At 41.3% G+C, this 144,179-nt stretch overlaps 2 long non-coding RNA genes and 1 pseudogene across 2 annotated transcripts; all 3 read left to right on the top strand.

Moving 5' to 3' along the window:
• The first annotated feature begins 3,289 nt into the window (after positions 1–3,289).
• Positions 3,290–4,155, top strand: LOC124106630 (carnosine N-methyltransferase-like; annotated as a pseudogene).
• Positions 4,156–17,616: 13,461 nt separating this feature from the next.
• On the top strand, positions 17,617–19,067 carry LOC124106636 (uncharacterized). The gene is made up of 2 exons (XR_006856104.1): positions 17,617–17,769; positions 18,541–19,067. It is a non-coding gene; the product is annotated as an uncharacterized LOC124106636 (long non-coding RNA).
• A 54,944-nt stretch (positions 19,068–74,011) lies between these two features.
• Positions 74,012–113,365, top strand: LOC124106635 (uncharacterized). Its single transcript, XR_006856103.2, has 4 exons — positions 74,012–74,739; positions 104,337–110,385; positions 110,722–110,876; positions 111,771–113,365. It is a non-coding gene; the product is annotated as an uncharacterized LOC124106635 (long non-coding RNA).
• The last annotated feature ends 30,814 nt before the right edge of the window (positions 113,366–144,179 follow it).

Here is a 144,179-nt window from a genome sequence, read left to right as displayed (position 1 = left end):
GTCAGAAATAGGTTCTTCTCCTGACACACTCTGTTCAAATGGAGGGAAGAGAGTGTAGGTGTATAATTCAGGAACCAGGTCCTCTAGAGACACTTTCCATCCAGAAAACTGGGAACTATTTGCTTCTGGGTGAAAGTGATATGATTTTGAACTTAAAATTTAAAAAAATGTTTATTTTTTTTTTCCTTTTCTTTTGGTACTGGGGTTTGAACGCAGGGGTGCTTAACCACTGAGCCACAAATGCAGACCTTCTTTTATATTTTCATTTAGAAATAAGGTCTTTCTAAGTTGCTCAGGGCATTCCTAAGTTTCTGAGGCTGTCTTTAAATTTGCAATCCTTCTATCTCAGCCTCCTGGGTCACTGGGGTTACAGGAATGCACTTCTTCACCTGGCTTTAACAAGTCCTTTGGGATAACCAAATTTCCAGTGAGTCTCTGCACTCTTCTTCTATAGCTTGGGTGTAGTGGTAAACCAGCTGAGTGGAGACCAAGGTCATGCCCGTGGCTCAGTGCGTGGTAAACAGAGTAAGGCTGGGCAGGTGTTTCCTGTCTCATGTGCCTTTCTGTGTCACTACTGAGTCACTGCCAGGTGCTCCTACTGCCATGTGCTGTGGCAGAGAAGTAATCTCATCTGTGACCTGGGTCCTGATGGTGGTCATGGTGGCTGGGTTTTCCATATTAGAACCTGAAATCAGACCAAGTATAGTGTATGTCATTTGCCATCATAATATTTGCCAAGTAAAGGAGCCTGGCATGGCTTCTGCTGGTACTAATATGCATACTTACAGCCAAAATTGCCTTCAGAGTGGTCATACTAGCTGTTTTACTGATGGCTAGATACTGAGGATGGCTAAGTCAGGTCAGAGGAGGCCAAGGCGACTCTACAGAGAGAAAAGAAGAGGGGGGATTAACATTGAGGAAGTCTTCCAAAGGATTTCCTGCCTGCCTAACCCAGACTTACTTCAAGGACTCTCTGGGCTTTCAGGGAGCCCCCTCCCATGAGTGTCAGTCCATGTCTCATGGGCTGACTGGAGGATGGTGTTATTGAGCAGGTAAGCAGCAGCTCCTCTCTCCTGGCCCTCTCAGACTCACAGCATCAAGTAAGTAAGTGTAGGGCTGAAATCCTGAGCATACTGCCCTCACAGTCAGGGTCATGCTGAGCTGAGAGCCAGCTCCAGGCTGGTCCCAGAGCCCTGGGCTTCATGGGTGGGTCCCTTGAGGAAGAACCTGTGCAGTAAGAGATAAGCCCTAGATGGAGATGGGTACAGACCATGGTAGAGGTTCCTCTGAGTCTGCATCCTGAGGCCTAGGCTGGGCTGGCTTCTCCAAGTTCTCTTGTTCCAACCTAAGAGATTGCTGCCCATTATGCAAATTATCCTTAGCTCCAGGCTGTTGCTGGAGGAGATTTTGGTGTGCAAAGCAGCACTTATCCACAGGGGACAGAGAGAGGAGGGACAGCCCTTCAGACTCACTTTCAGCCCTTAGGATGCTTCTTCATGGTGTGGTCCCCTAATATATAATAATAATAATAAGTAATATTATAAGTATATTATTTCAATACTGTAAAGGTTATATATTACAAAGGTCTACATCATCTTACAGAGAAAAACTAAAAACATTTCCTCTAAAATCAATATCAAGTCAAGGGTATCCACTTCCACCACTACTATACACTATAGTCCTTGAAACTCTAACCAGAACAACCAGACAAAAGAAGGAAATTAAAGGGATACAAATTAGGAAAAGAAGTCAAATTATCTCTGTTTGCTGTTGATAAGATCTTACATTTAGAAGTCCCAAAAAACTCCACCAGAATACTTCTAAAGTTGATAAAAAATTCAACAAAGTAGCAGGATAAAAGATCAAAATACATAAATTAATTGCTTTCCTCTTCTCCAATAATGCATTTGCAGGAAAAGTATTTCATTCATAATAACCTCAAAAATACTTGGAAATAGAAGCTGGGGTTGCAGCTCAGTTGTGGAGCGCTTGCCTAGCACATGTGAGGCACTGGGTTCAATTGTCAGCACTACATACAAATAAGTAAATTGTATCCATCTAAAATAAAAAAAAATAAAATAAAATACTTGAAAATAAATCTTCTCCCATCTACCCAACCAACTTATACTGCAGACCTGACAATTTACATATATCTCTGATGTCCAAGTATAGACAGTGTCAGAGAATAAATGATTTGGTAAGATATTGACATGTTTTAAATGTATCCCTGATCCCCAAATTTCACACATTGGAAACTTAATCCCTAAACTCTGTTTCTAATATTTGGGAAGTAGGACTTTTGACATATAATAAGGATTAGATAAGAACATGATAAAGGGGCTGCCCAAGATGGCATTGGTGACTTTGTAGGAAGAGGAAGTAAGACCCCTGCTAGCATGCTTACTTAGTCTTGAGATGTGATAATGAATTTACTCTATTGTGATGCAGTAAGAAGGCCCACACCAGACACAAGGGCCATGCTCTTGGACACCCCAGCTTCCAGAACCAGGAGACAAATAAGTTTCTTTTTTTTTTAATTACCTGGTCTCAGGCATTTTATTATAGAAAAAGAAAACAAACTGAGACTAATATGGGTGATGTGTGTATGTGGATCATAAGTCTACCACCAGATGAATAGACGTGAATAACCATACCTTGGTATCACCTGCTACACACTGTGCTGTAGGCAGCTATGGTTTGAATTGCTCCCAGCATTCACATTCTGTCTGGTATTCCATTACACTAGCAAAAAGCAAACTAGACAGAAACTCAAGGCAAAGAAAAAATATACATTTGTACACCAGATCCAGGAGGAAATATAATTATGGGTACTGCATTATGAAACATTTTCCCTTAAAATGTTTTATTATTTATACAACCTAACACAAGTAATGAAGATACATTTAAAAGCAACATAAATTTATAAATTACAAACAATATTTTGACATCAATCTTCACATACTACAAAGATAACACTCAATATTAGTTTGACAAATCCTAAGAATGTTTTGCTTTACATTAATGCAAATTTGTTAATTATACTATGAAAATGTACATTTAATCACTTTATTGTTAATTGATATACTTGAAAGCAACATCAGTCACTTCTTGAAGACCACTGCAAGATAACAAGCTGCAGCTGAAGACCTTCAGAGCCCAGTGTGTATGGAGCCCTGAGAGCAGTGGGGACAGGGAAGGCAGCTTGTTGAGGACATATCTGCCACGGGTGCCATCTGGAGGAAAACAGCCAGCCACAGCACTTTCAGTAGTTAGGAACAGCAAGGCAGTGATGCCTAGGGCCAAGAAGGCAATCCAGCAACACTGGTGCCTCCCACTGACCCCCTCTCAGCTGCACAAGGGCTGCAGGGGAGGCTTGGGTGACCTCAGTAAGAGTAAGAAAGTGGAAGTGCAGTTCTCTGCCTGGATTTTGAACTAATCAAAAAGAAATTTTGAATTTTTTCTAAAAGACAGATGGGATCCCCCTAAAGAAAATATCCTGGTACCTGTTGCTGGACTGGGAAAACTGGACTGGGAAATAGCTGTGCTAGGTGATGCTTGTCAAGATGCAAATTTTCCCTCCCTCCCTCCCTCCCTTCCTTCCTTCCTTCCTTCCTTCTCTTTTCTTCCAACCTTGTTCTGAACAGCTATTCTAAAATTAATAAACGTAAACTTTATCTCTGGATCTCTCACTGGATCTTTCAATTTAGCAATAATGGAAGATCAGCAAATCAGATACCACCCATCTTTGTCCCTGGCATTGACCCCCACAGTTTTCTTCCTGGTTCTAAATTTTGTATGACAGCAGGAGATTTTCAGGAGATTTATCCATAATGCAATAGGTGGCACTATACTGCTGCCTCTTTCTGCAAAAGGCACAGCTCACAATGTGATTGACTATATTGATACAATATGGAAAACATTCAAGCCAGGTGGAATTTTGATACAACTTGGTCCTCTGCTGTACCACTTTGAAAATTTGGCAAAGAACTTTCCATAGAATTGAGCTATGAGTATATAAAAAATGTTGTTCTGCAATATAGATTTCAGGTAGAGGTGGACAAAGAATCCCTATTGTCAACATACACTGTGAAGGATCTCTCTATGATAAAACACTACTATGAATGTGTCTTATTTGTGGTCCATAAGCCACAATAATGGTCGTAAGTTATATCACTCAGAAAAGTTTAATAAGAACAAATGCTGAGATAAAAAACTCAAAATCAACTATCAGTGATGACAGGGCACAACCTCAAATCAGTGCTGCCTTCTTATTCCTAACAACATTTAGAAATAGTATCTATTCACTTTAAAATATCTATTGATTTGGTCATAAGTACACTATGATATGCAGATTTCTATTGCACAAAGTAAAAATAGAGGAAATAACCTTCACATATACTTTTTCATTGAAGTCCACAATTGTCTTTAGTTGAAAACAAATTAATTTCCAGTGTCTTCATGAAGCTGTCACAAGTCTGCCATATTAATAACTGATAGTATTGAAGTCCATAATAATCTTCTTTCTATTGTTTTATGTGCATTTCATATGCTCTTTTTAGAAGTTTAAGGATTGTTACATTCAACATATGGAGTTGGTATTTTGTTTGCTTTCTTCCGGAGCAATCTATATATAAAATATGTATTTATTCATTTTTCTTCCAAATTAGTAGACTGTTTTTTTTCTGGTTGAGCTGAATTTAGAGAAGAATCAGATATTTAATTTTTATGAAATGTTAAACCTAATTATATCACTAATCAGTAAGATATAATTAGGTAATTAAGTCTTTTATGTACATTAAATGGAATACTTTATGAAAGCATACTCATCATGGATCACTTTGAAATGTGTCCTCTGCTGTACCACTTTGAAAATTTGGCACAAAAGGATTTTTAAAAGTAGCTCTACAAGAGTAGAAAATAAAAATCTACCCATTTGAAATGTGTGATATTTGTTTTGTTTTGTTTTTGGTACTGGCTATTGAACTCAGAAGCACTCAATCATTGGAACCACATCCCCAGCCCTATTTTGTATTTTATTTAGAGATAGGGTCTCACTAAGTTGGTTAATGCCTCACATGGCTGAGCCTGCCTTTGAACTTGCCATCCTCCTGCCCCAGACTCCCAAGCCACTGGGATTACTGACACAGGCCACCATGCCCAGCTGAAATGGATGATTTCAAACTAGAAATGAATACGGTTTGTCAGCGTGCTATTTAAAATAATGTATTTTTTGTTGTTGTTGTTTTTGGATTACCAGGATTATGAAAGGAAGCACTTTTTTAGTTAATCATATACTGGTAAAAAAAAAAAAAACTCTCATAATGTTATTAATGTGGAAAATTTTAACTATGAAATTTGGGGAATTCTCATCACCTATATGAATAAACTTGAAATTAATTGCAAAAGGGAAAAAACAAAATTACTTTTTCATAAAAAATTTAAAAGAAATATAAGAATTTAAATCATTAATTGAACAACCAGGAATGCATGCTGTTTTTGAATAATTTAAAAAAATGACTTTTATTTGCTCACTAGTGTTTTCACAACTTGTATCAAAACAAAAGATCTTTTTTTCTCTCACAAAGTCAAAAACAGATTAAAACTCATGGATTGGTTTTGTTACCTAATTTTTTTTACTATCAGGTTTTATTCTTTAATAATGTGCCTATATTTCCAAATTATAGAATATATTTTAGTTAAATGTGATATCAATCAATAATAGAAGAGTCACTGAAGGATTTATTTAAATCTTTATTTCTTAAGTTTAGTCCTAGCTGCTAAACTATGTAAGCCTTAACAATATTTTTTTTTTAATTAGCTCTAATCATGAATGAATTATTTTCAAAATGATCAGGTATTGATTTAGGTGTGGCAGGACCATTCTGTCCTGGTATTTTCTAGGCTGAGGCATAGGAGAGAAAGACGACCTGAGTAAAAGGACAGTCAGGGGCAGACATGTGTTCAGTGGCCATGATCCCTCGTTTATATAGGTGGTAATTTCCACACCTTGGCCCAAGCAAATACGTTAGTGGACATAACTTATTAAGACTGTGTTAATCATTTTTATACTTACTGCATAGGTAAGTTCCTCCTCCCAGAATCAGGATGTCACAGAAGCATCAAGTTTTTCTTTCTCTCTTCCTTCCTTCCTTTCTTCTTCTTCTTCTTCTTCTTCTTCTTCTTCTTCTTCTTCTTCTTCTTCTTCTTCTTCTTCTTCTTCTTCTTCTTCTTCTTCTCCTTCTCCTTCTCCTTCTCCTTCTCCTTCTTCATGTGTGTGTTATTCTGTTTTCAATCACTTGAAAATCAAAAAAGAATAATGTTTTAACCTTTTTCTTGGAGAAAAGAAAAAAAACTAGAGAAGATACACACTCATCACAGAGTGGGACATCACAGAGAAGATATACACTCATCACAGTGAGACAACTAGAGAAGATACATACTCATCACAGAGTGGACAAGACAAAGAAGTTGGCTGTAGTAGTTCTGTTTGTACACATCCTGGGGATGTCTCTAGAACTGGACCAGGTCTCTGCAACATAAAGCCATCTAATAAGAACATAGGGACCCTCTTCCAGCCTATACACATAATAAAGCCCTCACCACACTTGTGTGCATCTGATAGTTTGCATATATGTATATGTGGGCACATTTATAATGCATGCACCCAGCTGTGCTTCCCAACCTGGCCTTCATGCCCTCCCCTGACCCCAGACAACCTAGACAAATTCTGCTACAAGGAGACCAAGACATACATTTAGGATACCTGGGTAATTTTCTCAGGTTGACAACAATGTTCTCAGTTGTCCTGGCAATAGAGTCTCCTTGGGCCTCAACTATATTCACTGTGAAATTGGAAGACTTGTATGGATTTTTAATTCTTTTTAAAATTAATTAATTCAATAACAGAAAGGGTCCATTAACTAAAAAGAGGCTCACAGCGTGAAAGAATTCTTGGAGTCCTGTCCATTTTCCAGAGAAATGTGGAAAATGGTATCAACCAACAGTTGTTTTTCTGTGTGATGGGAGAACACTTCCCCCAGAGAGAAGAAAGGGCACACTGGGAAGAGGGGAAAATCCTCCACTGTGCACTGCAAATGTGGGTGATGGAGTAAAATAGTTGCAGCAGAGGTGAAAATGAGGAGGAGGACGAAGATGGTGATGGTGATGGTGATATACCCATGGTTGGACTGCTGTGCCAGAGCAACAGCTGTTCTGATGACATCGCTACTACTGCTATTAGAGCAGAGGAAAGCATCAGTCTTGATTTCTATGTATAATGTGAAGGCAGTAAATGGCCCCAAAATGTGTTACAAAATTTTTGAGGACCTGGACACTTTACAGAAGAGTTATAGTTTATTCTATAAGCTCCATTTTTCTATCAAAACACAAGGCTGAGAGATAGTTTTTCATACTAAGACTCATTTACAGGAACTATCTCAGTGTCCCTCTGGGCACAGGACAAATGCTGCCTCTCTGTGCTGTGCAGGACAGGGTGCAGCTGGCACAGTGAGGCAGTACTCCTGTCCACAGTATTGCAGATGACAGAGGCTTTTGATGTCACATAAAGGGAACCACAAGCCTTAGTTTCCTCCACCAACAGAAAGCAGCAGAGGTACTACTACCAGGTCAGAGGATAGAGATGCCCAAGAGGGACAAATAGGGAGGCCAGCGTGGTTCTTTATCAAACAAAATGTCATGTATAAAATGTATGTATGTATGAAATTATATAGCAATAATTCTAATGACATAGTGCCACATTCTAAAACTCAACAGGTGATCAAGGGTCAGGCATTGAACTGGAAGTCAGGAAAGTTGAACCTATGCCCTGGGTTACTATAACCAGGGTCTGAGGGCAGACTCTCTTGTGTCTCTCCAGGACATTTAAAGAAGCCCAGAACATAGAAAAAGACTCACCTAAGAAAGGTGCCGGAGGAACCAGGCTCCAGGTATCAGACTGAGTAGATTTTGTAGGGCTGAAAATCACTCAAAAGACAAAGCTTCCGTCCAGGTACCTTATAAGGGAGGTCAGTGTGAGAATGTAGGGCTCCCAGGACCTGTGTCCTTCCTCCACTATGACTGCATGGGTTTCCTGCCTAATCCTAGGGCACCATTGATCATGATCTATAAGTTGTTCCAGATATTACCCCTCTATCTTAAGAACTTGCAGAGATGCCTTCCCACTCATCTCTGGCCTCTCCTCCCATGTCCAGTCACATCATCCCTTAAGGCTCTTTGATCATGTTTAATAACAGGTATGCACAGCCTCCTTGAGGAGATTCTGCAGAGTGCTCTAGAATCTTACTTGATTCAGGGACTCAGGTATGACCATGGGCCTGAACTTGCTTATGTATGTATGTATAATGTGAAGGCAGTAAATGAAAGGATGAGTAAATGGAAGGAGCCTTATCTACCCACCCTCCAGAGATCATCCATGTACAACTGTGAGGCCACAATCTTCAAAACGACCATGAAAATTTTAGGTTTTTTTTTTTTTCTCAAGCAGCTCTGGCTTCTAGAACTAATAACAAGATTATGTAAATTATTTTGCAAAAATAAAAAGTAAGAATACATTCTTTATGCCAGCTTATTGTGGAAAGGGGCTGTCGTAGAATAAAGAGAATATCATGCTGAATGACACTGCAAGGCGTGATAAGTCCACACATTCAGGTGGTTCTTTATCAAACAAATGCCAGGTATGGAATGATTTAGCAACAATTCTAATGACATAGTGCCACATTCTAGTGGAATGACCAGGATGGGACCAAACTTCATCTGGAGTCCCAGAGAGGAGAATGAGGCAGAAGGCCTCAGTGGTTCACTTTCTGCTGTCATGTGTCCTGAATGATCTCAAAGGGATGAAGCTCAGCCCTTAGCCAGGATCCTGAAAGGTCAATAGCCCTGCTGAGCTATACTCAGGATATATCATAGCCCAAAGGAAAAAGAAAGATGGTCATAGGTCAAACTCTAGAAGGATACTGTCATGAGTGGCCTTGGGGTCCAAGGCTAAAGTTCCTGCTGAGAGCAAATGGAAGAAGTTGTGGTTCTATCCCTCCTCTTTATTTTCATGCACTACTTCATTTCTGGTAGAATGTTAACCAATAACCAATGAGGAGAAAATTTTCAAAATAACAAAACACTTACTGACCAAAAGGACCTGAGAATGATCTGGAGGAGAACAGCTGTGTTACAGATTTCAAAACACAGAGTTTGGGACATCAATATCATTGCCTGGACCCCTCTCCTGTTCACCTTCTCACTCTCTGTGTAAGTGATCTGCCTGTATCCTATCCCTAGGTTCAGCCCTCAAAGTACCCTGACCTGGGTCTGATTCAAACACTACGCTCATCCTAGACACTGTATAATTGGGGTTACTCAGAATGGATCCTTCATCCTGAGGCCATCTCTTCTCTCCCCTCTTATAGAATCTTTGACCTCCTAAAAGCTCACATGGATGTCCTCAGTTTTAGTGCCCCTGGAACTGACAGCCATACTCCCCTGCTTTGGTGATGCACTGCAAAAAGAATATACCCATTGGAACCAGCATATGCTATGTCAGATCCCTGCTCAAATGACATGCAAAGTGAGCAGCCCTCACAAATCCCAGAGAGATATTTTGGCACCAGCTAGAAGAGCCTGTCTGTCAATAGCACATTGGATGACGCTGTTACTCTTAATCATGGGACCACAGTGGTACTCATCTCACACTGGCACACACAAATGGGAAGTGAGACCCAAACTCCTTCCTATCAGCTGTCCCTTTATTCCAGCACCAGAAGGAAGGAGAGAAATCCATGAGTAAGATGGGCTCAGCTCACTCAGATCAGAGGAAAGACTGCCCTCTCCTCACAGCTCTCTAGCCAGGCACTGCAGGGGTGGTGGGGATGGGGGAAGAATTTCTGGCTGGCAGAACCAACTGACCTGCTGCTTTCCAGCCCCAAAAATTTGAGGAGTGGGGTGATGGTCAGAGTGGAAGTACAATCAGAGGGATTCTTAAATGTTACAGTCATGGTCCCTGGATTCTATAAGATATGACTGTCCATTCCTTGGTCCATTTCAGCAGGTGGAAGACATAAAAAATTCTTAAAGCATTGCTGATCATGTTTCTAGTTCTTGGAGAACTATGGACATCCTTCCAGCACTTGGTTCTCACAGACAGCATTGGCAAAGACAGAAAGCTAGAGAAGTGAGAACACTCATCACAGAGTGTGGACATCAGTTGGACTTAGTTCCTGTTGTTATTGAGGACCAGGGTCAGGTATCTGCCACATAAAACACACTAAGCAGAAGGATAGAATGTTAGGATGTACCTTTCTTTGACTAGTGCACAGACTACGGCCATCCCTGCACCTGTGTGCATCTGAGTTTGTGTATGTATCCAACATTCCCCATGAATTAAGTCATTTAAACACAACACCCCTCTGATCCAAGCATTGATCTTTTCACAGATGGGGAAGTTGAGGCTCAGAGAACAGGAGGAACTTGCCTGAGTTCAGAGCTTGGGCCAACCCAGCAGCACATATCTGGTCTTCAAGCCCCAGAGTCCCTATTTTTATCAATGATCATGTGCCTTTTCATTAACGCTTTCAAGTCCAGGATGCCAGTCTCTCCTCATAGTTCCATGCCATGAAAGGAGTAGAAGAAATATCCCCATCCCTGTGTAAGGGAGGAAAGTGCACTTGGATAAAGAAAGAGAGGCTTCTGACAAGAGGGTCCAGAAGGCCTGAGTGAAGGAAAAGGAGATGGGTGGGGAAGCAGGGCATAGATGGCCAGAAAAGACAGCTCCGAGGTGAGTCTCCTGGAAGGACTCTTGATAGACTCTCTCTCTTTGGAAGAGTTAGGCAAACTCTCTCTCTCTCTCTCTCTCTCTCTCTCTCTCTCTATATATATATATATATATATATATATATATATATATATATATATATATATATATACACATACACATATACATAGATATAGATAGAAATAGATAATAGATAGATATAGATATAGATAGATAGAGATAGATGTGTGGTTTACAGATAGATATAGATTAATTGTCAATGAACCTTTATGTTATTTACTTATATATGCAGTGCTGAGAATCAAACCCAGGGCCTCACACATACTAGGCAAGTGCTCTACCACTCCAGCCCCTTAAGCAAGATCTCTTAATTTCTGAATAATAATTCCTTCAGCAGAACAAAGGGGGACATATTATGCCCAAGCATAAAGTTGGGTTATTGCAAATGTCTGCCTGAAGTGTCTTGTTTAAGATGCCTGTCAAAGAGGCTGCAATACAATAAGAGTTCAGAATTGGTAATTCTGCATAAACTAATGGTGCAATTTTAGTGTCATTTGTCTTGTGGGCAGCAATGGGCACTGTAGACTCAGGCTGGGAACACCTAGAAATTCTCCAGTACAGAGGGCCTCATTTTATTCATTGATTTCCTCTGAGGCTATTGCTACCAGGTGAACTGCACATTCTACCCTTGACATCATTGTGTGCTTTCTATTTAATTTGGGAGGGGCTACCAAAGTTTGAATCCAGGGGCATCAGCCTTTTTGATATTTTATTTAGAGACAGGATCTCACTGAGATACTTATGGCCTAAGTTACTGACACAGGATTTTTAACTCAAAATCCTCTGCCTCAGCCTCCAAAGCTGCTGGGATTCCAAGCATGCATCATTGCAACTGGCCCCATGTAGCCCTTCTTCTAAAATTAGAACATTACCAGCACAAAACCACCAGGCTCAGAGCTTATTCAAGAACATAGAAAAACAAGCTGCTGAAGAGAAGAACAAATTTGCATCCACTGCTCCTCCCTTCTCTAGCTGTAAGAACACAGGATGAAAAAGAGTATTGTCTAGTCCAGTCCCAGCTGGGCAACCTCAAGACATAGTGTTTGGAAACACCTCCCACCATGGACTGGCTCCACATTTACCTCTTGCTCCTTGTTTTCTCCGTAGGCCAGAACTTCCTAAAGCAATATGGAGACCTTCTTGCTACTTCCCTCCAAACACAGATGCTAAGGTTAGATCTTTCCCATTCTTTTGAACACTCAATGTCACTCACAAAATTGTATGTTCCCAGGTCTTTTTGTCCTGCTTGTGCTGATCCAGTCCCCATTTGCTTTTGCCTCACTTGGGAGCCTCAGCCACAGTCACCTACATCCTGAGCAGTGAACACATCAACTACTTCATTTTGTGGTAAAGTAGAGGCCAGGAAAGAGGCCTCAGTAAGTAATGAAGGTGAACAGTGATGGCAACCAGAGCAAGGGGGATGGGATCTCTGAGCATGTCACAGGCTCCAACTCTGGGGCTAACAACTACTTAACCACTGCTAACACTCAGGCTGAGGATAAGACCAAGTACTTTGGTGGAAAGAAACATACTATTGTTGGCCAGGGAGGGTAAACCCCAGGGACACAGGCAAAGGAAAAGTGAAGCCAAAACCTCTGTACTTCCCCTCTTCCTCTTCAGGGTCTTGGAGTTACAGCCTCACATCCCTCTCCAGAACCCATGATTTTTCTCCTTGCAAACTCCCTTATTCTACAACTGTGCTCCAAGGACATCACTAAGGAGAGGTAACTTGGGTCATTATTAGGGTCATTTTGACAACATAATGTTGTGGGTTTTTTTTAATATCAGCCAGTGGGGACAAGACGAGAGCAGCCCAGGGAAAAATTTGTTCTGGGGAAAATGGTTGGGCTGAGATGATCATGTATCCCAGAGGCCTATTAGGCCTCAGGATCCATCTGGATTTCTGTCTGTTGAAGGCACGTTGATGGAGGTTTCCTTGGGAGAAAATGAAAGTTGGGTGCTGTGAGAATGGCAGTGCCTGGTAACCGCTGAGTGCAGCAGGATCCTGTCAAAACCAAGGATTGCAAACCAAGAAAGGATAGCTAAGCTTAAGCTCAAAGCAAAGATAGATTCTATTCAGGTACAGAACAGATATTTGCATATTAGGAAATACAGTTTCAGTTAGAAACCAAGCAAGATTTTTGTCAAGGTAACAGGTGAAGGGACTTGTTTAAAGAAAAAAAAAAACTTTCACTGATCATTGCATTAACCAAGTTGTTTTGGAAGAATTTGGATTGGTTATGAGGTCTGTCCATACATGAAGCTACACATTCTGGGTTGTTAGGGGGATATCACAGGGGGGATTATCAGCAAGCTGTAAAGATTTTAAGAAAGTACATTGGCACAAGTCTCAGCAACAGAATCTGCTACAGTTGGTGAGCACATTTTTTTCCAAAAAATATTTTTAAAAGTTTCTTTTGTTTAACACATTTATTTTTATTTATTTATTTTTATGTGGTGCTGAGGATCTAACCAGGGCCTCATGCATGCTAGGCAAGCTCTATATACTGCTGAGCCACAATTCCAGCCCCTCCAAAATATTTTTTATCCAGACACTCAATCAAGGGTCTTTTGACTATAAAGAAGGGTTAGCCTGTCAAACCTTGACTTCTGAGCCTTACACAGTCTTTTCTCTCTCTTGACCAGAGTGCAGTCATTTTAATTTCTTCAGGATCCATCAGGAAACAGTTGGCCCTCAAAAAAAAAAAAAAAAAAAAAAAAAAAAAAAAAAAAAAAAACAGGGCAGGTGACTTGATCCCAGTGGTGAGTACAGAGCAATGTCCAGAAGAGTGTGCATGTCAGCAAGGTTGTGGGCAGGACCACAGGGAGCATAGTTTGGCCTCTCCCGCTGTTATAGATTCTAGAATACTATTTCACCATATCTGGAACCATGTCCTACTACATATATAATTGTTCTCCACGTTTGTCCCATGAAATTTTGTGTGTATGGGTCTGTGTGAGAGTGCGTGAGCACACACACATCCTCATGTGTATGTGAGGAGTTACCAAAGAGGGGACCTCAACTCATGATGAGTGGGGAATCTCAAAAAATATTGCTGAAATGAGTTGAAGAAAGCACCAGCTAATGGTATTGAGAATGATTTAGGAAAGTGAAAAACAAACATTCAAGGGAGAGTAGGGGCCATCTGAAGAGTAAACAACACTTTCGGAATTCTCAAACTCTTCTTTTAAAGGAAACTTAATGAGAGGTAGGCATGGGAAGGGATATAGGGATGACATCAATCTGTTGATCACAAGACAGTTTAATGGTGGTTGGGAAGTTCTTGGGATCATTAGGCTAATGTGGTCTCTGATATCTGAATAGTAGATAATATTGTAAAGTCCCACATATTTGAGGTTCCTGGAAAAGTACCTTCTATCTTAGAATTTGTATCTCCCTCCAGTGCAGCTACTCTAAAAATGGATGCATTTGTGGGTGAAATAACAGTGCATGGAGCAATTTTTAAAAGTGGGTAGATTTTCAGTAACTTTAAAATTGTGAGTGAAGATTTGTAGATTTACCAGAAATTTGAGAGTGGGAGCCCTGGGAGAACCATCTTGGTAAGTGGCAGGCCTAAGAGACAGAACTAGCTTGGGAGTGAAAGGATGAAGAGAAGCACAAGCCTTTCAATCAATAAATTGTATTTTCTTGCCTGTCCTTTGGTTTTCTTTCTACCTATCATTTATTTATTATTTATCCACACGTAAGTGTTTTTAATGACAATGACATTATACTGCTATGAAGACATACCGAATCAGCACAGTCTAACATCCCACTTATGCCAAATCTTTGTCTTCCTCAGAAACATGGTTTCAGAAAGACCAGGGTTGGCATCTGGACAGCTATGACCCATCAATCCTTGGCTTCACAAGAGGTTCTGCATTCCTCCAATGAGAAAAATTAGACTTCCTTCCAGCACATGGCTTTCCACCTAGAAGTGAGAGCCCAATCCTTGCAAATGCCATAAGGATTGTTCTGCATGGCCTACAAGATGGCTAACTTTACATACAGGCAGTATCCCTGAATGAGGTTTTATTAACAGGGTGATGATCAAGACAATGGGCACATTAATTCCCAGGTATATAGGGAAATCCAGAGATGTTGCAGAGGAAATACACTAGAGTCAAAGGATGAATGAGAAAACATGAAGCATTTTCCAAAAAATGGGCATGCTATTCACACCAGGTGCTAGGATAGTGGGCATGGAGCAGAAACCTCTTATTTGCCAGGTATTTCCCATCATAGAAACCAGGGGCCTCACACTCAAAAATCCTATATTTCAAGAAAAAAAGATTCTAGAATTTAAAAGCTAACCAAAAGAAGCTGGTGAGGAAGTCTGCTGCTTTCTGGCTACTGCTGTAGCTATCCAGCTCCACCCTGAATATAGAGGACCCAATAGTGAATGGTCACATAGCTCCCATCTTCTGCCACCATTGCATTTTAAGAAGCAAGGAGGGCACAGTGGCAGAAGCAGCAGCAGGTGAGTTGCTGGTGGTGGGGGGATATAATCATTGGAAAAACTGTGAGGCAAAAGGGAATTCTAATTGGGTCCCTTTCTGTGTGTGCTGCAGTGAGGATGGATACAGAGTTTCAGGCTTATGAGCTCTTCCTTTGAGAGATATGGGAGATGTGCTTGAGAAAAGGACAGTCTTTTTCTATCTCTTTAACACAACCTGGAACAAGTTTGGGGCATCTTCTCTTCTTTTCCCTGAGAATTTGGTGTTCAGAGAAGGGGGAAGTTTTATGAGCCTAGGATAGTAATACCTAGAGAAGAGATTATACCGCTACCAAGACATACCCAAAATTCCTTTTTTCCCATCCCATTGCTTCAGTGTTGTACATAATATAGTCCAAGTGCAAGGAACTTGACTTCCCTAAGGAATTCCCAGTGACCCATCTCTGGAATTAGAGAAGGAAGGGCATCTGCACCCCATAGAAACCTGGGAACAGGAAAGGAGCTTCTGATAAATGCCTGCAGGACAAGTCCCACCTCTCCAGTGGGAAGAATGTGCTCAATTCAAGTGTGACCCAGACTGTGAAGGCCATGGCTTCCTGTGAGCCTCATGTTATCACTCCACCAAAAATATCTCCTACAGGGTTTGAACAAAGCTCCCACATTGTCAGCACTTTCTTCCACAGTGCCTAAGGACAAATTGTCAGGGAGTAGATTTTTAAAAAGGAAACAGAAACTTCCTCTTGCTCCACTATGCCTTCATTAATACTAATATCTCATGGGAATGGGGACACCCATGAGAGAAAATCATGCTCTGCTCAAAAAAGCATTGAAAAATCACACTTAGGTTATAGTAGCTATAAGTTCCTTTTCCAACTAATGAGAAATTAAGTCAGGTAGACTATTTGTATGGGGAAATTCCTTACTCCTAAATAATCCTTCAAGTTTTCCTTCAGGTTAAACATCACAAACAGGCCACTTTAGTTGATTAAAATTTGGAGTATTTCTGCTGGTAGATTCTGAGCAGCCAAAGGGCACAGATCTGTCCACCCTCCCAGGCCCTGAGCCACTCAGGGTTTGACTAGGGCAGTGCCCCCACAAGCAGCTGGATGAGCCAATGGGCAGCAGAAAACTGGCTGAGTATTCACCATATATATATAACCTTGCTAAGCCCACATTTATTTCCTTGCTTAGTCAAAGTGATTATTGTCAGTCTATAGAGTAACATGGACTCTCATCTGCCTCTGGTTAATGCTCTGATCCTGAGGCTTCTTTGGTTTCATGACATTATCCCTGATTGGAGGGACACCTGACCACTTGCCCTCAAGAGCTCAGCTCTGTGCAGTCTCAATGCTGACAAAATTCACAAAAACAATGGGGAATCAATGCATTCCTCAGGCAAGTCCAGTTTCTTGCACTTGGACTGTATGATGTACAACACTGAAGCAATGGGAGGGGAAAAAGAAAGGAATTCCCAGCTCCCGTTGACAGTCTACTGTGGGAAGGAGGCTCTCAAAGTGGGGAACAAATGCCACCTATGAAATTACACTGGATAATGTGAAGAATCAAAAAAGCAGGAGATGCTTAATAAACAGACAGCCATTTATTAACTCATTTCACAAAATGAGTGAAATGTAACAGTGTCATATTATAATGAAATGGCCATCAGGGAACACAAGTTAATTAAGTGACCCAGAGTGCAGGAGGACAAAGTAATGGGTCTTCTGCTGAGTCAGATGTTATCAGTGGTCTCAGCTTCCCAGCTCCATCCAGGCCAGGCTCTAGGAAGGTCAATAGTCTTACTGAGCTGGGCCCAGCACATACCATAGCCCAGAGGGTCAGGACACAGGTAATGGGTCAATTCCTGGAAAGTGCTTCTGACCTTGGTTCCCTGGAGACTAAGGCTGATTCTATGCTCAAAAGTGCAGATGGAGTAAGTTGGGCTTCCATCCCTCCCTCTTTGTCTTCTTTTGATCCCCAATGCTTGGAAGAAGGCTCCCCAGTAATCTTAAATCAGCTGTCCCATGAGAAGAGCAAATGTGCAAAATCACCAAACATTAGCTACTCCCAAATCCATGAGAGAGCATAAGATTATTGGGGGAGCCCAGGTGTGTTTGGGATATGAGGTTTTGAGCTCTGGGAAATTTCCACCATGGCCTAGATCCCCATTATTCTCCCCTCATTCTCTGCACAGGTGACATGCTCAGTCATGTCCCTAGACTCAGCCCCTGCAAGATGCTCAACTGGACCCACCCCATACCCTGACATAGCCCAGGCAGAGCCTCAGGAACCCTTTTGTCTCCTCTCTTACGGGCTCTGTGGCTGTCTTTGAACTGACACAGCTGGCCTTAGTGTCAGTTGCTCCGGAACAGATGGCCACAGTCATTTACTCTGGAGATGGCCTTACCAATGAATATGCTGAGCACTGGTACCAGCAGAAGCCAGGCCTGACCCCTATGATGATCATCTATGGTAAGAGCAACCAAGACTCAGGGATCCCTGACCAATTTGCTGGCTCCAACTCAGGGAATATAGCCATGCTTACCATCAGCAGGGCCCAGGCTGGCAATGAGGCTGAGTACTGTTTTCAGGTGTGGAATAACACTAATGATGCTCACAGTGACTCAGGCAGATGAAGAAGTGAGATGCAAACACCTGCCCATATCTATGTCACACTTTTCACCCAGCCCCAGCAGAACCAAATACAAAACTATGGGAAGGTCTGGCCTAGCCCACCCAGATCTGAGACACCCAACTTACCCTTTCCTCCCAGCCTTCTAATCAGGTTCTGCAGAAGGTGGATCAGCATAGATTTAGGTCTGGAAGGACTATGCTTTCCTGGTGCTTTCTGGACCAGGTTTTGTGAAGGAAAATGAGATCTGAGGAATAATTTGGTAGACTGAGTCATCTGTCTATTCTTATGGTAACTATATTGTCTGTGTTTACTGATCTGGACCTCCAACTCTATTTCATAACCCAGAGAACCTGGTAAGTTGGACTCTGTTTTCATTTCCTAGAAATCAAGAAAAAATAAGTTGAGTTGAAGCATGTTAAAATTACATTGAGAATTTAGGAGACAACTCAGTACTTTCTATGTGTAGCATGTCTTCCCATTCCCTGATGACACATATTAAGAATAGCTGGTTCCACATATGTTGCTGCTATACAGACCAAATATTCTAGATTATTCCCTTGAACTGTGCTGGTCATCTCAGCTCCTGAGTCCCTTTGTTCTTTTGGCAGCCTGGGATCCTGAACAACACCAACCACGATAGACGACACTCTGGGATGTACTCACATTCCCATCCATAGAAGCTCAGAGTTCTGGCAGCTCACAAGTTGCCCTCAAGCAAACTGGTGTCGGTTACAAAGAACAGCCACAGGTTCACATCCTTCTCAGAGAACTTCAGTTTAATGACTGCTTGAAGCCACAAACCCAGAGCTCTGAAGGGACTCCCCCTCCGGAGATTCCTGTAGAAATGCAGAGTCCTTAATTGCCCCCTTATAGAATCACTGTCCCTTTCTGCCCACTGCTGCCTTCCTCTTTGCTTTCAACACAGCTTGAGCACCATTCTCCATATCAGAGTCTGCATCCGGGGCACCCAATTAGAGGAGAGCTACTGTCCCCAACAAGGGAATTCAGAGACCTTGGAGGCCATACTACACTAAGAATGTATGCACAGCTCCTAAATTCCCAGTGTAAATGTTCAGATGCCCATCTATGGCCAATGTTTATTGATTCCTATAAAATTAAAGCACTGCCTGACTTATTAGGTTATTGGGTTATGAAACAGAGTTGGAGGGAAGAGCATGTGATGTTTTCAGATATGCATGCATGTGCATGCACACAGGTGTGTACACACACACACACTCAACTCTCTCCAAGTACAGGGCTGAGTGATGTTGGGTAACTTGCCACAGTCCTGCATAACATGTGCCCCCAGGAAAGAATGACTAAGTCAATGAAGCCCCAAATCATTTTAGGTTCAGGGTCCAGATAAAAGGAATGGATGTCCCAAGGTTTTTTGTTGTATGTATTGGGCCAGGAATGAAACCTGAAGCCCCCCTGCTCCAGCTCCTCCCTAGCAGCATCTCCAGGTTCCTCCCTCCCTCTGTGGACCCAGCTTCCCTCCTACCACCCTAACTGCCTCCCCTCAACTGTATGCCTCCCCTCCCTCTGTCCCTGCTCCAAGGCCTCCCCTCTCTACTGTCCCCAGGAGCAAACCTACAGCATCTTGATCCTTCCCTGATTCTGAGCTCAGTCCAGGCAATGCTGCTGGGGTGAACTCCTGGGAATGAGGTCCAATTTTATCAAAGAGCTGCTGAAGACAGTATACAAATCCTTGACCATGAACTATGAGGTTTGTGATTAAATAAAAACGTTACTAATGGAAATGGTGTTGATTGATTATGATAATGATGTAAATACCCTACTGAGCTTTAATCAAAAACATCCTGTACTTCCACTGACTGCATAGCAGCTCTCATTGCCATGGGGCAGCACCAGCCCTGGCAGCAATTACATGGGAGCCTGGCTCCATAGGAAGCATCAGCATGTTTCTTGGGACTTTTCTGTTTATTCAGAAGAACTGAGAAGCAAACACTCTCACCTTTCCCTAAAAAAAAAAAAGCAAAGCACTAAGAAGGGACATTCCACCCCTAGACAGGGTCAAAGAAACTGTAAGCTATCTACCTAACTTCATATAATGGATGCCAATTCTCTGTACTGTACTTGGCAGTACAAGGTGTGTGCAGCTAGCAGAGTAAGCCTAGATGCTGTATACATACCCTCTCAGGTGACATGGACTTTGGAGTCACCTGTAGAAGGGATCTACTTTTCCTAGGCTCCTCCATCAGCAGAGGGAGGTAGACCTACAGTCATGAGCAGTCAGGAAGAGGCTGGGTCAGTAAAAGAGGAGGCCAAGAGGAAGGCCCATCCAGAGTTCAACAGGTCTCCATGTAATGGAAGTCATGAGAATCCAACATATGTCTATGCTGCAGTGACCACATTCTGATGACCACACACACAGTGTGTCCCCGAGACACTGACAGGAGCCTGGAAACAGTGAAGGCCTCACCTAGGAAATGCCTTGGAGGAAGTCCCAGGTGTCAATCTTTGAAGAAGCCTGAGAGACAATGAGGAAACTACATCAAGGTCCCTCTAGGAGGGAATTACATGTGAGAGGATGGAACTTAAGGGCCTGTGTCCTTCACCCAGGACAGCTGCCTGAGTGTTCTGCCCAATCCCAGAGCACCTTTGCTTATGTCCAGTAGTGGTACTAGAACTAACCTCTCTATCCTGGGCACTTCTAGAGATGCTTGCACTGTTTTCCTTCATTCTCCTCCCACTTCCAGGCAGACCTGCCTTGAGGGCTGCAGCTCCTGTGCTCAGGTGCAGTCTCAGTGGAGGACAGAGGGCATTCAGGGTCTTATCTGAATAGAGAATGCACAGCCTCTTTAGGACACTCTCCAGAATGAGGTGGACTACCACCTGCCTTGGCCTTTTTTTCTTTTTTCCTTTTAGCTCTCTAGTTTCTGCAGGAGAGAAAACATGACTGTTAACACAGGTTGCCTTATTTCACTTAGCATGATGGTGTCTAGTTCCATTCATTTTCCTGCAGATAACATAATTTCATTTTTCTTTGTGGCTAAATAAAACTACATATCACATTTTATTTATCTAGTTATCCACTAATGGACTCCAAGCCTGTTTCTATTCTTAGGCTGCTGTAGATATGGGCATACTCATATCATCATAGTATGATAATTTCAATTCTTCAGGATAAGTGCTGAGGAGTGGTATAGCAGGGTAATTTGGTGGTTCCATGCCTCATTTTTTGAAGACCCTCCATACAATTTCCAAAATAGTTGTACTAATAAATCATCCCACTGAGAGTGTAAAAGTGTTCCTTTTTCTCCATATCCTCCTAGCATTTATTATTATTTGTATTCTTGTATTCCTGAGTGTCGCGACCCCTTGCCCGCAAGGAAGATGCAACTCAGGAATCTTCTTTCAGCAGTTTATTCAGGCCCTTGATATTTCTTCTTCTCTCTCTCTGATGCCCCTCCCAGCCTTAATAAAGCATCTCAAGCCCCAATGCGAAGCTGCTACGTGGAGCTTTCTCATAGGGTGGTGAAAAACCATGTGCCAACTCTCCCAAATAAGGAGTTGTTTGTCACAGACCACAGCGGAGCCAGCGCCATCTTGTAATGGCGACCATAGTCTGCAGAAACGGCAGAAGCGGCTCACCACAGTTCCCCCTTTCTGTTTTCTTAAAACAATACAGGCGAGAGTAGAGGTCCTATCCCACTGTGCAGAAGTGGCTGCATAGTATGGCTCAGTCCTAAGGAGGGCCCTTCCCCAGATCTGAGGCCATATCAGCCGACGCCTTGTTTTCATGGGGCGGGGCGTGGACGCGTCTAACCCGCATGCAATAGGACATGCTCTCCTTGAGGTCCACGTCAAGGATCACTCAAGTGCAGTGCCTTGCCTCGCATCCTGTATCGTGACGATGGTGGACGAAGGGGGATAGCTGAGGCTGAACTGTGGCTGTTTATAACGACAAACAAGTTGACAGCACCCTGAAAGAAAGGCACGGACTTTAAGGCGATAGAAAAGCACTAGTGTGGAAACCCATCTGCGTGCAATGGCAGTAAGACCGGCAGAGTGCAAGGGCTTTCCAACACTAAGAGAATAACAAGGAAAGTCATGTCAATCCCAGTGCAATGTTATAATAACTTGGGGTGTAACGACCATGTCAAAGGTTTACTGTTTAAGATGCGCAAGCCAGACTTGAGGTGAGTTGCCATTTTCTAAAGCTGCAAGAGCTTGTATGATCATAGCCTTATCGTGAGCACTGTGGGCCTTAAGGCGACAGAGAAACCACAAACAGAGGAACATACCGAAGCAACACATTGCACCAAAAATGCCTACCCCCACCCACTCTTTGAAGAAGGAAAAAGCAGAAGATATCCAATCGGTGAATTGACCCAAAGTCACGGGATCGACACGGGTACTGTTCAAGACAGCTATCTAGGTTAGTTGAGACTGGATCATGTCTTCTGCTGCCATGGACCAATTTCCAGCCAAATATTCACCAATGATGCGGGAGGCATTCCTGGAATCATTAAATCTGACAGAGGTTATGCATAAATGTGCACATTGGTCAACACAACCCAAAAGCACCAAGTCAGCCAATTCTTCTACCTGAGCTTGGAGTAAATCTATTCTTTGGTTGGCAGCTAAAATCCCTGACAAAATATGTTGATTAATTGTATTTTGGGATTCAGGTATGGTGGAAGTTTGTTGAACAACTTGATTAATGGTGGCAGCAGTTTGTACTTGACTGGCCATGGCCACTCCGGCCGTAACCGCTGCAGCAGCAGACACTGCCACAGCTGTCACTATAGCTGCCATAATTCCAAAATCCCTGCGGACTCTAAGTAGCTCAACAATGGGGAATTTATCTGGGTCCGCAGTGACTGGGATTGGGACAAAAGTTGGAATTTTCATAACCACTGCTACAGTCCGAGAACCATTCCAACACTCAGATAAGAGACAGGTAACACTAGAACAATCCAGCATCCCCGACGAGGTGTCATTAGCCAAAAGGAGCAAGAACGGGGATTGGACACAGACCATTGCAGGGGGCAATGTGGCATTATATAGCAGAGAGTTGAACGAAACAGATGTAAGTCTATTACCTCGTTCACTCTCCCTAACAGTGCCAGAAACATTAGCCAGCCAGCTTTTGGCTCCCAGCAATTGAGCCAATGCAGAAATATCGGCTGAAGCCCCCTTCTCATTGGAAATCAGCCGTTGAAACCAGGACCAACCTACTCCTGTAGAGGAGTTGGCACTGTTGTTAAAGTTATAAACATGCCTCTTAAGAGAGGGGGAAAGGGAGAAACCTTTAGCAACTTGATGTTTCTCCCAAGAATGATCCTGACAAGGCGTAAATGTTGGGGGGAAACCAAGATTAGGGGTACAGTAAGGGGAGGCCTTGAAATGAGTGGCATTGTAAGTATTATTAGAAGAAGGAGGCACTGGGATTAGTACCTTGGAGATAATAGCCAAGGTAGTTATGTTTAAAGCAGAGCTATTTGCGGGGGTCCCTGAGCCTGATTGCTTCCCCGAAACTACTTGGCTCAGTACAGCACTGATAATGCTCCCTGAGACCTGACTGGACCGCAATGGGTCCTCCCAGTTAGTCAAATTTTTGGTCTTAAGGCTGATGCAATTAGCGTTTCCAAGGCTGAAACAAAAAACTCCTGTGAGATTAACTTGAGATTGATTAAAAATGCTCTCCATGTCCCCTCTAGGAGAGGCACAGGGAGCAGACATCTCACATGAGGTAGAGAAAAGAGTGGGGAGGACACTAGAATTACCATGAACCGCCATCGGCATTGGCCAAGCCCGTGCCACTGCCCACCACTGCATTGGTGTCGTCTGTGCCATTGGCACCAGCACCAGAACCAGAGCACGTAGCAGAGTGAAGATCCTCATCAAGGGATTGCTGTGGTATCTCTTGTTGCTGGTCGGTTGATGTCAAGACTCTTCTTGTCAGGCGTTCAGGGACCCACAACGGTTCCGTGCAATCCTGGGGAAAAACACATACAGATCCTCGCGCCCATGTCAGCACGGGGTCGGGGCCGTTCCATTGGCCCGTAAGAACATCCTTCCACTTAACATAGCCAATCACAGAGGGCTGAGGGGACACATGTCTATCGGCCACAGAGCGACCATGAATATCCAAATTCAAAAAATTAATGGTAAAGAGAGCTAAGGACAGGCGTTCTTTAGGAGTGTGTTCAGCTCCTATTCCCCCTTTTTGTTTTTGTAAAGTTTCCTTTAAGGTGCGATGAGCACGCTCAACAATGCCTTGTCCTTGAGGATTGTAAGGCAGACCATGAGTAAGTTGCACTCCCATGGTAGAACAAAAGGATGTAAATTGTCTGCCAGTATAAGCAGGTCCATTATCAGTCTTAAGGGATGCAGGAGCACCCCATGCTGCCCATGCTTCTAGGCAATGAGTAATAACATTACGTGCCTTCTCTCCCGATAAAGCAGAAGCATGAATAACTCCAGAGCACGTATCAACAGAAACATGCACATACTTGAGGTTACCAAAGTCAGGTATGTGTGTCACATCCATTTGCCAGACAACCAATGGCTTCAATCCCCGTGGGTTCACTCCATAATTAGGGGGATGAAGAAATGTAACACAATGGGGACATTGTAATACTATCTGAGGAGCATCCGCTCTTGAAATGGAAAAACGCCTGTGCAGCGTTAAAGCATTAACATGGAAATTCTGGTGAAATAATTTAGCCCCCTCTAAGGAGGAAGCCAAGCATATCAACTGACCTCTAGTGGCTGAGTCCGCACAGGCATTACCCTGTGATAACGGACCAGGAAGAGAGGTGTGAGCCCGGATGTGCATTGGATAAAAAGGAGCAGTGCAGCTACAGATAAGCTGTTGAAGCTGATTAAAGTAAGCAGATACATTATGGGCATTACTAATAGCTCCCACGGCCTCCAGGACTTTTAGTGCTTGTACCACATAGATGGAGTCCGAAATAAGATTAAAAGGAAAAGAACACTGTTTAAAAACCTCAATAACAATTTGCAGTTCCACCCATTGTGGATTTCCAGGAGCAAATTGATGCTGAACAGGGGGAGAATCATTAATTACATAAGCTCCCATTCCAGACTTGGAACCATCAGTAAAAATATTAACAGCCCCCGGAATTGGATTGGGTGACGTTACCTTAGGGAAAATGATGGGATGTTCTTTAACAAAATGGAGTAATGGATGGGAAGGGTAATGATTATCAATATCCCCTTGAAACGAGCAACATAGAATAGCCCAGTTGTCTAGAGTAGCACACAAAACATTAAGTTGAGCTTTAGTATAGGGTATAATAAGAGAAGAAGGTGATTGTCCGAAAAATTGAATGCTTTGTTGAATCCCTTTAAGTGCTAACGCTGCAACAGCATCAGGATAGTATTCTAAGGATTTTCCTGGGGATACATGTGGGTGGATCCATAGTAAAGGCCTATCTTGCCACAGTACTCCAGTAGGCTGCCGCATAGTGGCAAGCACACATAACTGGAAAGGTTTATCGCTCTGGAGCCTGCATAGAGTAGCATGTTGTATAGCTTCTTCTACTGTTATAAGGGCCGCTCTAGCCTCTTTGGTGAGGCTACGAGGAGAAGCAAGATCTGGATCACCCTTAAGGGTAGCATACAAAGGCTGGAGCACACCATTAGGAATATGTAAATATCCCCTTATCCAATTAATATCTCCCAGCAGTTTTTGAAAATCATTTAGAGTTTGGAAATCCTGAGTTCTTATGGTGATTTTTTGTGGTTTTAATTTATCATACCCAATTATTGCTCCCAAATACTCAATAGAATTCCCCGTTTGAACCTTTTCAGGTGCGATATGTAGCCCATATTGAGCTAACAGCTTTACTAATTCTTTATAGGCCTCATTAACTGTCTGCTCTAACTTAGCGGCCAATAACACATCATCCATATAATGAATGATCTTGATGGAGGAATACTTATGTCTGAGAGGTGCGAGTGCCTTCCCCACATACAGCTGGCACATCGTGGGACTATTAGCCATTCCCTGCGGCAACACTACCCACTCAAACCTTTGATCTGGTTCCTCGTGGTTACACGAGGGAAGGGTGAAGGCAAAACGCTGTGAGTCTTTAGGATGCAAAGGAATAGAAAAGAAACAGTCTTTAATGTCAATAGCAATAATATGCCAGCTGTGAGGAACAGAGGAGAGCAGAGGCAGCCCTCTTTGAATGGGCCCCATAAGTTGCATTTGAGCATTAACTGAACGTAGATCATGCAGTAGGCACCACCTTCCTGATTTTTTCTTAATAACAAATATGGGAGTATTCCATGGAGAAGTAGAAGGTTGGATGTGACCCAAGTCAAGTTGTTCTTTGACTAGATCATGGGCTGCTGCCAATTTAACCGAGGGAAAAGGCCACTGAGGCACCCAAACAGGCTCCTCGGTGAGCCATGTTATGGGTATTTGAGCCCCAGTGGCCCCTAGGAAAAACCCAGACCAAATCTGTTAAGCTTTTGATGACCTTGCACAGGATGCCTGCGCCCCTGTAGGTGTTTTCCTAGTCCTAGACCTGGCCTATACCCCATATTTTGCATAATCTGTTGAGACACTGGGGAATAGTCATTACTAAGAGTGAACCCCATGTCTTTCATCAGATCATGGCCCCATAAAGAGATAGGTAAATCAAGTACATAAGGCTGAAAAGTGCCATTGTGTCCTTCCGGGTCCTTCCAAGATAGATGTCTACAGCTGATTTGAGGGGCTTGGGCATATCCAAGTCCTCTCAGGGATTGATCAGAAGTCTGCACTGGCCATCCCTTAGACCAGTCCTTAAGGGCTATGATACTACGGTCTGCTCCTGTATCCAGCAATCCCACAATAGATTTACCTTCTATGCTTAATTCCAAAGTGGGGCGATTGCTCATATCCAGTGACAAATAGGCACAATTCCCTCCGGTGGTACCAGCAGGGAAGTGATTATGTAAGCTAGGCAAAATTAGTAATTGAGCAATCTGATCCCCTGGGGAGATAGACACAGTGCCCCTTGGAGCCTCCACCATAACCTTTACTGCCCCTACAGTATCAGGGCTAATGACTCCGGGAAAGACATGAAGACCTTGTAAGATAGAGGATGCACGTCCAATTAGCAAACCTACAGTGCCAGGTGGTAAAGGCCCTTTGAACTCAGTTTCCACCAATTGGACTCCCATCTTAGGTGTTAATACGAGTCTGGAGGTGGAACAGAGGTCCAATCCCGCGGCACCTGTAGTGGCTCTCCGCGTCTCATGGGATGGCGCAGAGATGGCCATGTCTCGGGTTCGGGTGTGACATTCTCCACTGCCCCATATATTTGTGGGCCCTGGGGTCGGGGGCCCATTCGGCTGTTTTTTGGCCCAGCTGAAATAGGCTGTCCATGGATGTCCCTCACTGATCTACACTCTTTTGCCCAATGCTTCCCCTTTTTACATTTTGGACACAGCCCCGGTTGATGAAGGCCATTGGAAGGGCCACCGTGAGGAGGTCCAGTAAAATTGTCTTTTTTGGGACATTCACGTCTGAAATGACCGGGTTGACCACAATGGAAGCATGTTCCGGCACCAGGACTGCCCCCTTTTGCAATCCGAAGGACAGCAGCTGCAAGACCTGCATTAGTTAAAGGTCCTCCAATCTCTCTACACACTTTCATCCATGCTTCTATGCCCTTATTTTTATAAGGAGTGATTGCCGCTTTACATTCCTTGGTGCATTGCTCAAAGACCAATTGCTTGATAAGGGGCATGGCTCTATCAGGATCCCCAAAAATCTTTCCAGCGGCATCCACCATCCTTGCTACAAAATCTGAAAAGGGTTCTGTAGGGCCTTGTAGAATCTTGGTCAAATTACCAGACACCTCTCCTCTATTTGGAAGCAACTTCCATGCCCAAATGCAAATATTGTTAATTTGATCATATGCCTCAAGAGGAAATCCTGTCTGTTGATTTGCAAATCTACTCTGCCCCAAAAGCATATCCTTGTCCCAATGGGGGGTGTCCCGCCGCATGGTTTTGGGTGGCCTGCTCTATTGCGCCCTCTAGCACGAATGCTCTCCAGTCCAAATATTTACCCGGGGAAACACAAGCCCGAACAAGGCTAGCCCAATCAGAGGGAGTCATGCAGTATCTAGACAGACTCTCCACCTGAGTTAGTGTGAAGGCGGCGTCCACCCCATAAGTGCGCACAGACTCCGCCAGGGTCTTCACAATTTTAAAATCTAAGGGTTCATGGAATCTTCCCCTATTGTCATCCTGAAAAACTGGATAAGCAAGACCCATCTCAGCGTTAACAGCCCTCCATGTTTGGGCATGGAAAGCTCTCCCCGAAACACCCCCACCATACGGCGGTGGATCCGGGGGATCGCTTTTCTTGAGCCCCTGTTTATTTCTGTTCCCTTCTCCTATAGCTAAACTCTCTAGCTGACGAGACAGCCTCCCGAGCTCTTCCTCCTCATCCTCCTCTTCCTCTGACCCACTTTCACATGGGGGTGTGCGCAGCGTACTGACATCTGGATACAATCGTCTCCTCCCCTGTTTCACGCTCCACACACTCCCATCCTTTTGAGATACCTCACTTCTTGCCGGAGACAATCGTCTCCTCCCCTGTTTCATGCTCCACACACTCCCATCCTCCTGAGGCACCTCACTTCCTGCCGTCTCCGATTTCTCCTCATGTAATTGCTCTAGAACTTCCTGTCCTTTAGTAAGTGCTTCCTGACATCTGCCATCTGTAAGGCAACTACGGACCATTTTCCAAAGGGGTATCACCCCACCCTCTAATATGCCCTGCTCAGAAGCAAAGTCAAGATCTTTGCCTAATTTATCCCAACTAGGTACAGTAAGGCTGCCCGAAAATGCAAACCACGGTGCAGCAATATCTATCTTCTGTAAAAATCTCTGTAAAGTACTATGTTTCACTTCCAGGCCCTTGGAACATAACAGGCCATCTAGGGCCAGGAGAAGCGGACTTGAAGATGCGGCACCCATGACACAACAACAAAAGAAACACAGAAAACAAAAGCGAAAGTAGAAGCGAAAGTACACAGTGCAGCTGCAATAAAATGTAATGCTCTCTCTTTCTTTACAGAGGAGCTGCCCCGCTTTGGTCGCGGATCCCACTTATTGGGACTAACCCCGCTTTGGTCGCGGATCCCACTTACCTGGGACTAACCGGTGCACCACCCCTGACTGCTGAAAGTTCTGGTTCCCGGGTTTCGGCACCACTTGTCGCGACCCCTTGCCCGCAAGGAAGATGCAACTCAGGAATCTTCTTTCAGCAGTTTATTCAGGCCCTTGATATTTCTTCTTCTCTCTCTCTGATGCCCCTCCCAGCCTTAATAAAGCATCTCAAGCCCCAATGCGAAGCTGCTACGTGGAGCTTTTTCATAGGGTGGTGAAAAACCATGCGCCAACTCTCCCAAATAAGGAGTTGTTTGTCACAGACCACAGCGGAGCCAGCGCCATCTTGTAATGGCGACCATAGTCTGCAGAAACGGCAGAAGCGGCTCACCACACCTGAGTATGAAATGAAAGGTCAGTGTAGTTTTGATTTGCATTTCCCTAATTGCTAATGATGTTGGTCATTTTCCATATATTTATTTGTATTTCTTCTTTTGAGAGGTGTCTAATTTATTTGCCCATGTTTTAATCAGGTTATTTGATTTCGTGGTATAAAATTTTTTTGAGTTCTTTATATATTCTAGATCTAAATCCTCTGTCAGAAAAGCAGTTAGCAAAGATTTTTCTCCCATTTTGAAGGTATTCTCTTCACATTGATAATTGTTTGGTTTGCTGTGCCAAAGCTTTTTAATTTGATGTCATTCCCATTTATTAACTCTTGGCTTTATTTCCTGAGCTTTAGGGGTCCTGTTGAGAAATTTGTTGTCTGTGATGAAAAGCTAGAGTGTTGACCCTATGTTTTCTTCTGGAGTTGCATAGATTCTGATCTTATTCCCAGGTCTTTAATCCATTTTGAATTGTTTTATTCAGGGTGGGAGATAGGGTCTCATTTTATTCTTATACATATTCTACCATGCCCTTCTACCATGATGTTTTGGCAAGGGGTCAGCAGATCATGGAGTCCTATAGAGCCATAAGTGCAAAAAATAATAATAATAATTTTTCCTCTTGTCAGGCATTCTGGTCATAGTGATGAAAAGCTGAATAGCACAAATATAATAATTATAGAGCATATTAGTTGGTCTGGTAGTTCTGCCCAGCATGAAATGCGGAGGGGAGTCCTAAGACTAAACAAAGACAAGAGATGGTAATTTGACAACCTGAAGATTTAAAGACCTCTGGTAAAGGTAACTACATAGGTGAACATAAAACCAATAAATGTGTAGTATTGTAAGTTTGTTTCTGACATTTTACTATATGAATTAAAAGATGAAAAATGTCATAGTTTGAGTCAATAATGCAAATGGGCACAAAATGTATGTGCATCATACTTGTAATCATAACATCATAAACAAGGAGAGGTAACATGTTATTGAAACTAAGTATCAATTCAATGTATATTGGCATGTATATAAGATATTAGGTGTTATGCACATAGTAAGCACTATTAAAATGAATTGAAAATATAGGTAAAAGGATATGAAGTGGTAAGCATAATGTTATGCTGAAAATAAAAATCAACCAATCACAATGGAAACCACTAGTGGTGCAGTGAGGAACGTATAAGAAGGATAAGGTACATGTAGAAATCTAAGAGCACTTTGACAGAAGCCTTTCATTATCTGTAATGACATTAGATGGTACACATGAGTCTTAATTCCTCAATACATAAGAAATGTAAGTCCTTGCAGAGTTTAACACAGTTTCTCTAAACTATTGTACTTTTGGAGAAAGGCTACAGATAGTGTGATTCCCTTCTAACAAAAACAAAGCATCTGGTAACAGGACCTGGATCTACCATGAACCCCGCCCCCCCCCCATGCACTGCAAAGCTACCAATCTGAGAGGCACAGGGCAGGGTAGGGTGAGAACACCTGCCACAGAGTGAGGCTGGACACACTGACAACAGGCTTTGGGGTCTGCAAGAGGGAGTTTCCTTCTCTGTGAATTCTCAACCAGCAGAGGGCGGCAAAGCTGCATCCAGAGCTGCCAGGAAGGAGGTTGAGTCCTTGGGCAGAGTCCAAGAGTGAGGCCAGTCCTGAAAGTTGTTCTATTTCAGTTCTGGACCCATACATCAGGAGAGTCCAAACAATGCCCCGGGCTGCAGTGACCATGTCAGACTAACCGGGGTCACCCCAGGACACTGGCAGAGCCCAGGCATAATGAGGACCTCACCTGGCAAATGCACTAAAGCAGCCTGGTCACATGGGTCAGCCTGGGAAGCCCCTGAGCAGGTGAAATTCACTGGGGAGACTCAGACGAGTTTCATGAGCTCTAGGAAGGAAGGAGCACTACAGTGTAAGATGAGTCTCCCAAGGTCTGTATCTTTCCCACAGCATGACTACCTGGGGCTCCTGCTAATCTCGGGACACCATTTGTTGCTGTCGAGAAATAATCCCAGGGATGACTTCTCTATTCTATCACTTCCAAAGCTTGCTGCATAGTCCTCCCTGCCTTTCCTCCCACAGATGGGCAAATAGTCTCTTAGGCTGCATGTCCTATGCTCAGGAGCAGTTCTGAGATGGAGAAAGGGGGCACCTGGTCCCTTGTTTCTGGATGGAGTATACAAAGGCTTTTTGAGGAGACTCTCAGAGTGACAGTGACTATCATATGCCTTAGGTGACAGCCCTGCACCCAGAGTTCACCTTTTTTCAGTGATAGTATCCTCTTTACTTGGGGTCCCTTGCTCAGGCCTGGAAACTGTGACACTGATGACCTTCACAGAGATTAAGGTTTTAAAGTTGTTTAATGTATAAAGTCTGGATTTGGGCACTTTGAATCAGATCACCAAAAAAACAAGTATGATTAAAAAATAAGAATAAGCTTGTCTATAGCTTATATACTGTGAAGTGAGGATGTCAAATATTTTCATTTTGGGGCTAGAAATGGTGGTAAATCCACAAAAAAAAATGGTAGTTGATTAAATGAACAAGGCCTAATTGTGACATGATTAAGAAAGCATTCTCCCAACATGAAAAAATTTGAATGAAATGCCAAAGATGAAACTAATGTGCACCTGGGAGACACTGAGTGGAGATGAGGAAGGCAAGTGTCCATAGTCCACCTTCTGCTGAGTCAGGGATCATCAGTGGCCTCCCAACTGGGTGCAGCACAGCCTGTGGCCATCCTTTTCAAAGGTCAAAAGCCCTTCTGAACAGGACCAAATAAAAATAAGCCCAGGAGAAATGGGACAGTGGTCATGGGGTAAATTCTACAAAGTGATTGTGATCAGAGGTCATGGAAGTCAAGTCTGAGTTTTTTCCTCAGAAGAGCTTGGAGAAAGTTGAATGTTCAACCTCCACCTTCTCAGCCTCTTCTTCTGTCCCCGAAGATGGTTTGAGTGACCTCCCATAATTAGTGGTTAAAGAGGATGTATAATTTGCATGATCACTAAACATGCACTTCCCCAAACATCTTGAAAGCAATAAGAGAGGCCCTGGAGAACACAGCCGTGCTGTGCATGTCAGGACAAAGAGTTCCAGTGTGTCTCCACCATGACCTGCACACCTCTCTTGCTCCCATTTGTCTTGCTCTACACAGGTGATCTCTTCAGCCCTGACACAGACTCTACCTATGTATGGGACTACCACAGGATCATGAGCTAGACCTTCTCCAAACTCTAAGCTCATCTGAGACATAGATTTTTGGGTCCCTTGGGTTTGGGTCCTTATGCTCAGGGCCTGCCTTCTCTCTTCTTTTGCAGGGTTTGTGGTCTCCTATGAGCTGATTCAGCCACCATCAGTCTCCGTAGCCCTGGGACAGACAGCCACAATCACCTGTTCTGGAGATGAAATTCCAAAAAAATATGCATACTGGTTCCAGCAGCAGCACCCAGGACAGAGCCCTTTATGCATAATATATGAAGATAGTGAGTGACCTTTAGGGATCCTGGAGAGATTCTCTGGGTCCAGCTCAGGGATAAGGGCCACCCTAACCATCAGAAGAACTGAGACTTAGGATGAGGCTGTCTATTATTGTTTCTCATTATATGGTGATGGTGATGATAAGCAGCCCACTGTAACACAGGAGATAGGGAAGTGAGACACAAACCCCTATCCTGTCAGTGTCACAATTCTTCTCCAGATTCATGAGGACTGGATGCAGAGCCTTGGAAAGGTCTGGTTCAACTAATCTAGAGATAAGACCCCTAGGCTGCTTTTTCTTCCCAGCCATACAACTAGGCTCAACACAGGGTAGGTCAGGGATGGTTTATGGCCATTAAGACAGATTGTCATGTTGTTTTCTGAGACAGGAAGTGAGAAAGGAAAGCAAAAATGAGTGGAAATACACACAGACAGCGACATCCATCACTCTATGGTTATGGTCCCTGGACTTCCATATCATGGTGATTAAACCTATCCATGGGCTCAGTATTCCAGATTTCTAGCCCCTTGAGTTGCTCAGCACTTGTTGGCTCCTGAAACCTGAACACAGAAGACCAGTATTTTATACAGAGAGGGATTAGTCTTTATCTCCTCTTCAGAGCTCACCTTCCCATCCAGAGAAACTCAGATTTCTCACAGCTCACATAGATGTCCTCACTGCAAAGTGATCTTGGTTACAGAAAACTGCTTCCCCAGGCTCACACACTTCTGAGACAGGTTCAGTTTAATGACTTATTGAGGCCATGACCTCAGGGCCCTGCCCCTCTTTAGGATACCATGAAGGGCCTCCAACTCTACAGCAAACTGTTCGGATGCTGAATCTCTAAATGCCAGTGAATGGCTGCATTCAATACAGCCTAAGCATCATTCTCCATCTCAGAGTCTGCATCCAGTACACCCAATAAATGAAGAACTGGTGTCCCCAATATGGGCATTCAGGGACTATTATGGTTTGGAAGTGTGGTGTCACTCAAAAGCTCACATGTGAGGCAATGCAGGAATGTTCAGAGGCAAAATGAGTAACCAAATTAAGGACAAAAATCACTTAGTAATCTCAATAGATGCACAGAAGCCTTTGGCAAAATTCAGTACACATTTATGAAGAAACTATAGATAGAATGAATCCACCTCAATATAATAAAGGTGATATAGGAAAAACCCAAAGTCAACCTAATAGTAAACAGAAAAAAATAGAAAGCATTTTTTAAATGTGTGAAAAGACAAAATGTCCAATCTCACTGTTCCTATTTAATATAGGGTTTGAAATTCTAGGCAGAGCAATTAGGAAGTGATGAAAATTTAAAAAATAAAAATAGGAAATGAAGGAGTCAAATTTTCACTCTGGGCAGATTATATAAGCCTATACTTAGGAAATCTAAAAAGACACCAAAAGACTGTTAGAGCTAATAACCAAATTTGGCAAAGTAGCCAGTTACAAAATCAACATACAAAAATAAATAACTTTCCTACACACCAATAACAAAACTGCTGGGAAAGAAATCAGGAAAACAATTCCATAACAATAACCTTAAAAAAAGTCCCTTGGAAAAATTCTAATTTAGGAGGTTAAAGACTTCTACAATGTTAACTACAGAACACTGAAGAAAGAAGTTTAAGAACAACTTAGAAGATGGAAAGAGTTCCCATGTTCATAGATAGGCAGAATTAATAGTGTTAAAATGTCCATACTATCAAAGCAATATAAAGATTTAATACAATTCCCCATTAAAATACTAATGACATTCTTTATAGAACTATAAAAAATAGTTCCAAAATTTACTTGGAAGAAAAAAAGATCTAGAATAGATAATGCAATTTTAAGCCAATAAAGCAATGCTGGAGGCATCACGATACCTGATTTAAATTGTACTACAGAAAAACAGACACATAGACCAATGATACAGAATAGAAGACCCACAGACAAACCAATGCACAAATACTCATCTGATCTTTGACAGAGGTGTCAAAAACATACATTGGGGAAAAGACAGATTTTGAACAATTGATGCAGGGACAACAGATTATCCATATGTATACCCTTATCTCTCACCATACACAAAATCATCTCAAAATGGATTTACACAAGAAACTATGCAACTAGAAGAAAACATAGTGTCAGTATTCCAGCTTTTTTGGCATAGGAAATGACTTCCTTAATACAATCCCTAAAGCTTAGGAAATAATGCCAAGACTCATTGGTGGATCTCATAGTTTAGGCCTCAAGTTCAAGTGATACCTGATGATGTTCTGGACCAACCAGCAACTGGGTTTGTATCATGATGCATTTCTAAAATTGTATGCAATTTTTCTAAAGGAGGTGACAAAGACTGCTTCCAAAACCCCCATTGTCTACATTGGGATTTGCCTAGGGATGCTTAACCTAAACACCACATTTTGTATCCTATCATTAATTCCTCTATTAGAGAATAAAATTGTCCATAGAGCTGGGACACTGATATCACTGTGACACATGCCACAGTGCCTCCTCACACTGGAATACACATCCATTTGTCAACTTTCACTGGTTTTTGAAGCATGCTACTTTCTAAAATCAGAGTGGCCCTATAAGATTTGTGCTTCTTGTAGGTGGGGAGTGTAAGATGAAACAACTTGTTCATTATTTTGATGGAAATAGCTCAAAAATATTCAAACAACTAACCCTTAAGTATCTGGGAAAATATGGTGGAAAGAACATTTTATAGTTCTTGCATACTCTGAAATGCCTATGTTGCTTCAGACATTTCAATATACTTGCCACTCATGCACATTTTCATCCAGTTTCCATGACAACATACAGTCCTAGGAAGTTCTCCTGCACTTCCAAGATGTCCAAGCCCCCATAGACTTTAGTTATGATAAGGAAGGATAAGGTAACAGAGCAAAATGAAGACATATACCTTTGTCTATTCCATGTGAATGTATGTAGTTTCTGAACTTCCTTTATAAGAGAAATGGAGAACTCAAATTCCCAACCAGTAGTGCATACCATACACCTGCATACAAGTTATTCTGGGTCTAGCAGCTTCTTGTTCAAAAACGAAGAAGAAAATGACTTCCTGTCTGGATATTTAGAAATATACTTTTATCTCCTATGATTAATTCTCCCATAGGAGAAGACTAACAAAATGAACAGATATAACAAACAACTTCAACCCCAAGTCCAAAGGTCTTTATAGGTGGCACAGTCTGTGATACTTTATGAAGCAAATTTCATTGTTTTTTATTTATGAGTATTTTTATAGGGACACACAGAATTCACTAACTTCATAATTGTCTAGGTAGAAAACAGTTTAGTGTTTTCCAATAATTCACTCTGTGTTCCAAACACTCAACCCTGCCCTGGAAAAGTGAAAACACTTTTGAATAACAAAAGGGTGAGTATGGCTGGGACGAATACAATTTCACAAACTCAAGACAGCAGACAGCAGACCGCAGCCATAGTTGGATGTGTTTGGTACATTACTTGGAGATTCGCTGTGCAGCATATTCTAGCTGAGAAAATTGGTTCAGTCTAGAAATGAGAGTTGAAATAGGCATGGGCAAGCTACCTTCAAACATCCTTCGTTATTTTGGAGTGTTTAGACTCATAAATACCCAGGTTGACTGCCTATCCATTAGATCTAAAGACGCTAAATCCTTTCTACATGTTGAACTTCAGTACTGTCAATTTGTTTTTTATTTAAAATTGCACACATCTTGCCTATGATGGTTATGCACTTTGATATGGTTTATTATTTCTGAATACCATTATCCCTGTTACTTTCATGAACCCATTTCTATAGGAGCCTCCTGCTATCTGCACTGACCACAGAGCCCCTCAGTGATAAAGGTGTCCTCACACTTGAATGAGCTTCAGTCACTTAACAGAGTCATAATGGGGCAGCAAATGTGAAAGCACACCGGAAGGAGGCTGAGGCAGCAGGGCTGCCTTTGTCCTGTGAACTTGTGGCTAAGCCAAGCTCTGGAAACCACAAATTCCATGAGTATCAGCTGTCAGCTCAGGCTGCTTTGCATAATGGGCAGCTCTCTCCAGCAGGGGATAATAGAGGCCTGGGGGAAACCACTCTCACCAGGTCCTCAGGAAGCAACATGAGCCTCTACCTTCTCACAGTTTGGACTTCCCTGTTCCTTAGAATCATTAGTTACTAAACAGGTGCAGCAGCCCTAGTGCTCCAATTAATGCACCTATCCCAGGGCTCTGGTATCAGACTTGCCCTGACTCTAAGGTGACACTTAGTAGTGCCCTCCCTGTGGTGGACACAGGTGGATGTTCAGGACCCTGCTGTCAGAGTAGGAGCTGTGGGTATAAAATATACATGCTGAGCTCACAGATTTATGTGAGCCTGAGGGACTGCAGCTGCCAAGAAAAAAAGAGCAGTTTGTTCAAATTTGAATTTCTAGCTTCCAGTTGATCATGAACAACAGACCTGGAGGGGATGCCCTGGGGACCAGAGAATCCTTTGAGCTCATCCACACCAGTCAGGCAGTGGATTTCTTGGGGAGTGGTGATGTGGACCAAGGTGATTGATTGCCTAGTGTTTGTGGCCCGCCAGTTCTCAGACTCTCCTATATAAAAGTATGGGTTCACATTGCCCAGTTGCTATGGCAATGCTATTCTATGGTCACTCTGTGCAAAAGCTCAGAGTTATAAAGATGGTGGAATGAGATGGACATCATCAAGGTACATGTCTGACTGCACATATGGTGCCATGCTACATGATGTACACCCAGAGAAAGGAAAAGTTGTGCTTGAATTGTATACAATGAATCAAAATGCATTCTATTGTCATATATACCTAATTAGAATAAATACATGAATAAGTTTAAATTTTTTTTGAGAACAAGTCCTTTAGTTGTTTTTTTTTTTTTAATGTGGCACTATAATATGCTACTCCTCATCCTGAGTTGAAATGTTTTTCTTTTCCTACTCTTATGGAGGTGATGTGGGTGAAGACTCAGGATAAACCAGCTGCATGAATGTCCATGTAAGAACTGGACATTTTTTAAATGTTTTTTTTAAATGTTTAGAAAACATTTTTTTAAATGTTTTCTACTCAGATAGTCTGGGATAGAATCTTTCCATTCTGCCTTGCAATATGACAAAGGAATGGGCATGGCTGTGCCCAATAAACCTTTACAAAACAGGCAGCAGCCACAGTTGGCTGACCCTCACTTACAATGTCCTGTTTGACTTGGAACATTCTTTGGCACCTCTCCTTGCAGTACATTCTACCTGAAAAAATTAGCTCAGGTCTAGAACTTGGGGTTGTGATTGATGTTAGAAACTCTTCTTTCAAACTTCCATCATTACCTCTGAGGGTTTAGAAGCAACAGGACCTGAATCACTTGCCCATCTACTAGATCCAAAAGTGCTGAATGCTCACATTACTCTCTTCAAACCAGACTCCAGGAAAGTTACTCAGAATTCTCTTCTATTTATGTACCTATCTTATTTTTGAGGCTTGTACAAATTCACAAAGTCCTGCCATTTCAGAACTATTATCTATATTACTATCAAGAACTCATTTCTATAAAAGCCTCCTGACATCTGCCCTAGTCAGAGATTCCATTGGAGGTGACAGTTGTAAGTGTCCTTATAACTCCATGTGTTTCAATTGCTTCATTAACAAAAATGACCTCTGGGCCCTCCTGAGGCTTGAGTCATCTGTGGTAACACAGTCTGGAGAGGATATGTCAGCCCAGACTACAGAACCCCAAGATAAGACCAAGAGTGTTTATGCAGGTCTGTCCTGCTTCTCTTTGTCTTCTGTCACTATTACTCTGAAAACCACAAAGCTCTTCCAACAACAGTCCAGAGAAAAGGCTGATTTGCATAATGGGAAGCTGTATCTTATCAAATAAGCGAGATGGGAGATGCTAGTTTAACCTGGAGTCAGCCTCAGGAAAACCTACACCATGGCCTGGTCTAGCTTCCACTAGACTTCCTTGCTTACAACACAGATTCAGCTCAGCTTACAGCAATAGAGTCACCAATCCAGCCTAGTTCTCTAGGGCAAGCCTGTCCCTAAATCTATTGAACAGATTCCTCAGGAAATTTCTTCAGCGTAAGAATGTTTGGGACAGAAATCCTCATTTATTCTTTACTGGTTTGTGAGCTTGAGAGAGTATACCTTCCAGAAGAGAAGGGTGGTTTGCTCTCATATGCAAAGATTCCATCCTCTAGTCCAACCCAACTTATGGGACACTGGGTTGACAGCTATAGGAAGAAGTTCCATGAAAGACAGAGACCCTGAAGTGAGTCCAGACTAGGCAGGGAACACAGGTCTTGAAAGAATTCATTGTCCACACCACCTCTCCTTTCTCCCTTGGCCACCTATATGTTAACTCACCCATTCTCAGTGTCAAACAGCTAGGATCACATATCAGGAGATAAATTGGAGAAAAATATGTATGCCATTACCAGCAGGAGCCAGGATAGGCCCAAGTGCTGGTCATTTCTGATGACAACAAATAATCTGGTCTCACCTCGGACTAATTTTCTGGTTCCTTATTAGGGAACATGATCAACTTGATCATCATTACAGCACAGACCAGGCACAAGTCTAAATCTGTGCCACAACACATAGTAGTAGGAGCAGCTGTCAGTTTCAGTGATGAAAATGGGTACAAGGTACAGGAAACTATCTACACAGGTGTGTGACTCTCACCAATTTTTGTGAGCAATGACAGGACAATGGTCTCCATTCATTGAGCTGGTTACTCAAAATGTGTTCTTTTTTAAAATAATTGTTTGGATTTTAAATTCAAAATCCTGTCATTTACTTCCTTAACCTTGCAGTCATTAATTTAAAGTTTTTAGGATGAAAAATATTTCCAGTGAGTCTGGTTCCTGCATCAGATACTCACACTCTCTTCTCTCCCTTTCAACACAGTGTGTGTCAGCACAGCATTTTTCTGACCTTCCCCTGACAGTTTGGCCTTGAGGAAAGATACTAAGATCATGAGCCCCCATAGGATGGTGTCCCCAGGATGAGATGTGCTTATCTGCCCAGACCAGCTCTGGGTATCTGATCTACCAGCAGCCCACATGATTAACAAGTGCCCACATTGCTCTCAGGTACAACCACAATCCAAAACCACCTCATTCCAACACTTGAGGTAAAATTATAGAGGCAGGGGCCAAACAGAGAAGAGAATTCTCCCTCCAGCCCGGGAGAGCAAGTCAAGGATTAAGGACTCCTTGGCCTGAGCTGAAGGTTCTAAACCTGCCCCTGGGTCAAGGTCAGCTCTGAGCCTCCAGCAATCAGTGTGCACAGGCACTAGGAGTCAGCAACCTGATAAAGAGATCTGGGGATGTATTGGGTCTGGGATTCAGGTATATTGGTTCTAACATGCAAGCAGGTTACTGAAAAAGGTGAGAAACCTGGAGGAAAAAAATGTGTTTTTTTTCCACAATATCATCTTTGACACAGATGTAAAAAGTTTCTGTTCTGTGACTCTGTTTCTGGCTCTTATACAACTTCCTTGTTAATGTAACAGAGGTCCAGACTCTTCATTTTCCCCTAGTTCCCCATCACTGGGGAAGTTCTGTAACTGACTAACTATATTAAAGTATATGGTTTAGAACCTGTTGAGAGCAGGCTGGAAGGAGAGGTGTAACACCTGGATCTGTAGGAGAAGTTCATACCAGGGACAAAGCCGTACAACACCTCATTAGATCTTTAAAATTTTCATGGATGCTTCACCATGGAGGAATTTTATTCCTATCATACAGCTTTGTTGCTCTAAATCAGGACAGGACTCACACCTGGCTAAGCCTTATTTTCATCTGGAAACTGGGTTCAATGAGACTCACTTCTGTGATTCAGTGAATGCACTAAGATCATAATCATTTGCTGGTGAGCATATGCCCACTTAGGTAACCTGCTGGCCATGTGCCTTGTTTGGCAAAATTTAGACAAATGTGGCCACCCTCAAATTCACGAATGCCTGGGCTGGGCTGAACACCAGAAGGATTGGAAGCTGGCCTTCTCTGTTCCAGTTCCTTTCTTGCAGCACTCTCCAGGTAACTCTCTCCCTCTTCATGTCTTCCATCACCCTCATGGCCTCTTTACTTCCATGTTGTCCCCTGCCTCTGCTCGCTATGCCAAAGGGCTCACCTCTGAATACCCATACCCTCTGCTCAAGGCCTAGCCTGTGCAAGCCCTGGATTTGATTTTGGTACCACCAAACAAACAAAAACAAAAAAAATAATAAAAAATGGTAGGTGTGTTTCCCTGAACATCCTGTTACTACATATACATCCAGGTTTAGTACCTAGACAATGCAGAGAAACAAAATCAAGGGAAATACATATCCTTCTCTTTAGAATATGCTTCTCTCATCAAGTCATTTCTACCTCCACTGTGACTGCTGCCAATACAGGAGAATGTCCTAGAGGCCAGTTTATTTAGAATAGATAGTTGGGGGGGGGGGAATGGGAAGAAAAACATGATTTTTATATTCTCTTTATATTATATCCTGTGCATTATGAGCCATCTTCCTCAAGATATGAGCCTGAATGAGGGACTTGTGCTGCCCCATGGTAGGCCCCTTCTTGTCCCAGGAAGGCTGGTTATGCTCAGTTGTGGACAAAAACAAAAACCTCACCTCTGGCCCAGTGGCACCTTAGTGTCCTGTCTTCCTATCCTTCCTTTTATGGTTTATAGTTCAAGGATAACACCTAGCTGTGCCATGCATTCTGGGCAGATTTTCATATTTATCTGCTTGATATCGAGGGAGAGAACAGAGTTTGCACTTATTACAACTCACTTGGAAACAAATCCTATTATTTTTAATATGAAAATTCAGTATGAACCAATGAGAGCTATGTAATCAGAGGAATCAACTTTGGACAATAGATTTTTAGGAATGAGCTGAAACAGTGACTTAATTACTATTTACTTCCTCATTCTCCTGGATAATGAGATTCCTGGATCCAATAGTGAAGCTGACACAGGGGCTTCAGTCCTCAGCAACAACTACACTCACTGCAGGATGACAGTGATCATAAAAGAGGGAAGAGCATGTGATGTTCCCAGATGGACACCCCCTACACACACACACACACACACACACACACACACACACACACCCCTCCATATAATAGGCTGACAGGGACTGCAGGACCCTCTTGTCATCCATTACCCTGACTGAATCCCTCTATTTTATTTTGTCCCCTTTTTCTTCTCCCTATGCCAAGGACTCACTTCTCACTTCTGCATACTCAAGCCTATCCATCTGCTCCAGGGCAGGTCCTGATGAGGGGAAAAGGCCCAGAGACATAGTCAGAAGCTTCTCTTTTCACCCAGCTACAGGCCAGCCATGGGAGCACAATAGCAAACAGCCCCAAATATTGTCAAACTTCTCCACAGTCTGGTAGATAACAGGAGAATGGATTGAGTCCCCCTGGGACCATCTAATATGCTCCAGATCATCCTAGCAGGACCTCCTATCAGCCCCCAGACCATACAAGCCTCAAAAGAGAACCTCCCACTTTACACACCTCAATATACCCATCCAAACCTCCTATATGGCTAAAGATCCTTTCTTACTCAGTGTTGACCAGCTGCATCCTCATTTTTAATGGGGATATAAAAAATGCAAAACTGAAACTCAAACACCAATCTAAACATTGAGAAATGAGTAATTACATGCCTGAATTTATGCATGCCTAAATTTACTCATTATCACACATGGAGGGAGTCAAAGTAAAAGAACAGACCCACTAATTTAAAATCCAGGCAGTATTTAAAGAGAAGAATATACAAAGTTTATGGTTCATATGTTCATTATGCTTTATGCAAGGAGTGGTTCCTCCCACAGCCACAATAGGACTGCACTCTGTATTTAAATACATCAGGAACATCTCACTTTAATTTTTTAATTTGTTATTGTGTGCAATAAATCATACTTCAAGAAAATTCCCTAAAATAAATACATAATCTGAACAAATAGTTTAAAATGGCCAACATGACTATACTTCCATATTTACTAATCCCAAGAAGGTCTAATGAACAATATTTCTTCAGCTGTGTGCCAGGTAAAGGGTATCTAGCTGTAACCTTGTCAGAGGATTCGCTTCCCATATTCTTTGCTCCTTAGCTAAGCAAGATTGCCAACAGTTGATATGAGAACACTTCTCCTAATAGAAAGATATTTTAGGATGTTAAGATTTTGGATGGATAATTATGAATGTAATGCACTCCACTATTGTTATGTATGTAAGAAATAAAAAAAGAAAAGATAAGACTTAGGACATAAAGGGAATACAGGTAATTTCCTGTTCATTATCAAATGAAGAGTAGCAGAGATACAAATGTAAAGAGAAGAAACTGGGCCTCCCCTAGGCATTACATCCTCCAAATTATAAGGTATTTATTTTAACAGTGCCTTGTCAAGTTTGCTTCCTTTGAAGGAAGGGTCTGATTAGGTACAGGCATAGAGAGAAGTGGTCACAACATTCAGCATTCATGAACACATAGGGTTCTCCTCCTGATACTACAATGCCAGTTCTGCCTGGACATCTCATTCACAGATCTGTTTTTTCACCTTCTGCAGAGAATTGATCAGGGTGGGGAAGCAGGTGGGCTATATCATGGACAAGCAGAAGATGGAGACCAACTTATTCATCTACCAGCTCCACTTGCTCACTTTTATTTCAGTTTGCCTCAGCCAACCCAGAGGCCACAAAGAATTCCAGGTATTTCAGGATGGTTCTTAGTGTACACTGGGATTTTGGTTTTTCTAAGATCCAAGTCCACTAAAAATTCTCAATCTGTGATCTACCTTTAACCTGCCTTTTTAGACACTTCATTCTGCTCCTGATGTTCTTGCTTGTGAGCATTTTTTTAACCTCTTCAATAGAGTTTCAGTGGGACTTCAGGAAGAAACATGTATTCACATTCTCTCAGCCAACAATCAGCTATTCCATGTGCAACTTTCCTAGATCCTCAAAGGCCATGAGTAAATAGGTCACCTGTGATGGTGTGAACAGCATCCAAATCCCCCAGTGGAAGAGTGGGAAGGTGTCCTGGGACTAAGATTCAATTGTGTGGGCTGGGGATAAGAAAGAAATTGTAACTTTCTGAAAGAATCCCCAGGGAACAAATTTCCGTAGCTGAAATTTTACTATTCATTAGAGAGTTCCAGAAGCCTGGTTGGGTTCCAGAAAGTTTTTCATCAAACAAGAATATTGTATTGGGCTAGGGATGTGGTTCAAGTGGTATCACATTCGCCTGGCATGCATGAGGCAATGTGTTCGACCCTCAGCACTACATAAAAATAAAATAAAGATGTTGTGTCCACTGAAAACTGAAAAATATTTTTAAAATTCTCTCTCTCTCAAAAAAAAAAGAATATTGTATTTAAGAGGCCAACATGTGGTTTTCACTATGTGTCTGTACTGATATTCATTGAGCTATTAGGAAGCAAAAATTTGGTAGCACTTACAGAGCCACACCTTTGGCTGATGTTTCTTCCCATGTTTCTTCTCCTTCAAGGACATTCATTACTTGTAAAATGGGCTGTATGGTTATCTCAAAGGTAATAATTTCTGTCTACTTTTGAGAGGATTCTTCTCTTTGCCCTGTGTCTTACATTTTCATCAGTTTCTACTGCTTGGCCTTTAGGGTCACTCATCTATTAGTGTTTAATCTTTACTTCAGAGCACCTGGGATCATTCTCATCAATAGTCACTCCATTGGTTCTTTACCACCTAAATTTCCTTCCTGCAATTCTGTATATTTCCATTCACTTCAGCAGGGTTTGCCTTATTTCTGAGATGATATTTATTATAGCTTCTCTAAAACCTTTACAGAGAGAAAGTCAACACCTCTCATTTCCTGTCTTTAGTGGGATTACTGAGTTTTTATGGTTTTTGTGTGTGTGTGTCAAAATCTTGACATTCTATGATGGAATAATGCAATATTATTTTATATACCTCTGCATTTCTTTCAAATACTATTTGAATATTTTTACTAGTGATACCACTGGATATGGGTGGCAAGTTCTGCTCCCTCACATGTTGAAATTTGAACGTTACAGAAGCATGCTGATGCAAGCATATAAAACCAGTTTATTTAAAAAGGAGTAACATAGACTTCTCCCAGGAAAGAGATGGGGGCCATAGCTGTTATTCTGGTATCCCCAGAAGCAAGGGTGTTCTGCTTTTTTATAAGTCTTAGGCTTCCTTTATTCTCCTGCTCTCTTCCCCTTATCTCTCTCCTTCCTGGGTAGGTGACTAGGCCCTGGAATGGTCTGTGGGATGGCCAAATAGTGGAAAACAGGTGAGCTAAAGGGGGAAAGGCAGGATAGAACAGCCCAGGATACATTAACAACCTATAGTTCCCTGTAGAAAGGGGCAATTCTGTTACAGGTCATCTAAGCAACACGTTGGAGCAGGGGCAGGTTCTTGGTAAGCTGAAGGAAGAGCTCTGAAGGAGTTAACATTTGAATCTCTCAGGGAAGATTCCAACTTCCCAGACTCAGTCCAATTGGCCTCCGTAATCCAACCTGACTCTATACTGCCTGCTTGCCTAATTTTGGCTTCAGTAGTGGACAATATTCCAAGCTGAGTTTAGAAGACAAGTTCAGAATTTCTATGGAAACTGCAGTTTCATAAACAAGAGCTTTACAATACTATTCTTATGTGTCCTGTGTGTGTACCATGCAATCTCCCACCTGGAAACTGCATGGTGGTCTATCCCTAAAAATCCTGTTTACATTCTTTCTATCTTCTTTAACTTCAGATCTCTGCATGTGAAGTTCAGAGTTGAATCCAGAATGTTGTAAGTAATTTGGAGTGTTATTTTTCCAACCTTATTCGTGTCTACAACTTCCCTGGTTCTTCCCAGTCTGCTTCTCCTTGTTTTTTTCTCTAGTCAAAGAGAAATGGGTGCATGGTCCTATATGAATAATACATGACCAGTGTAACTCCACATCAGAGTCAACCACAAGGATTGGATCAAAATTGTAATGAATTGCACCTCATGTATGTATACACTCTACTGTCGTGTATATGTAAAAAATAATAATAAATAGATACATAAATAAATTTGGCATGTGTTGGGCATGAATACCAGTTGGTAGGACACTTGGCCAGCATGTGGAAGACCCTGATTTTGATCCTAGTATCATGAAAATAAACAAACACAACAAACAAACAAAAAATGGTAATTATGTTTATCTGCATATCCCGTTACTATGTAAATTTCTAGGGTTTGTACCAAGAAGACACAGAGAAACAAAAACCAGGGCAATTTACATCATTTTCATTAGAATACACTCCTGCACTTGATTTTGTTTCAGTTTTCTTGATACTAATCCTAGATATGTGCATAAGAACATATGATTAGGTCATGCCTACTTCTTATGTGACTGCTGATAATGCAGGAGAATGTCCTAGAAGTCAGTATGTTTAGAATGGACAGTAGGGAAAAAAACAAATAAAAGAAAAAAACATGATTTCTCAGTTCTCTTCTGTGCATCATGAGTTATTTTCCTCATGACACAAGCCTGAATCAGGGGCTTGTGCTCTCTCATAAGGGAACCCTTACAGTCCCAGGACTTCTGGGAATCCTGGGCTAGAATGACAAACAAAAAAACTCACGTCTAAACCAGTGGCATATCAGTGTCCTATCTTCCTATCCTTCTTTCTATGATTCATACTTCAAGGTTCACACATAGCTGTTCCATGCATTCTGAGCAGATTTTTCCCTTTATCTACTTGATATTGAAGAAAACAGTAGTATGTGCTTATAAACACACATGGAAATAAATGACATTAATACCACTTTTACTATTGATATTTATCACCATGAACCAAGGAAAGCTTTACACTCAGAGGATTCAACTCAGAACAACATATTTTCAGAAATGTCTTGAAGTACAGGATGACTTAGTTATAGTTTACTCATTCAGCCTCCTGAGCATGAGTGTTTTAGGTCCAATAGTGAAGCTGACCCAGGTGGCCTCAATCCTTAGCACTAACCACATTCATTTCAGTGTGAGGAGCATGTGATGTTCCCTGAAACACACACACACACACACACACACACAATCACACATACATGCACACACCCCTCCATGTAAAGGGCTGAGAGGTGCTCATTAAGCTGCCCCTATATCAAAGAACGTATGCCAAAGGATAGATGACCAATTCAGAATCCAGATGAAGTGAAAGGACCTCCCTAGGTCCTTGAATGCCTGTCCCTCTTTGCTCCAGCTCTTCTCCAGAAGTACTCACAGGTTCCTCTCTCCCTTCCCAGAGGGACAGAGAACTGCTTCTCTCTCACTATTCTAACTTATTTTCTCAACTCTATAGTCTCCCCTCCCTGTGCCCCTGATCCAAGGCCTCCCCTTTCCTCCCAAGCTGTGTCCTCAGGAGCAAACCCACAGCACCCTGATCCTGCCCTGTCTCTGAAATCAGTCCAGAAAATGTTGTTAGTGGTGACCTCTAAGAATGAGCCCTGCATTCCCCTCAACCTTCAGGCCTTGGCATTTCCTATGAGGCAGCTGCTCCATGTAGAGGTGGCCTTCAGACACCTGTCACTCACCTGCTCACTCAAGAGGGGAGCTGGCAACAGTGCAGAGGGAACCAACAGAAACCAGGCCTTCCCTGCTCAGCACAACACAGAAGAGCAAAGCAGACCCACACTCCCAACAGGTTCTCCAGCTCTAACTTGGGCACAGCTCCACTCTTATCACCAACCTACAGAATGAGCTGGGCTCCTGGTGACAGTCATGACATGACAAGAGGCAGTGGTGAGCTATGTGGGAAAAACTCCCTGGGGCCTAGTTTGATCCTCCCATCTTTATACCTCCCCATTCTTCTGGATGTTAAAACCTGAATTCAGGATGCCTGTGTCATCTTCTCTCCTTGACATTACTCATCTCTTCTCTTGGGAAACTGAGTATTTCAGTGTCTAAATATTACCTGATGAAAATGGAGCCACTATTCTGACTTAGGAAACTGAATTTTCAAACATAAATGACATAAAGCAATGACATTTTCTCATTTATTGAAGATGAATTTATTGGGGTCCCAAGTCTTGGAATCTCTTGTGAAAATCTAAGAAAAGGGGCTCTGAAAGCACTGTCTTTTCTCCATCATGGGTGCATGCCTCTCTGCTATGGTTTGGGTGTAAGGTGACCCCCCAAAAGCCATATGTGAGATAATGAAGAGGGTTCAGAGGAGAAATGATTGGGTTGTGAGAGTCTTAACCCAATCAGTAAATTAATCCCCAGATAGAGATTAACTGAGTGGTAACTGAAGTAGTAGGGTGTGGCTGGAAGAGGTGGGAGTTGGGGGCATGGCTTTGGGGTATATATTTGTATCTGACAAGTGGAGACCTCTTTCTATGCTTTTTAATCATCATGTGAGCTGCTTCCCTCCATCATACTCTTCTGTCATGGTGTTCTGCATCACCTTGAGCCCAGAGGAATGAAGCCAGCCTTTTATGGACTAAGACCCCTGAAACTATAAGTCTTCAAAATAAACTTTTTCCCCTAAAATTGTTCTTGCCAGATCTTTTAGTCACAGCACCAAAAAACAAAAACAGAAAAACAAACAAAAAACTTACTAAAACATTCTACAAGACATTTTTAAAATTTGTCAAATGTTATTGACAGGACTTCATGTGTATTCATTAATAAAAATGATATTTAAAAGTGTAATTGTATGAAAGCTGGCATTGATGAACAGTCAACAGGAATATATGTGTGGGCATGGATTGCATGGCTATAGCCAAAGCAATCCTCTCTGCATCTGAACAGGCAGGATATGCCCAGTATTGACAGCACCTGAGGCTTGTTTACAAATCCTTCAGCATGAACTAAGAGCTTGTGATCAAATAAAAATGAAGAAATAGAAATGGTGGGGAATGATGATGATAATGATGATACAAGTGCACTCTGAGCTTTAATACAGAAACATCCTGGACTCCCACTGATGCCGAAGCACCTCTCATTGCCATGAGGCAGCATCAACCCTAACTAAAATTATACAGGAGCCTGGCTCAATAGACAGCATCCCACACATTTCTTGGGATTTTTCTGCTTTTTCAGATAAGCTAAGAAACATGCTCTCTCCTTTCTCTAAAGAAAACAAAGCACTAGGAAGGGAAATTTCACCTTGGAACAGGGTCAAAAACCTGCACACTATTCACCTCACTGAACCCCATGGGTGCCACCTCTCTGTGCAGTGCCTGACATGAAAAAGGGTGTGCAGCTAGCACAGAATGAGACTGGACACACTATACATATTACTTCAGGTGACATGAGCTTTGGAGTCACCTGCAGGAGGGAGCTACTGTTTCTCTACCTCCACCAGCAGGGGGAGGTAGAGCTACAGCCAGGAGCAGCCAGAAGAGGCTGGGTAAGCAAAATGGGAGGCCAATGAGGAAGGCTCACCCACAGGGATCACCAGGTCTATTGGTCATAGTCCTTGTACTAGAAGTCCAGAGTGTCCATTATATGCCTGGGCAGCAGTGTCCATATTATGATGATCATGTTCACACTGTGTCTCTAGAACATTCAGGAAACCTTGAAACAATAAGGGCCTTAACTTGAAAATGTCATGGAAGAGGCTTGTTCCTGTTCTAGGCCTTGGCAATAGCTTTTGAGACAATGGGGAGACAATCCCAGGTCCCTCTAGGAGGGAGTCCATGTGAGAGGATGAAGCCTGAGGGCCTGTGTCTTTCACCCAGGACAATGGCCCAGGTATTCTGCCCAATCCCAGAACTCATTCTATCACTCTTCAGCAGTATTCCCCGAACTAATTCCTCTATCCTGGGCATTTCCACAGATGGGCATTTCCACTCATCTCCTTGCCTCTCCTTCCACTTCCAGGCAGATCTGCCCTGAGGGCTGCAGTTCCTGTGCTCAGGTGCAGTCTCAGGTGGGGAAGCACTCAGATCTTGATCTGCATGGAGCACGCCCAACCTCCTTTAGGACACTATACGGAGTAAGCTAGACAAACTACCTGTCTCGGGTCACATTCTGGTTATAATGCTGACCTCAGTTCAGTGACTGAATCCTCCTCTGGAGAAAACCTGGCTACTGGCCCTCCTGACCTCAGCCCTGTTCAAACCAACCATGTCACTGAGAACCTTCATAGACCAAGGGGCCTGAAATGCATTTCTCAGGCAGGTATTATTTCCAGAGATTTTAATAAGATTATGTGCAACAGTGATGAAAATAGAAAAGAAAAAGACAAAGAAAGTTCTGAATGTCATTGCTAATGTATTATGGGAAAGGAGATGTCTTAGAAGGAGGGGAAATGAAGCTTCAACTGAGACTAGAGTAAGGTACAGATGCACACTCCTATAACCCCAGCAGCTCAAGAGGCTTAGGGTTCAAAGCCAGCCCCGACAACTTATTGAAGCCTTAAGCAAATCAGTGAGATCCTTTTTCTAAATAAAAATATAAAAAAGGGCAAAGGATGTGTATCAGTGGTTAAGTGCCCCTGGGTGTTTAATACTCACTACCCAAAAAACAAACAAACAAAAAAATGAGACTAGAATCTATGATGAATCCAAAAAGTTAATCAGTGTTTCCCACTAAATGTGTTACATGAGAAATGATTAAACAAAATCATAATGTCACTGGATCATACACTAATGAAACAAGTAATGGACATACATAGATAAAAGGACACAGAGAGAAGAAGGAGAAAGACAAGGATTCGCAGTCTTTGAGTCTGCTGAGTCCGTGTTGTCAAAGTCTCTCAGCAGGGTCCAGCTCAATCTATGCACAGGCTCCTGGAAGATCAACATCCCTGCTGGCCTGTAACCAGACAGAATACAGCACAGGGGGGATGGGAAGGTGGTCACAGGTCAATCACTCAACAATGACTATTACCACTGGTCATGGAATTCATGGCTGATTTTTGTTGCCCAGTAAAGCAGCTGAAGATAGTTGGGAATCCACTCTTCCTTAAATCTCCTACATTAACCCCAGAGCTTGGAAGCATCTTTCCCATTATCCCTCAGTGACTATCCCAGGGGGGGAATTCTCTCTGCATAATTACCAAACACTCATCCTCAGACCCCCTCTCTTCTCCTCTCAAGCAGATTCCATGGCAGCTCACATACTGACACAGCCACCTTCAGTGACAGAGGCTGCAGGCAAGACAGTTAGAATCACCTGCACTGCAAGTCAATTCTGAATATGTTAACTGGTACCAGCAATAGCCAGTCCAGGCCACTATGCTGATAATATATGGAACTATCCACAGCCCTCTAAGAACCCTGACCCATCTTCTGGTTCCAGATCAGGGGACACACTCTCCGTGACCATCAGCAGAGCCTAACCTGTGGATGAGGCTATTGCTGTCACAGGTGGGACAACAATGATAAAGTTCACAGTGACTCAGGCAGATGGAAAAATGAGACACAAACCTCTTCCTGGTCTGAGTCACACTCTTCTTCTAGCTCAGAAGGCCTGGAAGCAGAACTGGGGATAGTTCTGGCCCAGCTCTCTCATATCTGAGGACCCAAGGATGCCTTTTCAACCCAGCCTTCCAGTCTGGTGCCTCAGGGGTAGATAAAGATAGTCATCACAAGTGTGTTTCAGTTGTTCAAGATCCAGAGGAAGGAACAAAATACCATTCAAACACCCAAATTGACCTTGCAGAGATAAAAACTGCAAGTCTGAGATCAAGAAAAAAAAAAACTTGAGTAATTGACAGAAAATGAGTCACTCAGAAGAAAAAATCAGTGACCCTTATCATAACTGTGGGATAATGAAAACAATAATCAGGTCATCAGTGTGTTTGGGAACAGCTTCCTGAAGGCTGGAGTCAGGAGGTATGAATATATAAAGTATTGGAAGAACCAATGGCCAAAAATGTTACACAGTTGGGGAAAACCAGAAGCCAACATGCACAGAAAACTCAGCAAAGTCAATCCTGGAAAATAAGAAAACAATGCCAGCACATATGATTTCACTTGTAAAACCAGCAGTGAAGACACACCTGGAGCTTAAGGATAAGAGCAGATTGATCATCAGAAATGAGAGGAGGAAGATAGGGAGCAAAACCTTTAAAATATGAAAGCAAAACATTTATCAATCTGGAATTCTTTACCCAATGATAATATCTTCCAAATATTAAGATAGAATGAAATCTGCATGGACATCAAAACTCATCTTCCAAAAATGAAACCTTTATGGACATCAAAAATTACCTGCCTATACCACAGTGTTGCACACCTATAATCTCCCAAAATCAGGAGTCTGAGGTAGGAGGATTCCAAGTTTGAGGCCAGCTACAGCAACCTTGTGACACTCTCAAAGCTTAGTGAAACTGTCTCAAAAAGTAAAAGGACAGAGGGCTCTGGGGTAAAGCACCATTCCAATCAATTTTCAGTATCAAAAAAACACATTTTTATTTAAAAGAAACTCACCTGCAAACCCATACTTCTACAATAGTAAAGGACTCCTCACAGAAGGAAATGACATAATGTCAAAAAGTACATTCACACAAGAAAGCGGAAAACAACAGATATGGTGATCACATAGATAACAAGAGAAAACTCTATTTGACTATTTAACAAAAAATTAATAAAACTGTATTTTGTTGAGACTTTATTAACTGGAAAATACATATGATGTAGCACAAATCCTGAGGGGGGATGAAGAAGGTGTTACAAATTTCTTATTTATAATGAAGGAAAGCAACATGAGACCATGAGTAAAGAAACATGAGACTGAATCCAGCACAAGAGATATGAAGCAATCAAGAGACAGTGCCAGCCCCCTTGGTGCAGGGGAGCAAAGAATTCATCTCTCAATCTAAAGAGACTGAATATGACAAGAGGTATGAGGCTGCTGTAAGCATAGTACAACATGTGGTTTTATCTAAATATTTTTATAATTAGAAGGAGTACACTGTGATTGACAATGAGAATTATCATATGATAAATACACAGACAATATCATAGTTGTTTATTATCATGATCAAATATTATCTACTGCACATAATTGTGTGATACTTGTACATGACTGGCATTGTCACAGATACACATAAGTAATATGTTGCACTTCAACCTTAGGACAGGACAACTTAACAAGGCGATAGAATTTTTTCAGCTTCTTTGTAATCTTAAGAGAACAACACTATGTATGCAGTTTACAATAACAACACCACCATTACAGCAGGGGAGGACTGTATTCCTATAATAGATATGTTTATACATAGATGCACATACAAAAAGAGACAACTATTCTATTGAATTGTTTCACATTGTGGCTGGTGAGGTTTAAATTGCTGGTCAGGCTGCAGCCTGATAATTCGGCCAGAGGTAAGATCTAAGTCTTGAGACTGAATTCAGCAGGACAATACTTTAGAAATCTCAGTATTTGCGCTAAAGGCCTTTGACTCTCTCTGCATGAGACCCAGGCATATCACAGACAGCAATCAGCTTTGCTCAGTGATGACTGATTAAATGCTAATCACAAATGAAATGCCACCTTAGTGAGCATCCATACAGGAATTTGACAAACTCAATATAAATAGGTGGCCTAGCCAGTTCAAAAATCAAAATCAATGTGTAAAAGAACTAAACAGAAACTTCTCAAAAGAAGAAACACAGATATAGTCTGAGAAGGGGAATAGCTGGGTCAAATGGTAGTTCCATTCCTAGCTTTCAAGGAATCTCCATATTGCTTTCAAGGAATCTCCATATTGCTTTCCAAATTGGCTGTGCCAATTTGCAGTCCCACCAGCAATGTACAAGTGTACCCTTTTCCCCACATCCTCGCCAGCACTTGTTATTGTTTGACTTCATAACGGCTGCCATTCTTACTGGAGTGAGATGGTATCTTAGAGTGGTTTTAATTTGCATTTCTCTGATTGCTGGAGATGGTGAGCATTTTTTCGTGTATTTGTTGATTGATTGTATATCCTCCTCTGAGAAGTGTCTGTTCAGATCCTTGGCCCATTTGTTGATTGCATTATTTGTTTTCTTGTTGTTTAAATTTTTGAGTTCTTTGTATACTCTGGAGATTAGAGCTCTATCTGAGTGTGAGGGGTAAATATCTGTTCCAAGGATGTAGGCTCCCTATTTACCTCTCTTATTGTTTCTCTTGCTGAGAAAAAACATTTTAGTTTGAATATGTCCCATTTGTTGATTCTTGATTTTATCTCTTGTGCTATAGGTGTCCTATTAAGGAATTTGGAGCCTGATCCCAAGAGATGGAGATTGGGGCCAACTGTTTCTTCTATTAGACAGAGTTTCTGGTTTAATTCCTAGATCCTTGATCCATTTTGAGTTAACTTTTGTGTAAGGTGAGAGATAGGGATTCAATATCATTTTGTTGCATATGGGTTTCCAGTTCTCCCAGCACCATTTGTTGAAGATGCTATCCTTCCTCCATTGCATGCTTTTAGCACTTTTGTCTAATATAAGGTAGTTGTAATTTTGTGGATTGGTCTCTGCATCCTCTATTCTGTACCATTGGTCTACCCACTGCCCCAGTCTGGCTGGGCACAAATAACGAGCCACTCAAGCAGGAACAAATTTTATTTCTGAACTCCATCAGCACACTCCGCACACGCTCCCTGAGAACTCTCCTGAACGCCACCCACGCGGCTCCTCCAGGAACACCACACACCAACCAAAGCGAACTCTTCAGGAATCCCCATGAGAGCTCAACCGGAACTCAACGGGAACTCCACAAGAACTCAAAAGTCATCATCTTAATGGCGCGCTAGCATCACCTCTCAACCACTACTTCTGCCAAAAATGCCATGCATCATCCCAACTTGGCTGTGGCCCTCAACATCTCCCCCCTTCTGTTTAATTAAACAACAAGCAATGTGGCTTAGGGACTGTGCCTGTCTTAGGTTGTCCAACACTACATGTGGTTCTTACCCGTCATCGGATGAGCTGGCCTCAAGGCATCAGCCTCCTGTCTTAGGTTGGTACCATTGCAATTGGATCTTACCCATCACTGACTACCGGTCCAGCATACAGCCATACTTGTGGATAGGCCTATGCACCAGTGGGGGGGTTAGGTTCTTTGCCTCACCTCTGTTGCCCCCAAATTTGGCCTTGGTGCCAGTGGGGGGTGAGGTTCTTTGCCTCACCTCTGTTGGCCCCCAAATTTTAGACCATCACTAGCAGAAGGGAGGAGGATGCAAAATGCCACAACACCAAGCCAAATAACGGCTCTTTTTGGAAAAATTGTATCACCGATGACACCATCTGCAAAGATACGCCAGCACTACCACAATTCACTGCACCAACAGATAGTTCACAATGCATACAAGTGATACATAGTCCAGGCAAGTTCTGCAAGCAGTTCAAAGCAGAGGAATCCATTAATATGTCCATTTCCTCCCAAAGTAAATCAACTCCTTGATTGAGCATTACTTGTTCAGTTATTATTCATTGATGCATCAGTTTAATAGCTATCGTAGAAGCTGTAGTTTGGTTTTATCTTTGTCTTCACTGGCACTGGAATGAAGATAGGAATTCTGGCAATGATGGCTAAAAAAAAAAAAAATTATGTAACATTCCAACAGGTATTAAGAAAACAATTTTCTGAACAATTTACATTATCATGAACAGAATTATTAAATATAATGAAAAGGAAAGGTGAAAGTAAACAATCACATCTGTTAACCTCCTTTTTTGTTCACATATTAAAACAATCCTCAACAGCTGTTTACCCAATTTAAATTAAACCATTTAAATCACGTGAATTAAAAAAAAAAAACAATATTTGGATCCATTTTTTCATGAGCACTCCTCATATATGATATTTGACATACACACATACATACATACAACACAAAACAGAAGTGTGCACACATAACACAATACATACAACACATAACATAATAGTAAAGGCCGTGTACCTTTTCATAGGTGAGATCTCCATTGCAATGTTTAAAAACTCCACATTCAAAAAATAGAACTGATCAGAAAAACATTAACCTAGGTCTGTATGAGCTCAAAAAAAATGAAATTAGAACTTTATGCTGAGGGAAAAGGCAATAATAAAATAGATATTGAAAAAAGCATCCTGGTTACCACCTGGGTTTGACTCTTCTTTTGATATCCCATCCTTCTTCCTGTAACTTGCATATGGGTCTGAAGGTATTCCCACAAGCAAGCCTCAAGGTTTTTTACATCTGAAAAAGGCCTTAATTGTATTCATTATTTATTAGCCTCCAGGTGTGGGAGAATCGCTGTCTCAGATATAAGAACAGCCAAACTGGAGCTCTAGATATCAGCTGCAATGGATTTGAGTCAAATCATCTTCTTTTTGGTCTGTAGAAATAGCTTTGGTTAGTCTCTCTGGAATCCAAATCAGCTGCTGTTCTCCCTGTGGAAACAAACAAACAGATCCCCGAATCCAGACAATCAATGGGTCAGGACCTTTCCATTGTCCTGTTAGAATATCCTTCCAAAATACCTTGGGCTTATGTACATTTTTTGGATACATATGCCTTTCCACAGCACTAAGCCCTGTTGAATCCAAATTTTAAAAGTTTAGAGTAAAAAGGGTTATTTTAAGTTTATCTTTGGGGAATATATACCCCTTCCCAATTCCCTCTTTTTGCTTTAATAAGTACATTTTAATAGTTTGATGAGCTCTTTCAACTATGCCTTGTCCCTGTGGATTGTATGGGATTCCTGTTATGTGACTAATGCCAAGTGATGAGCAAAGTTGTTTAAGAGGTAGAAGTATAATCAGGGGCATTATCTGTTTTTAATTGTTTTGGAACGTGCACAGTGGCAAAATTTTTTAAGCAATGAGCTATAATATCTTTAGTTTTTTTCTGGCATGAAGGGAGCCCATCAAAAATCCAGAAGAAGTATCAACTGTAACATGCAAATATTTTAATTTTCCAAATTCTGGCAAATGTGTGACATCCATCTGCCAAATATGGTTAGGTATCAGTCCTCTAGGATTGACTACAAGATTAACTTGTGGTAAAAAAGGTCACACAATTTTGACATTGTTTTATTATTTGTCTAGATTGTTCCTTAGTTACTTTAAAATGCTTTTGTAAAGTATTAGCACTGACATGGAACCTTTTATGAAAATTTGTAGCTTCTTCTACTGTAGAGAAAATATGTATGTCATGTGTAGTTTTATCTGCTAAATCATTTCCCAAACTAAGGGCTCCAGGCAATCCTGTATGTGCTCTGATATGTCCTATAAAGAATGGATCTTTTCTGTCCCAGATGGACCATGGTTGAGGATAATAGAACTCCTAAATAATTAATTGGAAAATTTAATTGTACTTTATCTATTGCTATCTCTAGATTATAGTTTTTTTAATAAGTTTGTTAAGTGTGGCATAACATTCTAGCAATGTGATTTTATCATTATGTGCTAATAATACATCATCCATATAGTGAAATATTTGTAGTTCAGGATGTGATTTCTAAGTGGCTGGATTGCTTTGTTAACATAAATTTGACACATAGTTGGGCTGTTAGCCATCCCTTGAGGGAGTACTTTCCATTCATATCTCTAATCAGGAACTTCATGATTCAGTGCAGGGAAAGTAAATGCAAAACGTGGACTATCCTCAGGATGAATTGGAATTTAAAAAAAAAAAAAAAACAATCTTTAATATCTATAGCTAAAACATACCAGGTTTTTGGCAAAGCAGACAATTGAGGAATCCCCGATTCAGCAGGTCCCATAATAACCATCTCATTATTAATGGCTCTTAAATCTTGCAATAATCTCCATTTACCAGATTTCTTTTTAATGACAAAAATGGGAGTATTATGGGGAGATACGAAAGGTTGTATATGTCCCTCTGCTAATTGTTGTTTGACCAGGTCATGGGCTGCGTGTATCTTTTCTTTAGTCAGGGGCCACTGTGGAATCCATATTGGCCTTTCTGATTTCCAAGTAATTTTTATTGTCTCAGTGACCCCTCCTGAAAACCCAATGCGTGTCTGTCTGTTCCTTGATCTATTTGTATTGGTGCTGTTATACCTTGTTCTTGTTCTTCTAATCTTTTTTTTCTTTCCTAAAACCTTGTCTAGCCCTAATAGTGGGCACATTTGGATTGATGTTATTTGTTAATGTCAAACCTAATTGATCTAGGCCATCTCGTCCCCATAAATTTATAGGAAGATGATCCAATACATAGGGCTGTATAGTTCCTTCACATCCTACAGGATCCTTCCAATCTAATACCATTGCACTTCTATGGGGATTAGTCACCACTCCTAGGCCTCAAAGCATTTGAGTAGCTTGTTGTAATGGCCAGTGTTTCAGCCATTCTTGATGAGAGATGATGCTAAGGTCTGTACCTGTGTCCAATATCCCATTAAATTCATATCCTTGAATATTTAGTTTTAGCATTGGGTGAGAATCTAAATTTAAAACAGCATAGCCCAATCTACACCTGTGGAGCCTAATCCCCTGGAACCTCTTTCTATAGTACTACTGGAAAATTTATCATGCAGGCTGGGTATTATTAATAACTGTGCTATTCTATCTCCTGGTGAAATTACTGATATACCTCTTGGAGCACTAGCTATAATTTTTATTTCACCTTCATAATCAGGATCAATTACCCCAGGACTTATCATAAGTCCTTTTAGAGTAGAAGAACTGCGTCCCAATAATAAGCCTACTGTTCCTTGGGGAAGAGGCCCTTTTACCCCTGTGGGAATGATTTGAACTCCCATCTCTGGAGTTAGTACTGCTCTGGCAGAGGCACAGATGCCCAATCCTGCACTTCCTCGGATTTGTCTGATGAGAGATCTAATGGACAATGTGTCCTGGGCACTACCCTGATGGTGTCACTGGGTTCCTCTCGTGCCCTGTATATTTGTAGTCATGGGCCCCGGAGCATTGGGACCCCTTGTCCGTTTTTTTTGCAATGGAGTCCAATGTTTTCCTCCATGATATCATGGGTAAACACCTGGTCCTTGTCCAATTTTTGATAACAGAGTACCCTCTATAGTGGTTTGAGAACAGCATTCATTAGCCTAATGTCTCCCTCTATGGCATCGTGACAAATACCCGGTATTCTACTCCTTTGATACCTAGCTTTTTTAAACCCCCTCCTATGGGGCAATTCCTTTTAAAATGTCCTGTTTGTTCACAATTGTAGCATGTTTTCGGCCTGGCATCTAAAGCCTGTTGTACTGCAGCTGCCAAGACTTGCCCTTGTTCATTAATGTCTCCACATAATTTAACATATGTGTTTAAATCTCCATGTATCCATGGTCTAATGGCCTCCTCACACCATCTGTTTGCTTGCTCAAAGGCTAGCTGTTTAATTAATGGCATTGCTTGTTCTGTGTCCCCAAAAACTCTGGTAGCTGTTTGAATACGCCTATCTACAAATTCAGTGCAAGGTTCATTAGCTCCTTGTATTATCTTAGATAATTGACCTTGTAAATCTCCATATCCTTGTAAAGTCTTCCATGCCCTAACTGCATCTGCAGCAATTTGTGAATATATAGCAGGATCATATTCAATTTGTTGCTGTTGACCCTCATAAGGTCCTTTTCCTAAAAACATATCTAAATTTCTTTGAGGGTAACCGGCTGCTGCATTTCACCTAGCCATCTCCATGCAAAATTCCTCATTGGCAACCTTCCATAACAAATATTGCCCTCCATTAAGCACAGCTTTACACATGCTAGCCCAGTCTGCTGGTGTCATGTCCAAGTTGGTAATGGATTTGACCATGCTTACAGTGAAGGGTGCTTGGGAACCATAGGTTCTTACAGCCTCCTTTAACTGCTTCACTGTTTTGAAATCTAAAGCATGGTGAATTTGCTGCCCTCCTGCCTGTTCAAGTACAGGGCATGCTAATCTTTGAGGTCCTGTCTCAGGATCCCATCTATCAACTATGGGGGTTGGGGGCCCCATAGCATATGTTGTCTCTATAAGTGGAGCTGTTGGTTGGACACTTACACCCTCTGGTGATAGAAAGGTATTAGTAGCAGCCTCCTGTTGTAACTGTATCCCTTATAGTTCTTCCTCCTTTAAATTTTCTTCCTCTGTCTGACTAGCTTGAGAGACCTTCTCTTTTACTTGATCTAAAATGTCTTTCTCCATGGTCTGAACCTCTAACAATTTACTTAACACTCTTTCTTTTTGTTTTTTACTAATTTCTAATCTACTATAAAGAACACGCAACCCAACAAGATAACACAAAACAAAAATGAAACAGAATGGAACAAAAACAGAACAAAAAATTGTTGTATCAATTTTCCTAATTTCTTGAAATGTATTTTTGTGGTCTATCTCTATCTCTTCCTCAGGGCCGAACAACTTCAAACCTTGAGCCAACCATTTTTCCCAGTTTCCCTGAGAAAGTTCTAGGGATAGGCAGCTCGAAACAAAAAAAAAAAAAAAGAAAGAAAATCAAAACAAGAACACATTGTTTTTTGAAATGGTCACCCATTCTCTCGCCTTCCCTCAGGGGCGATCAATTTCAATTACCTCTGAGCTTCAGGCGTTCCCCGCACGGGCCACCAAATGCCGCAGTCCGGCTGGGCACAAATCATGAGCCACTCAAGCAGGAACAAACTTTATTTCTGAACTCCACCAGCACACTCCACACCCGCTCCCTGGGAACTCTCCCAAATGCCAACCATGCGGCTCCTCCAGGAACACCACACACCAACCAATGCGAACTCTTCAGGAATCCCCGCAAGAGCTCAACCGGAACTCAAAGAGAACTCCGTGAGAACTCAAAAGTCATCATATTAATGGCTCGCTGGCGTCACCTCTCAACCACTACTTCTGGCAAAAATGCCATGCATCATCCCGACTCGGCTGTGGCCCTCAATAACCCGCCTGTTTTGGTACCAGTACCATGCTGTTTTTGTTACTATTGCTCCGCACTATAGTTTAAAATCTGGTATCACTATACTGCCAGTTTCACTTCCTGCTTAGAATTGCTTTTGCTATTCTGGGTCTTTTATTATTCCAGATGAATTTCATGATTGCTTTTTCTATTTCTGCGAAGAATGTCATTGGGATTTTGATTGGCATTGTATTAAACCTATAGAGTACTTTTGGTAATATGGCCATTTTAATGATATTAGTTCTGCCTATCCATGAACAAGGTATATCTTTCCATCTTCTAAGGTCTTCTTCTATTTCTCTCTTTAGGGTTCTGTAGTTTTCTTTGTATAGTTCTTTCACCTCTTTTGTTAGGTTGATTCTGATTCCCAAGTATTTTTTTTTTTTGAGGATAATGTGAATGGGGTGGTTCTTCTAATTTTCATTTCAGAGGATTTATCACTGATATACAGAAATGCCTTTGATTTATGCGTGTTGATTGTATATCCTGCCACTTTGCTGAATTCATTACTAGCTCTTGTTTCTTGGTAGAACCTTTTTGTCTTCTAGACATAGGATCATATCATCCACAAATAGTGATAATTTAAGTTCTTCTTTTCCTATCTTTATGACTTTAATTTCTTTCATCAGTCTAATTGCTCTGGTCAGTGTTTTGAGAAATATGTTGAATAAAAGTGGTGAGAGAGGGCACCCTGTCTTGTTCCAGATTTTAGAGGGAATGCCTTCAATTTTCTCCGTTTAGAATGATTGATACTAGCCTGAGGCTTAGCATAGATACTTTTACAATATTGAGGTATGATCCTGTTATCCCTAGTTTTTCTAGTGTTTTGAATATAAAGGGATGCTTTACTTTGTTGAATGCTTTTTCTGTGTCTATTGCAATGATCATATGCTTCTTATCTTTAAGTCTATTGAAGAGGTGAATAACATTTATTGATTTTCATATATTGAACCAGCCTTGCATCCCAGGGATGAATCCTACTTGATCATGATGCATGAGCTTTTTGATATTTTTTTTTTTATCAGATTTGTCAGAATTTTATTGAGGATTTTTGCATCTATATTCATTAGAGATATTGGTCTGTAGTTTTCTTTCTTTGAAGTGTCTTTGTCTGCTTTAGGAATCAGGGTGATGTTGGCCTCGTAGAATGAATTTTGAAGTGCTCCCTCTTTTTCTATTTCCTGAAATAGCTTGAAAAGTATTGGTATTAGTTCTTCTTTAAAGGTTTTGTAAAACTCTGCTGTATACCAATCCGCTCCTGGGCTTTTCTTGATTGGTAGTCTTTTGATGGCTTCTTCTATTTACTCAATTGATATTGGTCAGTTTAGTTTGTGTATATCCTCCTGACTCAATCTGGGCAGATCATATGACTTAAGAAATTTATCGATGCCTTCACTATCTTCTATTTTATTGGAGTATAAAGTTTCAAAATAATTTCTCATTATCTTCTGTATTTCTGTAGTGTCTTTTGTGATATTGCCTTTTTCATCACGTATGCTAGTAATTTGAGTTCTCACTCTTCTTCTCTTCATTAGCATGGCTAAGGGTCTGTCAATCTTATTTATTTTTTCAAAGAACCAACTTTTAGTATTATCAATTTTTTCAATTGTTTCTTTTGTTTCAATTTCATTGATTTCAGCTCTGATTTTAATTATTTTTTGCCTTCTACTACTTTTGCTTTGTTTTGCTCTTCTTTTTCTAGGGTTTTGAAATGAACTGTGAGATTATTTATTTATTGGGTTTTTTTTTTCTTTTTTTGAGGAATGAACTCCAAGCAATTCATTTTCCTCTTAGAACTGCTTTCATTGTGTCCCATAGATTCTCATATATTGTGTCTGAGTTTTCATTTATCTCTAAGAATTTTTTAATTTCCTTCTTGATATCTTCTGTAACCAATCATTCAGTAACATACTGTTCATTCTCCAAATGATATAGAATTTTTCTTTCCTTCTTTTATCGTTGAATTTCAGTTTCATTCCATTATGATCAGATAAGATGCATGGTATTATCTCTACTCCTTTATAATGACTAAGAGTTGCCCTGTGACATAATATATGATCTATTTTTGAGAAGGATCCATGTGCTGCTGAGAAAAAAGTGTATCTGCTTGATGTTGGGTGGTATATTCTATATATGTCAATTAAGTCTAGGTTATTAATTGTATTATTAAGTTCTATATTTTCTTTATTCAACTTTTGTTTGGAAGATCTGTCCAGTGGTGAAGAGGTGTGTTGAAGTCTCCCATAATTATTGTATGGTGGTCTCTTAGACTCTTGAACTTGTGAAGAGTTTGTTTGATGAACATAGCTGCACCATTGTTTGGGGCATATATATTTATGATTGTTATGTCTTGTTGGTGTATGGTTCTCTTGAGCAGTATGTAGTGTCCTTCTTTATCCCTTTTGATTAACTTTGGCTTGAAGTCTATTTTATTTGATATGAGTATGGACACTCCTGCTTGCTTCTGAGGTCCATGTGAGTGGTGTGATTTTTTCCCAACCTTTCACCCTCAGTCTATGTTTGTCTTTTCCTATCAGATGCATCTCCTGTAGGTAGCATATTGTTGGATTTTTTTTGATCCATTCTACTAGCTTATGTCTCTTTATTGGTGAGTTTAAGCCATTAACATTTAGGGCAACTATTGAGATACGGTTTGTACTTCCAGCCATATTTGTTTATTTTTGTTACTTAACATGATTTGTTTTTCCTCTTTGATTAGTTTTTCCTTTATTTTACTACCTCCCACTGTTGGTTTTCATTGTTATTTTCCTTTTCCTCTTCATGTAATGTTTTGCCAATGATGTTTGAAACACCGGTTTTCTAGATGAAAATTCTTTCAACTTTTGTTTATCCTGGAAGGTTTTAATTTCATCTTCAATCCTGAAGTTTAATTTCACTGGATACACGATTCTTGGTTGGAACACATTTTCTTTCAGCGTTTGAAATATGTTGTTCCAGGATCTTCTTGCTTTCAGAGTCTGTGTTGAAAGATCAGCCGTTAACCTCATTGGTTTACCCCTAAATGTAATCTGCTTCCTTTCACTTGTAGCTTTAAAAAATTATCTCCTTATTCTATATGTTGGGCATATTCATTATAATGTGTCTTGGTGTGGATCTCTTGTGATTTTGCACATTTGGCGTCCTGTAGGCTTCTAGGATTTGGAATTCTGTTTCATTCTTCAAGTCTGGGAAGTTTTCTAGTGTTATTTCATTGAACAGATTGCTCATTCTTTTGGTTTGGACTTCTATACCTTCCTGTATCCCAATAATTCTAAAGTTTGATCTCTTTATGTTATCCCATATTTCTTGGATGTTCTGCTCATGGTTTCTTAACACCCTCGCTGAGCTATGTTCTTTTCAAGTTGAAATACTTTGTCTTCGTTGTCTGATGTTCTATCTTCTAAGTGTTCTACTCTGCTGGTAATACTAACATTTGAGTTTTTAATTTTATTGTTTCATTCATTTCCAGGATTTCTGTTTTTTTTTTAATAACCTCTATCTCCCTGTAGAGTTGATCTTTTGCTTCTTGTATTTGTTTATGTAATTCATTGTCAAAGTGATCTTTCATTGTCTGATTTTGCTGTCTAATGTCTTCCTTGAGACTCCAGATCATCTGAAGCATGTATATTCTGAATTCTTTATCTGACATTCCATCTGCTGCAGATATTACCTCTTCTAATGTTGAATTGACCTACATTGTTTGTGGTCCTTTCTTTCCTTCTCTTTTCATACTGCTCACATTTCTTTCCAGCTTTATGAAAATGTTGTGTTATTGATTTTCCCCATGTATATTTATATTTCTCTTGTATAATTCCAAAGTCTCTCTTTTGTGGAGAAAGACAATGTTAACAGTTCCCAATATCAATAGTACATCATCTAAGCACAAGTTTTCATTATTAATATATTTATAGCTATATTATATGTCTACAGATGTTGGCTTCAATTATCATTTTAAAATATAGTCATTAGTTTCACAAAAGGCATATAGTTTCTTGTAGCATGAAGAAAACTGAATTTCAGGTGTAGGATGTTATGTTTAGGAGGAAAGGATTGAGGGTATGGTGTTAATCTAACTTAGCAACTTTGGAGAACTCTAACCAATACACAGGTAATTTATGGAAGAATGTATAGATTCAAATCCTATCTGTATTTAGAAGATTACCCTACTTATAAATAGTAAAATTTAGGGGGTTGAAAGTGGGATAGAGGGAGTAAGAAGTAAAAAAAAAAGGAAATAAAGAGAAAAAAGAGAGAGGAAAAAAGAAAATAAGAGGAAAAAGAAAAAATGGGGAAGGAGGGAGGTGGAACATATGCAATTCCTCTCTATATATTATTCTGGTGATTCAGTTGTTAAAGACCTTTTCCATGCCCAATTCTTGGTTTCATGTATGTTGAGGTTGTGAGGACCAGAGAGGGAAGGGTAGAGGAGATTGGATGAATGGATGAAAAGAGAGAGAGAAGAGAAAGGAAAAAAAAGTCTCTCAGAACTCTGTTTTCTTTTTTCTTTTATCCAGTAGGTGGCGTTGTGTATTCCTAGCTTGAGTCTCTGTGTTCAGGGTGGTGGAGGTAGCCAGTGTGAGAGCACTTGAGCTTCCACCTGTAGCCTCTCTACTCTTAGTCTCTGAGATGGAAACCAGGTGCCTGACCTGCCGCAGAACCACGCTGGTAGCCATGCCCACTGTTGATGGGTTTTAAGGGTTGGTGGGATTTTCCAAGATGAGTTCCATCTGTTTTTCTCATAAGGTGTTTGATGAGATGGGGGGTGGTGTTGGAGAGACCTTATGTTTGTCCAGAGCTTGGTCTGGTGACCTGCAAGCCAAGCCTCTGTGTTCTGTGCCTCCTCTGGTCTGCACCCCAGCACCCCACAGTAGTCCCTCCTCAGGTTCTGTCACGGGCCACCAGTGGCTGGGCCCCTCCTCCGGGTGTGCCGGGTGGGCGAGTGGCAGCTGGCCCCCTCCTCTGGGTCTGTGGGCAGGTGGCTGGGCCCCTCCTGCCTCCAAGTAGGGTCATCTGCATACTGCGCGGGCAGGCGGGAAGCTCTTCCATTTTTCATCAAGATCTTTTTCTTTATTGTTTTTTTTTTCCTTTTTTTTGTTCAATTGTGAACTAAATGTTTCATACTTTCTTATCCATGTTCAAATTTGCTTCCTTTTTCTCATTTCTAGCAATTTTGGAAGGCAGTTATTTTTTATGAATCAGTATTTTGAAGACTAAGATGTTTAATTAGTATATACCAACTTTGTTTTGTAGTCTGTTATTTTTATTTTTATTATTTCTTAAAATGTTCATACTGTACACTTTTTCTCCTACTTATGTCTTTCCCTTGATTCTCTTTATTTTTTCTTCTGCTAACAGTCAATCTCTCACTGATTTCTTTTCACTCCTCCTATGTTTATTTTTACCTTTATTTTTGTCTCCTCCTCCCTCATAATCATCACATATTTCAACACTTTTGTTCTATCCCTGTTGAACTTTTGTTCTATCCCATTTGAAATTGTAAACCCTTTTGTAAATTTACTGTTTTTGCCATGGGTAATAACTGGTCATATAATTTCTATCTTTTTGACAATTAACACTAGATGCCATAGCAGGAATTTTTTGGTTTAATGTTGCAAGTTGTTTGCATTTGTGGTTGTTGTTATCTATTATTCCCTAAACTTTGAGGTACTGGATACCTTGAGGGACACTATAAGATCACAGAGCAGAAACTCTATGCCCTCCAATCCATACTGTTAGATGGGGAGACACACAAACAATATAAAAAAGCTAGTGAAAAACTCACCTCAAATAAAGATACCTCAATAACAGAATCCACTGACATAATAATGGAAGAAATGCTAAGGAGGAATTAAGACTATTCCTAGTTCAATTGATCTGTGAGTTAAAGGCAGATGTAAGGAGTGACATCAGGGAATAAATACAGGAAGCAAAAGTTCACTTCCATAAAGAGATAGTGATTCTTTAAAAAATCAAGCAGAAATACTCAAAAAGAAGGAAATAATAAGCCAAATAAATTCATTGGAAAGCATCACCAATAGACTAGACCACTTGGAAGACAGTTTCAGGTAGTGAAGTTCAAAATATACAATCCTGAAAACAACGTTCATTGGCCATGGAGAAAAAAATATTAAGAGATTATAATCAGGGCTGGGGATATAGCTCATTTGGTAGAGTGCCTGCTTGCATACACAAGATAATGGGTTCAGTTCCCAGTACCATGAGAGGGAGAGGGAGAGGGAGAGGGAGAGGGAGAGGGAGAGGGAGAGGGAGGAGGGAGGAGGGAGGAGGGAGGAGGGAAAGGGATCGACACTATGAGCAGAACATCCATGAAATATGGGATAACTTGAAAAGCCCAAACTTAGGGCTTATCAGGAGAGATGAAGGTTTGGACAAACAAGCCAATGAAATGCACAATTTTTTTCAATGAAATAATATCTGAAATTTTCCCAAACCTTAAAAAATGAAATGGAAAATCAAACACAGGAGGCATACAGGACACTAAATAAACAAAATTGCTCTAGAAGGATTTATCTTCTATCTTCTTCTTGCTCTGTACTCCAACTTCCCAGATTTAATAAGCAGACTAACTTCTCACTACCATGTCCTTCTTTTATTTCTCCCACATTTTTATTGGTGCATTAATGTTTTATATACTTATGGGACTTGTATTTACATATTCTACATGCACACAATATAAAATCTCACAACATAATTTGGTCAAAAGCTTTTCCTCAAACTTCCCCTCCCACCCCATAAAACCACATCAATCTTGGTCCCTTTCCTTGACTGATTTCCCTTTGATTTTCATGAGATCCTCCCTACCTTTCTCTGCTTTTTCCTTTGTAGCTTCTTAATGAGAGAACTATGTGACCCTTAACCTTCTGACTTTGGCTTATTTTGCTTCTCATAATGATCTCTAATTTCATTTTTCTTTATTGCTGATTAAAACTCCATTGTATATATATCATTTTTTTTCTTTATTCACTCATCCACTGATGGACATGACATGTAGACTCGTTCTATAGTTTGCCAATGTGAATTTTGGTATTATAAACATGGGTATACCTACCTCGCTTTGATATGATAGCTTTAGTTATTATTCAGGATAAATACTTAGCATTGGTTTACCTGGGTCATGTGGTGGTTCCATGCCTGTTCTTTTGAGAAGACTCCTTACTAATTTCCATAGCAGTGTACTAATTTACAATCCCACAAATAGAGTAAAAGTGCTTCTTTTTCTCCACATCCACTCCAGCAATTGTTACTATTTTTGTTCTTGATGACTGTCATTCTGACTTGTGTAAGATGAAATATCAATGAAAATTTGATTCACACATCCCTAATTGCTAATGATTTGAACATTTTCATATATTTCTTGGACATTTGTATTTTTACTTTTGAGAAGTATCTGTTTAATTAATTTTCCCATTGGTTAATTGTGTTATATGATGTTTTGGCATAAAATTTTTGAGTTTTTATGTATTCTAGCTCTTAATCCTCTGTCAGAAGACTAGGTAGTAAATATTTTCTCCCATTCTGTGGGTTCTCTATTCATATTCCTAATTGTTTCCTCTGGTGTGCAGATTGAATTTGATACCATCCTGTGTATTAAATCTTGGCATTATTTCCTGAGCTTTAGGGGTTCTATTGAGCAAGTCATTGTGCCTATACATTGGCTATTTTTTTAGGAGTTGTGTAAGTTCTGGTCTTATTCTGAGGTCTTTGATCCATTTTCCCTGTATTTAATATTTTATAATCTTCAAATGTAATATAATTCTTCAGCTAAAACAAGAATAATGAGACAAAATGGTTTTCAAAAATATTGCCCAATGGATTATTTTTAAATTAAGATATAGACTATTTACAAATAAGCACATCTTAAATGATATGTATGGAAATGGCAAGCCTACCAATACTTTGAAATGTAAAAAAAAAAAGATTAATAAAGCACATTTGATCTGTGACTTAAAAACAAAAATTCTAGTGTAATAACAGTCATTTAACTTTTTCCCAAAAATATATGAGCACCAAAATTCTTAATATTTAGTAAAACAGGAATGTAAAAATTAAGGATAGGGAAATTATCTTCAAAAAGAAATCTTTGGAGATCAGTAAGCTCCAAATAAAACATACGAACCACACTCCTGGTATACATAAACACTAATACTAACAAGTAATCAAGAAATGGTAGAGTTCTAAACAATGGATAGTAAATAGATTAAAGATAGATGCCAAAGATAAAGCAAACAGCAATTAAAGAATGAAGTAACCATCTCCAAAACACAGAAAGAAGTGAATGAAACCAAATATACCTCCACCTTAGTTTTCATTAAGGTGTTTTTGTTTGTTAAGCATGCAAGGATTAGAATTAACTGCAAATGTTACTGAATGAACACATGAGTAAACTACATTCAAACAGTGTTTGATGCTAATCTTATAACAAAGATTAAATTCAGTGACAGACACCATCCATACAAAATAGAATTGAAAGAAGGTTTTCCTAAAAGATAGGGAAAAAATAAGAGGAAGAAGATAAGTTTGTTTCTGCTTTGATAACTCATTTCATTTCCTGAAGGAGACATATTAAATAGCACAAGATAATTTCATACATTGACTTATTTTCAGGCAGAAAGACTCAATTCATGAAAGAGTAGACAGAAAGAGAAAAAAGAGGTCAGATCAACTTATCTTTCCTTTCTCCCAGAAGAATGGAGTTTTAGGAAACATGCCAGCATTTTGTTTTTTTCATAATAAATAGTTTGCAAAAGATCTAGGAGTAGGGAAAATTCAGGAAATCAGTGAGAGTTCTACTGCAACATGACATTAGCACTAACTACAAATTAAGTCCTGTACTAAAGTGACACAATATCTTATTGATCCAGAAGTTGGGGGAAAATGATATGTTACATTAGAGATGAATTCTGGATTAAAATCATCATTCATTAATTTCACTCAGACATTTAGATTTAAATAACGTCAACTCTAGAGTTTTTCTTTATGGGGCAAACAAACATTTCTATGACAAATTCAATGATTTTCATTTACTTCATTTAAATAATAATTATTTAGTTAAAAAGCTCAAGTATAAAATTGAGGTACTCTCTTATTGATGCGATATTTTTATATCTAATGAATGGAGTGGTCAATATCTTCTCTTTAGGCTCCAAAAATGTGCTGATAAAAGTCAAGGTACTGACATAAAATGAGACTACATAAAAAGTATTAGGACTGGTTACTCTATTCATATGCCAAACATAAATGCAGATACATTATAAATCTATCCCAGACCTTCATTGAATTTCTGTATTTCCCATAATCACTCTCAAACTTTATTAGTTTTTTTTTTATTTTGTTTATTTTAAACTATGTTATTTTTTCCTTTGTTTTCAGTGCTAGGGATCAAACCCTGTACTCATGCATGTTAAGTAGGCACATCTCCACTGGGCACCATCTCCAGCCCAGTTTTAAAAAAAGTTTGTGACCAAAGAATAGCATCATATGTGATGGAATTATTTACTGAATGAAAAAAAAATAATGCTTAACAAATACATAATGAATGATAATTCATGGTATATATTTTGTCCCTCATTCGTTCAGCCACTCAGTCATTAACATGTCATTTTTAATGTCTATTGCTTTTTTGCCAACTTTGGTTTAGAAACCCAATTAAATGTGCACTATTCTGTTTAATTCTCTCTTCTCCATCTCTCAACCTTACTCCCCAGCCCACATGTACATTTATTCATACTTCAGTGGTATTTAAATTGAAGATAAGCTTTACCATTGAGATACAAAATGATTTAATTGCCCTTTGACTAGATGCAACATTTCCATTTAGTCTTTTTTATTATTTTAAATTTGCAGTCATTCTCAAAATGTACTTCTTACTTTTTAAATATATTAAACAAAATTATAAAATGTGTCTTAAAACCCAGTATCTGTGGGCTTGTATCTTTATCTACTTTTTCTGTAGATAAAGATATCTCTTTTTATATCCTCTATGTCTTGGTTCTGTGTTTTGTGTGTGTACATGTCTGTGTGAGTGTGCATGTGAATGCACGAGCTTGTGAGTGCTAAGCATAGGAATCACTGTACACACAGCTAGTTCATATGATCTTCCTTAGAAACATATATATTTAATTCTGCCATTGTGACTTGGAGTTCTAAGAATTGAAAATAGTACACTCAAATTTCAAATGATGAAATGATTATAAGCTTAATTACAGCTTCTGTAATGGCCTATCAATTTCTGACTTCCCACTTCCTTTAGCTTATAGACATTTAGGTCTCAACCTACAGCTGAACAATGATTTTTAAAATCTCAGCTGGCAAAAGTAAAGCACTTACTCTTTTTTTAAGTACCTCTCTCCAGAGTCAACATGTGTCAACATGTGTCCCTCGGTGAAAAGCAACGCCACAGATGGCTCACCTCCCTAAACCTTCCTCAAGCCTTGGTATTTCTCTTAAAATACTTTTTAGGGACTGGGGTTGTGGCTATGTGGTAGAACACTTGCCTAGCACCTGCTGGGCAACAAGGTTCAATTCTCAATACCAATATAAATGAATAAATAAAAATAAAGGTCCATCAACAACTAAAAAATATTTTTAAAATATTTTGTTAATTCTCTTCCTTCAAAAATAAAGTTTTCACATTTTTACTATTTTTAAAGTTTCTTTTTTCCTCAGTTAAAACTTTGCTCTGGGCTATTTGTAAAGTATGTTCTACAACTCTCCTTTCTCTTGACTCAATGAATGTGAAAGAGAGAGAGAGTGTGTGTGTGTGTGTGTGTGTGTGTGTGTGTGTTTGTATATACATACACATATAAAATTGAAAGGTAAATCTGTAAATATTTAGAGAAAAACTGAAAAGATGGAACAAAATTTCACTATAACAGTGAGAAACTTGACTGCCACCTTTAATCTTTCATTTATTTGGCTTTCCAATTCCAATATACCTGCATAATCTTTTGATTTATTTTTAAATTGTGTTAGCCTACCAATACAGCATTATTCTTTTCACTACTATATTCAACTTAAATAACAGGCAAATGGAAAAATCATAAATTTTTATTTTCACACTTAATTTTTTTTAAAAAATTCTTCATTCCTGACACATTTGCTTCAGTGTATGTCAAACAATTGGCAAACTATAGAAAAGTAAATTTAGATTATATGATTTTATGAATTTATGAAGATAAAAGGTCCCTGTAGTGAAAGCAGAGTTTGCTGCTTGTACTGGCAGGTGGGTTGCTCATAAATGTCAGCATGACTGGTCATCTTCATAGAAAATTTTACTTGCAGAAAATTTGAAATTTATTGCATCTACAGACAATTAACACTGCATTAATAAGCATAGTCAGAAATATTAATATTTTATTTATAGAACTAAAAATTTAAAAGCTATAAAATATTTTCCATGATATTATAGGACAAAATAAAACTTACTACAATAAGGATATTTCTGTATTGGTAGGCATTTAATTAAAATCATTTATTATTTTTTGAGCAATGGGAAGAAAATCTGTATTACCAAAGCACCAACCAAAAGAAAGCTCAAGTATGTCTAGTAATATGAAAGAAAATGAACCTTAAAACAAAAACTACTATGTGAGATAGGATGCCCACTACCTGATGAAGAGAATAATTCCATATGTCTTAAACAATCCTAAATTTTCATGTTCTCCAAAAAGTTTTAGAGTACATGAACACATAAAATAATAGACCTATAAGCAAAATACTTAAACCCAAGTAGAAAGATGGAGATTTCAATAACACTGGTTCAACAATCAATAGAAAATTTATACAGTAATTCAATCATTCATAGTTGATGATAAAATCATCAGAGAACTTGAACTAATTGACATTTACAGAACAAAATCCCACCATCAACAAAAAAGGACACTTCTCAGATCCACACAGAACATTCAACACTCCAGACCACAGGTAAAACATCAAAATGTATCATTGTTGGTATCATACAAAGTATGTGTTCAATATCAATGGGGCTGGGGTAAATAGCTTAGTGGTACACATCACATTGCATACTTAAAGCACTGAGTCCATTCTTGGACTCGTGTGTCCTGTACACACAGGAGAAAGAGATAGTTAATATATAACATCCCTAATATTTGGCAATCAAAGAGCATAACTCTTAATAATCCATAAGTTAAAGATACAAATAGAATTTTTAAAAACTTCGACAAGATTGACATTATAGGTAAAATCTATTGAGTGCATTAATATAGTGTTGAGAGGAATATGTGTAGCAATAAACGTTTCCATTAGAAAGAAAGTTTTAAAATAATTAACCTGAGCATTCACATTGAAAAAAAAATTTCAATCTATGTCAAAATATTACAAATATTAAACTCGGAATCAGTAAACTAGATAAAAGAAAATGAATAAGGAAAATTCAATACGAACCTGGATATTTTTTTTAAAAAATTGATAAATTCCTAACTGTATTGATTGAAGAGGGGGGCAAAAATTGTCAATATCAGGAATAAAAGAAGAGGTATCTTGAATGATCCCATACATATTACCAGGAAAATGATATATACTACATAATGCTTGATCCCTAAATTTGACAATTTATGTGAAACAGATAAATTACTAGAAATACATTTTCTATTACTTATTTAAAATGAAAAGGAAACTTGAACTGGCAACCCTCCTTCCTCAGCCTCCTAATAACTGGGATTACAGGTATATGCCATCATGTATTGCCTGTGTCTAATTTTTAAATCAACTTCTTATTTTGAATCAATAATGTTTGAAATTATATATATATATATATATATATATATATATATATATATATATATATATATATATATACCTCATTTATATTTATACATAAATAAGTACACCTACCTTGCTAAAAGGTCCCTGTAGTGGAAGCAGAGTTTCCTGCTAGTACTGGCAGGTGGGTTGCTCCTAAGTGTCAAGCCTCTGCAACCAAGCAGCTCTCGATTGTAGGCTCTGCCCACCAGTATTCCTGCAGACCACAGAAGCTCACCACCAATCTTCTTTAACAAATTGCCAGTGTTCCGAATTCAAAAGAGGAAGAGCAGCTTTGCAGACACCAACACAATTTACCGCTTGAGGGTGCACAGCTAGTGGTATATATACCTCTTGGGTCAATGCCATTGGTTCACGTTTATGCTAATAAGGGTTTGGAAAAAGTCGCAACACTATTGGTCCAAACTTATTAACTGCCTGTGTTACCACCCCCCCCCCAGGGGAACACGAAAGTGAGGGCGGAGCACCTGAGCTGGCCAATAGAGTGTGTCCATTTCCAACCACCGTTAGCTCAGAAGTCGTTACCTTGTCTGTAGTTCCCAGCGCTGGAGCCGCAGCTGTAGGAACCGCCGCCACTGTAGGAGCGGTCGCCAAGCCATCACAGAAGCCGCCGCCTCTGCCTGAGCCACCGCCTGAGCCACCGCCAGAGCCAGAGCCGGAGCCTCAGCCAATGCCGCCACTGGAGGAGGAGCGGACACTGAGCAGGAGCAGACGCCAAAGCCGCTAACGTAACCGTTAAGACCACTACCGGAGCCAATGCCGGAACCAACGCCGCCGCTGTCCACCCAGAGCCAACGCTTTCGCTGCCAGAGCACTGGAACCTTTGAAGCCAACACTGCACTTAGAGGGTAGGAGCTGCTGCCGCTGCCGCTGCCTCTGCTATTGCGCCAGCCCGGAGTCAACTCCATCGCCGCTGCTGCAGGAGCACAGGAACCTTGGTAGCTAATGCCGGGTGTGTAGGAGCCGCCGCCTCCCGGGAGCCACTGGAATGCTGGAGCCAAGGCCACAGGAGCTCAGAGCCGGCCACGTCAGGACCTAAGCCGAAAGGAAGCTGCGCAAGACTTGGCTGTGATCCCCAGCGGGTAAGGAGGGCGCGAGGAAGGACTAGACAGCCTCCGCCGCTTCCACTGCGAGATCACCCGCGCATTTCTGGCTGATCCCCCAGGGGTGAGACCCAGCAGAAGTCTTGGAGCACCTTGAAGGAGGAGGTGGGTGCTGGGACCCCCTCGGGGAGGGTGCAGGCTTCTTGGGTGGGGGGGACAATGGCTTCTCTAGAGGTGCTCCTTGTTGTTGGAAGCCACCACGTTAGAGGCGGGCTCATCCATTGTGGGCATCTACCTCCACAGGGTTGGAGATCTGTTGCTGCCCCTGCGCAGGGAGCATGGGTGTGTGTGTGTCTGTCTATCTGTCTCTGTGTGTGAATTTTCCCTTTGTGTTTTATGAATTAGTTCCAGGGCTTGTGGTGCAGTTTTAGTGTTTTCTGATAAGGAAATGTGCATGGGTTTTCCATTCTAGAGTTTTATCATAAGATAAAGGTCGTATACAGGAATCACAAAAATCGCCAACAAGCATTTCTTAGGTAGGTGCCATGCTTAAGATGGATAAGCCATCTCTCAATAAGTTCTCCATAATCAGTGTTTTCTCTGCATTAAAAAGAACAGTTTGTTTTCATTGGCATACTAGTTGGAGGAACTTACATTAAGAACCCTCATGTGTGAAAACATAGATTTTGAAGCATGAGAATTACTTTCAGTGCAGTAAGGAGTTCATCCTGAAAGGCACCTGTGAACTGAGCAGATTTCAAACCTCATCTGTGCACACTGAATCTTGTGCTCGTTGGTTGGCATGATAAGGGAAACTATAGCAGTTTTCTCTTCTCCCTGAGTGCACGGTCTTAAATTTCCCTAAGTTAAATTTATTAGGTTATTACCTGTCAGATGTGGGGCTTAGGACAAAAGGATGAAAGAAGGCATGTATAACTCTTATCAGATATTGGAAAGTTATGAATCAAACTAACAGATGGTTCAGTAAGATATATTCCATGACAAAGTGTCCTCTTTGCCAAATTTACCTCAGTGGACCTGTGTTTTTTTTTTTTTTCAAATGTAGAATTTTCAGATTTATTGGACCTCCACACTGAAATGCAAAGAAGGGCTGCCTCTCCTGATGCTCTTTTCCCAAGCCTGGCTCCTGTGTCCTCATTACCCACTTATAGTCATTGAAGGTTCTTGCAGAAACATATATGGGCATCTTATCCCATGTGTCTAAGCTCTATCCATACCCCTTAGAAATACCTGCCCTTTAGCCACCACCAAATACAAGGGCTGTCACCAGTGGACTTGGGCTTGATTACTGCATAGGAGCACATTCCCTATTTTTAAAATGAAGAGATGGATTAAATATTATCTATTCATTACAACTTAAAACTTCAAGGTTTTAGGAAAGAAAAAAAAGATTTGATTAAATTATTTAGGTTAATTATTAACTCCAAATGTTTAGGAAATTATCCAATGTAAAGTAGACAGTTTTGCTGTGCCGAAGTATCTACAAAGTAGTTTAAGAATGGTGAATTGATTTTCAATTATCACATACTGTTTGTTTTAAGGAAACTCAGCTTAGGCTTATTGTAATTTGCACTGACAGAGAAAATCAGTTTTCATTTCTTTTTTTAATATTTATTTTTAGTTATAGGCAGACACAATATCTTTTTATTTTATTTTTTATGAGGTGCAAAAGATGGAACCCAGTGCCTCATGCATGCTAGCCAAGCACTCTACCTCTGAGCCACAACCCAGACCTTCATTTTTTTTTACAAATCTAAAACCCATGGGATTAATCACTTGTGTTCCCCTGCTAGTATCTTGGGGAAACTCAATAATAAGTAAAACACAGAGAATGAATAAAGTCATGTGACTTTGAAGCAAAACATGGTAAAATGATACTATTGAGATGTCTTTTTTATTCTATTTGTAGACAGGATAAAAAGTAAAAAAAACAGAATGAAAAGTTCAGGCTTTTTTTTAAAAAAAAAGGTTTTTAAAGCACAGTGTTTGAATTATATTCATCCAAGAAATTCTGAATTTTTTTCTGTGTCAGTTTTGGGAGGCACCCTTGATGCAGCTATGGAATTTATTTCTGGTCCACAGAGAGCTAGCTCTTCCATCAGTGGAGGATGCTCTGGCCATCATGGCATACTTAGATTGTTGTCCTCCATCCTCTTTCCTGAGTATTTAGATTACTCCAGATCCCTTTGAATTTCCTATGTAGATGCTCATTGTGGGTATTATGACCACAGGAATGTACAGGGAAGCATTGCCCCAAACTGGCACCCTGATTCCCAAGATTGGAATGCCCAGCAATTTCCCCCTGAAACTATTAAGATAACTATGTAGGTGTGCTATCTATTTTCTATGGTGATGTCACAACTAGTATGAGAGAAGGGGCTCTGTGTTTGTATTAATCTGTACCTTTATCTCAGTTAGCAAGTCCTCAGGATTAAAGAAATACTAAGTTAGAATGTAGTCATGGTAATGGGAGCTAGGTAATTTTGGAGATAATAAACACAGCTGTTGAGAGAAGCAGCCACTTTTTCTTCTTGCCTCTGCACTGTTTGTGTGTGTCTCTCTCCTCTGTTCTCTTCTTAACAGGTTTCTTTACAAGAATATCTTTACAGCTCATTGTCCATGTTTTTTTCTGACTCTTTCTGATGGGTAAGAAAAGTCTTCTGGCATCAAAATGAAAAGCTGAATTCTTTGGCCTTAAGATCTTGTTAAGAGAGATGATTCAAACTTATTTAATAGATCCCAAGTTTAGGATCTTTATAAGAGATTTGGCAATAGATACAAGCTTCTGAATGAATTAAGGAAGAATCAAGTAGTGGGGAATAGCTGGAGGTTTGTGTGTTGTCTGGCATTCAACTCAGCTCCTCTTTCCTTGGTTTCTTGGGATAGGAATGTGAGACTACCATTATTCTAGGATTTACATCTCTGCCAAGGGATGATTATAAGCTGCTGATGAAAGAGGCATTTCATTGCATATGTTTTGACACATGAGAATAGGTTAGAGTGACCTCCAAATAGCTTTCTTCATTCAGGGAGGACCACAAGATCATGTCACTCAGTAAATTACAGAAGGCAGCAGGATGGTGATGGATGACATTTGAGTTGTTCACTCTCTATTTCCTAGTGTCTCTTTATTTCTGGCAAAGCTCAACATATGGTCAGCTGCAATAATTCTTTGTTGCTAACATGGTAGCTGTTGCTTGGGGAGTAGGTGGGGTCAGTTTTGTCAGATCAGTAGGCCACAGCTGCCAACACCTACCTAGATTGAAAATTGAACAGAAAATCTGAAGAGTTATCTGATGGTTTTGTAATTGGAAACTATGAAAATACAATGCAACTAAAATTCACCCATTTTGCATGATTTTGAAATGTCAATTTTAGCTAATTATAGAATTTCATCATAATTACCTTTTGTCCTTTTAGTGTTGAATCTTATCTGTATCCAGCCTCTCATAAAAAATTTGAGTGGTGACTTTCTAGTCCCTTTTGCTGTCACTTTCTATAAGAAAAATTAGCATTTGACTTCTTAACCTCTGAAAAGGCACAACTAGTATGAGTTTCTGGAAGAATGAAAGAGACTGAATTTCCCTTATAAATGTGTGTATCTATGGACTGGTGTTTTTGTTAAGTCAGTGGAAAGGTTATGGAATCTAACATTCTTCGACCAATGAAGTGCTTTTGGTGTTAAGCCCTGGTGAGCTGACTATGCTGTTATATCTCTCTCTGACCCAGGACAGTGATCAAGACATTTTTTTATCCATGGGGCTATTGCTCATAATAGAGACTAAAATGGGGGTCTGACTGTCATGAAACTGCTGCCCAAGGAGGAGTGGAAGGTATGTTAATTTTTTTTCTTATGGCCTTTTGCATTCCATGGAATACCAATGCAGCATCAAAAATCGAGGGAGTCACAGACCTCTCAGGCCACATGCCTCTGAAAGAGGCTATGACATGTTCAGGACTTTCTGGCAACTGTTGGGCAGAAATCTAATAATTTGGATTTTCTTCTTGCTCCCTTTCCAGTCCATCTTCCCTATCATATGACTTGCATTGGGTTCTGGTATTTTTTTTTTTTTTTGATACAAGAAAAGCTTGCAGGATCCAATCAAATTCAAAACATGTTATTTCCCTAAACCCTACACTGCAAGTTCTAGAAAGACAAAACAATGGAGATAGTGCATTCTTCACAAATTTGTGCTTCCTGTACTGGAAAATCTGGGCAATACATGTCAGTTCTATTAGGCCCAGTTTGATGATTTGGCATCCCTTGGAAGATACAAAGGTTTCCTTTATGCATTTTTTAACAGGAATTTAGTGGCAGAAGAAAATATTTTTAATTGTGTTTTTTTTTTAATTTTAATTATTATATACTAGAGAGGATTGGGCCCAGTGCCTCATATGTGCTAGACAAATGCTTTACCACTGAGCCACAACCCCAGCCTCAGAAAATGTTTTTAATATGAAAATGTTTTGGGTTTCAAACTCCCAGTAGTGTTGGTCATTTGAAAAGAGTGACTTTAGTTTTGACTGTTGTTTTAAATCACACTAAGAGTCAGACCAATGGAGTGATTGCGTTTTTTTGAATTGCCATGAAGAACTGGTGACTTGTATGTATAAGATTTTGGCTTAGTTCATTAGTATTTAAGAATTTGGATTATTTTCAGGAAGGAGAGATCCACTGTAGTGATGAGAAGTATGGGTTTTTAGGTGAGGCTACCTGGGTTTGAATCTCATCTTTGTCACTCGAATGTTGTATAATCCATGAAGAATCATACAATCTGTCTTAATGTCGCATCTATAAAACAGGAATAATCAATAGTGCCTCCTTTAGGTTTGTCATGAAGATTATTTGCAAATACATGTAATAGATAGAGGAGTCCTTAAAAAAATCTTAGAATGTCCAGAGATCAAGAAATATTAGATCTTATAATAAGCTTTTCCAGAAAAGATGTAATGTATACCACAAGAGTACCCACCTTATAACAGAGCTTTAATGAGGCATAAATTAAATTATTTTTTTTACCCAATGGAGCTAAAGTAATTGATTACAGCTGTATGCCAGATATTCATAGGGTGCAGGGATTTTACTAATGATCAGGTTAGATATAGTTCTTGTTCTGATGGAGCTTACTGTTTAGTGGAGACTTCAGATAGGGAGAGGCAGATACTAATCACACTGCTACCAATTTAATTATAATTTTAATTGGTGTGAAGTTACATGCAGGTGTCACTCACCTCATGCACAGATGATGGGAATGAGGTTCCCTTTGGTGGAATTGGATGGCTGCAAAATAAAAGCTAAGAAAAGTAGAATGATGAAAAAACTACAGGAAAATTATTTTCAAAAAGCGGGGGCAGGATGGGCTAGCCAAACATGTTGATTGAGCTTCTACACTGAAGAGGCAAAATGGAGCTTGCACTTGCTTATAAATATAAGGCCTTCTATAGAATGTTCTTCACCAAAAAAGGTAGAAGGTGGGCTATCCAGTTCCCAGCAGGTTAAGCCCATCTTCAGAGTCACTGAGAGGGATCTTCCTATTAGAGCAGTGATAAAGGTCATGTGCTTTGGGAAATCTATTGTGTGGGAGATCCATGGATATTTCCCAAGGCCAAACCTAAAATCTTCCTGGCTGCCATACCAAGAGAAGACCCTCAAGTAAGTCACAGGTGGCTTCTCATGTAGGGTTTTATAGGGGAGTGAATTTTACTAGTCGAAGTCCACCTCCCACCCCCACCCCAACTTACTCCTAATGTGGCCCCTTTCCATAATTTCTTGAAAGTACCACTAAGGATTGGCTCCAGGTCCTGGGAATACAGCTGATTTGGTCCCTACTTAATTTCTGAAAAGCATCACCTTGCCTAGTGTTGTCCAGGTACAACCAAAGAGGAGCCCATTAGGGCCTGGTTAAACCAAGGATGAAGTCATTGAGATAATTTAGGGAATGAAGAGATATCACTTTTTCATGATAATGAAAAGGTGCCAAAGAAATAGCAAGAGAAATAGTGGCTTTCTTTGACTTAAAAGAGTGACAGTGTCAGTCTAGGAAGGCAGTAATTAGTAGTTTGGGTAGTTGTCTTAGTCTCTTTTCCTTTGTTGTAACTGAATACCACAGACTGGGTAATTTTTTTTTTATAAAAGACCTTTCTTTTGTACAGATCTGGAGGCAGTATATCTGTGGTTGAGGGACTGCTTCTGGGGAAAGACTTCTTTTCTAGGGTTGGGGCAGGGCTCTGTAGAGTCCTAAGGTGTCTCAGGTTAGAGACAAAACAAGTTTTACTTGGGTTGGTTTCTCTTCCTCTTTTTGTAAAGCTACTAGTGCAGTCATGTGGGTCTCATCTTCATTACTACATCTAATTGCCTCCTGAGAACATCACCAGCACATACCATCAACAGATGACTTTTGTGATTATGTTTCAATATGGGTTTTAGAGGGGACAGGCACCCAGGCCATAGAGGTACATTCAAAGCAGACCAGAGTATGAAATGAAGTGTTGACTGGTGGAACAGTGGAAAGAAGAGCATATGGTAGACTATCAGTTGAGTTCTGCAGAAGTGGATAATATAGCTAACAGAGAAAGGTGAGGATGGGTGACATCTTTTCTGCTCTTGTCCTGGGTAGAAGATGTCTGACATAAATGAACATGAGTAAATAGGTCTGTTGAATTATTACCCTGTTCCTTACCTACCTCCTTGATAAGACCAACAAGCATGGCCTTTCCTGCTATTGTCAGGAGAGCTCTCAGTTTGAGCAGGAAGCATAAGAAGATAGGATAGGTTGCTGACCAAAGTTTGGTACCAGGTTGGGTGTGAAGGTGATTGTTGTTCAGGTCTGGAAGGACAGATTTAGGACTTGGCTCTTCTTGGTGCTGTTGCTTCCTAGTAATGCAGATAGGAGTTTACAAAAATAGGCAGTATTCCCATAGTTAATATATTCATACTTTACAGATTGCTTGTTGTTTTTTTCTGTTTTGCAGTTAATTATCTAATGATGGAAGTAAATTAAAGTCCAGATCAAGGCTTTAAGGCAGAATAGTGGACTGTAGTGGGGAAAATCATACATTGTAATGGCCAATTAGAAAGCCTGAACTGAGAAGCCTGACAGTTAAGATGGAGAGGAGGAGGCATATATTTTGAAATTAGAGCCATTAGGAATTGAGGATAGATTTGAGACAGAGGGAGAATAACCTAAATACCACCAAGAGGCAGAAGACCAAGAGATGATGGAAAACACAGTCCCTGCATTTTGGAGAGGTTCAGAGGACCCAAATGGGATGACCAGGTAAGGACTGCAGTCACCACCTGGTGCTCAGTCAAGCGAGTGGTTGTAGCAGATGACCTGGTTACTTAGCTTATCTCCTTACAAAAGGAGGAAAATTATTTCCACCCTAATAGGAAATGTTTTTAGAGGAATTAAGAGAAGGAACTGTGGAAAGAATGAAAGAGGTTGTTCTGTCAGTTTGGGGTTGGGTAGGGCTTGAACCTCAAGAAGTCAGTCTGCTACAGAGTTGAAGCTGCTTGACTGAGGGTGGGAAATACCCAGGTGGCAAACAATGGGATATGGTAAGGCAAGAGTTGGCCAAGAGAGAGCCAGAGTCACCCCACCCAGTTTACTTGCACTTTGGTTTTCCCTCCCTCTGATGTGAGATCCAGGGCACCAAGCATCAGTGGTGGTGGAGCTGCTAGGCTGTGGGTGTGTGTGTGGAACAGCAGGAACAGATTGCTTTAGTTATACTTAAGGGATCCAAGAGGTAAATTTTGCATTTAGAGTAACTCAGGTGAAGGTACTTAGCCGTGATGTGATGCTTTCAACATGCTGCCTATACTTAGTTGTGGCTGCTGAATTGCACCGGATCTCCTCCCTGGAACCCTCTCCAGGCACAGCCTCCTCACAACAGAGCTAAATTCTGCTTGTTTTCAAAGGGCAGAGACTTAGAACCGATAAAACTCACTGGAGCAGTAGATTTCCTTTGTCTACTTGGTTGGGTGCACATTGGAATTGTGATTTGAATCTTGCTCTATATGCTCATGCATGTGCATGACCCTTCTTGCACGCAAGTTGGAAGTGAAGAGAAAGGCATCCATATGGACAGATATCAAGCACACAAACCTTCATTTGCCTACAAGTGTTGTATGAACCTGTTGGAAATCTGTGAGGATAAGTGTCTCCCAACTGGTGCCTCAGATTTTGTTTGCAGTGTGAGTGGATGGATCTCCTTGGAAGGAAAATGTATTCATCAGAGCAATTATGTTGATAAGAACCCTGGTTATTTCACTATGTGTCTTGCAGAGACCTTACATTTCTCCCTTGACTTCTGAGTTCCAACAAGACAAATAACCTATGCCCTGCCCTGTTTTTGCTTTTTTCAGAGTTTTATTTGAAAAAAAGTAAGCATGGTTCATAATTACATAGTACAGATAATTATATGTTGTGAAATCTGTATATTCCATGAAGCATTCTTAACTATTTCATGTGTTTGAAACATTGCATGAGTATGTACTTTTCAGAAGAGGGAATGAGGAACCTAGAACAGATACATACATGTAGACAGATTTATTGTGGCCACATTAAAAAATGAGTGCTTTCTGTTTCAAATACCATGGGATAGATACAGTGTTAGGTGTACCCTCTTGTAATGGAAGCTAGTATTGCGAGGTGCACAGAGACATGGAAGATTCCTTACCTTCAGTGTGTGTTCCAACACATGTGGTTCCATTCCGTGCTTCCAACAGTAAACAGCTTGTCCTTAGATTTACTTTGCATGGTTTGTGTCAGCTGAATATATAATTTATTCATTATACTTTTTTTGTAATAGTTATTGTGGAGCTACAGGCATACTATTTTTGAAGGGGTTTCCATATGGAGATAAAACTTTAGCTTACTTTACTAATTGAAAAATAATTATGTTGTAGGTCTGACTTAGATGGTTTCTGTAGGCCTGATACTTTGAGATTGAATAACATAAAAATAGTGATTATGAAATTGTTTCTTTGTTTTTTTTTTCTTTTTCAAAACAGTGGATAACAATTCAGATGGGCTTGATTGGTGAAGGGATTCTGGGATGAAAAGTAGACTTAAAAAGTCTTTGGCATGGGGCTGGGGATGTGGCTCAAGCGGTAGCACGCTTGCCTGGCATGCGTGCGGCCTGGGTTCCATCCTCAGCACCACATACAAACAAAGATGTTGTGTCCGCCAAAAACTAAAAAAAAAAATATATTAAAAAATTGTCTCTCTCTCTCTCTCTCTCTCTCTCTCTCTCTCTCTCTCTCTCTCTCTCTTTAAAAAAAAGTCTTTGGCATGGAAAAATAGCTGTGAGGCAAAAGTGTAATTTCGGAATAGGACCAAGTGAAATTTTTTAAGATTTAGAGAAAGTAGACTGTTATGTTAATTAGAGTTTTGTATTAAGCTCACATTAAAAATTATTTAGAAAATTTTGCTTTAAATATTAGAGAAATATATGAGTATGTATTACTCTCTTTCTTCCTGGGGAGGGGGAATAATAAATATCACTTGATATCTTAAGATTATTTAAGGCTGCATAGAGTGTTATCTTCCCATTAGTTTCTTAGGAAGAATAATGGTTATTTTATTTTTTTAAAAAATATTATTCTAATTAGTTATACATGAAGGCAGAATGCATTTCAGCTCACTGTACACAAACAGAGCACAACTTCCCATTTGCTGTACTTGATGCAGACTCATACGATTCGTACAGTCATACATCTACATAAGGTAATAATGTTCTTCTCATTCAACCATCTTTCCTACCCCCAAACCCCGTCCACTCCCCTCACTCCCCTCTGCCCAATCCAAAGTTTATTCCTTCTTCTCTAACCTCCTGCCCCTCCATTATGGATCGTCATCTGCTTATCAGAAAAAACATTTGGTCTTTGGTTTTGGAGGTTAGATTATTTCACTTAGCATGATAGTCTTTTACTCCATCCATTTGCCTACAAGTGCCATGATTTCATTCTTCTTTAAGGTTTCAGTAATATACCATTGTGTATATGTACCACATTTTGTTCTCGATCTCTTGAAGGGCACCTAAATTGGTTCCATAATTTAGCTATTGTGAATTGAACTGCTGCAAACATTGATGTGGCTGTGTTACTGTAGATGCTGATTTTAATCTTTTGGGTATAAACTGAGGAGGTGAATAGCTGGGTCAAAAAGAAGTTCCATTCCAGGTTTGCTAAGGAATCTCCATATTGCTTTCCAGAGTGTTTGCATCACTTTGTAGTCTCACCACCAATGTATGAATGTACTTTTAACCCACATCCTCACCAACATTTATTGTTGCTTGTATTCTTGCTAATTGTCATTCTGATTGGAATGAGATAAAATCTTAGAGTAGTATATATTTTCATTTTTCTAATTACTAGAGATGTTGAATTTTTTTTTACATATTTGTTAATAGATTGTATATCTTCTCTGGAGTGTCTGTGCAGTTCCTTAGCCTAATTAGTGGCTTAATGCAATGATATAAGTGGTAACTATATGCAGGTAGGCTACGGATGAATGAGATTGTCATTGGGGATGAAACTTTGGAGTTTATATTTTGTTCCTGGTGAGCTGAGCTCTCTCTGCTTTTTGATTGTTGTGACTTGAGATGCTTCTCTTCTTCATGTCATTTTGCCATGATATGCTGCCTCAGTTTTGGCCCAGAGCAATTGAGATGGCCATATATGGACTGACACCTCTGAAAGCATGAGTAAAAAAAATTCCTCCTCTAAATTGTTCTTGTTGGGTTTTTCATCACAGTAACAACAAATCTGATTAATCATGGACCAGGGAGGCCATTTAATACTCAGAAAACTGCTTTATGATGCTAAATTTCCATGGTAAATTATTTCCCATGTAGTACCATTCATTCCTTGCATTTGGTAAAATGAAAATAGAGCCAGACATCCTAGTTCTTACGGGTTATGAAAGAGTTGAAGCAACAGAACCATGATGGAGGTCAATCCAAGGAAATGTGATCAACCAGTGCCATCCTGTCTACATAGTGGCCCAGCAGATACACATATAGAGGTATGAGTCACAGGATTGAAGGATGTCACTTCTATCCTCCATGGCCTGTATAACAGAAAACATTCCTCCTACTACCAGAAATATGCATATGATCAATTTTGAGAAATACACTGAAGCTATAAAGGTTATAACTAAAAAAGGCACCATATCCTACCTGTGTCAACCAGAAACTTATTCCCATCTCCATGATCCCTCAGTCTCCAAATAAAGATAATTATATCCAGGGTATATCTAATAAGATAAAATGGTCCAACAAACTTCCAAGACAAAAAATGCTCATCTTTTTCTCAATAAGACAATATAATATACTTTTTTACCTCAAGTATGTTCATTTCACCCCATCTTTGGTATCCTGTAAATTAAATATTGAAATATAAAGTTAACATTTTTTTTAACTTTTGGGTACCTGGGATTGAACTCAGGATCACTAGACCACTGAGCCACATCCCCAGACTTATCTTGTATTTTATTTAGAGTCAGGGTCTCACTGAATTGCTTAGTGCCTTGCTTTGGTTCAGGCTGGCTTTGATCATGATCCTCTTGCCTCAGCCTACTGAGCAGCTATAAGCATGTGTCACTATTCTCAGCTAAAGTTACCTATTTTTAACATACCTATGTTAGATGACACTTGGATTAGACAGAGTAAGGAAAACATATTCAAATATATTCACATTAAAATAAATATTTTCCATAGAATTCTAATTTCTCTGATCATCATTGGTACTTTCTTCACTCCCCACTTTTAAGTCCCTTGATCACCAAAAATGTTTTAGCTAGAGTTCATCTCTAGCCAGTAGTGCCAGGTAGAATGCACAAATCATCACTCCATACAACATTGGTGCTCCAGTAGCCCTCCTGAAGTGGATTGTGTTGGTATTCTGACCTTAACTGCAGTCCAAGGAAGTACTAGAGAACATGGTTCTTTCCAGGCATTGTCTCCTTATTTTGAGTCAGCAATGGCAACTGAATTCCTGATTATCAGGATCAATCATGTCCCAATAGCCCCAACTTGGCCTAATGATTCCTCATCATGAGTAGAAAAAGTGAGGCTTGGACCCAGGTTAGAGCAGTCATTCTTGTGTCTTCCATTTGGAACTAAGTCCTCTGCACTAGACCAATAAAGGGTTGAATTACTGAAATGGGAAGCAAACATTGTGCTATTGAGTCACTAGTGTAGTCACTCCCAGTCCCAGGACCTCATTCCAGTTCCAGGAATCATGCCTATGCCACAAACATCATCATGTATTAGATATAGGTGTAACCATTCACCAAGATTCATCTTTGACTCCTCAAAAGCCAGTCAACCTTTTTGTTAGACCTGGTGTTTTAGAATTTGGGGGAAATATAAGAGTAGTAATGGCAGGAATATGGCTTGATTGCTGCCCTTTATTGGCTATGACATAAGCATTGTGCTCAGAAGAGCCATGTTGAATACCATGATGGTGGTTAAGGTGCTCACTAAGTCCATGGATAACAGTTTTGCCAGAAGCACTGCAGGCAAGGAAAACAAGCTCTCTCAAGGGTAAATGCATGTTTCGCTGAGAACTAATATCAGTCTGCCATGATGAAAGGTCTAGTGTCATCAATCTGCTCTGAGGTACCTGGCTGCTTCCCATAAGAAAACACCTCATTTTAGAACTCAGGGTTGGATTCTGCTCTTGCCACCTGGATATAAGCTTAGCACAAGTGAGAACTTTGATTAAGGCCTACAAAGTGCCTCTTAGAAAGTATGTCTCACTAAATTTTCTCCATTGTAGGTCAAACAAAAGCCCAGATCTTAATTCTTTCATGCATAATTCCTAAGAAATAGCCAACAATGAAAGCCAAGCTGTTTGATGCTTAGTAGAGGCAAATTCAAGACAGTGTGGGTCTTACCAGTAAAAATGTGTGTAACATTTCTTCTTTTGAACAGGATGCTCAACGTTAGTAGTTCTACTTACTCTTATTCCTATGTGATTCAACTATGAAAGCAATAGATATTTCTGTTTATTTGTATTTCATGCCCATTCCTTATTTTCCACATAAGTAGGTGGACTCAACTCCTACCAGGAAACCTTTCCCATTGGTTCATACCACTAGAGATTTTCCTACCTGCACACTCTTCATCTTCACTACTGGAGTCATATGGTTGGCTGTACCTCCAACCTTTAGAGACACAAACATCAGCAACAGAATAACTTAAGATTGTCTCATGCTTTCTTCTACACCAGTTAATCTCATGATGGGTGCTAGGGCTGGATTTTCTTTTCCCCCAATCAATTGTGTTATTGAGGCTTGGTCCTCAGTATTGCCATTATGAGAGATGTGAAACCTGTATAAGGAAGGGTCTGCTTGGAGGTGACGAGGTTATTTAAGGGCATTAGATTCAGAGGTAAGAATATAGATTTCTCACACCATTGTTAGAACAAATGAGTCATCTGATCCCTGCAGGCTTACTGTCTCCCCTTGTGACATCTCCCTCCTGCACCTGCATCCATGCTGACACCACCAATCATATGATGCAGCTAAGAGGACATTTACTAAAGCTTAGCATTTGCAAGTGCCATGCTCTTATATCTCCAGAACTGTAAGCTAGACACACCTGTATAAATTATTCAGTCTCAATGGTTTTCTTATTAGCAAGAAAAACATAGTCATACTATGTTTTTAATAGTTAGGATCACTCTGATCTGCATTCTGGCTTATCAGACTCTCTCTGAGTTCTGGGAAGTCAGAGGCCTACAACAGGATGCTCAAACAATTGCAAACCTTTAAGTGACAGAATGGAGCTGAAGGAGTCAAATTTCAATTTTTTCCTTCCATTGGCAGATTATCACTCATTTCCTTGAAACAGATCAAGCTGACATGCAAACTGTGGTGCCAACAGTTTCAGGAATATAAACTCACAGAACAGACACTGTGCTACAATCAAAGCAGCTGCACACAAGAGAATGGGAATGTTCTCTGCATTATGCACATAGGTCTACTGGGCACTTGAAATGTGGAACTGGGCTATGGAAGAACAATCAAGGCTTGCCATCGGAGAAAATGCCCCTTTATTGAGGAACAGCTCTGCATATTTATAGAGCGGGAGGTGGTTTGATAGTTATGACAGTTTAATGGTTGAAGGGTTTGACAGTTGGCATGGGGTGCTTTTTGATTGGTGGGTAAGGATCATATGAGCCAGCAGGGCTAGTCTGATTGGTGGGTAAGGATCATGTGAGCCAGCAGGGCTCACCATTGGACAGCAGGATCATGTGAGCCAGCAGGGCTCACCATTGGACAGCAGGATCATGTGAGCCAGCAGGGCTCACCATTGGATGGCAGGATCATGTGAGCCAGCAGGGCTCACTGCCGCAGTCTGGCTGGGCACAATCAGGAGCCACTTGTCAAAAGAAACTAACTTTATTTTTAGAACCACACATGCCAAACAAAACAGCCTCTCAGGAAAAACCCTCAGAGCCTCAACTGCCACCACCGGCTTTCCACAAGCCTCTCTCTCCCACACAAGCTTCTCTCCACCTCCCACAATCCTCCTGCTCTTGAGGCCGATTGGCTGGGTCACGTGGGCGGAGCCAAAAAAGTCCCCCAATGAGCAGCTCCGTGGTCTGAAAGGGCAGGGAAACAGCCCAATGAGCATCACCGCAGAGGAGCCAATCAGCTAGATGTTGCTGGGGCCGAGGAGCCAATCAGCTAGATGTTGCTGGGGCCGCTGTGAGCCAATCATCAGCCAGCAGCTGGAAGTTTGCTGGCAGCTGGAAGTTTGCTGGGGCCCCTTCGGCTGTGGCTCTCAACATCTCCCCCTCTCTGTTTAAACAACAAGCATGTGGCTTAGGGACCGTGTCTGTTAGGCAGTCCAATTCAACATATGGTCCTTACCCGTCATCGGATGAACTGACCTCTAGGCTTCAGCCTCCTGTCTTATGTTGGTACCACTGCAATTGGATCATACCCGTCACTGACTACCGGTCCAGCATACAGCCATACTTGTGGATAGGCCTTTGCACCAGTGGGGGGGTGAGGTTCTTTGCCTCACCTCTGTTGGCCCCCAAATTTTAGACCATCACTAGTAGAGGAGGATGCAAAATGCCATGACATTAAGCCAATTGAGGGCTCCTTTGAAAAACTGTACCACCGGTGACACCATCAGCAAAAATACTCCAGCACTACCACAATTCGCTGTACCAACAGATAGTTCACAATGCATACAGGTGAACTCACAATGTGTCCAGGCAAGTTCTGCAAGCAGTTCAGTGATGGCTATTGTAGAAGCTGTAGATTGGTTTTATCTTTGACTTCACCAGCACTGGGATGAAGATAGGAATTCTGGCAATAATGGCTAAAGAAAAAATTATGTAACATTACAGAAGGCACTAAAAGAAAACAATTTTCTTAACAATTTACATTGTCTTCACCGGCACTGGGATGAAGATAGGAATTCTGGCAATAATGGCTAAAGAAAAAATTATGTAACATTACAGAAGGCACTAAAAGAAAACAATTTTCTTAACAATTTACATTATCTTTAAGAGAATTATTAAACATAATGAAAAGGAAAGGTGAAAGTAAACAAACAGATCTGTTAACCTTCTTTTTTGTTTACATATTAAAACAATCTTCAACAGTTGTTTACCCAATTTAAATTAAACCATATAAATCACGTTAAAAAAAATATTTGGATCCATTTTATCATGAGCGCTCATCATATATGATATATGGACATACGTACATTCAAACATATAACACAAAACACAAGTGTGCACACATAATATAATACATACAACACATAACATTATAGTAAAGGCCTTATAACTTTTTACAGGTGAAATCTCCATTGCAATGCTTAAAAACTCTATAGTCAAAAAATAGAACTGATCAGCAAAACATTAACCTAGGTCTGTATGAGCTCAAAAAACAAAATAGAACTTCATGATATGGCAAAGGGCAATAATAAAATAGATATTGAAAAAAGCATCCTGGTTCTGTTGCAGATGTAAGAATAGCCAAACTGGAGTTTTGGATATCAGTTGTTATGGATTTGAGCCAAATCATCTTCTTTTTGGTCTGTAGAAATCGCTTTAGTTAATCTTTCTGGAATCCAAATCGGCTGCTGTTCTCCCTGTGGAAACACATAAACAGACCCCCGACTCCAGACAATCACTGGGTCAGGACCTTGGTTAATGTCTCTGGAATCCAAATCAGCTGCTGTTCTCCCTGTGGAAACACACAAACAGACCCCCGACTCCAGATAATTACTGGGTCAGGACCTTTCCATTGTCCTGTTAGAATATCCTTCCAAAGTACCTTGGGCTTATGTACATTTTTTGGACACATATGCCTTTCCGCAGCACTAAGTCCTGATGAATCCAAATTTAAAAAGTTTAGAGTAAAAAGGGTTATTTTAAGTTTATCTTTGGGGAATATATACCCCTTCCCAATTCCTTCTTTTTGCTTTAATAAGTACATTTTAATAGTTTGATGAGCTCTTTCAACTATGCCTTGTCCCTGTGGATTGTATGGGATTCCTGTTATATGAGTAATGCCAAATGTTGAGCAAAATTGTTTAAAAGAGGTAGAAGTATAACCAGGGGCATTATCTGTTTTTAACTGTTTTGGAACACCCACAGTGGCAAAATTTTGTAAGCAATGAGCTATAACATCTTTAGTTTTTTCTCCGGTATGAAGGGAGCCCATCAAAAATCCAGAAGAAGTATCAACTATAACATGCAAATATTGTAATTTTCCAAATTCTGGCAAGTGTGTGACGTCCATCTGCCAAATATGGTTAGGTATCAATCCTCTAGGATTGACTCCAAGATTAACTTGTGGTAAAAAGGTCACACAATTTTGACATTGTTTTATTATTTGTCTAGCTTGTTCCTTAGTTATTTTAAAACGCTTTTGTAAAGTATTAGCATTGACATGGAACTTTTTATGAAAATTTATAGCTTCTTCTAGTGTAGAGAAAATATGTATGTCATGTGTAGTTTTATCTGCTAAATCATTGCCCAAACTAAGGGCTCCAGGCAATCCTGTATGTGCCCTGATATGTCCTATAAAGAATGGATCTTTTCTGTCCCAGATTAGACTTTGTATAGTGGAAAGCAAAGAGAAAACAGTAGAAGAAGGGGAAATCCTACCAGCATCTTCAAGAGATACTATAGCATTAACTACATACTGACTATCAGAAAATAAATTAAATACAGAATCTTTAAACATCACAAAAGCTTGTAAAACTGCATTAAGCTCTACCTTTTGAGCTGATTGTTTGGGTACTAAAAATGTAAAAGTTTGATCAGGGGTAACTACTGCTGCTGTACCATTATTTGACCCATCAGTGAATATATTTGGAGCATTCATGATAGGTGTTTTTCTTGTCATTTTTGGAAAAATTACAGGATGCAATGACCAAAAAGACAATAAAGTATTAGATGGTAAGTGGTTATCAAATGAAACATTAGATTTGCACATGATTATTGCCCAAGTATTTAACTCATTAGCTAACTCATCAATTTGATCCATAGTATATGGAGTAATAACTTTATTGGGAGAAATTCCAAACACTCCCTTTGCTGCTTTTATTCCTTTGAGTATTTATTGTCCTACAGCCTCAGGATACCTAGTAAGAATAGTGTTAGGAGAATAAGATAAATGTATCCATAATAATGGACCTTCTTGCCAAAATACTCCTGTAGGAATATTTTTTGTTGGTAGTACAATAAATAATAAAGGCAAACTTATATCAATTCTATCCAAATGCATATTTTCCATATATGTTTCAATGATTTTTAATGCCTTTCTTGCTTCAGGCGTTAACATTCGGGGTGAATTTGGATCTGATGGACCTTTTAGGATATCAAATAAAGGTCCCAACTCTCCTGTTGGTATACCTAAATAAGGCCTTATCCAATTTATGTCTCCTAATAACTTTTGAAAGTCATTAAGTGATTTGAGTTGATCTACTCGTATTTGAATTTTTGGTGGACGGACCATGGTTGAGGATAATAGAACTCCTAAATAATTAATTGGAAAATTTAATTGTACTTTATCTATTGCTATCTCTACATTATAATTTTTTAATAAGTTTGTAAGTGTGGCATAACATTCTAGCAATGTGTTTTTATCTTTGTGTGCTAATAATACATCATCCATATAGTGAAATATTTGTAGTTCAGGATTTTGATTTCTAAGTGGCTGGATTACTTTGTTAACATAAATTTGACACATAGTTGGGCTGTTATCCATCCCTTGAGGGAGTACTTTCCATTCATATCTCTGATCAGGACCTTCATGATTCAGTGCAGGGATAGTAAATGCAAAACGTGGACTATCCTCAGGATGAATTGGAATTGAAAAAAAACAATCTTTAATATCTATAACTAAAACATACCAGGTTTTTGGCAAAGCAGACAACTGAGGAATCCCTGATTGAGCAGGTCCCATAATAACCATCTCATTATTAATGGCTCTTAAATCTTGCAATAATCTCCATTTACCAGATTTCTTTTTGATGACAAAAATGGGAGTATTATGGGGAGATACAGAAGGTTGTATATGTCCTTCTGCTAATTGTTGTTTGACCAGGTCATGGGCTGCTTGTATCTTTAGTCAGGGGCCACTGAGGAACCCATACTGGTCTTTCTGATTTCCAAGTAATTTTTATTGTCTCAGTGGCCCTTTCTGAAAATCCAACCCATGTCTGTCTGTTCCTTGATCTATTTGTATTGGTGCTGCTATACCTTGTTCTTGTTTTTCTAATCTTTTTCCTTTCCTAAAACCTTGTCTAGTCATAATAGTGGGTGCATTTTGGTTGATGTTATTTGTTAATGTCAAACCTAATTGATCTAGGACATCTCGTCCCCATAAATTTATAGGAAGATGATCCAATACATATGGCTGTATAGTTCCTTCACATCCTTCAGGATCCTTCCAATCTAATACCATTGCACTTCTATGGGGATTAGTTGCCACTCCTAGGCCTCGAAGCGTTTGAGTGGCTTGTTGTAATGGCCAATGTTTTGGCCATTCGTGACGAGAGATGATGCTAAGGTCTGCACCTGTATCCAGTAGCCCATTAAATTCATGTCCTTGAATATTTAGTTTTAGCATGGGGCGAGAATCTAAATTTAAAGAAAGCATAGCCCAATCTACACCTGTGGAGCCTAATCCCTTGGAACCTCTTTCTACAGTACGACTGGAAAATTTATCATGTAGGCTGGGTATTATTAGTAACTGTGCTATTCTATCTCCTGGTGAAATTACTGATATACCCTTTGGAGAACTGGCTATAATTTTTATTTCACCTTCATAATCGGGATCAATTACCCCAGGACTTATCATAAGTCCTTTTAGAGTAGAAGAGCTGTGTCCCAATAATAAGCCTACTGTTCCTTTGGGAAGAGGTCCTTTCACTCCTGTGGGAATGATTTGAACTCCCATCTCTGGAGTTAGTACTGCTCTGGCGGAGGCGCAGATGTCCAACCCTGCGCTCCCTCTGGTTTGTCTGATGAGGGATCTGATGGACAATGTGTCCTGGGCACTACCCTGATGGGGTTGCTGGGTTCCTCCAGTGCTCCGTATATTTGTGGTTTTGGGCCCCGGAGCATTGGGCCCCCCTGTCCATTTTTTGGCAATGGAGCCCGATGCCTTTCTCCACGATATCGTGGATAAACACCTGGTCCTTGTTCGTTTTTTGATAATGGAGTACCCTCTATGGTGGTTTGAGAACGGCATTCATTAGCCCAATGTCTCCCTCTACGGCATCGTGGGCAAATACCTGGTATTCTATTCCTTTGATACCTAGTTTTGTTAAACCCTCCTCCAATGGGGCAATTCCTTTTAAAATGTCCTGTTTGTTCACAATTGTAGCATGTTCTTGGCCTGGCATCTAAAGCCTGTTTTACTGCAGCTGCCACAATTTGCCCTTGTTCATTAATGTCTCTGGCATCTAAAGCCTGTTTTACTGCAGCTGCCACGACTTGCTCTTGTTCATTAATGTCTCTACATAATTTAATATATGTGTTTAAATCTTCATGTTTCCATGGTCTAATGATATCTCTGCACCAACGATTCGCTTGCTCATAAGCCAGGTGTTTTAGTAATGTCATTGCTTGTTCTGTATTCCCAAAAACTCTGGTAGCTGTTTGAATAAGCCTATCTACAAATTCAGGGTAAGGTTCATTAGCTCCTTGTATTACCTTAGATAATTGACCTTGTAAACCTCCATGTCCTTGTAAAGTCTTCCATGCCTTAATTGCATCTGCAGCAATTTGTGCGTATATGCCAGGATCATATGCAATTTGTTGCTGCTGATCCTCATAAGGTCCCTTTCCTAACAACATATCTAGATTTCTCTGAGGATAACCAGCTGCTGCATTTCGCCTAGCCGTCTCCTTGCAAAATTCCTCATTGGCAACCTTCCATAACAGGTATTGTCCTCCATTTAGCACAGCTTTACACATATTAGCCCAATCTGCTGGCGTCATGTTCAAGTTGTTAATGGATTCGACCATGCTTACAGTGAAGGGTGCTTGAGGACCATAGGTTGTTACAGCCTCTTTTAGCTTCTTCACTGTTTTGAAATTTAAAACTTGGTAAAATCGCTGCCCTCCTGCCTCAAATACAGGGCATGTTAGTATTTGAGATCTTGTCTCAGGATCCCAACTATCAACTGCAGGGGTTGGGGGCCTCCCAGCATATGGAGGTGGCGCTGTTGGTTGGACACTTACGCCCTCTGGTGATAGAAAGGTGTTAGTAGCAGTCTCCTGTAGAGGTGGTGCTGTTGGCTGGACACTTACACCCTCTGGTGATAGAAAGGTGTTAGTAGCAGTCTCCTGTTGTAACTTTCCCCCTGATGGCTTTTTCTGTTTTACACTTTCTGTCTCTGTCTGACTAGCTTGAGAGGCCTTCTCTTTTACTTGAATCTTTTCCTCTGTCTGGCTAACTTGAGAGACCTTCTCTTTTACTTGAATCATTATGTCTTCTCCTTCCTCTACCATTGTCTGAACTGAAGGCTTTGGACTAAGCAAACAAGATACGAATGTCCACAATGGCAGTGTGCCAACTGGCAGAGTCCCTGGGCTTTTCTTTTCTATTCTTTTTAAATCTTCACCATGATGGTTCCATTGTGATATATTTAACAAGTCCTCCTTAAAAAGCCATGGGCTACATTTTTGTATTGTATCAACGTATGCCCTGACTGCTCTTGATTTTACTGGGATGCCTCCTTTCTCTAACAATTTACTTAACACTCTTTCAGTTTGTTTTTTACTAATTTCTGATCCCATATTTCTACTATAATACAACCCAACAAGATGACGCCAAACAAAACCGAGACAGAATGAAATAAAAAGGGAACAACAAAAAGTCATTATAGCCTTTCTATCCTCCTGACATGGGCATCCGTCCTTTCTCCCTATCTGTTCCTCAGACGTAAATAGTTTTTCCTCAGATGTGAGCGGTTTTTCTTCCATCTCACTCATCTCCAGGGACAGGCAACTTAAAACAAAAGTGAAGCAAAATAAAAGAGGAATCTTAAAATGGCTACCCATCCTCTTGCCCTGCCCTCAGGGGCGAGCAGTTTCACTTACCCTCAGTCGCTCCCCGTGCAAGCCACCAAATGCCGCAGTCTGGCTGGGCACAATCAGGAGCCACTTGTCAAAAGAAACTAACTTTATTTTTAGAACCACACATGCCAAACAAAACAGCCTCTCAGGAAAAACCCTCAGAGCCTCAACTGCCACCACCGGCTTTCCACAAGCCTCTCTCTCCCACACAAGCTTCTCTCCACCTCCCACAATCCTCCTGCTCTTGAGGCCGATTGGCTGGGTCACGTGGGCGGAGCCAAAAAAGTCCCCCAATGAGCAGCTCCGTGGTCTGAAAGGGCAGGGAAACAGCCCAATGAGCATCACCGCAGAGGAGCCAATCAGCTAGATGTTGCTGGGGCCGAGGAGCCAATCAGCTAGATGTTGCTGGGGCCGCTGTGAGCCAATCATCAGCCAGCAGCTGGAAGTTTGCTGGCAGCTGGAAGTTTGCTGGGGCCCCTTCGGCTGTGGCTCTCAACAGCTCACCATTGGATGGCTCTTCTTTGGGGATGGGGAAGTTAGTCTTTGGAGCCGGGGTGACTCCCAACAGGCTGAATCTCTGAATGTTTCATATTAAAATTTAACTAAAATTAAATATAGACAGCACATCCATATAGTGACTGTTCTTTTGGGTGGCAAAGACCTAGAGTTCAAAGATGAAGCAGAAATGAACTTCCTTCTCGGGGCTTTCATTGCAGAGGAGTTTTTAGCCTGATCTCACTACTTACTTTTAAGTAGACTGTGGACTCATTCAAAAGGGCCAGGAAGTCTCTGAAGGCCAGAGGACACTATATCAACAAAGTCAACATTAAGATCTAGATGGCTTCCCTCAGGATCTAGCACATCCAGCCTAGAGTTTATGAGAAATGTGGGTGTGGAGCTCGGACACAATGCTATCTTCATAATTTCTCTACCCATTCTAGCTGGTACTGGTCATATCCCAAGTAGATACCTGGCTCAGTGTGAAGCCCCAGAGGCTGAACAAGTGTGATCTTAGCACAGAGTGGCATTTGTGAAATGCTGATAGGGACTAAGATAAAGACACACTGCCCAGGGTTGAGCTTAGGGATGAGGAGGAATCATGAGCACAGTGGTTCCACTGTCATAGGAACTAGATAGCATTTGAAACTGACAATGTAAAGACGTATCAGAGACACGTATCAAAATGATACCCTGAAGGTCATACAGAAAGTAGCATAGACCTAAACTCTTGGATCAAACACCACTGCTGTGCTGAGCTTGTCCTTCACTAGAGCCCATACCCCTGTTCTTTACTTGATGTGCTGCAGCTGCACTGGTCTTGCCCCATGAAAGTCCTCCCAGTTTAAATAAGCTTCTCACAAAACAGTGTCTTTGAAAGGATCCAATAAGGCAGTTTTCAGTATCAGTTAGTACATGTAAACAGAGTCCTTCCTCAGGTTCAGGAAACTCTGGCCTGGGCATTTCCTCTTTCTCAGACTCCCAGCATAAATGAGTACAGTGTGTTGGTGGACCTGAGGGTCACTACTAAGGAATGGCCCTGCTCAGAACTTTGTGCTTAGAATGGAGTTTGGAATATGAATTCTGACACCTCCCATAGAAAATGTATGTGAATATAAAAAAACTGTCATGAGTGAAGTATTATGACAATCAAATGCCATGACTAAATACAGGGCCTACTGACAGGTGAGGTTTGTTAAATGAAGTTGCTACTAGTGCAGTGATAATAATGAAACTGAGCTTTTTCCTTATTTAGTGTTGTGAACATTTTCCAGGGTTTGATGGGATATATTTTCCATGTTAATTGAGGTATTCTTGCCATGGAATTTACTGCATGCATGGAAAGTTTACAATTTATTTATACATACACATACTGATGATCTAATGGAGATGGTATTTTTGTTTAAACATATTGAAACTGGCATCTTGGTATGTGCAAAAATGAACACACAAACATACTCAGAATCACATCACATGGATGCACACATAGACACACATATATTTCTTATTGACATAATCCACACCACTCAAATCACGTAGTTGCTTCCAGGAACTATGGAGAATGGCCATAGTTTTCTGTGTTGCTTTTTTTGGTTCTTTTTTAAATCAGTTCGGACCCCAACACCCTCACTTTTCATCTTCCAGGAGGTAGTAGAATCACTGAGATTCTGCACACAAAAGGAAGAAAGACCATCTGACCCTTGGCATCGTCTATATTATGCATCAGCCAAGAGAGTGAGGCCAACATATATAACTGTTATGATTCCTCTTCAATCCTCCTGTAATTACAGGAAAGGAGTCACTGTGATGATCAAGCTATGCTCTGTCCTGTGTGCCCAAGTCTTTTGTTTACTTGGAAAAACTAGAAAATCCAAAGAGAAAGTGGCCAAGTCAAGGGAATTCAAAGGCAAGGACAAAGCAAATATATTTACCAAATGACACAAGCTTTTCTAGGGTGATTTGTGTCTCAGATCTCTATGAGGTGACAAATATGGAATTAGATGCCCAGGAGAGAAAACCTTTGCTAAGCACAAATCTTGCTAACATACATGTGTAGCTGATGCTGGTTGTTGCCTTCAGTGAGGTCTCAGTTAGCAATAGCCACCACAGTCGAAATCTCCCCACTTAGGAAATTGTGTATGTCATTTCCAGGTAATCATATTACAATAGCAAAAGAAATTAAAGAGCAATGCTTGTATTTTAGAGAAAGGTAAACCATCTTGCCATTGACATTTGGTGGGTCCTTCTGTCCCATACTTTCTCTAGGAATTAACTCTACCATGCAATTTGGGAGTATACAGAATGACTATAAGTAAACACTTATTTATTGATTATGACTTATTCAGGGCATTTATTGATATGGACAGCAGTGAAAATATATGGCAAAGAGAAGAACAAGAATGAATGAGAAATAGAGCCTTTGTTTTCCAGTACTGGAGCCACGTGGGATGATGTATGTTTTACATTTTGTACCTCTAGGAGACATCTGCCTCTAGAGATGACCACTCAGGCCACCTTACAACTATCTAAAATATTTTCCATCTCATGAGTACACAAATATATTTGAATAACCTGGAGTGCAATATATGGCTGAGCGATGAATACAGTTCCCTATCCCAAAGAATCAACATCAGGACACATTACTGAACCCTGTTGCCTCTTCCACTTACAGAGTCAAGAATCTGGATCTTTTGGCTCAGCATCATCTCTATCTACAGAGTGGGCATAGTTCTACCTGAACTTTAGATCTGGGTGTCATGAAACGTGAAGGAATTGAATCAGCAAGTAATACATTAGTGTGTATTTTTATTTTTTGAAATTGATACTTTTTCTGTGCATGTTAGAACCGAATGTCTGAGGAAGTTCCCACATCCTCACAACACACAATTAATTAATATGGACACTCTCAGAGATACGCCCCCACCCTCATGCACACAAATGCACACCACCAAAAAGACAGTTGCTTCAGGATCATGGTAGATCATCATAATTATTCACTGGAATATCACTTTGTCACCACATCCCAATCCTCATTTCCAAAAGAAATCTGAATCTAAGATAACTTTTTACATAGGTCAGGCTTTCATCCTACTTCTATCTCACTACAGAGGTTTTTCTTCAGCATGTTAGGCATGTCATTTTCTGCAGAGTCCATCTGTAATTATAGAAAGGAAGACGGTGTGAGCATGAGATCATGCTGAGTCTTGTTTGCACAAGTCTGCTGTTTGTTGTGGTGACATTAGATAACTTGATGGGAAATAGCACTTGAGGCAAAGGTCACAAAGTAAGACAGAGATGGCACTTGTGAAAAGACATGAGCTTTTCTCAAAGGATTTCTCAGGTACAATTTGATGGCATGCACAAAATACATTTTCTACCAAGAAAAAGTGCCACTGAGGAAAATGCTCATTACAATCATTTGACATTGGTTGCTGTCCTACATTAGTATCATCTTGAATTAGTGGTAATAGAAGTTTAGTTGTAATTCCACCCCAAAGCAATTGTATAAGTCATCTGTAATGAATATTGTCATATTTCCATGCCTAAATTTGAATTAAAAGAAAGAAAACAACCTTATATCATAGACAAAGCAGAGTCAATTACCTCAGCAATAGATTGTGCTTTTTCTTTTCCTAAGTCAATTGATGCCACCTCCATGATTACAATCTAGCAGAATATAGTGTAACTGTCAGTACATTGGTTTGCTGAAGAATTACTTAGGGAGCTTCCTTGCTGTGTACATGGGTCTGTGGAGATGGTTGTTTAACACACACAGGCTCAGTTGCTCCTGGAACATGATTGTTTCTGAATGGAAGGAGAAGGAGCATAGCAGGAAAAAAAGTTAAAAACATAGAATAAATGGAAGGAATCACAATGAGAAAGGAAATATTCCACTGTTACAGTAGAAGATTTCAGCATTTTTTAAAATCACTTGACAGATCCTCCAGGAAGAAAAGAAAAAAAATATACTATTGAAAGGATTATCTCTGTTAGAGGTCAAATTACTTCCATCCAAATACATGTTTAAGTCCTAACACCAGTACTTCAAAATTTTACTGGGTTTGAAAAAAGAGAGTCATTGTAATCTTATTAGTTAAAGATATCCTTTTGGAGTAGGGTAGACCCATTCTCCAATTATGACATCTGTTATAAGAAGAGGGGGCATATTCCTGAGGGGCAAATGATATGTGATATTGGAAACAGAGAGTGAAGTGCTGCAGTTGAAAACCAAGCAATACAAGGATGGCCACCAAACCACTACAAATTAAGAATGGGAAAAAAATTCTTTCCTAAAGTTTTCAGAAAGTACATGGTCCTGCTTACAGGTCAGTATGGGATTTCTAGGGTATAGAGTTCAGAGACAGTCCATTTGCATTACTTCAACTCAAAAAAGCTGGTACTTGGACTTGGCAACCCTAGGAAACTATCAAAACACTATCAATCACATAGATCTAATTAACATTTGTACAAATACATCATGCAACAATGAGCGAATCAAATTTGTTTTCAAGGTCACATGAGGTATTAATCAAGACAAGAGTATATTTTGGCCCTAAAACATATCTTGGCATCTTGAAAAGAAGAGAAATTGTGCAAAATTTGCTGTCATGAGAAGAGAAGTTGGCAGATTGGAGGAAGGATGCACACCTGGCAGTTTCTCAGTACCAGACTTACAAGGCAATAAGACTGCTTCTCAGTAAGGTGGCAAACTAAAGGAACTCACCAAAACTTTATAGTGAACCATAAAAAGAAATCAAATACTCCTGGAAAGTCAGAAAGTTAAGTAAGAGAAATAATACATTGGAAGACAGAAGCAAAATTCAAGTTAGAGACAGCCTTTCTTTATTCTACCTCCACAACCTGTGATGCAAACAGCAGAATACTGCTTCACTTTGGTGGATGAAAGAGAGATTTCACAAACACTCAATACTGGACAGTCAGGGAGTTTTAGAGAATCAGAAACTTGGGTACATTAAACAAACAACAACAACAAAAAAAAAAAAAAACAGAGTACATTGGATCCAAGCTGGTGGTGGCAGTAACAGCAGAAGTGGCAGCAATAGTGCTACTGCTAGATCACAGAGGGAGGGAAAATGCACAGAAACAAAATAGATTTAGTGTGAAAATCCTAAGATCAGAGAGGCAGCCTTCACTTGGCCAATGAAGAGGCTTCATTGCATTGTACACTGGTGTAAAAGGGTGTTCCGTGATTCCCACTGGTGTAAGAAGGGTGCTCCATGATTCCCACTGTCCCCAGAGAGCAAGGCAGGAGCCACCTTGACACAATCAAGCTTATGTAGACACTGCAGGAACTGGGAGATCTGAGCAGGTATGCATTCATGGTCCTGACAGACACCTGCCACTGGACCAAGGCTTTGCCTAGCTGAGCTAGAGCAAAAGGCATAAAAAGCATTCTAACTGGGCAAACTCAAGTTAGATATGTGGAGGAATGCTCTGGTCCCTTCCCACTTTGAGTCTGGTGCTTCCTGGGATCAGCTGAAGTGGGTTGAGAAATTGAAAGAGCCTTTGTAAAAATGGGCTATGTGAATACATGCCCAGATAATCAGTCCAGGGAACATGGAAAGGCTATTCCACAGAGAAAGTGAAGAATTAGCTCCCCTACCCCACAAGAGGAATCTGAGGGGAGATTTGTGAAATACATTTTCTCCCAGAAGAGATTTGCAAATGCTGGACCCTAAGAGTGCACTGATATAATCTCTTCATAGCAATCAATACAAACTGGGGCCTGATTGGACTTAAGCCCCACCTATGGAACTCCACCTATAGGAACTCCTCAAAGTCTTCTGCAGTGAGCCTCCCTAGGACCGCACCAAATTGGTCTGTGTAGGCAAAACTCCAGCACACTGTACCTCCCAGCCCATCCTACCTCATACTCTGCTAAGAAGTGAAACTGAGAATATCTGAACTCCAACTGACAAACTTGTTGAGCAACACAAAAAGAAAGTTTTAACAACTGTTGGCCCTTACTCCTACATAACTCAAGATGAAAAGGAAAGAAAGGCAGCTGAGCACAGACAGGGAACACATATTCTCATTGAATATTTTGACCACCTCTCTTAAAATAATTCCTTAATTTTTCATTAAGAATCACTTCTTCTTTAGTTCCTGCAATTGTGTGGAATTTTTGTTTTGTTTTGTTTTGTTTTTGTATGTGTGTATTTACTGAATGATTCATGTACATATATACTTATTTGTTTACATTTGCTCATTTGTTTCACTTTAAAAAGTGTAGTTTTTCCTTTGTCTATCTTTAAAGGGTTAGAATTTTGTATTAGTATTTTTCAGGTTTGTTTTATATTGCTTTTCATTTTTCTATGTCTTGTTTCTCTTTTTCTCTTTTTTTCTGCTAACAGTATAACTTTATGATAACTTTTAGTGGTAGATAAAATTCTCTGACATCTTCTCCACCCTATTTTCTCTTTACACAGGAACTACAATTTGAATAAAGTGTAGAATTATATGATTTTTCTAATTTCTACCTTATCCATGTTTTTCTGATTATTAATGCAGTTGATGGCTTAGTAAACATGGGATAATGAATGTCAAAATTAATGTATTAAGAATGATACTACACAGGATCAGTGCAATAAAGAGTTGGTTGTTCTAAAACATCAATGAATTTGATAAACCATTAACCAAACTAAGAAAAGAATGAGAGGGACGATATCAATCAACATAATTAAAAATGAAAAAATGACTTATCACCACTTACACTTTTGAAAACCAAAGGATCAGTGGAAATTATTTTGATAATTTATATACCAATAAGCTGGAAAATCTAGAAGACATTAACAAATCTTGGAACACACATGACCAGCATATATTGAACCAGGAAGATAGAGACCACCTTGATAGACCAATATCTATCAAGTAATGACATTGAAACAGCAATGAAAAGCCTTCCAACAAAGAAAAGCCAAGACATGGATGGATTTCCAGCTAAGTTTTACCAGACTTTTACAAAACAAGGAACACCAGTCTTTCTCAAATTATTCTATAAAATTGAATGAGAAAAAACACTCCTATTTAAGTTTAGGAAGCCAGTATAACCCTCATATCAAAACTCTAAAAGATGCATCTAGGAATAAATACCACACAGCAATATACCTGTTGAACATAGATGTAAAAATCTTTAATAAAACATTAGTAAACTGCATTGAAAACCTTATTTAAGTAGATCATTCACCACAATCAAGTGGGCTTCATCATAGGGGTACAAATTTTGTTCAATCTCTGCAAATTGATAAAAGTAATCATTACTTGTTATGGTTCACATATGAGAGTTCCTCAAAAGATCTTGTATGAGACAATGCAAGAATGGTGTGAAGCGAAATGTTTGGGTTCTGAGAGCCTTAACCCAGTCATTGAATTAATCCCCAGAAAGGGATTAACTGAGGCAGATAGGGTATGGCTTAAGGAGGTGGGTCATTGTGGGCATGAATTATGATTTTATATTTTGTCTCTAGAGAGTGGAGTATCTCTTTCTGCTTTCTGAACATTTTCTGAGCCACTTTCATCTACCACACTATTCCACCATGATGTTCTACCTCACCTCAAGTTCCTACAAAAAGGCACATGCTGTTAAGGGACTGACACCTTGGAAACCATGAGCACCCTAATAAATGTTTTTTTCTCTAATTTTTCTTTTCAGGGCCTTTGATCTAAGCAGTTAAAAAAGAAGCTAACATACCATACAGTTGGAATTAAGAACAAGATTCATAAAGTCATCTTATACATGCAGAAAAAGGTCTTGATGCAATAGATAAAACAATAATTTCAAAAATAATGCAGAAACATGGCAGAGAAGGAGCCTAACCTCAATATTATAAAAGCTATATATGAGAAATGTGAAGCTAACATCACACTAAACTGATAAAAATTAAAGGTTTTCCTCAAATTTCAGGAGCAAGACATGAATGTTGACTTTTACCACTTCTATTTAATACAGTTTTCAAAAGTAAAGTCAGAACAATCAGGCAAAAGTAGAAATTTAAAAGGATACAAATAGAAAAATAAGAAGCCAAATTCTCCCTTTTACTTGGTGATAAGATTTTATATTTAGAAGACTCAAAAATTGTCACCAAAAAAATTCTAGACCTGATAAATTTAGCAACGTAGTAGGATAAAAGATCAACACTCATAAATCTATAGCATTATTATACAGTGATTCAGCTGAAAAAAGAATTCAATAAAACCATCACTTTCACAATAGTCTGAAAAAACACCTGGGGATTAATCTAACCAAGGTGGTGAAATAACTCGAGAATGAAAACCGTAGAACACTGAAAAAGAAATCTAAGAACTCAGAAGATGCAGAGACCTACTTTCCATGTTCTTGGATAGGCAGAATTAATATTGTCAAAATGGCCATGCTACCAACAGCAAAATTCAGATTGAATGCATTCAATACAATTCCCTTCAAAATACAAATGATGTTTCTTACAGTATTGAAAAACCAGCCCTGAAATTTATTTGGGATAATAGTAATAATAATTTGACAAAGAAATTCTGAGCAAGAAAAAGTGTTGTAGAAGCCATCACAATACTCAATCTCAAATTTTACTACAGAAATGAGTAGCAAAAACTGTATTGTATTGGCCTCAAAATAGATATGAATATCAGTAGAATAGAATATACCACATAGAGACAACCCACTTGATACTTAGTGCCACCTGATACCTGACAAGGGCACCAACATATATGTTAATGGGAGATAATGGTACACTGATCCATTGTTGGTGGGACTGCAAATTATTATGACAACTCTGGAAAGCAATATGGAAATTCCTGAAAAACCCACCAGTGAAACCCATATGACTCAGCTATTACATTCCTCTCTACTTTTTCAAAAGAACTACAAATCAGAATACTATGGTGATACAATCACTTACATGTTTTCAGCAGGTAAATTCATAGTAAATACATTGTAAGATCAACCCAGATGTCCATCAACAGTTGAATGGATGAAGTGCCCAAAATTCAATGGTAACTAGATCTTCACTTCTGGAGCTATAGCACTGCTGAATGGCTCAAAGCATATAAACTTGTACACACCAAACAAAAGAAGAATTGGAACTCTGAATATATTAGAATAATTATTGAAAAATGGACACAATGACTGGATTTCCACAGCACTTTGTCTGACTTTTCTTTGGGGTAAACACTGTTTGTTGGCAACAGGTGGACTCATTTGGCCCAAGGCCTGCAGAAGTCTTCTGGATGTTTTGACTTCTTACAATGCTTACATGGGAGGCAAGAACCTGGAAAATGTGATAAAACAGTTGTTGACTGTGCTAGCAAGAAAACAGAGTTATCAATAATAATTCAAATAACAGTTCAAGAAACTTTAATTGACAAGAGATAATTGTAAATATCTGGGAGTACAATTTGAGCCTTTTAATTTAAGTATTCATAATACAATAATAGCATGCCCATGAACTTAGATATTTGTTGTAGTTTTTTTTTCTTTTTCCCTGATGAGAATTCTTTCATTTTAAACAACAAGAATGATCATTAGTTGACTGAAATAGGTCAGGCACAGAAGGACAAATGCTGCATAATATTGAGAGCTGTTTATTGGAAGTGAAAAATTGATCTTATAAAACCCAAGAGTAGAATATTAGTTACCAGAGCAGGGGAGAGAATGTTACAATTGAATATTAGGGAAAAAAAAGTTCTGGTGTACTTTTTTGCAGTCTGTGACCAGAGTTGAAAATAACACACTCTATGTTTCAATAAATTTTAGAGAGAGGGATTTGAATGTTATTAGAATTCACAGTGTTGAACTCATTTTTCACCATTAGGATAGCAAAGCCCCTGAGTCAGATTGGGCTTTAGGATGACACTGCAATGTGATGAAGTTTAAAAGCCCACAAAATGTTGTGTGTGTAAACACATTTACTAAGGTGAAATCACAGAACGGTAGTGAGAACAGTGACCACAAGCAGAGGCTGTGGTTGGTCATGTGGCTTATGTTGAAATCCTACCTGAATGTTACCTACCTGTGAGAGTTAAATAAACCCCTCTGTGCCTCAATTGCTTGTTGGAAGATGCAAAAGTGTTCATCTGATCCACGTAATGTTATAAGGCTGACAGTGATCACATACAGACAGTCTTAAGAAGACTGATGTGTCATGTATGTGCTAAAGAGCCATATCATTAAATAGGATGCTTCATTAAATGTGTGGAAGAATAAGCTCAATCTTTGACAGTGTTTGAACAGAGAGGTGTCAAACAGATGTCATCCTCCAGGGCAGTGGGTGAAGAAAGTCTATTCTTCATTCTTTACATAGATGGATGTTTGTAAAGCTCATGGAGAATATTTATGACCCCCTGTAACTCCATATCAGCATGAAGATATGGGTGGATCAGAGTCTGTCAGCCACAATTTTGAGTTTAGGTGTTTGAAATTTGGAGATTTTATGTGACTTGCCCAGATTCACAACAGTCATGAGTGGTGGATGTGGGACAGGATTGTAGTTATTTACCTGGGACCAAAGATCCCTGAGCCCTTGAGTCCTCTAGTGGACACCCTGGAACTAGGAACCCAGAACTCTTCTTAGTCTTTCTTAAATGCTTCTCCTCTCAGGCCTCCTTGGTAAGAGGCCTTAGTCCCAGAGGATTGACTGATCCAAGAAAAATGTTCATGTTATAACCCAGGCTCCTGCCTCTTCATTACAGTTACTGACTAAAAATATGATGATTTCATGCAAATGAAGTCTATCTGAAAGTCAATAGTAGAGTCCACACTTGTGGCCATCATCCCCCAGGATCGTCTCACTGCTTGCTGCCTCACAATGAGACTTCCTGATGAGCAGTTGACCACCCAAATCATCAGAGCTCTGTAGGGCTCAGAAACTGTTTTAGAAATTGGGACATTCTAAACCAACTGCCATTTGATGGCTGTGCCAAGAATGAAGTTTCCTTCTGCTTTTCCCACCTGGGGTGGCCTGTTAATGTGAATTAATTTGGGGAAACAGATACCCTGGCTTATGCTTTGGTGTTTCAGTGTCGTAAATTGTCCTGACCCCATGTCTGCATACTAATATTCTGAGCCATCATCTGAGCAGCCAGACAAAGGTCTGGCTGAAAACATCATTGCTGCAGGTACACCAACTCTGATCAGGCATATTCTTGCTCCTGGCCTTAGATGCCTCTATCTAGACCCTGCAGAGCCAGGAGCCAAAGACTATCTGCCTCACATGAACCCACCAATAACTACAACCTGTGAACCTCCACCAATGAATTCTCCATAAAGAGCACCAAAGCCTTCATTTTTTCTGTTCTCAGATGTCCACTCCACTGACCTCATGGCACTGTCCTTCCTGCCTCCTTCCCAGGAGCCCCCACACACCAGGGATTTTGTAGACATCAACCACTTGGAAACTTTCCCCAAAATCTCAGTCCTTTTTTCTTCATACTAATGTCTTGATTTAGACTTCTCTAATATTATTTTTAGATGTTAATATACATTCAGATGAGTTTGGCCTCTAGTTGCCCTTTCATGGGATATATATTGCCATTCTTAGCATCCATATACTCTCTTTCACTTTATTTCTTGATCTCATGAAAGCAAGGTGGATGTTGTCCCCCTTTTTGTTTATTTGCTTCAAGAGTACACATGATGCTGGCATTAGGAAATGTCCATTTTACTAAATTTAGAAAAATAGTTTTGGTAACCAGGTCAATAGAACAAGCAAATATATAAATTGAGTGATAAAACAAAATCACAAAATATTTAAATCTCAGCAGAGAAGATTCAGTGTGGGAAATTAAAAAAATCAATAGTAAAATGTATTTAGTAAATGTTATTTGATCCCTTTGAACATACAGTCTTGAAAATATCATTGTCAACATACCTTCACCGCAGCACTTTAGATTTCCCATGACTGACTAGCATTTCAAAAATTCCCTATACTTCTCCAACTTTAACACCAACTCACTCACCACAGCAACTGACAGTTGACATGGAAGGTAAAATGTGCATCCCAAATTACCATTATAGAATTTTCATTGTGAGCACATGTCACATTATGTGGTACTGCTGTTCTCTAAATAAGCATATTTTACATGTCCAAGTGTGTTGTTGAACAGTCTGTGTGTTGCTTCAAATACTGAAACCTAGGCCCACATATTAATATTCTGTTTATGAAAATAAGTTAAATCCAAAAAAATATTATTCTCCCCAAATAATTTAATTGATTATAATAATCTATTGTGAAAGGAGGCATAGCTACAATTTTGAGAATCAAGAGGTTCCCTTCCTGGTTTGAAATGCCATCCCTCCACATTTCCCACCCTTTATGAATCTCCAGACATATGTAGATAGAAAAATTTAAAACTTCTTTTAGATTCAGAATGAAATATATTCAAAGTATTATCATGTAATAGGGGAGAGATTTTCAGGGTGGGAGAATTTCAAGATTACATCCCCCATATTTGAAATTTGAAAACAAAATTATTTTCTATTTAGTATTATTTAATTCAGTCATTTGAATTCATCTTTTCTTCCATGACTCCTGCTGATGAATTGGTTCTTTTGCTTATCATCTGACTCTGTCATCTCATGCCACAAGAACACATGATTGAAGATGCCCATGATGAGGTCCAAACTAACAAAATATGAAATAACTCCACATTGTAAAGGCTATCTATGCTAAGCCCAATGCAAACGTTATTCTAACTGAGAAAAACTGGAAGCATTTCCTCTAAAAACTGGAACAAGACAGGGATGTCCTCTTCCACCACTTCTATCCAACATAATCCTTAAAGCTCAGAGCAATCAGATGAAAGAAATTAAAGGGATACACATAGGGAAAAAAGAACTCAAACTATGACTATTTTGCTGGCAATATGCTTCTATATGTAGAAGATCCAAAAAATCCCCCCAGAAACCTACTAGAACTAATAAATGAATTCAACAAAGTAGGAGGAGATAAAATCACTACCCCATAAATCAAATGCATTTCTATAAATAAGTGATGAATCCACTGCAAGAAAAAGTAGGAAAACTATTCCATTCACAATAGAAAAAGAAACCACAAACTTCATTTGGAAAAATAAGAGGCCAAGAATAGTCAAAGCAATCCTCTACAAGAAGAGTGAATCAGGAGGCATCACAATACCAGACCTTAAACTTTACTACAGAGCCATAGTAACAAAGATAGCATGGTAATAATACCAAATTACACATGTAGACAATGGTACAAAATAGAAAACACCACATAAATATGACTATCTCATATTAGACTAAGGCACCAAAAACATAGATTATAAAAAAGATAGCCTCTTCACCAAATGATACTGGGAAAACTGGAAATTCATATGTAGCAAATGAAATTAAAACTCTATCTCTCACCCTTCAAAAAAACTAACTCAAAGTGGATCAAGACAGTAGAACAGAGACCCTGCACCTAAGATAAGAAAAAGTAGGCCAAGTACCACATGGACCTGTGTATACTGGAGCAGCCACTGGCATCAAGAGAATCAGTGTTATTCCCTCTGTGGACCCCATGCCATAGAGGTGCCTCTGACCCTGAAAGCAGATTAAGCCCAGCGTAGGTCACAGGCTACTGGACCATCCTGCTGCTGCTAGACTTGGCAGTAGATTCCCATGGTAGAGGCCTCAACTGGGAGTGGACTTTAGGCACAGGAGCCTGACCATGAAGCAGTCTGTCCAACCTGAAGAGCCTTTGGAGCAGGTAAGAAGTCTTGTAGGGATGTGGGAGTCTCAGCTGAAGCTGGGAATGGTTGGTAGAGAAAGAGGGCAGCAGAGGCGGCAAAAGGGATGAGAAAGAAGGGTCAGCCTGAGAGACTGGCCTGAAGTACTGATTTTTTTAATCCTTTGTGGGTTTGTTTGAATTAATTGTCAACATTGTATTGAAGTATTACTTATCTCGGTTCCTCCAGCTTTTTGCCCCAAGGAGAGTGACTCCCTCACTCCCCTTAGTCCATTGGTAGTGTCTTCCATTTGCACAGGGTTCAGGCTTTACACTTCTCCTTCTCCCCCTTTTCTCTTGGTTGTGCTGTTATGTCAGCATCCTTATGGTTTGGCTGAGCTACTGAAGATGGGAAGCAGGGATCCCGTCATCAAACTCTCAGCCAAGGATCCTCAACCAGGGCTGCATCCTGAGGTTGCCTCTGCCCCAGACATGTAGATGTATGATCATGTCTTGCATTTTGTGACACAAAGGTAAGTGCTGGGGTGGGAACCCAGTGTTTGGCCCATGAGAAGCCCCTCTCTACCACTGAGCTACATCCCCAGCTCTGTCCTATGATGGTCTAAGAGAAGGAGTGTTCTGCAAAGCCCTCCTCTGATAATGAAGTGAGGGTTTGGCTTGTTCTCCCCCAAAGATATTCACTTACTATCTTTTTCATAAACATTTCCTGGGTACCAGGCCTGGAGAAAACAGAGCTGGCCTGAGCCAAGGGACATATCTAGTCATGGGGGACAGACTCTTGATCCTTTCTAGGAGTAATAGATCTAGAGAAGGGGTGCTTCCTCTATGGGTTGATGCCCAAGCTGGTCTCAGAGATTAATGGGTGCTAGCTAGTGATGAGGTAGATAAGCAGAGGTACCAGTGTTCCATGGAGAGGGGAGGTGGGTGGGCACCCAGGGACACAGGAAGCTGTTGGGCCAAAGTAGGTAGAACACCTAGGTCTGGTATCCCGGATTGGTTCTGCAGTCCAGATGCAGTCTTTGGAGGATTTAAGTAGAATAATGTCAGTGTCAAATTTGTGTTTTGGAAAAAATGAAAGGGTTTGGAGGCTGGTGTGAGGCCAGATTTGAGTCTAAGTACAGAGACAGAAGACATAGATGGGGCAGCAGCAGTGAGGGGTCTGGGTGGTGTTGAACTGGGACCACAGCCTGCTCCTGGGGATGGAGAGAATGTGCTGGTCCATATGCCAAAATTGCTATGAAATTGACAAATGAATTTAGAGCAATAATACCTGGGAGGAATGGGTTCTTTCACAGACTGTTTGTAAGGGCCTCAATGTACAACAAATTCAGTAATATGAAGCAAGTCATGAAAGAAAATGGGTTTATCTAAAGTGTGTAATTCCACTTCTTGAAATTTATCCTCAGGGGGAATTAAAGCCACAACCAAAGATTTTACAAACAAGGCCATCTATCTAGCTCAATGTTATTAACAATGGGAGAAAATTGGAACTATCCTAAATATCCATGAGAAAGAGTGAGACAAAGCAGTACGGCACATCCATCATAAAGCATCTTACACAAACCCTCAAAATTAGATTTCTGAAAGATGGAATCCAGCAACAAGTTTATGCTTAATAAAGTTATTTGATTATTGGTGTGAATAAAGCATCAACTTCATCAAAACTATTTCTGAAGCATCTCTAATAATGAGAAAATTCATTTTTAAAAAGATAATTTACAGAATGTTACCAATGATGATCTTAATATGTGTATGCCTTTTCAAATGCCTCTTTTCAAAATTTAAAGAAGTTTATTTTTTATTTTGTTTTTTTTTAATTTTCAATATTATGTCTCTTGCTTGTAGGGTTTTACTTCATTTCAATTTTAGTTTTATAAGTTTTCTGACTCTAGGAAAATTTTCACAAGAAGAAATATTTCATTTTTGTCTTCCAAAATAATTCTAATAAAATAGTAACACTTTTTGTAAATAGGTAAGTTCTTTCAGTGAAAAAAAAAGAAAAGAGAGAAAGGTACAAAATATATTATATACATAAGTATATAAAGTAAGTAGAAAACATTTTCTCTTATATTTTTCCCTCCTACCATCTTTCCCTAAAAACCCATTCTACTTTCCATGGCCACTGTCATGTTGTTCTGTATGGTTTGACTCTTTCATTTTATGTGCATCCTTGAAAACACACACACACACAATTGGTTTTGAGATTTTACTTTTTAAAAATAAAGTCATACTCTGTGTATTACCCTGCAATTAGCTTTTTAAGCACTTTATTATTGAATTTTCTAGATTAGTCCATATGAATCTATGGTATCCTCAAAATAGCTATATAGGGAAAGTGTAGATGTAACAGAATTTTGTAATCATTCTCCTTTTAACAATCATTTAGATTGTTTCCACTAGAAAATATGCATGTGATCATGCATTGAATCTGGGGTGGGGAGTGAGCATAATATACTTTTGAATCTCTAAAGATTGAATGTCTAAAAGTAGAAATTCTGGATCAGCGGAATTCTTGAAATTTTGTAGGTAGTTCCAAACTACTTCTAAAAGGTGTTCCAATTTATACTCACTACAGTGAGTGACAGTGCCCTCTTTCCCACCTCCTTGACAATAATGTGATATTGTTGATATTTCTATACTTTACCCATGTGTTGAGAATAAATGGAATGTGTTGTTTTATTATTTCTTTGATTATTGGTGAAATTTTTATCCTTTCTTATTTTTGACTTAGTTTATGCCGCGTCCGGCCAAGGGAGCCGAGTCCGGCGAGGGACGGCGAGGTTAAAAGACACACAGGACACCAAGGTTCTTCATCCAGGAGTCAATAATCTTTATTGCTAACACACCTTTTTTTATACCCCAAGCAGCAGAAGTGGAAAACTACCCAAAAGCAGGAGGGAGGGGGGAGAAATTTAGTTTCAACATCTATTATTGTCAGGTACCGAAACCTCCCTTAACAATAAGTCCATCAGACCAGAAAAGGTCAAGGCATTCCCGTGGGATACATATGTCTCAGACGGACAAGCAGGAACAGAAAAACCGCAAGTTCGCTATGGCCTTGTGAGCTGGCCACACTGGCATGCAGAACAAACTAGTGGAGGTAAGGCTCCAGGGGCCAGGGTGGACCTGCTGCTAACAAGTCCCCCTCTTTTGTTTTTTGCATGCCAGTGGGAATCAAGTAGCCCCTGTCTTAGGTCGTTCACAGCCCTTGCGATGCTTACCCGTCTCTGGGAAGGCCCCGATTCCCTGTCTTAGGTCGCGCAGCAAGCGTGAAAGTTGCCCGTCACTGGGTACTACAAGATCAGCTCAAGGTGTTATGACCTATCAAGACATTATTGCGGTAAACACTTAACCGTCTCCACCTACGGGACCCATGACCGTCACCGCCGAATGGCAGATGTGATTGGACCGAGAGATTAGACAGCAAAGATCCTAATACAGGAAGGCAAGAGGGAGAGGTATGCATAGAGAAAAGATATGGCAGGAGTTCTTCTTTTAAGGAGGACACTCATCTTCGGATCGGTCTGAAGTATATCTCAGAGAGGCGATCATCCATCTTCAAGCATTGATAGTGAACCTGTATCGGCTTAGAGGCTAAGATATTAATTTGATCCTTAATGAATTGTACTATCTTATTTACAATGCAGGGTCCTATTGCCACTACTAGAAGGAGGCCTAACAATGGTCCCAATAAGGGAAGAAGATAAGGCAAAAATCCATTAAGTCCAGTCCAGAGAGGGTTCTCAAATAATTCCCTCCTCCTTTTTTCTAGGTCTTCTTGGAGTTGTTTAATTTTTGTGCGAACTATGCCAGATTTGTTAGCATAAAAACAGCACCTCTCCCCAAGGGCTAAACAAATTCCCCCTTGATTGGCAGTAAGCAAGTCTAAACCCCGCCTGTTCTGAAGAACTACTTCTGCTAGAGAGTCTATCTGGTCTTGTAAGTCTTTAATGGTTCCCGATAGGGTTTGCACATCATCTATAAGCTGTTGAGATAGGCGGCGGTAAGAATGTATAGCCGTACCCAATCCTGCCGTGCCTGTACCCACAGCAGCTGTTATTCCAAGGCCAACAAAGAGTGGTAAGGCCTGCATAGCTCTCTTGTGTCTTCTAACTAAGATGTCTAGGCTAGGAATGGGTAGGGGTTCATCTCCTGAGATAATCGTGATATCAGGAAGCAATAATGCCAGAACGCAACCACCAGTCCAATTTGCTGGGAGCCTGGGAAAAGCTAAATTTCCATCACACATAAAGACTGTACCATTAGGGGGACAAATGGGCGGAGTAGGTGAGGAGTAATTCTTTACTAATGAGCAGTTTCCAAAGGAAGAGATTCCAACATCAACATCATAGGTATTATTTTGCATCATGCCCAGAAGGCATGACATAAAACCACCTAGAGGCTGCACCTTAAAGGGTAGCCCAGATTGACATGTGTTGTCATCATCAATGGTATAATTGATGGGAACCGCCAATGGCATGACTGCACCTGCCGTCATGCAGAGCCAGCAATCACCAGCAAGGGTAGGGTTGGAACTGTTAAGTAAAGAAAAGGTAGTTTCTAGGATATCTAATGTATTGGCATCTAAATCAGCAAACTGGGATTTGGGCAATATCAAGGGGTGGCATGTAGGCTTAGGGATCTCCGGCTTTAAAAGCTTAATCACCTGAAGGTGTTTGATAGCATCAGTGGGTCCCCCTCCATCAGAGACTCCGATGGGGGCCTGCATGGGCCAGCAGGAAGGTTTACCCACGATGCCCTCACATCCCGCCTCCGTTAACCGAGTCGTGATGCCTTCCCCTCCCCGGTCACCAAGAAAAGGAATATAATTATAAGTGGTCCCCCATTCTCCACGGGTGTTAGTTAGGATGGCCTCAAAATACTGTTTTCCTTGATTATTAACACAAATTGAGGCCGATGTATAACAGGAAATGTGCATTGCCGGGGTGTAATGACAAGTGGCGGAACAGCTTCCAAGAGTCTCGGTCGGATTAGGGACAACAAGTCCAGGCTTATTAACACATACCCATTTTGGTTGCTTAAATCCTCCGATGTTTTCATTGAGTTCAGCCGCCATGTAGGCTACTTTAGTCCCACAATCAATGCTCTGGATATAACCAGAGGGGGCCGAGTGCCGGGGCCCTCCCTTACACTCACAAGGGGCTCCAAAAAGATATTCATGAATATTCCCAGGTGGGGGATCAAGCCCTCCTTCAGCAAACCTGTCCAGAAGGAATGCCACAAGCGGGGTCCAGCTCATGAGGTGTGTCTCGGCACTCACTTGAAGGGGTGAGAACAACAGCGGCAGGATCAGCCATCTTGGGAACTTCATTTTGTCTTGAATTTTCATTCACCGGTTTGGTGCAGTGCTCCGGGATCCAAATGGGCTTCTCAGTTCCTGGGGGAAAAACACATACAGCTCCCCTCACTCTAGCTAAGAGTGGAGCCGGGGGTTGCCACTTTCTGGTGGATAAATCTTTCCACCTTATTTGAGCATCTTGTACAGTGGGAGGGGAAAAGTGGCATTGTGCAGCCGTGCGCCCTCCAGTGTCAGTGAGTAAAAAATTTAAAGTAAATAAGGTTATGCTTAGAAGTGCTTGTGGTCCCTGACAATTCCGGTATATCTCCCCCTCTTTTGTTTTTTGTAAATAAGTTTTTAAATGTTGATGGGCTCGTTCTACGATAGCTTGTCCCTGTGGATTATAAGGGATTCCAGTCTTATGATTAATTTCCCATTGGGTGCAAAACCGTTGAACCGCCTGGCTTACATATGCGGGACCATTATCGGTTTTGAGGCATCGTGGGGTGCCCATGGAGGAAAAGGCTTTTAGAAGATGACTGATTACGTCCTTATCCTTTTCTCCAGTATGTAAGGTGGCAAAAATGAAGCCAGAATATGTGTCAGTGGAAACATGTATAAAGGAGAGCTTACCAAAGCTAAGGAAGTGTGTAACATCAGTTTGCCAGACATCATTAGGTTGTAGTCCTCTTGGATTTACTCCAAGGGAAGGAGAATGAATAAATGGTGCACAGGTTGGACATAATGAGACAATCTGTAAAGCTTGGTCTCGTGAACATCCTGTGTGGAAGCGTAAAGACTGTGCATTTAAATGAAATTTGTTATGGAATTGTGAGGCCTTATCATATTCGGTCGTCACACAGGAAAGGCCAACAGCATGAGTAGCAGCGTCTGCTTTTGCGTTGCCCTCTGACAAAGGTCCAGGGAGCCCTGAATGGCTTCGGATGTGGCCAATGTATAAAGGATCTCGTCTAGCCCAAATGAGAAGCTGAACTACCTGTAGTTGTTCTGTGATGGTGGATTGCTTTCCAATATATGATGCTGTTTCTATGACTAGAGCCAGATTGGCTACATACAAGCTGTCAGTATATACATTAAGAGGAATAGAACTATAGACTTTGAGAGCTATGATTAAAGCTTCAACTTCTGCCTTTTGGGCCGACTGACCTGACACAGGTTGTCGGAGAATTTGAGATCCATCAAAAACGATGGCAAATCCATTTTTGGCCCCATCTGTATATACAGTTTGGGCCTTTGGAATAGGTTCCCTTTTCATAATCTTTGGGAAGATAATGGGACACCTTTTAAAGCCCTCCAAAAGTCTATGTTTAGGGAAGTGATTATCAATCTGACCCTTGAAGCTGCACAGGAAAAGACACCAAAGGTCATGTTCTTGTTGTAACTTGTGTATCATATCTTGAGTGTAAGGTTGAATAAGTATGTCAAAGGTTTTTCCAAACAATGCATCACCCAAATATTTAGCCTTCCAAATTAAGTTAATAACTAGCTCATAAAAGGGAGTCAGTACCCGGGGGTTAGAAGCCGGCAAGTGGACCCAATAAATGGGACCCGTTTGCCAGAACACTCCTGTGGGAGTAATTTTAGAAGGTAGAACTATAAATGACAAGGGCAGAGAATAATCTATCTGCGTAATCTGCATGTCCTGCAGAGCCTCTTCTATTAGCCTCAGTGCTCGTAAGGCTTCTGGTGTAGGTACTCTATACGACGTAGGAGAAGGATCTCCTCGCAAGAGGTCATACAGGGGTTTGAGCTCTCCAGTTGGAATATGAAAGGATGGGCGCAGCCACTGTATTTCTCCGAGGAATGTCTGCCACTGATGTAAAGTTTTGAGCTGATTTATCTGGAACTGGGGTCTCTGGGGAAAGATTCCTATGTTATTAATGATGTATCCCAAATAATTGTAAGGGTGTTGAAATTGCACCTTTTCGGGTGCTGTGACCAGCCCTGCCCCTTTTAGAAGGGATTGGAGGACTTCATAAGATTGAAGAAGCCTTTCTTTCTTGGGCCCTGCCAGTAAGATGTCATCCATATAATGAATGAGGTAGAGCTGTGGGAACTGCTGTCGAAAGGGTCGTAAAACCTCAGCTACAAAATATTGGCACATTGTAGGACTATTAGTCATCCCTTGAGGTAGGACGGTCCATTCATACCGTTGGTAAGGTTCCCTAAAGTTTGTTGAAGGCAAGGAGAAAGCGAAATGCTTTTGGTCTCGTGGGTCTAAGGGGATAGAGAAGAAACAATCTTTTAAATCTATGACAATAAGATGCCAATCCTTTGGGATCGCAGTAGGAAAGGGTAGCCCTGGTTGTAAGGGTCCCATGGGTTGCATAGTTTTATTAATAGCTCGTAGGTCCTGAAGAAGTCTCCACTTCCCAGACCCCTTTTGTATAACAAAAATATGGGTATTCCAAGGGGAGGTAGAGGGCACCACGTGTCCTAACTCAAGCTGGTCTTGAACTAATAGGGAAGCGGCCTGTAATTTGTCCTTAGTTAGGGGCCACTGTTCTACCCACACAGGGTCATCTGATAACCAAGTAATGGACAGTGGAGGTGGCCGCACTTCAGTGGCCCCTAGGATAAATTTTCCAGTCCTCTCCGGTCTCTTCCCCACCGGGTAACCTGTTCTGCTGGATCCACGGGTGATATTTTGTCCTCATGTCTCTTTCCTAGTCCCCTTCCAGGGATCCATCCCATGTCTAGCATTGCATCATTAACAAAGTCATTATTTCCTTTCAAAGTCTGGGTAGTGAGAATAGCCCCCATTTGAAGAAGCAAGTCCCTCCCCCAAAGATTCGTGGGGAGTCCAGTCACCACATAAGGCTGGAAATGGCCACTATGTCCTTCGCCATCTCTCCATTTTAAAAAGGAGGCACTTCTTTTTGGTCGGGTCTGTCCTATCCCCTGTAATATGGCCGAGGGACTCTGGAGGGGCCAGGCAGGTGGCCATTGTTTTTCAGAAATGACAGAGACATCCGCCCCCGTATCTAGTATTCCCTTGAAAGCCTTGTCCTGTATCTCAATGGTCAGGTTGGGATGCGAATCCAAATGAGCTACCCAAAAGGCCTTGGGAGTTCCAGTGAAGCCAAAGCTGCCGTCGCCCTGGGACCCACGGAGGGCGTGCCCAGGAATGGAAGCTAAAGGTAGCAGCAGCAATTGAGCTATACGCTCCCCAGGGGGAAGAATAACAATTCCTTGGGTAGCTTCTACTACTATCTTTATTTCTCCCTGATAATCAGCATCAACAACCCCCATAAGAATCTTCAAGCCCCACTGAGTTGCGCTACCTTGTCCCAACACTAGTCCCACCGTCCCCTCTGGCAGGGGTCCAAAAACCCCAGTAGGCAGCGTCCGGGGTCCCATTTGGGGAGTTAATACCGCTCGGGAGGTGGAACTGAGGTCCAGTCCTGCGCTTCCTGGTGTTCCCCTGGGGAGTTCCCAGATAGAAAGGGGTTGGTCAGTGGGAGGCGGCGGAGATGCCCACTCCCTGGGGCACTGTTCTGTCCCTGCACTGCCCCGTACACTTTGGCTTCTGGGGCCCGGGGCGGGCCCCTGCTCCCGTTTCCCGACGGTATTGGGTTACCCTGGATGTCAAATTTTGACCTGCACTCACTACTCCAATGATTTCCTTTATGACACCGAGGACAAAGTCCAGGCATCCCTCTGCCAGCACCCTCGCTCCTTTCCGGGCAGTTTCTCCTTATATGTCCCTCTTTTCCACATTTAAAACACCCCTTAGAGCGGGTTCCCCTGTTATCAGATTTTTGCATTCCAGTCTTAAGGGCAGCAGCCAAAACCTGACCAGTAATATGAGGCCCATCTATATCTTTGCATGCTCGAATCATGTCATCTATACTTTTGGCCCCAGGAGGACTTAATAGCATTTTGGCAGTAAGTGTTAGCATTTTCATATGCCAGTTGTCTAATAAGTGGCATAGCCTGTTCCAGATTAGGGAATATTTTTCCAGCAGCCTGCATTAGGCAGGCTATAAAGTCCGAATAAGGTTCAGAGGGCCCTTGAGAGATCTTGGAAATTTTTGCTTCAGTCTTAGAAATGGGCAGGGCTTTCCAGGCATGGACTGCAGCTGAGGCTATTTGAGCATAAACACCTGGGTCGTAATTAATTTGTTGGCCTATGGTGGCATACTGCCCAGTTCCTGTCAACATTTCAGCATTTCGCCATTGATGGCCCGCATTCAGGTTAATCTGAGCCAGCTCGCAGCACCTTTCATGATATTCACTTTTCCACAATAAGAAATCCCCTCCAGATAACACAGCCCTGCAAAGTTGCTGCCAATCATTAGGTATCAGTTGACTGGCTGAGAAAGACTCGAAGAGGGTCAATGTGAAAGGGGCATGAGGTCCATAATTAATGACCGCCTCCTTAAGCTGTTTTATGTCCTTGAAGGCTAGGGGGACATGGGCTCTGGCCGGCTGTCCATCAGCATCGGCGTTTTCAATCATTGGAAAAACTTGAGCCACTCTAGAACCCCAGTGGACCCCCACCCGTCTAGTAGGGGCGTCCTCATTCCAATCAGGATTATAGGGAGGAGGTACGGCAATTGAGGGGGCCCTAGGCCCCCTCACATTTGTCCTTTTAAGGCGATGTTTTAGTTCCTCTATCTCCCTTTCTAATCCCTCCTCTTCCTCAGAGAGAGAACTGAGGTCCTCAGGATCATTTTTGGGCTTAGAAATCTGGAGGTGTTTCTTACCCCCCGAGCCCGAGTCCTCAAGAGGACCCTCATCCTTTAAGGATTCTGCCATTTGCTCCTCCTGCACCTGATTAAGGGCCTGTTCATATTCAGCAAGCTGATCCTTGATCTTTACTTTATCTGTTAATAAAGCATCCTTTACCAACCTCCATAAGGAAAAGGTGGCAACTGGGACACTGTCTGAGCCCCGGTCCCTCAATAATTTCTGAAGGTCATGCCTCACCAGGTCCCAGTCACTATTATTAAGAAATCCTCCTGTCAGAAACCAAGGACAAGCCTGGGCAATAATTTCAACGAATTCGGTTGCAGTCTTAGTTTTTATTCCTGTTCCTTGTGTATTTAACAGCTCTTTCAGTTCATTGGCCAGACGAAACTTCGCTGTTGAGTTACCCATGGTACGTACCCTGTCTCTTTAAATTATCTTTAAACCAATCCTCCCCCTTCTTTCTTAGAAGGTGAGCCCCGTCCGCTTACCCCTGCTTTCCGGATCTCGGTGGGAACCTCCAATTTCCGCGTCCGGCCAAGGGAGCCGAGTCCGGCGAGGGACGGCGAGGTTAAAAGACACACAGGACACCAAGGTTCTTCATCCAGGAGTCAATAATCTTTATTGCTAACACACCTTTTTTTATACCCCAAGCAGCAGAAGTGGAAAACTACCCAAAAGCAGGAGGGAGGGGGGAGAAATTTAGTTTCAACATCTATTATTGTCAGGTACCGAAACCTCCCTTAACAATAAGTCCATCAGACCAGAAAAGGTCAAGGCATTCCCGTGGGATACATATGTCTCAGACGGACAAGCAGGAACAGAAAAACCGCAAGTTCGCCATGGCCTTGTGAACTGGCCACACTGGCATGCAGAACAAACTAGTGGAGGTAGGGCTCCAGGGGCCAGGGTGGACCTGCTGCCAACAAGTTTATTCCTCCTGTAAATTAAGAAGTCATAATGTTGCCTACTTTTTTACTCAGTTGCTTTTATCTACTTATACTGTCTATAGAAACTTAACCCCATTTTTAGCAAATGTGTTGTAAATATTTTCCCTAGGTCTATGCCGCAGTATGGCTGGGCACAATTCAGGAGCCACTTGTCAAAAGAAACGAACTTTATTTTTAGAACACACACACCAAACCACACAGTTCCTCAGGAAAAAAACCTTCAGAGCCCAACTGCCACCACTGGCTTCCCACAAGCCTATCAACCTCCCCCACTCCTCCTGCTCTTGTGGCTGATTGGCTGGGTCGCGTGGGCAGAGCCAAAAAAAGTCCCCCAATGAGCAGCTCCGTGGTCTGAAAGGGAAGGGAAACAGCCCAATGAGCATCACCGCAAAGGAGCCGATCAGTTGGCAGCTAGAAGTTTGCTGGGGCCGCTGTAAGCCAATCATCAGCTGGCAGCTGGAAGTTTGCTGGAAGCTGGAAGTTTGCTGGGGTCCCTTCGGCTGTGGCTCTCAACATCTCCCCCTCTCTGTTTAAACAACAAACATGTGGCTTAGGGACCGTGCCTGCCTTAGGTTGTCCAATAGTACATATGGTCCTTACCCGTTATCGGATGAGCTGACCTCAAGGCATCAGCCTCCTGTCTTAGGTTGGTACCATTGCAATTGGATCTTACCTGTCATTGACTACCGGTCCAGCATACAGCCACACCTGTGGATAGGTCTTTGTTTAGCTGAACGACCATGACAAGCAGAAGGGAGGAAGATACACCAAGCCAATTGACGGCTCCTTTTGGAAAAATTGTACCACCAATGACACCATCAGCAAAAATACACACAAGTCGCTGTACCAACATATAGTTCACAATGCATACATTGAGTTCACAATGCATATAAGTGATATATAGTCCAGGCAAGTTCTGCAAGCAGTTCAGTGATGGCTCCTTTTGGAAAAATTATACCACCGATGACACCATCATCAAAAATACCCCAACACTACCACAAGTCCCTGCACCAACAGATAGTTCACAATGCATACAAGTGAGATAGTACACAATGCATACAGGCAAGTTCTGCAAGCAGTTCAGTGATAGCTATTGCAGAAGCTGTAGATTGGTTTTATCTTTGTCTTCACCGGCACTGGGATGAAGATAGGAATTCTGGCAATAATGGCTAAAGAAAAAATTATGCAACATTCCAGAAGGCACTAAAAGAAAACAATTTTCTTAACAATTTACATTATCTTGAACAGAATTATTAAATATAATGAAAAGGAAAGGTGAAAGTAAACAAACAGATCTCTTAACCTCCTTTTTTGTTCACATATTAAAACAATCCTCAACAGATGTTTACCCAATTTAAATTAAACTATTTAAATCATGTGAATAAAAAAAAAAAATATTTGGATCCATTTTTTCATGAGCACTCATCATATATGATATATGGACATTCGTACATACAAATTTACAACATAAAACACAAGTGTGCCCACAACACATAACATAATATTAAAGGCCTTATAACTTTTTACAGGTGAACTCTCCATTGCAATGTTTAAAAACTCTATAGTCAAAAAATAGAACTGATCAGCAAAACATTAACCTATGTCTGTATGAGCTCAAAAAGCAAAATAGAACTTCATGATGTGGGAAAGGGTAATAATAAAATAGATATTGAAAAAAGCATCCTGGTTCTGTCGCAGATGTAAGAATAGCCAAACTGGAGTTTTGGATATCTGTTGTTATGGATTTGAGCCAAATCATCTTCTTTTTGGTCTGTAGAAATCGCTTTAGTTAATCTTTCTGGAATCCAAATCGGCTGCTGTTCTCCCTGTGGAAACACATAAACAGACCCCCGACTCCAGACAATCACTGGGTCAGGACCTTGGTTAATCTCTCTGGAATCCAAATCGGCTGCTGTTCTCACTGTAGTAACACACAGACCCCCAACTCCAGACAATTACTGGGTAAGGACCGTTCCATTGTCCTGTTAGAATATCCTTCCAAAGTACCTTGGGCTTATGTACATTTTTTGGACACATATGCCTTTCCGCAGCACTAAGCCCTGATGAATCCAAATTTTAAAAGTTTAGAGTAAAAAGGGTTATTTTAAGTTTATCTTTGGGGAATATATACCCCTTCCCAATTCCCTCTTTTTGCTTTAATAAGTACATTTTAATAGTTTGTTGAGCTCTTTCAACTATGCCTTGTCCCTGTGGATTGTATGGGATTCCTGTTATATGAGTAATGCCAAGTGATGAGCAAAGTTGTTTAAGAGGTAGAAGTATAATCAGGGGCATTATCTGTTTTTAATTGTTTTGGAACGTGCACAGTGGCAAAATTTTGTAAGCAATGAGCTATAATATCTTTAGTTTTTTCTCCGGCATGAAGGGAGCCCATCAAAAATCCAGAAGAAGTATCAACTGTAACATGCAAATATTTTAATTTTCCGAATTCTGGCAAGTGTGTGATGTCCATCTGCCAAATATGGTTAGGTATGAGTCCTCTAGGATTGACTCCAAGATTAACTTGTGGTAAAAATGTCACACAATTTTGACATTGTTTTATTATATGTCTGGCTTGTTCTTTAGTTATTTTAAAATGCTTTTTTTTAGTTATTTTAAAACTGTGCTATTCTATCTCCTGGTAAATTACTGATATACCCTTTGGAGAACTGGCTATAATTTTTACTTCACCTTCATAATTGGCATCAATTACCCCAGGACTTATCCTAAGTCCTTTTAGAGTAGAAGAGCTGCGTCCCAATAAAAAGCCTACTGTTCCTTTGGGAAGAGGTCCTTTTACCCCTGTGTGAATGATTTGAACTCCCATCTCTGGAGTTATTACTGATCTGGCGGAGGTGCAGATGTCCAACCCTGCGCTCCCTCTGGTTTGTCTGATGAGGGATCTAATGGACAATGTGTCCTTGGCACCACCCTGATGGGGTTGCTGGGTTCCTCCAGTGCTCCGTATATTTGTGGTCTTGGGCCCCACAGCATTGGGCCCCCCTGTCCATTTTTTGGCAATGGAGCCCGATGCCTTTCTCCACGATATCGTGGATAAACTCCTGGTTCTTGTTCATTTTTTGATAATGGAGTACCCTCTATGGTGGTTTGGAGTACCCTCTATGGTGGTTTGAGAATGGCATTCATTAGCCCAATGTCTCCCTCTAAGGCATTGTGGACAAATACCTGGTATTCTACTCCTTTGATACATAGCTTTGTTAAACCCTCCTCCTATGGGGCAATTCCTTTTAAAATGTCCTGTTTGTTCACAATTGTAGCATGTTCTTGGCCTGGCGTCTAAAGCCTGTGTTACTGCAGCTGCCACGACTTTCCCTTATTCTAAATCCTTTTTTACTGCAGCTGCCATGACTTGCTCTTGTTCATTAATATCTCTACATAATTTAATATAAGTGTTTAAATCTTCATGTTTCCATGGTCTAATGACTTCTCTGCACCAATGATTCGCTTGCTCATAATCCAGTTGTTTTATTAATGCCATTGCTTGTTCTGTATTCCCCAAAACTCTGGTGGCTGTTTGAATAAGCCTATCTACAAATTCAGCATAAGATTCATTAGCTCCTTGTATTACCTTAGATAATTGACCTTGTAAACCTCCATGTCCTTGTAAAATCTTCCATGCCCTAACCGCATCTGAAGCAATTTGTGCGTATACGCCATGATCATATGCAATTTGTTGCTGCTGATCTTCACAAGGTCCCTTTTCTAACAACATATCTAGATTTCTCTGAGGATAACCAGCTGCTGCATTTCGCCTAGCCGTCTCCTTGCAAAATTCCTCATTGGCAACCTTTCATAACAGGTATTGTCCTCCATTTAGCACAGCTTTACACATATTAGCCCAATCTGCTGGTGTCATGTTCAAGTTGTTAATGGACTCGACCGTGCTTACAGTGAATGGTGCTTGAGGACCATAGGTTGTTACAGCCTCTTTTAGCTGCTTCACTGTTTTGAAATTTAAAGCATTGTGAATTTGCTGCCCTCCTGCCTCAAATACAGGGCATGTTAATATTTGAGATCCTGTCTCAGTATCCCAACTATCAACTGCGGGGGTTTGTGGCCTCCCAGCATATGGAGGTGGCCTTGTTAGTTGGACACTTACGCCCTCTGGTGATAGAAATGTGTTAGTAGCAGTCTCCTGTTGTAACTTTCCCCCTGATGGCTTTTTCTGCTCTACACTTTCTTTCTCCATCTGACTTGCTTGAGAGACCTTCTCTTTTACTTGAATATTTCTACTATAACTATAATACAACCCAAGAAGATAACGCCAAACAAAACTTAAACAGAGTGAAACAAAATTGGAACAAAAAATCATTATAGCCTTTCTATCCTCCTGAAATGTCCATCCGTCCTTGTCTATTTTAGAATTTTTAGAATATTTTAGGGGTCCATTTCCCTCCTCTGGGGCTGATGACCAAGTGGGTACTAGGGTCCAGGTCTAATTCGGGGGCACTAGGCCTTAGTGGGAGTTCACATGCCCCCAGAATCCAGGCTGAGGGTTAGATGTTCATCCAGTTTTGGAAGGCTTCACAGAACACCCATGGACAAGACTGGAGTTTGGACCCTAGCCTCTGGGCACTCAAGAGGTTACCACAAATAGACACCAACAGAAAACAGATCTTGGTCATTCTATGTTGCAACTGATCCTCTCATGAGTAAAGAGGGCAGAGGGATTCAGAGCCAGATCAAACTAGGCAAGGTGACCAGAGTCTAGCCCTCCCAAGGTGGTCCTTAGAAAGAAGCAAAGACTCCTCTGTCCCTGGAGCCCCTTAACCCTGGGGCTTGGGATCTTGCTTATTTATGCATCAGACTCCTGCATTTCTCAAAGGGCATGTTAAATTCAGGAGATTATGAATGAGAAAGCAAATGGAAGGCTTACAGAACTCCTTTGCATCTGAGTGAATTCAAGTATCATCAGAGGCTGTGAGGGTGAGTGAGTGCTTCTATGCCCCATAGTCTGGGGCAGGGACAGTCCAAAGAAGATAGCAGAGGCAAAGGGTCTTCTAATGAGGAGATGGCAGGCTTCAGGAAGCCCCCACTTGTCTGGGTAGGACACAATCTTTTGCCAAGAGCTGAGAGGACCAGGCGGAAGCAGAACCTGATGTTGAAGAGGACAGGAGGTTTCAGGAACCCTGTGAACTGAGTACAGCCTCAAGGCTACCCCACAGGCATCAGAACCATCCTTACATGATGAATGGACAAGGAACACCCATCATTGTCACAAAGGAAGTTCTGGGCACTAGAAGGATAACATGAGGTGGAAATCTGGACTGTGGTGGGGGCTCAGGAAGTTAGGGCCAGATTCCAACTGGGACTTCAGGGAAGAGGGACCATAACCTACCCTGGTGACAACTGTTACACTAAGGCTACAAAGGTAAGGGATTCAGACTCTCTTGGAGAGGTAACTTGGAAAGAGCTTCGGGGAAGTGAGAGGGCTTTCTTCTCTCCTGGGGGCAAAGAAAGGAAAGAAAAGGGAAGGAGAGTCCCTGAATGGATAAGAAAACCACAATGTAAAATGATTGCAGAAACTTTGGGGGCATCCCCAACACTTGGGCTGTCCTCTGGTAAACACACCACTGCTTTATCCACTCAAGTCAGCCCAAGGCTTCCCCCTTGGTCATTATGTTTCTACCCTCCTCTGAGGAGCTACAGACCAATAAGGCCACACTGTGTGTCTGATCAATGACTTCTACCCAGTGCTGTGACTGTGGTCTAGAACACAGATAGTAGCACAGTCACTGAGAGAGTGGAGACCACCCAGCTTTCTAAACAGGGCAACAACACATACATGGCCAGAAGCTACCTGACCATCACACCTGACAAATGGAAATCTCACAAAATCTTTAGCTGCCAGGTCACACCTGAAGGAAACACCATGGATAAGAGTGTGTCCCTTTAAGGATGTTCTTAACTTTTTGTCCCTCACCCCACCCTCATGATCCTGGAAGTGAAGGATCCTGGTGAGGAACCTCTCTATTTCCTAGTCTTCCTACTGAATCCTTCTCTTTGAACCCACTGACTGCTCAATAAAATATCCCATTGTGAATCAGAAATCTTGCTATATCTCATTTTTTCTTATCTCTTACATCATTTGCAATGGCCTTAGATCCCAAACCACAGCTTTAATATGCTTCAGCACTTAAATGACTTCAAATAATGGATATAGAAGTTGAGCCCATTCATTCACAGATCAATGGCCTCAGTAGATATGGTGGCAGGATCCACCCCATCCCAAATCACTCCCCTAAGACTAATCTCATTCTAAAAATGGGTTTTTATGATGAGAATTTTCAACACCAAAAGAAAACAGGATAATGACCCTAATGGTCTCATCATAAACACCAGACATCTTGTCTTTTTATCTGCAAATATTTCACTTCTGGAAAGAAGAGACATAGCTAAAATATGATTATCCAATCTAAGCAGAAATTACCAATGGCATCTTAATATCAAAAGACAACCAGGAACTCACAAAATCCTTCATACATGTATTTACTTAGTTCTGAGAATAGTGCTGTTGTTATCTGTGGTCGTTCCTCTGTGTGTAGGAAGCTGAAATGAGTGTTGAAATGGTGCTTTCTGCATGTGTTCTTGACCTGTAATCATCGGCCATACTCCACACATCCCTCTGGTTGCTCCATGCCAGGCAGATGCTAACAGGAGCTGGTATTTTCCCAGGTTGCCACACAGCATATGACCTCACAGAGTTGTCTCTGAGGATTTCTGTTTTCTCCTTTCCCAAAAAGTGTTTCTTCCATGGAAAAGATGACATATTGGTAGAGTTGACATTTTGGTGAGGTCTTTTCCCAGGATGGTAGCTCCAGAGAAGGACATCATATACTGGTCATCTTTCATCAAGGGTAACTTCCCTTAATGCTGGTTGTCCAGTTCATCAGTGACTGCCACCAGAATGGATGCAGCTTGGGGGAGGGTAAGGGTAAGGCAGAAAAGGGTTTTTGCACAAGTCTGTGTCATAGTGTTGGGTGTTCGGCAGAGGGACCAATGTGACCCTCCTAGGTTATTGACTTTCCCCTTTCTCTGCTCCCCTAAGTTTTGGGACAGTTTTCTGCTTCTTTGTTCTTTTTTTGTGCATGTGCCCTGTCTTTGTCCTGGGACAACCATTCTTCCTGGATCTTGGTTCTGGGACACTGAACTCTTCCCTTTCTGTTCAGACCCTCATGATTGTCTCAGTGGTTCATAGGCACCCATTCAAACTCTTGACTCCAAAGGCATGGGACTGCACTGGATGACCTCTTAAGATTCCATTGTCTGTGTGCCTGTCTTGGCATGCTGATCCATAAGAAGTCTTCTGATCTGTTCTCCCTTGTTGGTCACTTTTCTTTCCAATTATTTTGTGAGATGATTGCCATGAGGCCTTATATAAGGGGAAGACATTGAGAGACTGACAAATTATGAATTTAATAAGATATAGGACACTAAGGACTAAGAGTGGGGGAAAACATGTCATAACTCAGCCCAGGCATCCTGGACTGTAAACTCAGAATCAAAGATCAGGATAAGGGTAAGAGGTAGAAAGGAACCACAAGCCCTCAGTACTGCCAGGGATAGGGGTAAGAGGTAGAAAGGAACCACAAGCCCTCAATACTGCCAGGGACAGAGCCCAAAGACATATTGTGTTTCAGGAAACAGGAGGAAGGAAAGAAGAGAAAGCTCTGAATAACAGATTGCCAGGAGAAGAGTGATTGGAGATGATAGTGGTGGAGGTGGGTCTCCACAGGGAACATTCTGCAGAAGCACAGGCTCCTGAATTTACATATTAACAGGTCCCAGTGCAGGAAACCTAGATACGACCTGTAAACAAGAAATTCTGGTCTGACTCTACAAAAGGAGGGGGGCCTTTTTGACAAGGAATCAGGTCAGAACTGGCCCATAATGGAATACACTGGAGTCCTGAAGAGCTCAGAGGATAGACAGAGACTAATAATAGACCAGAAAGGATGTCACAAGAGGCAGGGCAGGAAGACAAGGGTGACATATCTGTGTGAAAGACTATGGTCTAGGAGGTTCCCAGTAAGGTGATACACAGGTGCCCTGGATAGTTTATTGCTGATAGCAGGCCCGCCCTGGCCCCTGGGGACTCAACCCCCAGTTCTTTGTTATGCATGTCAATGTGGCCAGCTCACAAGGCCATGACGCAGGCTTGCGGTTCCCTGTTTATCTGCCTCGCACATATGTGTCTTGGGAACATCTTGACCTGTTCGAGCCTCCTGATAGGGGACGGTGACATGACGGTAACCCAAGGACGCAGTTATTACTCTTCCCTCCTCACTTTTGAGTAATTTCCCGCAGCTGTTAAAAAGATATATAAGGGGAACAAATCTGGCAATAAAGTGCGCGCACACGCTCCCTCCTGGATGAAGAACCTTGGTGTCCTGTGTATTTTTTAACCCCGCCGTCCCTCGCCGGACTCGGCTCCGTTAGCCGGACGCGGCATCTGGAGGTTCCCACCGAGATCCGGAAAGTAGGGGTAAGCGGACGGGGCTCACCTTCTAAAGGTAGAAGGGGGAGGATTGGTTTAAAGGTAATTTAAAGAGACAGGGTACGTACCATGGGTAACTCAACAGCGAAGGTTCGTCTGGCCAACGAACTAAAAGAGCTGTTAAATACACAAGGAACAGGAATAAAAACTAAGACTGCAACCGAATTCGTTGAAGTTATAGCCCAGGCTTGTCCTTGGTTTCTGACAGGAGGCTTTCTCAATAACAATGATTGGGATTTGGTTTGGCAACAGCTTCGCAGGGCTGTGTTGTCTGGAGGGGATTTTTTGTTGTGGAAAAGTGAAAATCAAGAGAGGTGTCACGAGCTAGCCCGAGTCAATCAGGACGCCAGCTTCCCACGGTGTAACCTCGAAATGTTAACAGGCTCAGGACAATATGCTGTCATAAATCAGCAAATTAATTATGATCCTGGGGGTCTATGTTCAGATAGCCTCAGCTGCGGTCCATGCCTGGAAAGCCTTGCCCGTTTCTAAGACTGAAGCAAAAATTTCCAAGATCTCTCAAGGGCCCTCTGAACCTTATTCGGACTTTATAGCCCACCTAATGCAGGCGGCTAGAAAAATATTCCCTAATCTGGAACAGGCTATGCCACTTATTAGACAACTGGCATATGAAGACGCTAACACTTACTGCCAAAATGCTATTAAGTCCTCCCAGGCCAAAAGTATAGATGACATGATTCGAGCATGCAAAGATATAGATGGGCCTCATATTACTGGTCAGGTTTTGGCTGCTGCCCTTAAGACTGGAATGCAAAAATCTGATAACAGGGGAACCCGCTCTAAGGGGTGTTTTAAGTGTGGGAAAGAGGGACATATAAGGAGAAACTGCCCGGAAAGGAGCGAGGGTGCTGGCAGAGGGATGCTTGGAATTTGTCCTCGATGTCATAAAGGAAATCATTGGAGTAGTGAGTGCAGGTCAAAATTTGACATCCAGGGTAACCCAATACCGTCGGGAAACGGGAGCAGGGGCCCGCCCCGGCCCCGGAAGCCAAAGTGTACTGGGCAGTGCAGGGACGAAACAGTGCCCCGGGGAGTGGGCGTCTCCGCCGCCTCCCCCTGACCAACCCCTTTCTATCCGGGAACTCCCCAGGGGAACACCGGGAAGTGCAGGATTGGACCTCAGTTCCACCTCCCGAGCAGTACTGACTCCGCAGATGGGTCCCAAGACCCTGCCAACTGGAGTCTTTGGCCCTTTGCCGGAGGGAATTGTGGGACTGATACTGGGAAGAGGCAGCACTCTGCATAAAGGGCTCAGAATTCTTACAGGTGTGGTTGATGGTGATTACCACGGGGAGTTAAAAATTGTTGCCGAGGCTACCCAAGGGATAGTTATTATTCCTCCCGGAGAACGCATAGCACAATTATTGCTGCTGTCGGCGGCGTCTCTACCCAGCCGCGCCCTACAGGCAGCCCGGGTTAATGGCAGTTTTGGTTCCACCGGCACCCCTCAAACCTTTTGGGTAGCACACTTGGACTCCCGACCACAGTTAACCATTAAAATACAGGATAAAATCTTCAAGGGGATATTAGATTCAGGAGCTGATGTCTCTGTTATCTCTAAGAAACAATGGCCATCTGCTTGGCCTCTCCAAGATCCCTCAGCTGTATTACAGGGGATTGGGCAGACGAGACCAGAAAAAAGTGCCTCCTTTCTAAAATGGAGAGATGAGGAAGGACACAGTGGTTATTTTCAGCCTTACGTAGTGGCTGGACTCCCCACAAACCTTTGGGGAAGGGACCTACTTCAACAAATGGGAGCTATCCTCACCACTCAGACCCTAAAAGGGAGTAATAAATTTGTTAATGACATGATGTTAGATATGGGATGGCTTCCCGGAAAAGGACTGGGGAAAAGACATGAGGGAAGGGCAATGCCTGTGGACCCTACAGAAGAAATTACCAGAAGTGGAGGAGATCGGAGGGGGCTAGGAAATTTATCCTAGGGGCCACTGAAATGCGGCCACGTCCTCTATCTATTACTTGGTTATCAGATGACCCTGTGTGGATAGAACAGTGGCCCCTAACTAAGGACAAATTGCAGGCCGCGACTCTTCTGGTTCAGGAACAGCTTAGGGTGGGGCATATAGTGCCTTCCACTTCCCCCTGGAACACTCCTATTTTTGTCATAAGAAAGGGGTCTAGAAAATGGAGGCTTCTCCAAGACCTGCGGGCTATTAATAATACCATGCAGCCCATGGGAACTTTACAGCCAGGACTACCCTTCCCCACGGCTATCCCTAAAGATTGGCATCTTATTATTTTGGACCTAAAAGATTGCTTCTTTTCTATTCCCCTGGCCCCCCAGGATTGTAAACGTTTTGCTTTCTCTTTACCTTCAATAAATTTTAGGGAACCCTATCAGCGGTTTGAATGGACTGTCTTACCTCAAGGAATGGCCAATAGCCCTACTATGTGTCAGTACTTTATAGCAAAAATTCTGCAACCCTTTAGGCAACAATTCCCAAACTTTTACCTCGTCCATTATATGGATGATATATTGTTGGCAGGCCCTGATAGGAAAGCACTTTTCCGGTCTTATGAAGTCCTCCAGTCCCTGTTAAAGGGGGCCGGACTGATTATAGCCCCAGAGAAGGTGCAGATTCAGTATCCTTATAACTACCTAGGATATACTATTAACAAGGTAGGGATCACTCCCCAGAGGCCTCAATTTCAGGAGAACCAGCTCAAAACCCTGCACCAATGGCAGACATTTCTGGGGGAAATCCAATGGCTGCAGCCTTCCCTCCATGTCCCTACTGGTGAACTTAAACCCCTGTATGACCTTTTGAGAGGAGACCCCTCACCCACCTCCCCGCGAAAACCTACTCCAGAAGCCTTGAAGGCGCTTAGATTGATAGAGACAGCCTTACGAGAGATGCAGGTGATGCAGGTGGACTACTCCCAGTCCTTGTTATTCATTGTTCTGCCATCAAAACTCACCCCGACTGGAGTCTTTTGGCAGACTGGTCCTATTTATTGGGTTCACTTACCTGCATCCCCCTCCCGGGTCTTGATACCTTTCCATGATCTGGTAATACAATTAGTTTGGAAAGCAAAATATCTAGGAGATGCCTTGTTTGGGAAAACCTTTGATGTTCTCATATTACCATATAATCAAGACATTCTTTCTAAATTAAGACAGGAACATGATCTCTGGTGTCTTTTCTTCTGTAGTTTCATGGGACAGGTTGACAATCACTACCCTAAAAGCAGGCTCCTTGAAAGTCTAAAGACATGTCCAATAATTTTCCCAAAGATCCTAAAAAAGGATCCTCTCCTAGGGGCACAAACCATCTTCACTGACGGGGCCAAAAATGGGTTTGCTGTCGTTTCAGATGGGACCCAAGTCATCCACAAGAGAGTGGCCGATTGTTCGGCCCAAAAAGCGGAGGTTGCAGCCTTAATATTGGCCTTACAGACCTATAGCTTGGTGCCCCTTAATGGTTTCACAGACAGTCTCTATATCTCCAGGCTCGCCTCCGCGATTGAGACGGCACCTTATATTGGAAAACAATCCACTATCATGGATCAACTACAAACAGTGCAGCTTCTTATATGGGCTAGGGCAGACCCCCTCTTCATAGGTCACATTAGAAGTCATTCCGGACTTCCAGGTCCTCTGGCAGCGGGCAACGCCATGGCAGACGCTGCCACACATGCCACTAATTTTATATATACAATAACTGAGTATGATAAGGCCCTACAACTTCATAATAAATTTCACCTAAATGCACAAACTTTGCGTTTCCGCTCAGGATGTTCCCGGGATCAAGCTTTAAAAATTGTCTCCCTATGTCCTACTTGTGCACCTTTTATCCATTCCCCTTCTCTGGGAGTCAACCCAAGGGGCCTTCAGCCAAACGACATCTGACAAACTGATGTAACTCATATTCCTAGTTTTGGAAAGCTGTCTTTTGTGCATGTCAGTATAGACACGTTCTCTGGTTTTATCTCCGCTACTTTACATTCAGGAGAAAAGGCTAAGGACGTGATACAGCACTATGTTAAAACCTTTTCCTTTATGGGAACCCCTCGATGTATAAAATCAGATAATGGCCCAGCTTATATTAGTCAAACCTTCCAAAAATTTTGCTCACAGTGGGATATTATACACAAAACAGGAATCCCATATAACCCCCAAGGACAGGCCATTGTTGAACGGGCCCATCAACATCTTAAAACCTATTTGCAAAAAACAAAAGAGGGGGAGATATACCAGAATTGTCAGGGACCACAAGCACTCCTAAGCATAACTCTATTCACTTTAAATTTTTTGCTCACTGACGCCGAAGGCCGTACAGCGGCGCAGCGTCACTTCTCCCCTCCCACCATACAAAAAGCACAGATAAGATGGAAGGATCTGGCTACAGGGAAGTGGCAAACCCCTGCTCCACTCTTGGCTAGAGTGAGAGGAGCTGTATGTGTCTTCCCTCCAGGGATGGAAAAACCCATTTGGATCCCGGAGCGCTGCACCAGACCGGTGAATGAAAATTCAAGACAAAATCAAGTTCCCAAGATGGCTGATCCTGCCGCTGTTGTTCCCACCCCTTCAAATGAGTGCCGAGACACACCTCATGAGCTGGACCCCGCTTGTGGCATTCCTTCTGGACAGGTTTGTTGAAGGAGGGCTTGACCCCCCACCTGGGAATATTCATGAATATCTTTTTGGAGCCCCTTGTGAGTGTAAGGGAGGGTCCCGGCACTCGGCCCCCTCTGGTTATACCCAGAGCGTTGATTGTGGGACTAACATTGGAGGATTTGAGCAACCAAAATGGGTATGTGTCAATAAGCCCAGACTTAATGTCCCCAGTTCGACTGAGACTCTTGGAAGCTGTTCCGCCACTTGTCATTACACCCCGGCAATGCACATCTCCTGTTATACATCAGCCTCAATTTGTGTTAATAATCAAGGAAAACAGTATTTTGAGGCCATCCTAACTAACACCCATGGAGAAGGGGGGACTACTTATAATTTTATTCCTTTTCTTGGTGACCGGGGAGGAGAAGGCATCACGACTCGGTTAACGGAGGCAGGATGTGAGGGCGTCATGGGTAAACCCTCCTGCTGGCCCATGCAGGCCCCCATCGGAGTCTCTGATGGAGGGGGACCCACTGATGCTATCAAACACCTTCAGGTGATTAAGCTTTTAAAGCCGGAGATCCCTAAGCCTACATACCACCCCTTGATATTGCCCAAATCCCAGTTTCCTGATTTAGATGCCAATACATTAGATATCCTAGAAACTACCTTTTCTTTACTTAACAGTTCCAATCCTACCCTTGCTGGTGATTGCTGGCTCTGCATGACGGCAGGTGCAGTCATGCCATTGGCAGTCCCCATTAATTATACCATTGATGATGACAACACATGTCAATCTGGGCTACCCTTTAAGGTGCAGCCTCTAGGTGGTTTTATGTCTTGCCTTCTGGGCATGATGCAAAATAATACCTATGATGTTGATGTTGGAGTCTCTTCCTTTGGGAACTGCTCATTAGTAAAGAATTACTCTTCACCTACTCCGCCCATTTGTCCCCCTAATGGTACAGTTTTTATGTGTGGTGGAAATTTAGCTTTTCCCAGGCTCCCAGCAAATTGGACTGGCGGTTGCGTTCTGGCATTACTGCTTCCTGATATCACAATTATTTCAGGAGATGAACCCCTACCCATTCCTAGCCTAGACACCCTAGTTAGAAGACACAAGAGAGCTGTTCAGGCCTTACCACTCCTTGTTGGCCTTGGAATAACCGCTGCTGTGGGCACAGGCACAGCTGGACTAGGTACGGCTATACATTCTTATCGCTGTCTATCTCAGCAGCTTATAGATGATGTGCAGACCCTATCTGGCACTATTAGGGACCTACAAGACCAAATTGACTCTTTGGCAGAAGTGGTCCTCCAAAATAGGCGAGGCCTAGACTTACTGACTGCCAATCAGGGGAGAATCTGTTTAGCCTTAGGAGAAAGGTGCTGTTTCTATGCCAATAAATCAGGCATAGTTCGCACTAAAATCAAGGAGCTTCAAGAAGACCTAGAGAAAAGGAGAAAAGAATTATTCGAGAACTCTCTTTGGACTGGGATGAATGGGTTCCTGCCCTACCTTCTTCCCCTCCTGAGGCTCTTACTGGGTCTTCTTTTGATTGCAACCTTGGGACCTTGTGTTGCAAATAGGATAACTCAATTCATTAAGGACCAGATTAACATTTTAACATCCAAGCCAATACAGGTTCACTACCAACGCCTGGAGATGGATGACTCCGCCCACGAGGTGTACTTACGACCCATCCGGAGATGAGATGTAACTGGGCAGGAGCCAATACCCAAGTCCTCCTATGTATGCCTGCTTTTTCCCAGGTCCCTAATTACCCTGCCGACTTGGTGCCGTCATCCCAGACCCTTACGTTCAGAAAGCTCCCTGGTCATAGCTATCCCACTGGCAAAGATGATGACTGGGATCCGCAGTTGTGTCCTGCTGGCCATGACATCCTAACTGAAAAGTGTCCGTTTACATAGGACAAGAGCTGATCTTGTAGTACCCAGCAACTTCCACGCTTGCACTGCAACCTAAGCCAGGAGAATGGGGCCTCCCCAGAGACGGGTAAGCAGTGCAGGGGCAGTGGACGACCTAAGACAGGGGCTACTTGATTCCCATTGACATGCAAAAAACAAAAAAGGGGGACTTGCTGATAGCAGGCCCGCCCTGGCCCCTGGGGACTCAACCCCCAGTTCTTTGTTATGCATGTCAATGTGGCCAGCTCACAAGGCCATGACGCAGGCTTGCGGTTCCCTGTTTATCTGCCTCACACATATGTGTCTCGGGAACATCTTGACCTGTTCGAGGCTCCTGATAGGGGACGGTGACGTGACGGTAACCCAAGGACGCAGTTATTACTCTTCCCTCCTCACTTTTGAGTAATTTCCCGCAGCTGTTAAAAAGATATATAAAGGGAACAAATCTGGCAATAAAGTGCGCGCACACGCTCCCTCCTGGATGAAGAACCTTGGTGTCCTGTGTATTTTTTAACCCCACCGTCCCTCGCCGGACTCGGCTCCGTTAGCCGGACGTGGCAGTTTATAGCATAGGAACATGCAGAATAGTTTGAGGAATTCCCCAACCCACCAGCTTCATCATGCATGCTCCAACCCAGAGTCCCTGAACAAGACCCTCCTCACACACTGAGGCTCCAGGGTGGACAACAGAACACTGATCCCTTTTTGCCTGGTCCATCTTGCAGGTCAGCCCGAGGCTGGGCCCTCACTCACTCTGTTCCTACTGTACTGAGGATCTCCAGAACAACAAGGCCACACTGATGTGTCTGAACAATGACTTCTGCCCAGGTGCCTTGACCGTGGCCTGGAAGAGAGATGGTACCACCAGCCCTTCAAACAGACCAACAAGTACATGGCCAGCAGCTACCTGACTCTGTTGTCAGATGAGTGGAAATTTCATAATTCATACACCTGCCAGGTCACTCATGAAGGGAACACCATGGAGAAGAATGTGTCCCCTGCACAGTGTTCCCAGGTCCCAGATCCTACTTTACCCTGGAGCTTAAAAGCCCAAGGAAGGATCTCTCCTTCTACCCCTACCAACCCAACCCTTATGCCTCTACCTAGCAAACCCTCAATAAATATCCTCCTTTTCAATCAGAAAACACGGTCTTGCTTATTTTCGTTTACACACTTCCCATATTCACTTTTACCATCCCTTTGGGTGTACACAATCCTTCGACCTAGAGACAAAATGGGAGGAAATACCCCTGATATTTTCCTTGCAGTTTCTTTTGCTCTCAAACTCCACAAAATTTTCTACAGCAAAGGAATGACCCTCAGAAGGAACACATCCTGCATATTTTCTCCTATCCACAGTGTGCTTCCTGTACTTGTGTGGAATTTTTCACCTCCCCAGTCCTGGGAGCAAGCTCTCCTTTGATCCTTGAGGACTCCAGGAGAATGTGTGAACTCCATTCCCTGAAACAAGCTGAACATCACTCATCTTCAAATGTCCTTCAATCTTAGGTCTAAGCCCCCATCACTGAGGCCATAAATTCTTTGTCTCCCTTCCCCTGACTGTAAATTCCTGACCTTGCAGCCTAGAGCCACTTGATCTTCCTTCCATGTTTAACCTGCTCCTACCTCCCTGGGAATACTTCCCTGGGCCCCACAGCACTGCCCACTTCCTGCCCCATAGCACTTCTTAATAGGATACTCAGTCCATGAACCCTGGTGATTCATCCTACACTCCCCACGTGGTATCCTTGGTCTACATATGTCCCTAGCTTTCCCAACTATATTCAAGTCCCCTGAAAGACAGGGATCAGTATTGATTCTAATGGACATACCATATGTGCTGAAAGGTTGTCAATAGGTCTAGTGTGTTCAAAGTCAGTAACCAGATTCTGGGATACTTCCATGTGCTTGTGTACAAGCTGATGCACCTTAACACCTTGTTGTAGGCTCCCAGCTATTGTATAACCACAAACACATAAACATATGTCCCCTTGAACAAACACACGTTTCCACACAAAATGCATATAACAAAGCTTACGCCCTTATATACACATTATCATTTTGAGCATCTCTCTGAGAGGATAAGGAAGAGTCCAGGTGGCAGGAGAGGTAGTAAATTCCCCTGGTATAATGAAAACATATCATCAAGTATCCTTGAGTCCCAGACTATGGGTCACTGTGGTAGGCCATTAACATTGGGGAAAGGTATGAATTTCTGTCCATTCCAAGAGTGACACAGATGACAGGAGAAAGCTTGGGAAGGGCTATGCTCAAGGAGCAGCAGGGTACCTTGGAGGACTAGGGAGGTGTTTGTTGAGGAGGACACTTTAGGGATTCCAAGGTGCCAGGTATGTGTCCAGGTGTGAGCTCCACAGGTTAATGGGCCAGCACAAGAAAGTGCATTGAGGCCCTGGTGTTGAACAGAGGCTGACTGCTTTATGTGTGAACAAAGGACATGTTGAAACAAGTATGTGCACAGGTGCATGTGTAAGCTCTAAAGGAGGTCAAAGAGAAAACGGAGATCCCCATACTTAGAGCTCTTGGAATAAACCCTACTGTAGCAAGGGAAATCTGCCAACAACCACCTAGGAACTATCCATGGGCCATTCTAATTCTGAAGAAGCATACTGTCCTTCAAGGTGGGGCTGATCCATAGAAACAAGAAATAAATAATGCACCTTTACTATAGCCTAACCAAGGGCAAAGCCAATAGAACTCAGGAACCTGCAGCATGATCTGGGACCTTGATAGGAAACATGATTCTCTCTAAACCTTCAAATTCTCATTCCCACTCACATTACTGTCAGTACCTTATGGCTGAGGACGTGGACACATACAGGACCCTTCTCATAACTCCCATTTGCACAGTTTCCAGCTCTATAATTTCTATATAGGAAATAGGTTACTCCCCTACTACTCTTTCTCCTTATCTTCCTCTTCCTCCAACACCAGCCCACCCAGGCCACCTAGCTTCTTCCCAGGTTTCCATTAGTTGGAACATGGATTTCACACTCAGAAATCAAAAATAGCAGAAATAATCATTTTTTAATATTATCTTGTGGTTACATCTTTAAAATTGCTACCATACATTCCCCTTTAATTACAATCATCAATAATGATATATATTGTTATTAGAACATTATATTATTAGAATATTATTATTAGAATATTACATGATGGGTGTTTGTCCAGAATATTCCTGGGACATAAGTTTGAGTATTGTCTGAAGATTTAGAAAAGAACAATAAACATTGAAAAACATGAATGTATTTGAATTGTCAAATGTCTGCAAACATATGTATGTATGTATGTATGTATGTATATGTGTATATAATGATCATCATCTAATCAGTAATTTTAAGGCTTTCATATTGTTTTTGGAATTATAAAAAAATATAAAGATGAAGAGAAATTTATCCAAAATCCCATCACCTCATGTAATTACCATTAATTTTTGACAGATTTCTACACTTTCATGTTTTCATAACATAAGAAAAATATATACATGTAATTAAAAATAAGAAAAGAAAGAAATCTCTCCAACTCTCGACATGACCCAGGATGGTTATATTCTACAGCCTCTAAAGAGGTGATGTTCCAGGTCAAGCAAAAGCAACCAAATCTCAGCCACCCATGATCTGAACAGCCTCTGAGAAAGGAAGCTGAACCCTGGGCCTCTTTTGCAGCTGCAGGGAGTCTGGGACATGGTGCAAAAAGGGGTTCATGTACAGATCTGTGTCACATTGTGCTGTTTTTTGACAGCAGGACCAAGGTGACTGTCCTCAATGAGTTTTCCCCTTCCCCTCCCCTTTGGGGTCCAAGGCTAAATTAGATAGATTGTTCTCTCCTTTCTAGGCTTTCTGGAGCTGGGGTTTCAAGCTGTGTAGGAATCTATAATCTTTGCCCCTCCTCAACTGGTTACTCATCTTCTCTACTCAGTCCCCTATTCTTCGTCACTTTCCCAGGCAGGATAGAAATGAAAATTTCCTGTACTCTTCTGGGAACTCCCTCTGGCCCAAGGAACACTCCAATGGAGTTATTCTTCTTTGAACTTTGGAATACCCCCGTTCCCTTCACCACCACCACCATTTGCTGGACCACAGGGTCCTGAGACACACAAGTGTCTGGGGCTAAAACTCTAGGGCTATGTGATGTACAAAGTGGAATGGGAAGTGCTCTGACTTCCTGGGTCTATCTTCCATGATCCCAGATATGGGCTGCTTCAACACACTGAGAAGAGACTTAGACTGGGGACTTGGAGTGATGGAGTGATGCACTTGGAGTAGTAAAGAGAAAGGAGACAAGGATGGAAAGGTAGATCCAGTTGTTGGGTCCCTTCTCCTGCTGCCCCACTATAGTTATGATGCCTTGGATAGGGCAGGATTAAGGACTCACAAAACTAAATGTGGCCACTCCCTATCTTACATCTGGAGGAGAGGCCCAACAGAATGTGCCCAGAGAAGGCATCCTGATAGGCACAGGTTTACAGAGAACTGTCAGGACAGGAGATGTCCCAGGACTGACATATTCCCCCATGAACTTCAGATAAAATTGTGCCACTTTAAAAGTCACAGCCCCAGACTAAATCCCAATGCCATGGAAACCCTCAATTTACCAGACTGCTTGTGGTGAAGACCCAAGGACTATCACCTCCAGCTCACCTAGGCAGCCCAGAGGGGTCCTGTGGCCAAAGGCTGCAATTATGGTGCTAGGGGAATATGTGAGCAAGGCATGGAGGAGAACCTAAAAACATGATAAATGGAAACCTGCAGGAAAGATCTAGAGAGGGACCTGGCAGTAGATAGAGAGAGAGAGGGAGATTTCCAGAAGAAGATTGAGGCTTCAGGCTTGTCCCAGACAATACTGGGGAGGTGTGGGGAGGTGTTGTTAATGAGGATACAGAATCTGTGCCAGAGGTTGAAGACAAAGGGGAACATGATTCTCTAACAGACACTGGAAATTATCTCATCAGATAAGTTACCTATACCTATGTTCTGACCTTTGTCCAGCAAGAGACCAACAAAAAGTGATCTGAGGCCTCTGACCTCATATGTCTCCCACACCCTGCAGGCTAGCCCAAAGCTACCCCCACAATTACTGTGCTCCCACCCTCTGAGGAACTACAGACCAAGAAGGCCACACTGGTGTGTCTGATCAATGACTTCTATTTAGATGCTGTGACCATGGACTGGAAAAGAAATGGCACCATCATCACCCAAGGTGTGGAGATCACCAGCCCTCCAAATAGACTAACAACAAGTACATGGCCAGCAGCTGACTCTTCTCTTTAAAGGACAAAATATTAACATTTAGAATGATGAAGTAGAATTACTGTAATAATTCTAATGTATGCAAGCTGACCAAACATGCCGCAGTCTGGCTGGGCACAAAATCACGAGCCACTCAAGCAGGAACAAACTTTATTTTTTGAAACTACCGCCAATGCCCTGTAAGCTCCCGGGAAGATTGCCGATGGATGCACACAGCCGTTCTCCCGTATCTCCAGAGGAAGTTCCTCCTCCGGAATTCCCTCCTACTGCACTTCCCTAACCAATGGGAACTCTCCAGGAGTCCCGTAGCAGGTGGAGGTGAACAGCAGGAGTCGAATATCCATATGAATGCAAATCTTAACATAATCATATCATCTCAATGGCTTGCTGGCATCACCTTTCAACCAAAAATGCCATGCATCATATTACTTGGCTGTGGCTCTTAGCATCTCCCCCCTTCTGTTTAATTAAGCAACAAGCAATGTGCCTAGGGACTGTGCCTGTTAGGTTTCTCCAATTCAAAATATGGTTCTTACCTGTCATTGGATGAACTGACCTTTAGGCGTCAGCCTCCTGTTTTAGGTTGATACCACTGCAATTGGATTATACCCGTCACTGACTACCGGTCCAGCATACAGCCATACTTGTGGATAGGCCTATGCACCAGTGGGGGGATGAGGTTCTTTGCCTCACCTCTGTGGCCCCCAAAATTAGACCATCACTAGTAGAAGGGAGGAAGATACAGAAATGCCACGACACCAAGCCAATTGATGGCTCCTAGGAAAAATTGCATCACTGGTGACACTTCAGCAAAGATACGCCAGCACTACCATAATTCGCTGCATCAACAGATAGATCACAATACATACAAGTGATACATAGTCCAGGCAAGTTCTGTAAGCAGTTCAAAGCGGAGGAATCTATCAATATGTCCATTTCCTCCCAAAATAAATCGACTCATTGATTGATCATATTCAATTTGTTGCCATTGACCCTCGTAAGGTCCTTTTCCTAACAACATTTCTAGATTTCTTTGAGGGTAACCGGCTGCTGCATTTTGCTTTGCTGTCTCCGTGCAAAATTCCTCATTGGCAACCTTCCATAACAAATATTTTCCTCCATTTAGCACAGATCGACACATGTTAGCCCAATCTGCTGGTGTCATGTCCAAGTTGGTAATAGATTTGACCATACTTATGGTAAAGGGTGCTTGTGGACCATAGGTTGTTACAGCCTCCTTTAATTGCTTCACTGATTTAAAACCTAAAGCACAGTGAATTCGTTGCCCTCCTGCCTGTTCAAGTACAGGGCATGCTAATCTTTGAGGTCCTGCCTCGGGATTCTGTCCATCAACTACGGGAGTTGAGGGCCGCTCAGCTGTAGATGGAGCTGTTGGTTGAATTATGCCCTCTGGTGATAGAACAGAGTTAGTAGCAGCCTCCTGTTGTAACTCCCCCCCCCCATGGTTGTTTTTCCTCTAAGCTTTCTTCTTTTAAATTTTCCTCTGTCTGACTAGCTCGAGAGACCTTCTCTTTTGCTTGACCTAACATGTTTTCTACCATAGTCTGGACCTCTAACAATTTACTTAACAAACTTTCAGTTTGTTTTTTACTAGTTTCTAATCTACTATAAAGGTAACGCAACCCAATAAGATAGCATAAAACAAAACCGAAACAGAATGAAACAAAAACGGAACAAAAAATCGCTGTATCAATTTTCTCTTTCTCAGGGCTGAACAACTTCAAACCTTGAGCCAACCATTTTTCCCAGTTTGCCTGAGAAAATTCTAGGGATAGGCATCTTGAAACAAAAAAAAATAAATAAATCAAAACAAGAACACATTGTTTTTTGAAATGGTCACCAATTCTCTTGCCTTCCCTCAGGGGCAAGCAATTTTACTCACCTCCAAGCTTCAGGTGTCCCCCGCACGGGCCACCAATTGCTGCAGTCTGGCTGGGCACAAAATCACTAGCCACTCAAGCAGGAACAAACTTTATTTTTTGAGACTGCTGCCAATGCCCCTTAAGGTCCCGGGAAGATTACCGATCAATGCACGCGGTGTTCTCTCGGATCCCCAGAGGAAGTTCCTCCTCCGGAATTCCCTCCTACCGCACTTCCCCAACCAATGGGAACTCTCCAGGAGTCCCATAGCAGGCCAAGGTGAACAGCAGGAGTCCAATATCCATATGATTGCAAATCTTAACATAATCATATCATCTCAATGGCTTGCTGGCATCACCTTTCAACCAAAAATGCCATGCATCATATTACTTGGCTGTGGCTCTTAGCACAAATAAAAACACCCAATGAAAACTATGGGGGGGTACATTTTATTTCATTCACATCTTACTGTCTGTGTATGGAGATGGTTACTTCATTCTTTAATTATTGTTTGCTTTATCTTTGGCATCTGACCATCTTTTATTTACTTAATATCCCTTGTTTAGGAGTCTGCCATTTCTTGAGTACTTGTTAGTATTAGTGTTTATGTATACTAGAAGTGTAGTTTGTATGTTTTATTTGCAGCTTACTGATT

This window comes from Marmota monax, unplaced genomic scaffold (genome assembly GCF_021218885.2).
Source record: "Marmota monax isolate L192 unplaced genomic scaffold, Marmota_monax_Labrador192_F-V1.1 WCK01_AAM20220418_F8-fsc00416, whole genome shotgun sequence".
Classification (NCBI taxonomy): domain Eukaryota; kingdom Metazoa; phylum Chordata; class Mammalia; order Rodentia; family Sciuridae; genus Marmota; species Marmota monax.
The sequence above is the reverse complement of the archived record's forward strand: the minus strand, read 5'-3'. Positions and strand labels throughout refer to the sequence as shown.